We start from the raw sequence: 144,179 nt of genomic DNA on the forward strand, positions 1-144,179 counted from the left end.
TGTTAATGGGTATTTTAAAAGGGAGTGGGCCTTAGTTCTATAGGTGGACGCCTTTTCCAGATATCGCCATAAAGGTGGACCAGTGGTAACTCTAGAATGTGTTTGTACGATATGGGTTAAAATTAATGATGTTAATGAGTATTTTAAAAGGGAGTAGGCCATAGTTCTATAGGTGGACGCCATTTAGGGATATCGCCATAAAGGTGGATCAGGATTGACTCTAGAATTTGTTCGTACGATATGGGCATCAAACGAAAGGTGTTAATGGGTATTTTAAAAGGGAGTGGGCCTTAGTTATATAAGTGGACGCCTTTTCCAGATATCGCCATAAAGGTGGACCAGGGGTGACTCTAGAATGTGTTTGTACGATATGGGTTAAAATTAATGATGTTAATGAGTATTTTAAAAGGGAGTAGGCCATAGTTCTATAGGTGGACGCCATTTAGGGATATCGCCATAAAGGCGGATCAGGGTTGACTCTAGAATTTATTTGTACGATATGGGCATCAAACGAAAGGTGTTAATGGGTATTTTAAAAGGGAGTGGGCCTTAGTTCTATAGGTGGCCGCCTATTCCATATATCGCCATAAAGATGGACCAGGGGTCACTCTAGAATGTGTTCGTACGATATGGGTGTCAAATTAAAGGTAATAATAATTGTTTTAAAAAGGAGTGGCCCTTAGTTGTATATGTGAAGGCGTTTTCGAGATATCGACCAAAATGTGGACCTGAGTGGCCCAGAACATCATCTGTAGGTTACCGCTAATATATTTATATATGTAATACCACAAACGCGGCTAAAACCAAGGAACAAAAAACACAAGGAAAGCTAGACGTCGAAAAGCTTCAACCACAACAGACTGCCAATGATTTCGCAACTCGACTCTCACACCTGCTCTCTGAGAGCACAACTCATCCTGAAGGAATACAGGAGCAGTGGGAGCATATCTCCAAAGCACCTCGTACTGCCGCCGAGGAAAAAATTGGTTCCCGGCGGCCACGAAAAAACAACTGGTACGATGAAGAATGCCGCGTTGCAACCGAAAGAAAAGACGCTGCCTACAGGGCTACGTTAAAAGCGGGCACGACAAGAGGAGTGTGTGAACGCTATCGTGAGTTGAAAGGGGAAGCGAGACGCTTTTTCAAGAAAAAAAAGAGCAGAAGCAGAAAGGCGTGAGTGCGAGGAGCTTGATCTGCTAGCCACCAGGAATAACGCCCGAAAATTCTACCAAAAAATACGGCGGCAGACGGAAGGTTTTAAGACCGGGGCAAACTCCTCTAGGAACGAAAACGGCGACCTTGTAACTGATGTCCAGAAAGTGCTTAGACTACGGAGGGAATACTTCTCTGCTCTTATAAATTGAGGCAGCAATTCACCGCGCAGAGATAAAGAACCCGATCCCGCAATCGATGATGATGGAATATATGTCCCCCCGCCCGATTATGACGAATTTAAAATAGCATTAACCAGATTGAAAAACAACAGGGCCGTGGGCGCTGAAGGATTGCCTGCGGAGCTATTCAAGTACGGCGGCGAGGAGTTGGTAAGGCGCATGCAGCAGCTTCTTAGCAAAATATGGGCGGACGAGTGCATGCCCGACGGTTGGAGTCTAAGTGTTCTTTGCCCAGCCCACACGAAAAGGGATACTGCAAAATGCACCAACTATCGTGGAATCAGCCTTCTTAATATCGCATATAAGTTCCTTTCAAGTGTATTGTGCGAAAGATTGAAGCCCGCCATGAACCGGCTGATTGGCCCTACCATCAACCAGATTTTCATAATGCGCCAAATCTTGGAAAAAACACGTGAAAAGAGAACCGACATACATCCCCTCTCCGTCGACTTTAAAGCCGCCTTCGACAGCACGAAAAGGAGCAAAAACTTATACGGCTGTGCAAAATAAAGTTGAGTAACACCACCAGCTCAGTCTGAATTGGGAAGGACCTTTCCGAGCCGTTCGAAACTAAACGAGGTTTCAGACAGGGTGACCCCCTATCATGCGATTTCTTTAATTTGATGCTGGAGAAAATTATACTAGCTGCAGAACTTAACCGCACTGGAACAATTTTCTATAAAAGCGTGCAATTACTGGCATATGCTGATGACATTGATATCATCGGCCTAAACACACTCGCTGTTAGTTCTACTTACTCCAACCTGGAAAAAGAAGCGGTAAAGATGGGTTTGATGGTGAATGAGGACAAAACGATGTACCTGCTGTCATCGAGCAAAGAGTCAGCGCATACGCGCCTTGGTAACCACGCTACTGTTGGCAACCATAATTACGAAATAGTAAAAGACTTCGTTTATTTGGGAACCAGCATCAACACTAGCAACAACATCAACACTGAAATCCAGCGAAGAATCAATCTTGCCAATAAATGCTACTTTGGACTAGGTAGGCAAATGAAAAGTAAAGTCCTCTCTCGGCGAACGAAAATCATACTCTACAAGTCACTTATCGTACCCGTCCTACTATATGGGGCAGAAGCATGGACCATGACAACAGCAGCAGATGAAGCGGCTTTGGGAGTCTTCGAGAGAAAAGTTCTTCGAAAGATTTATGGACCTCTACGCATTAGCGATGGCGAGTACCGAAGAAGATTTAATGATGAGCTGTACGAGCTATACGCAGACATCAACATAGTCCAGCGAATTAAAACGCAGCGGCTGTGCTGGCTAGGCCATGTTATGCGAATGAATGATGATGCTCCGGCCAAGAAAGTGTTTCTATCGGAACCCGCCTATGGAAGCAGAGGTAGAGGGCGACCCCCACTCCATTGGAAGGACCAGGTGGAAAACGATTTAAACTCCTTTGGTGTGACCAATTGGCGCCGGTTGGCGGAGCGACTGGCGCGCCTTGTTGGACGGCCATAATCGTTTAGACGGTTAAGCGCCAATTAAGTAAGTAAGTAATACCACGAACAGTATTCCTGCCAAGATTCCAAGGGCTTTTGATTTCGCCCTGCAGAACTTTTTCATTTTCTTCTAATTAATATGGTAGGTGTCACATCCATTTTACAAAGCTTTTTCTAAAGTTATATTTTGCGTCAATAAACCAATCCAATTACCATGTTTCATCCGTTTTTTCATATTTGGTATAGAATTATGGCATTTTTTTTCATTTTTCGTAATTTTCGATATCGAAAAAGTGGGCGCGGTCATAGTCGGATTTCGACCATTTTTATACCATGATAAAGTGAGTTCAGATAAGTATGTGAACTAATTTTAGTAAGGATATATCGATTTTTGCTCAAGTTGTCGTGCTAACGGCCATAGGGAAGGGCAGACGGTGAACTGTGTTTAAAACTGGGCGTGGCTTCACCCGATTTCCCCCATTTTCACAAAAAACAGTTACCGCTATATAGTCTATGTTCATATCAAATTTCAAAAGGATTGGTAAATTTTTGTTCGACTTATGGCATTAAAAGTATCCTAGACAAATTAAATGAAAAAGTGCGGAGCCACGCCCATTTTGAAATTTTATTTTATTTTTGTATTTTGTTGCACCATTACTGGAGTTGAATGTTGACATAATTTACTTATATACTGTAAATATATTAAATTTTTTGTTTAAATTTGACTTTTAAAAAATTTTTTTTTAAAAAGTGGGCGTGTTCGTCATCCGATTTTTCTAATTTTTATTAAGCTCACATATGGTAACAGGTGTAACGTTCCTGCCAAATTTCATCATGATATCTTCAACGACTGCCAAATTACAGCTTGCAAAACTTTTAAATTACCTTCTTTTAAAAGTGGGCGGTGCGACGCCCATTGTCCAAAATTTTACTAATCTTCTATTCTGCGTCAAAAGGTCAACCCACCTACCAAGCTTCATCGCATTATCCCTCTTTGGTAATGAATTATAGTATTTTCTCTGTTTTTCGAAATTTTCGATATCGAAAAAGTGGGCGTGGTTATAGTCCGATGTCGTTCATTTTAAATAGCGATCTGAGATGAGTACTCGGGAACCTACATACCAAATTTCATCAAGATACCTCGAAATTTACTCAAGTTATCGTGTTAACGGACAGACGGACGCACGGACATGGCTCAATCAAATTTGTTTTCGATCCTGATGAATTTGATATATGGAAGTTTATTTCTATCTCGTTTCCTTTATACCTGTACAACCAACCGTTACCCAATCAAAGTTAATATACTCTGTGTGCCAAGCACGCTGAGTATAAAAATAACCTTGATTTTCGGAATCATGGGTGATTTTACATTGGAATTTCATAGTGGCGTCTCTGGTGCATTTTGGCTGTAAACCAGTTTAATTAGGTAGGTCTTAGGTACTAGTCATCACACTCCTTATCAATCTAGGGCGTTGATCAGGCAATTTCTATTGATAGACATATATAAGACCAACTTAACCTTAATAAGGTTATGCTACGCCTCACATTTTTAGAAATTTCACGTGTCCAACACTTTTATTTAATTTTCTGATCAACGCCCTAGATTGATGACGATTGTGATGACTAGTAGCTAAGACCTACCTAATTATTTTCTAACTTTTAGTATTATTATTACTTCACGTAAGTATTGTTTGCAATAAAACCGTTTACCTTAAAAAATTTTTTTTAATTATTTTATTTATTTTATATTTATCTTAAACATCGCTTAGGTATGTACATCTGTTCACTATATATTTTTTATCTTATACAGCCGATTATTTGGGGGTTAGAGCGGGATAAGATCATTGTTCAGCCCCATTCATGAAGTCTTCGGCTGTCCCGTCCTTACTTGTTTTTCATATAAAATTGTATGGGATTTTGCACATAAAAAACCTAGAATACTAATACTTAACAAAAGTGGTCGGCAGTTAAAACACGTCAAAAAATTTCGGGAGGTGTATCAAAAGATGCGTAAAGAACAATCTTCTCAAGTCTAGCGCTAAGATTACTGTTCTGTGGTGGGGTTCTTGGATAAGTCCACAATTTATTTATGTGTTGATGGTGTTCGGCGTGGTATAAGTGCTATGTAATATTCGAAAGCCACGCTGGAAAGTCGCAGGTTTACGCTGCATGTGAGGAGGACCGCTTCATATGTATTGCCTACTTGCGTTAGGAAAGATATTGAACTATATGAGTCTCCTTCGCTAGCTGATTTTCAGGCTTTAGTAGGGTAGCCACCCTCGCCATTTTCTATTTGTCAGGAATGACTGATGTACAAGCAGGTTGCAGACAAGCGCCAGGTAAATTAATCCCACTTTGCCAAGGTATTCAAGCATTGGCATGGCTTTAGACGGTTCGGCAAGTTTGAAAGATTTTTCAACCTCTTTGCTGTTTATATGCCCTTAATGTCATTCGACTTCAATTCGGGACTGTTGGTAGAAAAAACATTGGCTCTAAACCACATGGACTCTAAACCATTGCTGCTGCTGTATATACGTGATTTTTTGATCGAGCATCGTATTTGGTTAGCTTTTAACTTATAATTAGCCTTGTAAGTAAACATAGTTTTTGTAATGTAAAATTTGCGAAATAATGAACGACTTACTTACGAAGCATTTAAAAAGAAAAAGATTCCCAAAATTATTATTTAAATATTTTTAATTTTTAACTTTATAAACATTACATAAAATAATTTGTACATATTTGCTTTATCAGAGTAATACAAATAACAGAATTCAAGGATCACTAAAACATATTTACATAGAAAGTTTGTAAACAACATACATATTTACATATTGCGTAAGAAAAAATACATACAATTTTTACAATATACAGGCAAGGGAAAGTCCACTGCATATTCATAAGGTCAGTAACTATTTTCCTATTCGAACAAACGTAAGGAGCGAAAACTGATTAGATAGTCTATAAGTCGAAGTGAAAGTGCTATATGTATATTATATGTAGTACTACAAATAAATTTTCCAATTTTATATCTGACCTTATAATTATGGAGGGGACTTGATGTTTAACTACGTATCAAAATTTAAGCTTAGTACTCAAATCAAAAGAAAAATGAAAAGTCCATATAAAAAAAGGCTCAAGACATGCTCAAGAAAAAATTCGTTTTCCAAGAGGTAGTTACCTCTGAAGAAAACTTGCTCCCGATTTGAAATGATTTTTCAGCGACTCTACAAGAACGAAAACGCTCGTGATCAAATCTTATTGCAACGATCCGGATAAGTACTATGAGAGTTGGCAACATTTAACCAATGTGTACACATAAAAGCCAAATTAAACTTCCTTAACCCTAACGCCATAGTCGTAACCATACCCATATCCATAACCATCTCAATGTGATCGATTAATGCTGCCTTAACCTAAAAATCGTGAAAATTTCATAAAAATGATGAAAACGCAAAAAATTACAAAGATATTCCACAAAAAATAAGTATCTTAGTCATAACGTATTCAAATCAATGAAGAAAATCTAAAAAAAAGTTATTAAATTCACCAACTCAAATATTTTTAGGTTATGGATTTGGCGAGAAACCAAAAACCAATTGATTGGCTATGGCGTTAGCGTTATGTTATGGCACCATTAATCGATTACATTCCTTTCCATAAGGTAGGTTCGATCAGCTTATTTATCTGGTTATGGTTTTATGGTTATAAGTCACCATTAATTCGCCCTTAACAGGGTGCCTGTTATTTTTAAATTTTTTCCCGAATCGCTCCATAAAATTTTAATTAAATAATTAAAACAAATTTTCAAACTAATAACTAGTATTATTAGTTCTTTAAACTATGCCACGAATGCGATATATTTTCCGTTTAGGAAGAAATGGTTGAGCAAGTTCTCTGTTCGTGTCCTGCGCTCGCCAGGTCAATGCTCCAACTATTAAGGGCGGCAGAGTTGCCAGATATCGAGGCAGCAGTTAAACTGCGTCGTAGAGGACTTTTGGTATTTATTCTATGACATAAGTCCTGGCAACTGATTGGGGTTCTTCCGCTTGGTCGTCAAACAAATTGCGGTAAATAGAGTACTTATGGTTAATAGAAGGGTCGGCATTTGAAACATGTCCAAACATGTCGGGAGGGATACACGCTTTGAAGGTATTTTTCATATCTTGCTGTTGATATGCAAATAAAAAATTTTAGTTTTTCTCTTATGATTTAAAAATAAATAATTTGTTTGCAGACTTCAAGTAAAAATGTATGGGCTCTCGAGTGGAAAAAATTTGTTAAAAATCGGATGCCCTAGTGCATAAATATGTCTGTAAGTGCTACCAAGTGATGAGGGTGAGCTGTCTAAAAATCTCCACAACAAACGAAATCAATTAAATAAATTTTTGTCGCATATTTTGCTGGATTTAATTTTTGTGAAAGTGATGTCGCTTCGTAAAGAACAGAGAGAGATAAAGGAAGGATAAAGGAAATACCAATATTACTTGGCCATTACAATTTTTCTTGAGCGCTTTCTTATGATGTGGATACATAAATAGCTTTACTTAACATTTTCCATGGAAGTGGTGCGCAGAAATTCAATAATACCAAATTTGGAGCACAGCCAATACAGCATACCAGCCAGGAAAGTGAATTTGCAAAATCGATCCAAAAAGTATAAGCTGCGAGAAAATGAGAGACAAGAAAGTATACAAATTAGTTTTAAAATTTATTTTCTTCATTTAACGCATGCAGATTTAACTGAATGCATCAGACTCACAACTTGAGTTGCGTTCTCGCGCGTGGCAATGAGGACAATGGTTCTTTCATGACATATTGGCGGCCACCAAGAATGCAGGTACGTAAATATTCGTAGTCGTCGACATCATTCATTTCAATTTTGAAACTTTGATGAAACAAGTGAATTGATTTTATTTCATATAAATTTTAAATTTTTAATGCAGTACTTACATAGCTTTATCCTGCGAACTTAGTACGTCTTGAATTTGTTCAAAGTTTTTAGACTTGAAATCCCAACTGCGTGTGGTAAAAAATTGAAGCATTTCAAGGCCAATTGCAATTCGTGTTTGTACGCGCACCATGCTGAAAGATAGATGGTTTTATGAATTCTAAATATTTGTTGATTTTCATATCTTTACTTACAATCGTCGTTGTCCAAATAAAAATAGCAACAAATCAATAAAATAAGCTGGCAACCACATAAACATTACAACGCAGAACCAGTGATAAATCTGTTAAAAAAAAGTAAACGGGGTGAAAGATTTCAAATATCCTCAATTACTTAAAACAAAAAAACTAACTAAAGACAAGAATTTCTTCGCTGTTGCAAATATCATATGCGTTTCAATAAAAATAGTATATGGTGCGATTAGCTGGCAATAGCGTATAGGGGTACTTCCGCGGCAAGCTCATTGCTTGAGGAATTTTTCTTTCCGTGTAGTGGAGGAAAGGAAGTCAGAGAATGGACGAAGATGAGGAAAAATAAAGAGAGGTTAAGGGAGAGGAAAGAAAATGGAAGTAGTTGAAAAAAATCGGAAAGGGACAAGAAACGGAGAAGAGAAAGGGATTAAGCATTGAGGGAGGTGGGAGAGGCAAGAGGATACAACAATTTGAGAAAAACCTCTGTTTACTTGGAGTGTAGATACATTAAAGGGAGGAATATTACTTCTACGCTATCTATCTCTATCTTATATATATTCTTATTATTATGTTTTTGGGCTTAAAATAAATTTTCGGACTAACAAAAAAAGCACTACTTGCTATAGCTATGCGTCAGTTTCATATAATTTTTTATACCTTTATAAAAACAAGGATATTGAAATCTGTCTTCTGCAGCAGGTATACAATGTTTTGTTCCATATATGAGGAATGAAGTAAGAGAAGTAGAGGGAGTGGGAATGGAAGATGGAGTAGTAATGTAACTGGGAGTGTGAAACGGGGGGGGGGGGGGGGGGGGGTAGTGGGTCTAGGAGTGGGATTGGGAATGGTAATGGGATAAAGAATAGGAGTACGCGTTTAAGTGGGATTGGGACTGGATTTCGAGCAGGAGTGGCAACGGAAATGCAAGTAGAGTGGGAGTGGAGTGGGATTGAAAGAAGGGGTCGGGGTCGGAAGTGAAAATATGTTTTGGAGTGGAAAGATGACAAGCGGAATAAGGGATTGTCAAGAATAAAAAAAAATGGAAGAGAAAGTTGAAAAGAATGAGTTAGAGAGTGAAGAAGAGGAGGGAGGGCCTACTTTGTAAATGCAGGAAAACCAATTTTCGAGGAGAACAAAGTGTGACGGTTACTCTAGTGTATTATATTCAAGCCGTTAAAAGGAAGAAACATAAAAAAGCAGTAAAAGTTAAGAAGTCACTGAAAATAAATTTTAAAGCCATGCCTGTTCTTACCACTCTTATTTGTAGCTTTGATTTCTTAAGGTTCAAATCATATGTTATTTTTTATTTTCAGCGGTCAGGGAGTAATGACATAAGCCTTTGAGAATCAAAAATATGTTCAAAAGAATATATATAAGTTATACCGAAGAGGAGATGGGTAAATGAACCAAAAAGTAATCCGAAAAAGGTCCCTGTATCAGTCTCAAAACAATTTTAAAATGTCCCTGAAATATTCGGCGAATGATGTCGAAAAAACCTCTAAATGTTCAGAGGTAGTCCGGAATTGGACTGTATGTTATTTTGCTTAGAGAGAGGTCACTATGTACCTGTTACACCTTGTATTTATTCATTGGGGGCGAGCACTGGGGGCTCCAAGGTATTGGCTGCGGGATGAGCCACCTTGTTTTGCTTTAAAATCCCTATTACACCTTGTATTTATTCATTGGGGGCGAGCACTGGCGGCTCCAAGGTATTGGCTGCGGGATGAGCCACCTTGTTTTGCTTCAAAATCCCTATTACACCTTGTATTTATTCATTGGGGCGAGCACTGAGGGCTCCAAAGTATTGGCTGCGGGATGAGCCACCTTGTTTTCCTTTGAAAAACCCCTATTACACCTTGTATTTATTCATTGGGGGCGAGCACTGGGGGTTCCCTGGTATTGGCTGCGGGATGAGCTACCTTGTTTTGCTTTGAAAAATCCCTATTATACCTTGTATTTATTCATTGGGGGCGAGCACCGGGGGCTCCAAGGTATTGGCTGCGGGATGAGCCACCTTGTTTTGCTTTGAAAAACCCCTATTACACCTTGTATTTATTCATTGGGGCGAGCACTGGGGGCTCCAAGGTATTGGCTGCGGGATGAGCCACCTTGTTTTGCTTTGAAAAACTCCCACTACACCTTGTATTTATTCATTGGGGCGAGCACTGGGGGCTCCAAGGTATTGGCTGCGGGATGAGCCACCTTGTTTTGCTTTGAAAAACCCCGCTTTGGGATAAAAAATTTAAACTATGTCTGTAAAATATTTCACTAACAAGTTGAGAATTACAAGCACACTCAATGGCTAATGAAACACACAAAAGAAAACAAGTAAGTAAGGTTAAGTTCGGGTGTAACCGAACATTACATACTCAGTTGAGAGCTATGGTGACAACATAAGGGAAAATAACCATGTAGGAAAATGAACCGAGGGAAACCCTGGAATGTGTTTGTATGGCATGTGTATCAAATAAAAGGCATTAAAGAGTATTTTATGAGGGAGCGGGCCATAGTTCTATAGGTGGACGCCATTTAGAGATATAGCCATAAAGGTGGATCAGGGTTGACTCTAAAATGCGTTTGTACGATATGGGTATCAAATGAAAGGTGCTAACGAGTATTTTAAAAGGGAGTAATCCTTAATTCCATAGGTGGACGCCGTTTCGAGATATCGCCATAAAGGTGGACCAGGGGTGACCCTAGAATTTGTTTGTACAATATGGGCATCAAACGAATGGTGTTAATGAGTATTTTAAAAGGAAGTGGGCCTTAGTTCTATAGTTGGACACCGTTTCGAAATATCGCCATAAAGGTGGACCAGGGGTGACTCTGGAATGTGTTTGTACGATATGGGTATCAAATTAAAGGTATTAATGAGGGTTTTAAAAGGGAGTAATCCCTAGTTCCATAGATGGACGCCGTTTCGAGATATCGCCATAAAGGTGGAGCAGGGGTGACCCTAGAATTCATTTGTGCAATATGGGTATCAAATGAAAGGTGTTAATGACTATTTTAAAAGGGAGTGGGCCTTAGTTCTATATGTGGACGCCTTTTCGAGGTATCGCAATAAAGGTGGACCAGGGGTCACTCTAGAATGTGTTTGTACGATATGGGTATCAAATTAAAGGTATTAATGAGGGTTTTAAAAGGGAGTAATCCCTAGTTCCATAGGTGGACGCCGTTTCGAGATATCGCCATAAAGGTGGAGCAGGGGTGACCCTAGAATTCATTTGTGCAATATGGGTATCAAATTAAAGGTGTTAATGACTATTTTAAAAGGGCGAGGGGCTTAGTTCTATAGGTGAACCCCTTTTCGAGATATCGCCATAAAGGTGGACCAGGGGTGACCCTAGAATTTGTTTGTACAATATGGGCATCAAACGAATGGTGTTAATGAGTATTTTAAAAGGAAGTGGGCCTTAGTTCTATAGTTGGACACTATTTCGAAATATCGCCATAAAGGTGGACCAGGGGTGACTTTAGAATATGTTTGTACGATATGGGTATCAAATGAAAGTTGTTAATGAGTATTTTAAAAGGGCGAGGGGCTTAGTTCTATAGGTGAACCCCTTTTCGAGATATCGCCATAAAGGTGGACCAGGGGTGTCTCTAGAATGTGTTTGTACGATATGGGTATCAAATTAAAGGTATTAATGAGAGTTTTAAAAGGGAGTGGTGGTAGTTGTATATGTGAAGGCGTTTTCCAGATATCGACCAAAATGTGGACCGGGGTTACCCAGAACATCATCTGTTGGATACCGCTAATTTATTTATATATGTAATACCTGCCAAGATTTTAAGTGTTTTTTATTTTGCCCTGCAGAACTTTTTCATTTTATTCTACTTAATATGGTAGGTGTCACAACCATTTTATAAAGTTTTTTCTAAAGTTATATTTCGCGTCAATAAACCAATCCAATTACCTCACTATGTAGGCGTATGAGTCGTGGCACAGTGGATGACGAACCCGCAACCCCAAACGTGTGAGTCGGGTACGTCATCCACTGTGCCACGGCTCATACGCCTACAAGCGCATCAAATTACTCCCTTATAACTCATATTAAACAGCTCGCCCTCAACTGCCCCACGCTTAGCTACATATTATTGAAACAGCCCAACAGAGTCACTTAAAAAGCTGTCTAAATTATCTCGAAATGGTTTCGAAATAGTAAAATATAATCTTTCAACAAGCTGGAAACAGTCCCAGTATGGTGCATGAGATGAAAAACATGATATCGGGTACAAATCTGAAGTTCTACTAAAACAATGTTCAAATATTTTGGAGATAGCTTCGAAATGATACCGAATTAATTCGTAATTAGTATAATATAAATGTAATTACCTTCAGAATAATATCGAAATTATAAGAAAATGGTACACAATAAATCTTAAAATGTTCATCCGAAAAAAATGCCGAAAACATTAGCGTAACTATTCAAAAACACTCCCGAATTGCTACGTAAATGATGCTAAAAACATTAACGTAATCAATAAAAACCAGTCAATAAATCATCTCGGAATAGTTCATGCTCTCGAAATGGTCTCGAAATAGTCCTGAACTGATCCTCTAATTGATCCCGGAAATGATCCCGACTTTGATTCGAAGATTGCCCTAACATGATATCGAAATGGTCTAGAATGATTGATCCCGAAATAATTCCGAATTTATATAATATACTGAATGGATCTGCAGGATCCCGGAAATAATTTCGAAATTATTCCCAGAAATAGCCCTTGCATGATGCTAAAACTAAGCGATCAGTCCCCTAAACAGAATCTGACGCTTTCTCAGTTGGGGCGGAAGCTGTAGTCCTGAATTGATCCTGAAATAGTTCATAAGTGATCCCAAAAAAAGTGCCGAAATAAATTAAGAGATTGTCCAAACATGACCCCGAAATATTACGAAAATAATTTTTAATTGATTCTTAAATAGTTCAGTATGAAAATAATTTCCAAATGGTCCGCAGATACTCCCAAAGTTATGCCGAAAAAAACTTCGAAATTATTTGGTTGTGGTCCGAAAAAAGTCTTTAAAATAGCACTTGCATGATTCCAAAGCTACAGAATCTGAAACCTAAATAAAATCTGACGATTCCTTAGTGGAAGGAGGAAGCTGTAGTTCTGAATTAATCCCGAAATTATTCCTCATTGATCCCGAACTTAATTCGGAAATTGCCCTTTATTGACACCGAAATAGTTCCTAATTGATACCGAAAACAATTCCGAAATGATCCGGAGATTATCCCGACGTTACCCCGAAAAAAACTTTCGAAATGTTCCGAAAAAAATACCAGAGCTAGCTTTGGCATGATCGCAAAACTACATTATCTGAATCCTAAATAAAATCTGATAGTTTCTCAGTGGGGGCGAAAGCTGTGGCCCACTTTTAGTTAAATAACAATTTATAAAACGGGTTTAAGGAGGAGAGGGAATGGGGCGGTGCGAACCCCCTATATAGCATAGATACTAAATATTATGAGACTACTTTCAGAGATATAACTATTTACCCCTTTTCAAGGGGTAAGGGGGAGGTGCTACCTACTTTTCTAAAATTAGTTAAACTTCGACTTTTATGATCCCCATATTTCCAATATCATTAACCTTGCTTACTTAGACTTATACCGATTAAAAAATAATTAAGAAGTAACTGTTCTTAGAGGGCGTGGAGCCGCCTCTACTTTTTAAAAAAATATATATCTATGTATATCCCTCAAAGCTTTCAGCTTTTATTTACTCTTATAACTTACCTTATTGGTAGACATATTTCCATCTGGATACCAAAGCCCAATTTCAAATGGATATTTCATGCCTAAGTCGCGTCCTACATCCATAATCCATTTCCATGTACGCTTTTTTGCTTCGGGTACAGTTAGGTTGAAAACTGGTATATATTGAGGCCTAGATACATTTTTAAGAACGGAAAAATATATATATACTCAATATATGTATATATATCCGTTTATCTAAATATATTTCTTTTTTGGGAAAATAATAATATCTTACCTCTTTTCCATAATATTAAATCTGTATGGTAGTAAAATCATTCCATTTATAGCCATATCGACTGGTATTATTTCAGACCTAAGTTCTCCATTGCATATCATTGAACGTATAACCCCCTTTCCAGCGCCAATCATCACACCAGTGGGTCCATTAAGATTGTCCACCCAACCAGGGACTGGTTCCTGTACCGAAGGTGTAACTGTTGATAAAATATGGTAGAGTATTTGCTAATATTGAGTTGAATGTTTAAAAAATTAAACTATTTCAAACATTTGATTTGAAAAATATAACAAGTTCGTTAAACTTGTAATTCCTATATTTGTTTATGTGGCTTATAAGTCTTTCACGTCTTTAAATGACTTGTTTTGTGTGGTTTGAAAAAACTATCAAGTTTTAAAATTGTTAAAAATACATACATATATTTAACATATTTTTAAAACAAAAGTATACCAATAAAAGTACATATTATAAACCTGCATTAAACATGTTTGGATACAGTTATCATTTACATCATAATTTTTACATTTGTTTATTTACAGACCATTTAAAAAAGGTTACAGAAATCACCTTTAAACTAAGTTACATCTTAAGAGCTATCGCAAATAAATTGCGTACGAGGTAGATTTTACATACTTATGTAAGTATGTGTGGTGAGTAATATATTTGAATATGTTGAATTTTTTTTATTATCTTATATTATTGGCAAGAAGTTATAGTTTTTTAAAGCGTAATATAAAAGGTAACAAAAATCTAATATAAAACGCCAGTCCATTTCATGAGATAATACACGAAGATTCCGACAAAAACAACTTTGCAGACACGATCAAGGATATAAAAGCTGAAAAGACAAAAAAATTATAAATAAATTAGCTTAAAAGTACCGAGATGCGAGTCTGAGTTCTTGTAGACATGCCGGTATAGAAGTCAGGCGCTACTATAGATCCATAGCTATCCCGTAATGGTTAGGACATATTCATCAAAGCGTCATGAAACACTGCCGCTATAATGCTTAAAACACTAACGAAATCACCAGAAAACAATATCAAAAAATTACCTTGAAATGGCTTCGAAATCCCAAAATGATCCCAAGAATAATATCGACATACATACATAATCTTAAGCAATTCAAAAACAGTCTTGAAACATTCTCCAAATTATCCAGAAGAGAATGCTGACGTAATCGAAAGATACTTTCCCGAGAATAGTCTCAAAATTCCCCCGAAAACAACTCTGAAACGATGGCATAATAATCACCAAATGATTTAGAAATCGCCTAATGAATGTAATATCACCCTATCTCAGCTGTCAGTTAAAAAACTGGTTTTCACAGAAAATTTTTCAAAATCGCCCAAGTTCAGGAATTGTTTCCAAGAAGTCCCATTTAAGAACTCGTTTGAATTACGCCCTATCTAAATTTTTTTTCATAAACATTCTATCTTGTGCTCAATTGATTTCATACGTAGATATGGCATTTTTGAACTTAAAGCTGGAGACATTGGTGCTTTATCGGTAACCGTATCGGTAACCTTATAACAGCTGAATCGACCAACCTTATGAGAATCAATGCAATCGATTATTGGTGCCGCTAAGGTCGTAACCGTATCGAAGCCAACCAATTGGGTTTTGGTTTACCGTCGTAACGATAAACAGCTGATTACGTTGGGGATACGGATACAGCGATACGACATACGGCACCAATGACTCCGGCTTTAATCTGAAGTAGTGCATTCTTCAAATGAATTGTGAAGTGGGCCGTTTTTCAAACGCTTTATGGGATGGAGACGAAACGACAGCCGAGATAGGGTGGTATTCTACTCTGCAGTCGAAATGGTCACGAGACAAATACGAAATTAACGCGAGAAAGTACCAAAATCATTATGAAATATACTTGAAAGCGACCAGTATGCAGTCCCTAAATAATCAAGAAGTTTTTCCGTGATAATACCGAAAAGTATTCCAAAATCATTCTATAATGTGCGCGAAAAATAGTAGCTAGGAAATCTCAAAAATGTTTCGGGAAATGTTCCTTATTGTTCAGAACACAACCCCGAAATGATAAACGGATAACGTCGAGATAGGTCCGCAAAATCATTCTAAAATAGGTTTGAAATTATCTAGTTAAATACCACGAAATTGTTACACGATAAAACCAAGAAATCCCGAAATTATCCCTAAAATAACCCCGTAATGATTCAGAGATAATTCCGAAAATTTATCGAAATAGTTCCGATATGATCCTGAGAATAGTTCCAAAGTGTTTTCGAAAATGATTTCAGAAATTTTCCATATAGTAATATTTTATCTCGAAAATAAGCCCGGAGATATTTAGGTATATTCCCGAAAAGGTCTCGATATAGTTCGGATATGGTCCCGAGAACACTTTCGAATTTTTATCAAAAATGATGTTCCAGATAGTAAATTTTCCAGATACAACCACCTAATTTTGGAGAAATGAATGAATTCGAAGTAGTCCCGAACTGATTGCGGTATGATTATAATTTTCCACGATTGTTTATACCTCGATCTATATATCTTAGACACGAAATATTTTCGGTATTGGTGACTGTTCTAAGATAAGGAGGAGAAAAGGCGTCGGCTCTGCTAACCTGGTTCCCAGAGGGGAGATTGCGGCACTGTCAAACGCTAACCCATTTTCCACAATGATTAATGACGTATATATCAACAAACATTGATCTAAGTGAAAATATTAAGAGTTATAACATAGTAAATATTTTGCTTCCGGGGGAGAGGAGATGAGAGGCTCCGGCACTGCTCACTTTTCAAAAATTGATCAGACCTTCGGCAACATAGTACATTAACCAAACTCTGTCGATCCAAGTTAAGTCTTCTGAGTGTTATAGCGATTTAAAAAAGAATTTTCCTAGGGGGTAGGGCGCAGCACTGTCAGCTTTTTCAAAATTGCTTAGACCCCGATTAATATGTGGGAATAATAAGACCATTACTGGGCGAATACACAGCCATGCCCAGATAACTGCTCTGTGTAAACAGTAAAATAAAGAACAACAAAAACAGCATGGAAAGCAATAAAACAAAGAAGCACAACAGTAAAGCAAAAAAATTATAACAAGGACACTGAGCGTGTCCCTCACTAAAGTACTAATGAGGTGGGCAGGACGGACTTCACCACTGGTACTCCATGCATGTTGAATTCGACACGCGAATCACATTACTGGCGATGGGACAAGAGCTCATACAACTTGACGTGGCACAAACAGACAAAGCAGTAGTGCTAACTGTACGGTTGAACGAAGGTCGTTGAAAAAAACCTAACCTAACTTATTGATAAAATACTTACAGCTGCTGATGAAATCTTGCTTTTGGCAAATCATCATCCTTTTCTTTCAAAATATATTGACGGCCGCCCTTAATACAACGAATCAAATACTCCTCTTCAGTAAAGTCCGGATCCATGTTCATATTGAAACTAAATTTTGTAAAAAAAAAATATATTAAAAACGAAAATATTTGTTTATTGCAAAACCGACTAAGAGAACGACAGGGCTAAAATGAAATTGGCTAAGTCTAAACGACAGATTCCAGTGATTGAGGGATTCAAGGTATATTCAAGCGCCATACAAAGCTTTATAGCTTCAGAGCTCTGGCAACCCAACTGTCAATCTCACCTGCGCGAGGGGAATACTGTTACAAATATGAATGTATCATACACATATACATATTTAAAACAACAACAGCAACAGGGCTAAACTGAGATTGGCCAACTCTAATATCTAGACCTTGTGTTATACGCATAAATATTATACTTTTCATATTTGAATAACTATTGCCGCAATATAGCCGGTTTTGCAAATTAATCGACCAAAAGTATAAGAATCACAAGCCATAATATTTTCAGAAGAACTTACATGACCCTATCTTCCTCGGATAAATTCTCCCATAAACTAGCATAATTCTCTGACGCGAAATGCCAGGGATGAAGTGTAAAGAATTGTAATACGTCAAGCCCTGTAGAAATTTTGTTTTGAACATGCACTAAACTGAAAGTATATTTGAATATTTTTGTATTGCGAATTATAAAGCAGGTTTATCGTTTAATTCAGCAGATCACTTACAATCGCTTTTGACCAAATGCAAGTAACATAAAATCTATAAAATACGCTGGTAACCAATGAAACATGATAACATTGACAAGATGGTACAATTTGTTTGTGGTAATAACGGCATCAGGATACCACAGTCCCGCATTTAAAGGATATTCACGGCCCAAGCGTTTGCACATATTGATTACATCACCCAAGTTCCTTTTGCGATGATCGGCATTTGTGATATTGTAGACGGGAACTTCGGCGGGACTAAAAAACATAATTTAATATAAAAATAAACAAATATAATTTTTCTTTTATTTAAAAATAATGTAATATTCATAACCTCGGCACTGCTCTGGTTTTGACAATATCTCAGTGAAGTACCACAGAAAATATTACCCAGACAGTTTCTAACGTTAGAGAAATATTGTAATTTTACATTAGAACTCTAATGTAGTTCTCTAATGCATTTCGAATCGAAACCTAGGTTAGAGAACTAGGTTAGAATTCGTCTGTGAAACGATTCGAATAACACTAGAAATGCGATGTTATGATTATTGTCACAGTTATCGATTATTTGCACGACATGATCACTCATTCTTAGTGTTATACAAACAAAATAAAAATAGTGGAAATATTACAAGTTGCGAAATAAGTTTTTTAATTTATAATAATAAATACTAGTAAGTGAAAATGAATCAAAAAAAGTTAAAAAAGGAAAGCGAGCAGATTATAGAAGTGCTATTTGAATGGCATGAAGAAAACGCTTCCTCATCCGTACCACAAACCAACGCTGAGCTCAATCTTTAAGTAGGGTTTGATTTTTCATTATAATAGAAAAAGCTCCTGAAATATATTCCTTCTTAATACATAAGATTATAATCCAATAAACGTATTTGATATAATGAAACAATGAAAATTTCGCTGATTTTAAATAACTGAACTTAATTGCGCATCACCTCAAAATTCTCATTAGAAACTCATTAGAATTCGATTAGAATTCTAACCCTTTTCTCGATATCGAGAACGAAATACCCTTTTTGTAGAGAATGCTATAATTCGCGACAGTTTCGTAAATCGTCCTCTAACCTTATACCTTAGAGAAATACATTAGAATTCGATTTGTCTTCTAATCGTTTTCTAACCTAAACGTTTGTTGGGTAGTTGCAAACAAACCTCCGAGCAATGGTGACCGTGGTTCGTGTCTCCGCATGTGTATATGTGAAAATACCAATGTAATAAGAAATCAATGCATGTATGGAATTACCCGCTTCGTAGTTTATTTGATACTGATTTCATTCTTAATTCAAAATCTGAAGTATTTGCATGAGTGTTAATAAAGACCGCTCGTCTAATGGATGAATAAAATGTATATGGGGAAAGAAATATTGTAATTTAACCCCTTATGGGGAAGAGCTGATAGTTTCTCCACACTTCAGCACTTACTTTCTCAGAGCACTCTTCCAACTACTAATATAATGGAGTACTATGATCATTGATCATATCTCTCAACAACTCAAAAACCGCAGATTCTGGCAGAGTCCAGAAAACACTGACAGAATGCTCAACCTGTTTAGAAAACTAAACAAAGTAAATCCATCCCATTACACGTCATCACAGTTTGGTGGCATTGTGCAGGATGATCAGAGTGCAGGTGTTAGCCCACAAAGGCCCAGAAAGCTATGCACAACCCTCCTATAATAGAGCTCTAGAGCTAAACACAGCTGTTCAACAGCTTTGATAAAAATACTTGATGACATACGCGTATCATTTGATAAAGGCCACTTAGCCCTTCTGTGTCTGCTTGACTTTTCGAGAGCATTTGACTCAGTCGATCACACACTACTATGTCATAAGCTACAGCATTATTTTGGTTTGGCAGTAACGCTCGGAGGTTGATGGAAAGTTATTTGTCTGACAGGTATCAGTTTGTCAGTAATGGAAAGTGGTGACTGGCGTTTCGCAAGGGTCCATACTTGGTCCACTGCTTTTCAGTCTTTTCCTGAATGATGTGTTTTATGTCTGCGAGTTTGTAAGTATGCATGCATATGCTGACGATATTCAGTTTTATTTATCCGATCGTTTTAGCAATATGCATGATCTCTGCCTTAAAAAAAATAAGGATTTATCTGCTATTTTCTGTTGGCCGAATAAAAATGGACTTTGTCTAAACGCAGCTAAATCAGTTGTTTTGCCCATTGCCAGAAAAAATATCGCAAATCTTACAATACCTGACCTAAATTTTGGGACCGCTACGGTGAAGACCACTAGTAAAGTTAGAAACCTTGGTGTTATAATGAACACTAGTCTTACTGAGACTGATCATATCAACTCCGTGGTAGGAAAGGTGTATGGGACTCTGCGCAGCTTGCGCAGGGGGGTTATACCCCTTATTACATACTCGGAGCTGATATACAATAAGCTCGATTCAAGATCTACCCATAAAATGGAGGTTGCCTTTAATTATGTCACTAGGTATGTCTATGGCTTACATAAGTTTGAACATATATCCGCTTGCAGATCTAGACTTCTGGGCTGTAACCTGTCTGATTATCAGAAGGCAAGGAGTTGCATTTTTCTGTTTGGCCTGATCCTAACAAACACACCGGAATACTTGTATAATAAAATCGTTTTTAATAGGTCTCTCCGCACATGCACTCTATCCGTACCTACTTTTAATTATGCACCTTCGACTAGGCTGTTTTTTGTCAACACCACGCGTCTCTGGAATTCAATCCCTGCTTCTGTAAGAAACTCTCTAGACCAAAACTATAGACGTATTCTTTACAGATAGTTTTCTAATCTTGAAACTTAAACTGGCTATCTAAAATAATTTCAAACTACTTCTCTATACTTCTTCTATACTACTTTCTTATACTCGTTTTTTTATATTTTTTGATCTGTTCATTTATGTAACTTAAATTAATGTTTAGGCATATTTTGCTTCATATACAAATTTATAATTTAATTGTAATACCTGGTTGTTGTACTCTTAAAAGAATCCATTATCTTAATGTACTAATGTGATTAAATAAACACAGTACAATACAATAGACCTGTACGACAAACTCAAAGCAAGCTGTAGTGAATTAGACTGAATGCAGTCTTGCCCTGGACATTAGGTTTGGCGATGGCGCCATTGTGGGGGCTATTCCCGAATATTTACGTTAGCTCTCTCTAGACAATAAGTTATCCACAAGTACTTAAGACAGGTATGAATGGGACGATATCTCTTCTATAAACAAAGAATCCACAGATGGATAAAAGCTTTTGGCCATTTAGGGCAGTCCACATTACATTTGACCACAGCAACATTTGGAGATTATTCTTGAGAACTTTTGACAACTAGACCTCTTCCCACCCAACCAGTTGTCAATTATAATTCCATAGAGGGTTTAATGATATAATGCCGTTACTTTGTAATGAGAGAGCAAGAATGGCTCCAAACTTAGTAAAAATGTGGGAGGGGCTTCTGCTTACAAAATGTTTTTTTTTTTTACTCTCCTTTAGTACTTATACCACTGCCGAAAGACAATAGTTTCAAACCGAATTAGCAGACTTTTTTAGGTCCGCTCGACTGTTGCAATATAAGATTTTCAGATGCGTAACAATTTTCCCTACCTGTTAAGTAACCATTAAAGTCCGCCACGGTAGTAACACTTTTCCGGAGGTAAAAATAGATTGAGTCGGGTCACGGTGCCAGGTGCTATACATTAAAAGGAAAAAGTTCTCGGACTCATCCATTGGTATCCCAATGCGTTAGCCTATCAAACACTTATTAGAAAAAAGCATATACAACCTCCTACACAACCGGAAAATCGGATAGTCGCTGAACTCAAATTTGACACGGGATGACGGAAAACCGCTCCTATATACATCGACTATCAGCCTTGTCTGAATATCGGCAAGACCAAATGAATCGTATCCACTTTTATACATAAGTTCGGATAAGCCCCCAGACGGGCTTATAACACTCCGTCGGCAAGGCTTACCAAAAGATGCTAGTAGCAGATTCATACCCAACAAAGAACTTGGCATATCCATAATGTCTTTATTTATTTCCTAGAACAACTAACATAGCGGAACCAATATATTTTTGATCACATTAACGTAGAGTTCTATCTAGCGAATTGTAGGAATATTATTGAAGCCCATCCGCACTCTAATTGGACTGGACTAAAAAGTTACTTGTTCAACTTAGGTTACTTATTATATAGACCTAATTTGATGGCCAAAAAAGGTTCTCAACCTTATCAGCTACCGTTTTGATGAGTTTTTTCCTGTAACGATGTGGGTAGTAGAACCCCTTCTTGCCAGATCATCAGCTTTAAAGTTGTCTTCGATAACCATATATCCAGATAGTCATATTAGGCTGAATATATGGCTGACTGATGTACTGGCTTATTTCGTTGAAATATCTGCCACATGTGTCCAGGACCTTTAAGGCAACCTGGTTGCCTGGAAAAATAAACACCCGTTTTCGATCCTTTCGCAGAGGCTCCAAATAAAATACTGCAACGCGGATTCGGGGAAACAATATATTAAGGATTCAAGGTGCACAGCATAGATTTATGCTCCACAGCTTTTCTAGTCCCAATGGTAAACTCACCTACTCGAGGTGAGTCCTTTTACAAAAAACCAATGTAAACGTACACATTTTATGGAGGCGTATCTGATTGGCTTTGCCTTGCAAATGCAGGGAGAGTCAGTCTACGATGATACTGACACCACATATTGGCCAGACACAAGTTAATAATTTGGCCGTCATGGTGTGGAAGTAGTGCGCTAGCCTACCACACCGACGATTCTCAGGAAAAACAACATATAAAAAATTTTAGAAAAACTTGTTCTAAGGTTTTCAACTTCTGAAAGGTACTATATCGCCAATCTATTATTTTTAGTATTTGATCGTTTTGATGATTTTGATAATTGAAAAATTAAATGTCGAGACCCCGCCAACTCTCAAAACCTTTAATTGAACCCAGTACATACTTTTTCTCGCACTCACCGTTTACGGCTCTTATAAAATTCGTATGGTATCACAATCATTCCATTAATAGCATAATCCACTGGTATAACCTCCGACCGATTTTTCGCATCCACAAGCACCGAACGTATGACTCCTTTACCAACGCCAATCATCAAACCGGTGGGCCCATTCAAATTGTCCACCCAGCCTTCTTTGGGTTCAACTGCAGCAGGCGACACTAAATAATGATGATAGAATGAAAAACGAGATTTATTATTTCAAAAATAATAAATTTTCACACAATTGTTTTTATTACATATTTACCAATGAACCGCTCCAAAATGAGGTTATTAGTTGGCTTTTAATGTGTGTGTGGGTAAGTGTGATTGCGTATGTATGGATGTATGTATATTTTTGGTGGGTGGTGTAAGTAAGTGCTTGTTTGGTGTGAATGTGATTTTCAGAGTGCATAGTGCTGTTCTGTATGGCCAAATCCGACAAATCCTTGAATTTTTGGAGAAATATTTTTTTTTTCAAATCTCTTGGTTGGTAAGTTGATATAATATTGTAAGAGGTCCTACGCCCTCTTTTGATAGCTTAAAAAAAATGGGAGGCCGTTTACTAACATTTAATAGTAAATGCCAATGGGGCTAAATTCGAGACTACTAAATACACTGTCAGGCTTTATTTCGCGTGCAATCGTGAAGTTTCGAGACCTTGGGGCGACCATTTTGAGACCCATGAATATTTCCGGAATAAATCGCGGCCGCCGAAGTTTCTTGGTTGAAGTTTCGGGCAAAGTAAAACTGAACATTTAGAAAAATATTGATTCCGGGTGTTTTTTGCGATGAAAAGTCTCTCAGCTCTCAGAATCGGCATAAAAAGCACGTAGGTCACGTCTCGAAAATTTGTAGGAAAAAATATAAAATAGAACGACAAAGGTAAATAGCGTCAATTCTATAGTGATTAACTTTTTTTTCTTTGGATAATAATTATTTGGATTAATAAATATAATAGGGAATAATTTCAACACTACTTCGGGACGACTTTGGAATTATTCTAGGCCTATCTCCAGATTATTTCGTGATTACTTGGAGATACTTTTCAGAATTGATTTTGGGATCATATCCGAACTATTTTGCAGCCATTTTGGGATTATATCAATACCATCTGCGGATTTCGGGATTGCTTATGAAATCAATTTGGGGTTGCTCTTTTGGGCTATTTCAGGATTACGAGGTTGTTTCGGGGTCATTGCGGAATTGTTTTGGCACGGATTCGGGCCCAATTCAGTTTCGTTATAAGAATCATATCGGCACTACATCGGGATTATTTGTGAAATAATTTCGGGATTGTTTTCAAGATCATCTCACGAATATTTTTGTATTATTGCCGGGGTAGTTTCAACATTATTTTTGGGACTATTTAAGGTTACCTCGGTACAATTTCGGAGCTCTGTCCGGATAACCTGGGGATCATTTCGGGACTAATTCAGAATAATTTCAACGTTGTTTCTGGTATAATTTCGGGACCTTTTCGAATCATTCTGGGAATATTTGGGAGTGACATTGGAAGAATGGGCCCATTTCAAGATTGATTTAGCCTTCATATCGACAATAATTCTCAGGATTATTTCAGTATTATTTTCGGGATAACTTCAGCATTGTTTTCCGTATAACTTGGTGCTATTTTTAAATTAATTCTATTTCAGAACTAACGTTCGGCCTGTTTTCGGGATCATTTCAGGACTATTTCGGAAACACTTTCAGAATTGTTTTTTGGTATTATTTCGATACCGTTTCCGAACTATTCTTAGAATATTTCGGGGCAGACTCGGTACTCTCTTGAAATAACAATCTTCGGATCTTTTCTGGATTGTTTTAAGGAACTTCCAGGATAATTTTAAGAGCCATATCGCTTCCAATTCGTGTTTGTTTCCGAGAAACTTTCAGGACTATTTTCGGGATAACTCCGTGACTATCTTCATATTATTTGGATGCTATTTTGGAACTATGCCCGGATAACTTAAGAATTGTTACGAAATAATTTTAGATTTATTTGAGTACCATTTACGGGATAACTTCGGCACTATCTCCAGATTATTTCAGGACAATTTCGGAACTAAGATATTATTTCGAAACTCCTTGGAAATTGTCTAGATACCTCTGGATAATATTTTAACTATGTCCGGACCATTATGGGATTGTTTTCGACATAATTTCGTAATTATTTCCAGGATCATCTCAGTTCTATTCTTTCACGTAGCCGCGGATATGGGTTAGTATATTCTAAATTGAAGTTGCGAATTTGTGTTATACATCTATTTATAAATTTCTTTATGATTACCTTAAAATTATAATTTTTAATCATTATACCAAATTTGCCAATTCATTTCTTTGACTTGATAATAATTTTGTTTTTGGAAAAAACCATGAACAATTTTCATATTTCAGGATCATATATGCATATTAGGGTGACTCATTTGGGCAATTTTTCTTCTTCTTTTCTATACTCAAGAAAAATATTAATCTACAGATGTACATATAGAAAAAAATTCTTACTATTCAAATTAAAAGTTTTATCATTTATCATTCTATATATGTCAAAAAATATTATCTAGGAGTTTTTTGTGTAACACGCATTGGTTCACCAGGAGGAGTCATCATCGGTTTTTGAAAAATATATATAGATTTTTTTTAGTTTTTGATCAAACTGCCAAAAGTAGAAAGAAGAAGAGAACTGGCGTATAAAAACAAAGTTATCCAAAAATTATTTAATAAATTTACAGCCATTTTTATACCGGAAAATGTAAGAAATTGATAAATACTAACTTATAAAGATTTATTTTTTCTATGGGTGAAATTTTCTGAAGTGTTTTGTGATTTTTAGATTTTTTGATTAAAAATAAAAATAACAAAATAAAAAAAAAAAAACAATTTATAAACATTTTTCTACTGTAGTTGGTTAATGAGTTTAAAATATAAATTTCTAGTATTCAGAAAATTATTTATTTCTCTTACAAAAAATTCAATCAAGACTTTTATGTCTAAAATTTTTTTTTGGAAAACTATAAATTCAAAACCAACCTAAATCTAAAATATCTCAAATAACACAGTTAAAATATATAAAATAAATATTAATAAACAATAATAAAAATATTAACAAAGTCCCTACATCTACATTCCAATTTTTTCGGAGTTATAGCAGATTTATTTTGTGGAAGTTTTGTAAATTTATAAACATTTTTCGATAGTCGACTCTTAGGTTTTTTATAATTTTTTGGCTGACATAATTAAAAAAAAATGCCAAATTGATAGGTTTTCGGAATTCGAAGTTATAGCACTGTGCTTTTGCTGAAGGAGTTAAACTTTCCTTTATAGCACGTGATACATTTTGACTCCATTTTTCCAATTTTTGACACACTTTTTTGTGATCATTTTCACTTTCTGTGTATGTTTTTCTATGTGTAGATTAATATTCTGCCTGAGCGCAGAAAAAAAATACTTGACAAAAATGAATCGCTCTAAAGCATACATAATACTTAGGTCCGATTTTTCAGTGCAAGTTTAAACTCCAGTCGAAGTTGACAAGAGTTTAACCCTGCCACTTCGTTCGATAATGTAAAATATCGCAGCTTAAGTTCAACATTCGGGTAACATAAAGTTTAAAATTGGGTGGATTTGCCCACATGCTTGGAGTAGGTGTAATACTATGCTGCAATCCAGTTTGAGTAGAAGTTGGTGTCTAATTTCTTATGTAAAACTTTAAAATCGCGGATAAACTCGGATTTGTGACGCAACGGAAACATAGTAAAAGTTAATTTTTTTGTGTATTTTTCTGTATGTACATATATTCTTATGTGTACTCGAATTAAAGTATAAGTACCCTCTCCATATTTGTTTGTACAGTTTCTTTGTTTTTTTCGTGTTTCTTGATGTGTGGTAGTGTAGCCAATTTAACCCTCAGTTATACACAGTTAACACCACTTGAAAAATCAATACGTCAACCAAAACGGCACGTTTTAAAAGTAATATTGTTGAAATGAGATATGTGCCTTTATGTATGCAGCATGTCTATTTAAAATGAAAATTAATATAAATAGTTTTTTCTCCGATAGTAAGGCCCGGTTTTAACTTTTAACCAAAGTTAAGTAGCGGAACGTTCGAATTTGACCTTAAATAGGTAAAATTCGGTTTTAGTTTTACCATACGATCACGTATGAAAACCCAATTTCACTCAAATAAAAAATATGAATCTGTCAAACCATTTATAACAAAGGGTAACAAATTATGGATCAAATGAGTACGTACGGTCACTAGTAAGCATATGTCTTTCAAAGGATTTACTATTTTAAAGCTATTGTGACTCAAAAAATGGATTTCGGTTACGGAGCGTAAAGCACGATACGGGCCTAGAATTTGTTTGATGACCAAACAACCGGGAACATAAGAGAAAGAACTATAGGCAACTTTTAAGGTTTATCATTTCATTACTTCTATTCCCTCATGACTAGAAAGCCAGCATACATATGTATATAGATGTACGTTTTGTCCTGAGGGAGTCCAAATGCTTGTTTTCAACCAGAACACTATAGAATATAGTACTTCGAGGAATTATGTTTTCTCTTCATCCCAGCACTACCTTGCATACATATAATGCTCTGGAATGTTTCTTCGACCTTTCCTTGCAGTGTCATATGATTCCTAGATATTTTGACCTGTATTTCTGTTTTAGGGTTATCTCTCACAACTTAGCTCAACTCCAGACCTTCCATTCCCTAGTAGTAAGTTAACAAAACTCATTCCATCGCTCCGCGTTAGCGCTTAACCCAACGTCAAGATCCAGGAAAACATCTCGAGGCATCTGGTCCAACAGAAATGTAATTGTTTGGCAAAAATTTACCACTTGTGATGACTTAAAGCCACATTTTGTGGTCTCACAGCTTATCACAGGGCAACCGATCCTATTTGCCAGTGCTTGATGTGGTGTGATGGTAGCGTGCTCCGCCTACCACACCGTATGCCCTGGGTTCGAACCCTGGGCAAAGCAACATCAAAATTTTATAAATAAGGTTTTTAAATTAGAAGAAAATTTTTCTAAGCGGGGTCGCCCCTCGGCAGTGTTTGGCAAGCGCTCCGGGTGTATTTCTGCCATGAAAAGCTCTCAGTGAAAACTCATCTGCCTTGCAGATGCCGTTCGGAGTCGGCATAAAACATGTAGGTCCCGTCCGGCCAATTTATAGGGAAAATCAAGAGGAGCACGACGCAAATTGGAAGAGAAGCTCGGCCTTAAATCTCTTCGGAGCTTAACGCGCCTTACATTTATTTATTTTTTTTTATTTGATGTCATTCAATTGAACTGTTCACGATTGCGCTTTTATATACAATTGTAAACGTCCTGGAAATGTTCAGGAAAGCTGCAAGTCATGTTTCTGGTATTCTAGGTCTTTCTCTATATTGGTGATCACCCTATGCAATGTAGTATCTACTTACTTTTTCTTGATCTACATAAGCCTGTTGTGCTGAAAGGCATAATTTTTCATCCATATTCAAGTTTATTTGCTAATTAATATTGAAAATAAAGAATGTTAAACTCATGAGAGTGTAGTATTTTTTTCATGACGTTCGTTTTGCTCTGCGGATTTCACGTTTGTAGATTTTCAACGGATTCTAACCTTTTTAGGTTGCCCAAGATTCCTGTCCAAAGAATTTCAGAATTTGGTTCAGTTTTTGAACTTCTTGAGTTTGCATTTCTCCATTCTATTTGACTGAAACTATTCGAAAACTTCTGTTGTAACTTATAAAGTTTTCTGACTATGTTACCGATTGAAACTGACACTTGGTAATCCACGCCATAGTAGGGCGCCCAACGTAGGGCGCCTACTTTACATCGCATGTACAGGTTTAAACGTAGAAAAGTGAAATGTTTTAGATAATATTGAATTGTATATGAAGTGAGAAGCTCGGCCCTAAATCTCTTCGGAGGTTATCGCGCCTTTCATTTATTTTTTATTTATATGAAATAATATCACAATAAGTAGATTAAAAAGATTTTCCTGAACACGAAACAAGGAAAAAATATCAATAAAATAAAATATTTCGTAGACAATTTTTTAAAAATAAAACTTTGTTTTCGATGCTTAAAGGGTCTACACGCGATGAGTCTGAGTCGAGAATCAGTGTCGATATGTTAGTGAAAATATTTTAGTAATACATGAATTTCGGTTATTCGAGAAAAGCAAAATGCCCTCGATTTTTACAGCGAATCTAAACGTACACAGATGTCTCGTGCGTCAGACACATTGCGTGCAGACCCTACCAAGTCTTCAATTAAAGATTTTATAATAATTTTGTTTGCAATTAATAATATATTTTTAAAAGTAAAACTCTTTTAACACAGAAAATATGCAATTTTATTATCAAAAAGGAAAATACAACATAATTTTCCATAAACGTATATTAAGCATGTATGTATAGTATGTAAATCGCGTGATAATGAAACTTAAATCTAAGGAATCCAAAATACGTATAAATAACTAAAAAAACAAATATATAAAAAATTCAAACCCTAAGTTTACATTGTGCAAAATAAAGCAATTAGAAGCAGACCGCTTAGCGCAAAAATATTCATAGTAACAAATCTCATATAGCAAGCTCAGCCGCTTCTTCTTCCTTGTAGTCTCTACGGTGAATTGTGTAAGCTCATAAAGCTTTTCGCACAAAAACCCTATTCATACAGTAATAAACGACGCTATACGATTATAAAACCAATAAATTATTGAGCTCACTATAAGTGTCTTACAAAAGCGATCCAAAGCGTAGAGACTGTAAGAGATAGAAACAAAAATCGTTGCAAAGAAAAGCGTCCAATGATTTATTCATTCACTATTAACTCTTTGTGCTTACATTTTCAAATTACGGCGCGCACGTGGCAGTGACTCAGGAGTTTCTTTCATTAAATATAGCCGACCACCATGCAGACAGGAAAGCATATATTCTTCAACCGACTCCTTCGGATCCATATCCATATTAAAACTATAAAATTCAATCATTAAATAAAATGTTTGTTTTTTGTTTTTGCTCTTCACATACATTTTCTTATCTTCTGCAGTTAAAGATTTCCAAAGTCCATCAAACGCCGGCGATTTAAATACCCATGAACGCATCGTAAAAAATTGCAAAACGCCAAGTCCAGTTTGTATACGTCTTTGTACGCGTATCATGCTAAAAATTTCAGAATTCCAAATTATACATGCTCATACGAGCTCATCGTCAACAAAAATCACATCACCATACACTTACAAACGTTTTTGTCCTAACAAAAAGAGTATAAAATCAATAAAATATGCTGGCAACCAATGGAAGAGTATAACGTTGATTTGATGATGGAAACGATTTGTTGTAATACAACCATCTGGATACCATAAACAAGTCTCCATTGGATAATCATAACCAATTCTTTTGCCCATTTCAATAGCCTCACCCCATGGTAGTTTACGATGATCAGCTGCAGTGATATTAAAAACTGGTACCTCAGCGGGACTAGAGTTGCCATGTAGCAAATATATATACATGTATATGTTTTATCAATGTTTCTTATATTGCGTTATTTAAGTATAATGCATACCGCATTGCTTTTTTATTATAGTCGTAAGGCATAATGACAAGTCCATTGATGGCATAATCGACTGGAATTACTTCGGACTTGAAACGCGTATCGATGAGCATTGAGCGTATAACACCTTTACCGGCGCCCACTAAAAGGCCAGTTGGTCCATTCAAATTATCAACCCATCCCGGCACGGGTTCATATGCCGATGGCGATACTAGTAGAATATAGGAGATGATGATATTAAATTCCAAAAACAGGATAAGCGGAAATTCATTTAGTTAATAGTGTACGAAATATTTTATAAAATAAAGTAGGGAAGTAAGTAACGCTCGCGCTGTAGGGGAGTTCAAGAATTTTGGTATTAAGTTAATCAAAAAGGTAAGGGGTAAATTGCGTAAGCGACATTTCGTTATTGTATAGCATAACGAAAGGAATATTTTTAATAATTTGCAAAATATATTTTCGGCACAGCTGAAGATCTCTTTGAAGTTAGCTTTCTTCTTTTTTTCGGAAAATTTTCCTGGGTCGGCTGCTATTCGAAAAAGATGTATTCACAGTGAAGCTGACTGAAATTTAGTACTTAGTTAACCTTTTCCCTAATATAAGGCTATTAATTTTCCGTAGAGCAGACCAGAGACCTAAACATTAAACCAAATATTTTTGTACATTACCAGTTTCTTACCTACACTCAAAACACAATTTCCTACAGAGAGAAAAATAGCTATAAAAATGAATAAAATTGTATTTATCTTTGCTTCATAGAAATCCTTCTTTCAATCTATACATATAATTTTCTTAAAATACATACACATTTTTTTCGTTGGTACAAAACAATTTTCTTAGGAAGGGACAAAATGTTATTAAAAACAAGTAAGGAAGGCTAAGTTCGGGTGTAACCGAACATTATATACTCAGCTGAGAGCTATGGAGACAAAATAAGGCAAAATCACTATGTAGGAAAATGAACAAAGCGTAATCCTGGAATGTATTTGTATGACATGTGTATCAAATGGAAGGTATTAAAGAGTATTTTAAAAGGGAGTGGGCCATAGTGCTATAGGTGGACGCCATTTAGGGATATCGTCATAAAGGTGGACCAGGGGTGACTCTAGAATTTGTTTGTACGATATGGGTATCAAATGAAAGGTGTTAATGAGTATTTTAAAAGGGCGTGGGCCTTAGTTCTATAGGTAAACGCCTTTTTAAGATATCGCCATAAAGGTAGACCAAGGGTGACTCTAGAATTTGTTTGTACGACATGGGTATCAAATGAAAGGTGTTAATGAGTATTTTAAAAGGGCGTGGGGCTTAGTTCTATAGGTGAACGCCTTTTTGAGATATCGCCATAAACGTAGACCAAGGGTGACTCTAGAAGTTGTTTGTACAATATGGGTATCAAACGAAAGGTGTTAATGAGTATTTTGAAAGGGAGTGGGCCTTAGTTCTATGGGTGGACGCCTTTTCGAGATATCGCCATAAAGGTGGACCAGGGGTCACTCTAGAATTTGTTTGTGCAACATGGGTATCAAACGAATGGTGATAATGAGTATTTTAAGAGGGAGTGGGCCTTAGTTCTATAGGCGTCCGCCTTTTCGAGATATCGCCATCAGATAAGTACGACGCCTTTCCGAGATATCGCCATAAAGGTGGACCAGGGGTGACTCTAGAATTTATTTGTACAATATGGGTATCAAATGAAAGGTGTTAATGAGTATTTTAAAAGGGCGCGGGCCTTAGTTCTATAGGTGTACGCCTTTTTGAGATAACGCCATAAAGGTAGACCAAGGATGACTATAGAATTTGTTTGTGCAATATGGGTATCAAAAGAAAGGTTATAATGAGTATTTTAAAAGGGAGTGGACCTTAGTTCTACAGGTGGACGCCTTTTCGAGATATCGCCGTAAAGGTGGACCAGGGCTAACTCTAGAATGTGTTTGTACAATATGGGTATCAAACGAAAGGTATTAATAAGGGTTTTAAAAGGGAGTGGTGGTAGTTGTACATGTGAAGGCGTTTTGGAGATATCGACCAAAATGTGGACCAGGGTGACCCAGAACATCATCTGTCTGGTACCGCCAATTTATTTATATATATATGTAATACCTCGAGCAGTATTCCTGCCAAGATTCCAAGGGCTTTTGGTTTCGCCCAGCATAACTTTTTCATTTTCTTCTACTTAATATGATAGGTGTCACACCCATTTTACAAAGTTTTTTTTTTTTAAGTTATATTTGGCATCAATAAACCAATCCAATTATAATGTTTCATCCCTTTTTTCCTATTTGGTATAGAATTATGGCATTTTTTTTTTTTCATTTTTCGTAATTTTCGATATCGAAAAAGTGGGCGCGGTCATAGTCGGATTTCGGCCATTTTTTATACCAATACAAAGTGAGTTCAGATAAGTATGTGAACTTAGTTTAGTAAAGATATATCGATTTTTGCTCAAGTGATCGTGTTAACGGCCGAGCGGAAGGACACACGGTCGACTGGGTATAAAGTATCAAAAGTATCGTAGACAAATTAAATGAAAAAGGGCGGAGCCACGCCCATTTTGAAATTTTCTTTTATTTTTTTATTTTGTTGCACCATATCATTACTGGAGTTGAATGTTGACATAATTTACTTATATACTGTAAATATATAAAATTTTTTGATAAAATTCGACTTAAAAAAATTTTTTTAAGTGGGGTCGTTCTCCGATTTTGCGAATTTTTATTTAGCTCACATATAGAAATAGGAGTAACGTTCCTGCCAAATTTCATCATGATATCTTCAACGACTGCCAAATTACAGCTTGCAAAACTTTAAAATTACCTTCTTGTAAAAGTGGGCGGTGCCACGCCCATTGTCCAAAATTTTACTAATTTTCCATTTTGCGTAATAAGTTCAACTCACCTACCGAGTTTCATTGCTTTATCCGTCTTTGGTAATGAATTACTGCACATTATTACCTACATAACAAATTTCATCAAGATACCTCAAAATTTACTCAAGTTATCGTGTTAACGGACGGACGGACATGGCTTAATCAATTTTTTTTTCGATACTGATGATTTTGATATATGGAAGTCTATATCTATCTCGATTCCTTTATACCTGTACAACCAACCGTTATCCAATCAAAGTTGATATACTCTGTGAGCTCTGCTCAACTGAGTATAAAACATTTTATTGCGACGTTTAACTGTCTAGTTTTGAATTGAGCTTATAACCCAATTGAGAAATTAAAAGAAAAATTCGATACAAAAATATAATTTTTCAATAGAGATTTGCCTCATTTTAAAGAAATTTTGTGTAGCAAGTGCTTTCCTCATTTTCCTTAGAATGATCACTTGGCAATGGATACGTGGCAAAAAAATCTGTAAACAGAGGAACGCCGCAGGGTGGGGTTTTATCACCAATGCTGTGGACACTGGTTATCAGCCAATTTCTTTGGTGGTTCGACGGAGAACCACTGAAACGTAGGTCATAAGCAGATGACTTTTCAGTCATCAAAATCGGCAGATGTCTAACAACAATCAGCTCTCTGTAGTCGGGTTAATGGCCAACGCGGAAAAAAACTATCAAGTATTATTTAATAAGAAATATAAGGCCCCTTATTGGACGAAGCCTAGCACAAAATACCCAGGAGTTATACTAGATAGTAAGTTGTCGTAGAAACTCCATGTGAAAGAGAGAGCAACTGCAGCAAGGCTTAAGGCCTCAGGGCAGCTAAAGTGCAGACCGTATGGCTATAGCAGTATAGCGCCATCTAATATCAGGCAAACGGAATATATGGTCCCGTACCTGAGCTTACAACTTAGAAATATCCCTTTATTGGAGCCACAATTGAGCCGGAAAATTAGTGCCAGTATGCAGAAATGTCAGAACATGCTATACACGTGTATACCGATGGTTCTAAATTAACGGAAGGGGTTGGATCTGCTATTTGCTATGGCAATCCAGAAAAAATTAGATCAGACAGGCAGCATCCTTCAGGCGAAAATTAAAACAGTGAAGAAAGCAGCAAGTGTGCTTAAAGTGCACTCGCGTCAATAACTATTTTAATAGTCAGGCGGCGATTAAGGCAATAATCTCACACAGTCCTAAAATGTAGAGAAGCATTGAAAAAACTTTGCCCAGGTCGGACCGTATATCTATACTGGGTTACCGGTCATAAAGGGATAGTAGGTAACGAAAAGGCCGATGAGTTGGCACCACTCGCTGAATTAATGTTTCAATTCGTTTGGGAGTAATCAAAAGGAGGCGTGAGTCGGATATAATCCATCAAGCAGACAAAGCGTGGACAGATGCGCGGGCTGCAAAATTTCTAAGATGATGTGCAAGTCCTACGATATCAGCCTCACAAAGTGACTCATATCTCTGAAGTGGGAATATTTAAGGCACACGATGGGCATACTATCTGGACACTGCCTTCTGTCGTCACATGCTTATAAATTAGGCCACGCCAGTAACAGCAGATTAGGAAGTGCGAGCTGCAGGAATAAATGGTTAAGCACGTTATATGTGCATGTCCTGCCCTCGTCTGGTCAAAGCTCAAGCTGTTAGGGGCGGCAAAGTTGCCAGACCTCGAGGCAGTAATTACGTTAGGTCCTAAAAAACTTCTAGTATTTGGCAAGAGAACGGAGTTATTCTATAACATAAGTCCTGTACCTAATTAGTTAGTTAGTTATCTTTTCACTTGTACCTGGAGTCTTACGCTACCATAATACTTTTTGTGAATATGAAAGTTTGACTTCGCATTAGTTCTTGTTCTTCTTTTTAAGATACCACGATGAAATCTTCTACGTGAGTGGAGTTTTCTATCCCGGTAATCATATATCGAAACCGATAGGAACGTGCTATTACAGTATTTATCAGGAATGCTTACGAACGTTCAGATATTGAAAATTTTTGCCATAGCCCGCACTACTAAGGCTAAAAATCAAACGATTGATGAAGGTTTCACAAAAATCGTAAAAGATCCTATTTTATTTAGAATCAAAACTGGCTGATGATTTATATTCTCTGAGTATCGTACTTCTTAAAATTTAGTCAGAAAATAATTCAGTAACACTCATAAGAGGTATAAGGCTTTGGGCACAGTTCATGGGGCAAATTATGTAAAGCGAAATTAATCAGTTTTTCTCATGTGAACCAAAATTCGTATGACATAAGAACATTTATTCACGGCAGTGAGTGACAGTTAAGCTGAGTGGCTTTATGTAATTTTTTGGTATTTTATGGTGGTGAGTGTGAAAGTCAGTGACTACTTTGCAAAATGTCCTAAAGTCATATATAATATTGCACTTAGACTTTACTCGAGGCGTCATCAACTTTCAAACTTGGCGATGCAAAACGTGGCTGACGATTGAATTGTCATCTTCACTGGAAAATATTATAGCGCAAGAAAATAACAGCCTCCAAACTGCCGAGCTCTATAAACACGGAGGCTGATGAAAGGTGCTTCCTCTTGCTCTGAGAACAGCTTTTACAGCAGGTAAAGAAAGAAAAAAAGAAAAAAAAAGTGTATCAGTAAAAAAAAATTGAAAATGTGGGTTTATGAGAAGTTCAAAAAATAAATTGTCTGCACTCTGTAAAAGCAGCGCAGGCTGAGTTTTCTTCATCTAAATTATTCAGATAATTACGTACTTCATTTTAATTTTTTTTAAATATATGGGTTGAACAAAAGGTGTTGGTTGTACTACATTAACCGTTTTTAAAGGATGCTGAACAAAATTTGTATAAATTTTCGAAATCTACATGCATTATGCATTCGGATCCGGGGGCAAATTTTCAATTTTTTTAGTGTTAAAATTTAAGGAACAGCCTTTTAGACAAATTAAAGTGCCACCAGCCCCACTCTTTATAAAAGTATCGCTAAATCGTTACAAGTGTAAAACCACTCATCCTGGACCAAAAATATTTCGTATCGTTCGCGTGCAGATCAGGCAGACTATATCCACCATTTGAATACCCCGCTGCATGCTTTGTAATTTGTCTCTAACTTTTGACATTGTTGCTATTGCTTTGGTACGCATGTACTACATGTTTTTAATTACAAATTATGTGGAATATTTTTCGGCGCGTTCAGCAGAACTTAATCGGTGACATTGGTGTAATATTGGAGGTTTAAAAATTTTAATTTTTCCTAGTTTTACTTCTATAAATGGAAACATTTGCTTGAGTAATTTTTTTGGCAATTAATCGAGTCTCTGGACCCTTTTTTTAATTTGTTTGATCAGTAGTTAAAAGGATTTTCGTAGCTTTTTGGACACCCTGTATACAAAGTTTTAATGGAGATGAGATTGAGACAACAAAATGAAAAAAAGACAAATGCTAAACACAGAATTAAAAAATGGGCAAAACTAAAACAAAACGTTTTATGAGGTACTTGAAATTGTGAACAATTTTTTATAAACGTTACTGAGAATAATAATACTCATATGGCATGGCCAAATAAAAAATAAATTAAAAAGAAGTAAAGGTGTCTAAGTTCGGGTGTAACCGAACATTATATACTCAGCGTGAGCTTCAATTTTACATTTCGTCTCAGATAAATTATTTTTCTACATAATACGTTTAAAAAAAATTTCTCGACATTTCCTCTTACCATGAAATTTGATAAGTGAAATATCATTGATTCAAAAATATTTTTGCTAAGTTATAGCTTATTATTCTAGCCTACGACTCTTTTAAACTTGTTTTATATCTAAGTTGCCGTGGTCTTTAACCGACCCCGCCATTTTGACTAGAAATATTTTCTGCTATAAGGAAAATATGTGTACACAATTTTATTATGTTAAATTTTCTTCGAATTATGGCTCCCGAAACATAGAAAATTGCTCGTATTCCGTTCTTGTCTTTTCGCGCGAGTGGACGTGCAGTGTCATTCTCAACTCAACGTCAATTTTTTCGGACTTTTTTTGCTTTGAGTTGAAAATCAAAATAGACCTCAAGGTTGGCGTCTGTGATTCTCTCGGGCGTTTTGCCGGAGTTAGAAATTGCAATTCCTCGCTGACCTGGAGTTAGGGTAGTGTTCTTGCACTCCTAGAAGGAATCAGTAAAATAATAATTGGCGTGGTGCCATTTAAAATACCAAACAATATATACAAACGCAATTGTGAAATAAAAATATGGCTACAAGCCACAGTTTGAAAAAACATCAGTGATGGGTGGTGCCAAATAAAAAAGAAAAAAACCAACTATATATAAATAATGTGAAAAAACATGGCTTCAAGCCATATATTGGAAAAAACAAAACTTTTAAGTGAAATTAACAATTATAAGTAAAATAACGGAATAACAAGCTACTGAAAATAACGGAGCTATTTTAACATGACAATACATGACGCCATCGAAGGCTAACGGACCATATAACTGTTCCCAACATTAATAATGGGATAAAAATTTCCCGTGTGTAGTGTCTCTACACCAATCAAGCAGCTGTGTCAGCGTTTGAAGTAGATGACAGATACACACCTTTTATATAAAAGTTGTCGTGGTCTTTAACCGATCTCGTCCATTTTTTCTAGAAATATTTCCTGCTATAGGAAAATTTGTGTACCCAATTTTATTACGATCCGTTAATTTTCTTCGAGTTATGGCTCCCGAAACATAGAAAATTGCTTAGTCATAAAAGGGGCGGTGTCACGCCCATTTTATTAAATTTGAAATTGTTCCTATTTGTTGTTATAAATCCACTTGGGAAATGAAATACCATTGATATAAAGCTTTTTTTTGCAAATATATAGCTTATTTTATTCGTCTACGGCCCTTTTAAAAATCTTTTATATGAAAGTGGGCATGGTCCTTAACGGATTTCGTAAATTTTTCTTCAAAGCATTCCATATACTAAAGGCAACCTCTCTGCCGAATTTTGTTACGATAGGTTTAACGATTTTTGATTTATGATTAATAATATTTGTAAAATTTATTTTATCACAAGTGGAAATTTTTATCAAGAGTCTCAATATCAGTCCACATGTCAAATTTGAACATTCTAGGTGTATTATTTACTAAATTATCAGGTCTTTTGTGTTTTCCAAAATTTTATATATATATGAAAAGTGGGCGTGGTTATCATCCGATTTCGCTTATTTTCAATACCAATCTATTCTGTGTCCAGATAAGCTAGTGTACCGAATTTGGTGAAGATATCTCAATATTTACTCAAGTTATCGTGTTAACGGACGGACGGACGGACGGACATGGCTCAATCAAATTTTTTTCGATACTGATAATTTTGATATATGGAAGTCTATATCTATCTCGATTCCTTTATACCTGTACAACCAACCGTTATCCAATCAAAGTTAATATACTCTGTGTGCAAAGCACGCTGAGTATAATTAAGAAATCAAAAACAGAAAAAGGTGTAAAAAGGAAAATGTATGGGTGCAGCTTGAGCATTACTTACTCAATAAAATATACAGGAAATGTAAGAATGAGTATAGTACTTAAAAGGAGAAATTTCAACATACCGTTATTTACAAACACTGCATGAAACCAGTGTTGACAGGTACAATATTTTTTATTTATTTTTTGTATTGCTGGACGTGTTTTTGCTGGTAATAGCAGGACGGTATACATTGCGTGTTATCAGCTGGGTATTGCATATAAAATACTTAAGTGGTGTTTAGTTTGGTAGCGTTGACAGCATTGCAAAGTTTTCAGAGGCAATTTTTGTTTTTGTTTCTTTATCATTTTGTGTTCATTGGCCCGATAGTAATCGGTAGATCTTGTGGAGGCGAGCGAACTTGTAAAGCACATAAGTAAGCTTGAGTTGGTTTCTATAAGCAAAAGCTTTGTTTTTTTATTGCTAGGTATACGATGTAAGCATTGAAGGAGAACCATAAAGTGTATCAATGTGCGTGCATGTGGGTATACGTGTAGGTATGTAGGAATTTATAGCACTTTGGAATGGTTTTGGCAAAGTGTTTGCGTGTTATTCGATTTTTGTTTAAAATTTTGAAGATTTATCGTGCTGTGCCATGGGCTGCTGTGGTAAAATATCTTTTTTTTTCAACACTTTTCACTTATATGTTTGTATGTATATAACTCTTTTTTACCGAAAAAAAAAAATGTTACGTTTACACACAGGTGCCCGTCTTTTCAGATGTGTTTGCGTGTAATTGGTTGGTTTTTATAAGACAACGTGCTTATTTTATTTGTATTTTTATGCAATTAAAAATTAAATTATTTGCAAGTTTATTTTTAATTTGTTTTATTGCCTTTTACTTTTTTATTTATTTTACGTGTAAATTTGCACTTAAACTCTTTAATATAGTTACTGCACTTAGTAAATATTTGAACATTTAAGAAATATGTAATCAAAGCAAAATTTGTTTTTGTATTCGCACGAGTTTTTTGTTGTTGTTGTGTTATAGTATTTTTCTACAAAGCACTTAAATTTGTATTTTTAAGGTTTATTATTTTCATGATCTTTTTTTTTTACTTTTGTTGTAAGTGTGCTGTTTTCGTTGCACAATACAAGCAAGCAAAAAGCAGATGTGTCTCAAAAGCTTGTAAGCTTTTATTCGAGGCTTTTAAGCACTTAACACTATTGAAAAGTGAAACGCAATTTGTAAAAGCCGAAGGTATAGCGAGCCGAAAAAAAGAGCGTTTGAAATTTCGTTTGGCGTATGAAATTTGTTAGGTGTATTAGCTTTTAGTGCAGCTAAGCTTAGAAAGTGTTTCTTACATATTAAATAATACTTAACTAATAGAAAGCAAATAATACTATTTTAAAACAAGTTTAAATTAAATTGTTATAAAGACTTACATATTCTTAGATCTACATATATAAACTCTTGCTGCGAAAAAAACTTTCTCGGAGTTCATTCAAAATCGTCATAACATAGATTTTTTTGAAAACACCACAACTAAGTTTAAAATGTATTTGGATAGGTCTTTATTGAAAAAATTGCAGTGATAGGGCGTTTTTTTTTTAAGTTTGCCGATATTAAAGTATGAGATGGGATTTGAAGAATACAGAGGTAGCACTCAACCAAGCCAGAGTATTCAGCATGGCAACCGCTGGGTGACTGGACGATTGCGGATGGCAGCAACTGAATGGGGAGCGCATATCAGCAGCGTAAACGGAGGAACGCAAATGTCGATGCTGATGTAGGGGCTAAAGAGGTGGATGCTTTACTTTGTAGCACCGTTGGATCCTCCAGGTATAGTCTACGGTAGGTGCTCGCTAGTGTTGGTGGCCACCACCGCTTCCACGAATTGCACGCTACTAAGCAGGTGGTGACTTAGAAGCGGGCTTGCGTCAGTTTGAGAGTGACCAGTTTAGGACCAAAGCCAGAGTTGAGGAAAGAAGTCCCTTGTTTATACCCTCTTTAGCCGTAATTGAAGGGGATGTGTCGCGCAATCCTTTCAAGGTGTTGGCAGCACAAGTTACAACTTCCCCAACCGAATTGTCAAACTCATCTACCCATGGCGAATGATGTTAATTTAGCAGACGAAGCTCTGGTGACTCCAAACTTCTCGCAGAAGGAGGAGGTTTGATGGTCTTGAAGGTTCAAAGTGGTCATGCCAAATCGTTTCAAGAGATGGTCGGGCTATTCCCTTTATGATATTATTTACCGCAACTTTCCGGATCAATATTTGGCATAGGACCATCAACATCGATACAACTCCCCAGAATCTTCAGTGAGTCTAATTATTGCTACAAGAAGAAGAAGAATAGGAGCGATAAAGAAGACCCCAACGGGCTAGAGGAACATAGAATATACCCGCGGCAGGTATACCTATCGTAAGAGGTGATTAAAATACCAAACTGATTCAAGGGGTTGCCAGCGCAATTTATAGCTTCTCCAACCCAATTGTCAATCTCACCTACACGTGGCGAATGCTGTTTCTATAACAGCCGAGCTACCCCAATTTCCTCATAGATCTAAGGCGATGACGATGGGGGCGGAATGCACTTGAAGGATTCATGTGGTCATACTAAATCGTTCCCGAGATGGTCGGCTAGTACCTTGATGGTGCATATTACCGAAACATTCCGCATCTGCATCCGGAAAGGGACCATCAACATCGATAACACATCGCAAGGCCTTCGGGGAGTTTTCTTATAGCTACGAACTAAAGGAATCCGTCTCGCCGTCCCTAGCACAGTAATGGACGACCCGCGCCATGAAAGCGCCCTTTAAACTTTTCTACCTGGCTCATTTCCGAGGACTGAAGTGTCATGTTGCTGGTCTAATGTTTTCCTGTTGCTGAACGTAAGGTCGTACTATTGTAATGCATCGAGAAAGTTTAGGAACAGGATGCTTTATTGATATCATCAGCATTATTAAACATACCGTAAGTTCTGATTTAGATAGCACGGTTAAAGTGGTAAAAGGTGGACTTTGCGGTGAAAGAGGACAAGGAAAAGTGCTCGCTGTCGTCAAAAAAAAAATCTAAATGTTCGCGCCATTGCATGCACATCACTATTGTCGGATATAATTTCAAGACTGTGAAGGACTTCGGCTATCTGGAAAACCGCATTAGTGGCAGAAACAATGTCATCCTTAAAAACCTTGAACTCTATGGGGCTCTCAGTTGTCGTGAGCTATTGCAAACAGCTCTAGTCGCTCGCCTATTAGCAGTTGAGCCAAAATTTATGGATAATAACGAATGGGAAACGTAAGAGTTCAGGCTTGGATTGACTGTCAAGATAAAAGACAAGCCAAATTGTTTAACCTCCGAAAAAAAATTGCCATTCGTAGCTTTGCTATCTATTTTCGTAGAGGTGATCAACATGATGGTTCTGTAGCTCAGTGCACAGCCCATTTACGAGATTGGTAGATATCTACACATTCATATAGAGCGCCTTGTGACTCAAGAAAGGCCACCGCTTGCAGCCGCGTAAGCCCCATTTAGCTCTTAAGCCAAGCAGGCCGGAGTAGCTTAAAGCACACTCTTTTGCATTACTTAATAACTTTAGTACTTATTTAATTTGCTAAATTAACTTATGCTGCAATATAATTGCAACAATCATTCACTATTCCATAAATAGGAAAAAATTTTGAGCAACATGTTGCAAAGCAACAGATACAACATTTAGTTGGGTGCAGTTATGATTGTAAAACACCAACCCAATATGAAGTCATTATTTTGAGTTGGCTTACTCCAACTTTTAACAATTGTATACTTATTTAACAATACATTTTTGACAGAATTATTAGCACAAATAATCTTAAACTGCAAGACACAAAATTATCTACTTAACAGTAAACTCAATATGCAGTTGTAGTAGATAAATCTGTTAAACAAATAAACCGGCTTACAGCTATAACCAAGCTTAGTACTCAATATTTAAATAAACATCTATCATCAATGACATCAGTAAAGCATTGAAGCAAATTAGCTTAAAATTATTTCCATTAAACCCATTTGCAAAAAACAAATTGTCGTTATCAACTTATTACTTTTAACTTAACATAAATGTTGATATTTACATTCTCGAATAACAGTTTCTCAAAAATTTCTCGTACTCACCAATGCTAGGACGTGCTATAATCACTGGCATCGTTTCATAATGATCACGCACCAATATCTCAGCCAAACGCTTCGAGTAAGTATATGTGTTTGGATGTGGCTTTAGTAATTCAGGCGTAATTGTATCCAATGTTTTCACATCCATCCATTCGACCATGCGCATCAAATCATCCGGTTTATGTGGATATTCATAAACTTTTTCGAACATTATTTCTTGATCGCAATTACAAAAAGCCGTAGAAACATGCACAAATGCCTCAAGACCCTTCATTTGTTTGGCTATGTCTAAAGCGCGACGTGTACCGGATGTATTCATATCAATGGCATCTTTGAGATTACCCTCCAGCTTGAGGGTGGCGGCCATATGGAAGACGATGTTGGTGTTATCAATGACATGTTTCAAATTATCGCCACTTAATCCGAGATCTGTTGCAAGGTAAACCAAGTTTATTAAATGTATGGAAATTAGAGAATGCAGAATAGATCATGCCTATTTAGCAGAGATTGCAAATAATAGTTCTCGTAACCGAAATTTTCCGGTAAAACAGTTATTTAATAACTACTCTTAAAATAACAGTTAAATGCCGGTATTGTTGGTTTCGGTTTCGGTAAGTTTTTTACGTTTCCTAAACACTGAAATTTTTTGAGCTGATCGCTAATTTGATCTAGGTGTGCGATATGTATAAGCTTTCACAGTTGCTGTAAACGAATAACACACCAGTGAATTATTTATGTACTTTCACAATTACAAATTTGTTTGCGCTTGGATAATAGAAAGTAAGGGCAGGTAAAGAAAATAAAATAAAAAGAAAAAGGAAAGTAGGGAAATGAATGGTAAGCAAAGGAAAGGATAGGATAGGGATTCAAGAGGTTGAAAATGCAGCTCACAGCTTCCGCAACTCAATTCTCAACCTCACCTACGCAAGGGGAATCCTGTTACAAAGTAGAATGTATCATACACAAATTAAGCGGTCGAGGCTATGGCAACCTCATGCTCTTCAATGAAGTAGGGGGTAGGGGCAGGCTGACCTAGAAGGATCACTGCGGTCATATTAAATCGTTCCCAATATAGTCCGGCTAGTTCCTTAATGATGCTTGGTATCGAAACGTACCTAATCTATGTATATCCGGCAAGCTTCGGAGAGTGTCTTTAGTGCTACAACGGAGAGTGTCTTTAGTGCTACTCGACGAGTACTCGAACGCACCAAATTAAATGGGATTACACTGATATGACAGTCATTGGTCGGGAAAAGTCCCGAGTCGCTCCGGTACATAAAACCGACTGCCTTGGGACTGCAACAACAACAACGAGTAATCGAATTGCTGACGACCGCTTATAAGGGTGCTATATATTTATTGACAACTTATTGGATTGTTACAAATTTGTTATCAGTTTGTTATCGACGTGCTATCGACGTGCTATCGACGAGGTTTAGACGAGTTAGAGATTTGTTATCGAAGAGTTATAAATTTATTATTCATAAAAAACGATACCGATGACTTATCTAAAATAAAGATTTTTATCGAAAAGTTTAACAATCATTGTAAAACAAGTACCGATTTCTTATCGATAAACATTTATTTGTTATCGGAAAGTTATCGATGTTTTTTGATACCAAACCGATAACTTTTCTGTAGAAAACAGATTATTTTCAATAACACATCGTTATTTTTCCCATAAAAAGTCCATATTTTTTCTATAACAAATCGACAGCTTTTCGTAAATAACCAACAGTTCACCAATAATATACTGATAACTATTCGAACAGTTGTAATCGATAACAAGCCGACAACGCATCGATAACAAATCAATAGCTAACATTCCGGTAATAATAACAGCGCGTTAAATTTTGGTATTCGTTATTGAATTTTCCCCATATGCCCCGAAATGATATTTCGGCATCAGTCAGACGCTAACATAATCCCAGAATACTCTCGAAATTGATCCGGAATGATCCAAGGAAGATCCCGTCATGATCTCAAATAGCCCCGAAATAGTACCGGGATGATTCTAAAGAAATCCTGCAATAAACTCAAATTGATCTCGCAATAATACCTAAAACAATACCAACTAAATCCAAAATAATCTCGAAATTACCTTAAAATAGTACCGTAATGATCCCACTACTACCACAAAACAGTCTCGAAAAGGTCACAAAACTGTCCCCGTATGGTCTAGCAAACGATTTCAAAATGGTCATGAAAATAGTCCCTGCATGACCACGTCGGGACGTAGTTTGGTTTTCTGGTTTAAATTTTGATGAATAACAACTATTTACAGACCCTTGTAATAATATAATATAAATTTTACATTGTGCTAATTCTAACTGGTCGAACGAAAGATTTATCTTTCCCGAAACCTACTTCAGTCGCAAAATACCAGCTAGGTTTAGAAAAAACCTTTGGCAATAAATCACACTACTGATATCAATGATAAAGAGAAAACATTTGGAAAATAAATTGTATCTCACGAAAACATTCAAAAATAAACATATCTCACTAAGAAAGCCCATTTGGTTCTTGGATATCGTTTGTTATTCGTGATAAACCGAATGACCTTTTCTGTTTAACCGTTAAATGCAATCTCTGCTTACTAGAGATAAATTCCATAATAAACAATTTATAGTACGTAGATAAATTATGAAACGCATTAGATAATTCTTAAAACATACATAGTATATGTATGTATAGTTAATAGAACAGTGAATGTATCAACTCACTTTCATAAGTCACATCGCCATGAAAACTGGTAACTTTTTTCAACACTTCGGGTTTCTCTTCACGTATACGTTGGAAAATGGGCAATTTAAACATTTCCTCCAATCGCACCTCAGGGCTCTTCCCACGCTTTGGACGCACAATAATAATTACTTCCTTTAGAGCAGAACAAGAATACAAAAGTTTTTCCACCAAAACTTTGCCCATAAATCCAGAGGCGCCCGTAATAAATACAGTTTTGCCTTTATAGTACTCTTGAACTGGCGTTAATTCGGTCATTGTGAAAGCTGAAAATAAATAAAAAAGAGAAGGTATAATTATTTTAATGCCAATTTAAGAGAATATAAAAGCTGTTAGTCACATTAAAATGAAAAGTAAAACAGAGGTATAATATGCAAAATGGCTTAAGTGTATACTTTAGCAAGCATTTACCGAATATCCAGTTCGAAGAGCTGCAATAACAGCATCACCAATTTTGCTGACGGCTTTTTAGAGACGACTCTGTAGAGGATACGACAGTCATTTGGGCGAAAATCGATAAAGTCCATCCGTTTTAATATTTTATAAAAACGAATTCTATCCCTCCCCCTGCTATGATAGCGCTAATTTTTCTACATCTGCGGAAAGAATTGACGCAGCAATGTAATACTCGTATTTGGTATAGAGATTATATACATATTATTTTGAAAGACAATAACGGTTTAAAATCTCTTTGGAGGTTATCGCGCCTTACATTTATTTCCGCCACATTGCAAAGTAATATCAATGGCTTTTGTTAACGGTTTGCAAAACTTTTAATCCACTCATCAAGTTTCACCACTTCAGCAGTATTTGTTAAAGTATTGTTCATTTTACACATTTTTGAAAGAAGATGTGTATACAATTTGATTTAGACCATTTTCAATACCAATATATCGTCGACGACGCTGCAAAAGCTGCTAACTCCATCCACCAAAATTTTACAGTAGAACGAAAAAGCTCTATTGCATAACAAGTTAAAATGTATTGAATTTTATGGAGTTACAAGCTTTTCATAATTTTCTTGGACTCTCGACAATAAACACATACTTTTCTTTTACCACCATATGCAGAAATCGTCTCCCACTCCACTACTATAAAAAAGTCGGTTTAAGTTAACCGCATCGTCGACGATCTCAGTTTATGCTCAAGCTATGGTGTTAATAGACTGAGCTTTGTTGATTTTAAACATGTAGACCATCGGCACTTGGTAAAGTATCGGGGAAAAGTATAGAGGTATAGTATCGATACTTTACTCAGTACTTAGAAAATAGTATCGAGTACGAAATACTCGATTATTTTTTGGAAAATTATCGATACTAATCACTTAGTACTCATATCGTTTTAGCACTAATCATAATCTTTTGTCGCTTAACCTCCTAAGCGATGTTTTGCCCATTTCGCAAACAATTCACTCCAGTTATTTCGGTTTCGCGATAACTGACGCCAATATATGGCACCAAGGGAGTTTTCCTACACCTGCCTCCATTAAGTCAGCGGTGATCTTCCCCTTCCTATGCACCATATTTCACTGTTACAATCAGTCAATTCGATGATAAAGCCCACGGACTCAATGATTGTTTTAGGCGACTTCAACCTGCCACATATATCTTGGAATACCGTTGATCACAATATTGTCCCCGTATCATCCAAGATGCATAACAATGACTTTTTGGATGGAGTTACTGATCTTTGCCTTAATCAGATCAACTTCTTTCCGAATAAGTATGGAAAATTCTTAGACTTAGCATTTGTTGACGACATATCTAAATTCTCTATAAATCGGTGTGAACCTCTTGTTTTGCCAGAAGACGTTTACCATCCTTCTCTTGAGATAACTTACGAAGTCATAAGCAACGAAGTCGGCTGCACTAACAAAACACGCGTCTCTACCAGATGCTTTGATTTTTCCAAAACTAATTTCAACAATCTAAATAAAGAGCTTTCTGAGATAACGTGGCCTCGTTTTACATTTTAATTAAACCATTTATACTTTATTTGAAAAACATGTGCCCAAACGCACATGCTCGTACATTGAACCAGTGCAAGTCTGGTTTACTAAAGATTTAAAAGCTTTAAAAAATAAGAAATCACGTTTATTCAAATTATATAAGAGAACCGGTTTACATTCTCATTATGCACAGTACGCTATTTTCCGTCATAAATATTTGAACTTAATAAAAAGTGTTATAAAGCTTACATACGTAAAATTAAAAGAAACATTATTTGCCACCCGAAGTCTTTTTATGATTTCGTAAATTCTAAACGCAGAACTAACAGGTTTCCTTCTGCCATGAAGTTTAGAAATAGCATTTCCAGCGCCGATCAAGAGATTGCAAACTTCTTCGCTCAATTCTTTCACTCTAATTACTCTGCTGTGGTTGATTCATCACCTACAAATTATCCGTAAGAGCTCCATTCTAGTAACTCAATATATGCCCCACATTTGCTGCCTGAAGATGTTCTACTACATCTAAAGACCCTAAAAGAATCCTTCAAATACCGTCCCGATTTGATCCCAACATGTTTTCTTAAAAATTGTGCGGAATACATTTACCAGACCCTTACTGATCTATTTAACCTCTCTTTAAAAAATGGCATTTTCCCGACGGCTTGGAAGGAATCTTTTCTTATCCCACTCCATAAAAAAGAAAGCAAGTCTTCTATTGAAAACTATCGTGGAATAGCAAAGCTCTCCGCTATCCCTAAGCTTTTCGAAGCAATCTTTACTAATCACCTTACATTTTCGATTTCTACATTGATAGATAGTTCTCAGCATGGCTTTTTCAGAGCCAAATCAACCACAACCAATTTGCTTGAATTTACAACTCATGTCTTTAATGGGTTTAGAAACAATCATCATACCGACGTTATATACACTGATTTCAGCAAAGCATTCGACAAAGTACGCCACTCATTACTTGTTTATAAACTCGAATTGCTTGGTTTTCAACCTGGCCTAACTCGCTGGTTCTCCTCCTATCTTTGCGGTAGAACTCAAAGAGTCATTTTTAAAAACATTTGTTCGAATGTCATCGATGTTCCCTCCGGTGTGCCTCAGGGCAGCCATCTCGGTCCTATTCTGTTTTTGATCTTTATAAACGATGTTTCCACAACTATAAAATATTCTAAAATTTTAATGTATGCCGATGACGTAAAACTTTTTAAGTCATACGCGTCGGTTGAAGAACGTTCTGTACTCCAGGCGGATTTAAATCGTTTAGTGACTTGGTGTAATGCGAATTTCATGCCTCTCAACATAGAAAAATGTAAATCCATGTGTTTTTCACGTGGGTACATGCAGTCAGCTTCCTACACAATTAATGGCCAAACTCTGGAAAGCGTTGATGTTTTTGTCGACTTGGGAGTTACAATGAGTTGCAAACTTAGTTTCAACCCTCATATTAATGCCACAGTCAATAAAGCGAGAGGAGTTTTAGCATTTGTGAAAAGATGGGCAAAAGAGTTTAGTGATCCTTACGTTACAAAAACCCTTTTTACATCATTGGTGAGGCCGATATTAGAATATGGATCGATAATTTGGAATCCGCGTTATCAAGTTCATGTGGATAGACTAGAATCAATTCAAAAACAGTTTTTACTTTTCGCCTTGAGAAATATTCAATGGGACTCTCCGTATAATCTTCCTCCTTACACTAATCGATTAAAACTAATAAATCTTCCTACCCTTGCAAGTCGTAGAGAAGTGCTAGGTGTACTATTTTTGGCTAGACTTTTAAATGGATCGATTTCAAGCCCATTTCTTTTGAACGAAGTAAACCTGAATGTTCCATGCCGAGTTTCAAGGCATTATAAACCTTTAATTCTTAAACAATGCAGAAGCAATTTCCAACTAAACGAACCTTTTCTATGTTTGTGTGAAGATTATAACTCTCACTCGAGAATAAGTGATGTTTCGGACTCGCTCTTTGCCATAAAAAAGACGGTTCTATCTTCTCTTAATAATTAAAAAATTATATTTATACTTTTAGTCTATTGTACTTTGTGAATCTATATTTCTCAGCTGATGAGTTTCTCTGTAGCTGAGCGGTTTTAGATCTCGGCGCTTAAGAAGCCACTGCCTCTCAAAGACTCGGTAACAAAAAAATTATATGTAATATAATATGTAATATATAATATATATGTTATATGTAATATATATATATATAATATTGTATGTATGAATTTAAAAAAAAAAAACTGGCTTAGCCTGGTTTCATCGGGCCACTTGAGGGCAGTGCGCTGCCACAACGTCCGAGACACAAAAAAAAAAAAACAAACAACCAAGGTGTAGATTAAAAAGATTTCTTGGCCGGAGCACCTTCATCAATTCGTATGACCCAGCCAGTGAAGCCTTTGGCTTTTATTTTTATTAGCAGCATTATTTTCATTTCTCCGTAAAGCAGTGATAAATATAATGAAAAAACAGGCAGGAGATAGGAAGAATTGTTGGCAATAATTCGAAGCCTCAAATATAATTTGTATCAGAGCGCGAAAGATTTGAATTTGCTTGAGCCATTGTTAAGAGCAGACAGATAAACGTCCTACAATTAACAATTAAAAGAAAAAAACATGAATATTTCGAATTTGTGAACAAATCAGAAGCTGTGCTTGAAGCACATCCACTACCCTCCACACGAACAAAAGACCAAGATGTTATGTTTAGTTATTTTCCCAAACAGCTTTGTGGTAAGCCTTACACAAACTGTAATGCGATTTGACTTAATGCAATTCTGCCCTGAGGCACCGCCATTGGAAATGTTTGATTTTTGAAAATAATACTCAAAATTTTGAGTTAGCCGGATGACATCTGAACGACTCTCTCGACAAAAGCTCTCCATTAAATCACAGATTGTAATAGGAGAACGACTTTACTCTTTCAAGTTCAGAATTTCAGAATGGATCAGTTTCTAAAAAAATTGTTTGGTCCCATACTCAAAAAAAAAAACATTGTTAATTTTAAGTGTAGTGTTATAAAACTTATACGGCTGTGCAAAATGACGTTGAGCAACACCATCAGCTCAGTCAGAATTGGGAAGGACCTCTCCGAGGCGTTCGAAACTAAACGAGGTTTCAGACAGGGTGACCCCCTATCGTGCGATTTCTTTAATTTGATGCTGGAGAAAATTATACTAGCTGCAGAACTTAACCGCACTGGAACAATATACTATAAAAGCGTGAAATTACTGGCATATGCTGATGACATTGATATCATCGGCCTAAACACCCGCGCTGTTAGTTCTGCTTACTCCAAACTGGAAAAAGAAGCGGTAAAGATGGGTTTGATGGTGAATGAGGACAAAACGAAGTGCCTGCTGTCATCGAGCAAAGAGTTAGCGCATATCCGCCTTGGCAACAACGCTACTGTTGGCAGCCATAATTTCGAAATAGTAAAAGACTTCGTTTATTTTGGAACCAGCATCAACACTAGCAACAACATCAGCACTGAAATCCAGCGAAGAATCAATCTTGCCAATAAATGCTACTTTGGACTAGGTAGGCAATTGAAAAGTAAAGTTCTCTTTCGACGAACGAAAATCATACTCTACAAGACACTTATCGTACCCGTCCTGCTATATGGGGCAGAAGCATGAACCATGAAAACAGCAGATGAAGCGGCTTTATTTAGATTTATGGACCTCTACGCGTTGGCGATGGCGAGTACCAAAGAAGATTTAATGATGAGCTGTACGAGCTATGCGCAGACATCAACATAGTCCAGCGAATTAAAACGCAGCTGCTGCGCTGGCTAGGCCATGTTATGCGAATGAAAGATGATGCTCCGGCCAAGAAAGTGTTTCTATCGGAACCCGCCTATGGAAGCAGAGGTAGAGGGCGGCCCCCACACCGTTGGAAGGACCAGGTGGAAAACGATTTAAACTCCCTTGGTGTGACCAATTGGCGCCGGTTGGCGGAGCGTAGGAGCGACTGGCGCGCCTTGTTGGACGGCCATAACCGTTTAGACGGTTAAGCGCCAATTAAGTAAGTAAGTAAGTTATTTGTATTTAACGATTGTTTGATACCAAAGAACAGTGATTGGAACGTCCGTATCGGATAAAAGGGAGGTACCTGTTGGTCTACCTCAAGGGTCTGTGCTTGCACCCATACTGTTCAATATATATATTAATGATATAACTAGCTCCATAAAGCACTGTGAAATAAAATTGTTTGCTGATGATAAGGGGGAACAATATTACTGAAATATATACTAAGCTGCAAGAAGATCTTAACAGCGTATATAGTTGGTTATGCGTAAACAGATTGAAACTGAATGTCAATAAAACGAAATTTATGGTTATATCTAGACGCAATTTTCGAAACAGTGAGCTACAAAATAATTGAAAAAGTCAGCACCATAAAATACTTGGGAATAAAAATAGCTGATAAGCTGAATTTCAACGAGCATGTGGATTATACGGTAGGAAAAAGAGCGACAAAATTATATTTTACACAACGAACCTGCAAATATTGAAATAGAAGGTATAAAATCATCGTCTACAGATCCATAACCGAACCACATTTTATTTATTGCCCAACTATATTTTTCATCTTGCGAGACAGTGAGATCTACTAGCTACAAAAGCAACAGAACCGAGCTATGAGATTCATTCTCAAAAAACGGTACGACACACCTATCAGAGACATGCTATGCTCTCTTAATTGGCTTAGCATTAGACAGCAACTTTTTTTATTATACCATGAAATTTATTAAAACATAATAGAAGGAACTTTGCCTGCGTATTTGAGGACTAATATAAAATATGTAAAAGATATGCGCTCTGTAAATACTCGTAATAAAAATGATTTTAATCTGCCGGCTTATAAAACTGAAGCAAACAAATGTAATCTGTATTATAAAGGTTTTAAATCCTATAATGAACTACCGAATGATATTAAATCATGTAATTCCCATAAATTTAAACAAAAATTGTACAATTATTGTAGAACACTACCAATTTAGTGCTGGACAGGCGGGCTTCCATAGCATCGATAGAAGTGCAGCGAAACTATTCTGCTATGTAGCGCCAAGACTTCCAAGCTCTTGTACGCATATAATAAATAATAGTTTAAAAAAAACTAAAAAAACACGCTTTTATAGCAAACCGAACTAAAAAATAGAAAATAATTTTCAATTAAAAAGAGTTTATATAACAGTAGTAGAAGGTCAAACAATCATTTATAGTTTATCACCTCAAAATAAAATTATAATAAAATTTAAGTTATTAACAGAATAATTTAATTCACAGAAAAAGCTTGGTGTGGGTGATATTGAATTTTACAATCATTCTATTGGCAACTATCTGAGAGGGAAGATATGAAATGTAGTCAAATGCACCTCACGCTTTTTAATCTGAATTAAATTATTATCTGTTAATAACTTTAATTTTATTATATTTTCATTTTGAAGTGATTAATTATAAATGATTGTTTGACCATCTACTACTGTTATATAAACTCTTTTTAATTGAAAATTATTTTCTATTTTTTAGTTCGGTTAGCTATAAAAGCGTGTTTTTTTAGTTTTTTTAAACTATTATTTATTTTTAATTTTTTGGTTCAAGTAATTTTAAAAGTTTTATTTGAGAGTGATGAAACCTTGAAACGCCAGCGGTCCATGGATGACTCCAACCCCACGGCACCGAAGAGGGCCAAGACGCAGGGAGGCTGGACGCGGTCTTTCGCCGAAATTTGCAATGGTCGGCAGATCATTGGCATTATAGACGAGAGCAGCGAAGATGGCAGGATCCCGAAACAACAGTGGAAGTGGATCGAGGCCGCGCTCGCTACGGTGGCCGTTAAGGTTAAGAAAGACAACCCTGGTCCACCGCCATCTTACACCGATGCAGGGTGATTCCAGGGCGATGTCAAGCTAATTGCCTGTGACGACGCCAGGTCGGTAAACCTCTATAGGGCCACCGTCACGCTTATAGGGGTGGTATATCCGGGCGCGCGCCTCAAGGTAGTGTAGACGCGTGATATCCCCTCACGACCAAGGGCTAGAGCCTGGGTTCCAGTGACGCCAACGGACCCAGCTGACATCCGCTGCTCCAGGAGTACAACCCGCCACAGGTTTGGAAGTCCACCAGGATAAAACCGAGCTTGTTCTCTTCACGAGGAGGTACAAAGTGCCAAATCTTACACCGCCAAGAATTGAGGGTACGTTCTTAGCGTTTAGCGATCAAGTCAAGTATTTGGGAGCCGTTCTGGATAGGAAGCTATTATGGAGTGACCATATAGTGGAGCGATCCAAGAAGGCAGCAGCAGAGCTGTTCACCTGCAAGAGGGCAATTGGCACCTCCTGGGGATTCTCCCCTAAGGTGACCTACTGGATTTACACAGTCATTGTGCGCCCGATTCTTCTTTATGGTGCCTTGGTCTGGTGGCCTGCACTAGCTAAATTTACCTATCTTAAAATGTTTCAAAAGGTGCAACGGAGTTCGGAGCTCTGCATTACCGGGGCTCTCGGCTACAATCCATATTCCGTTACATGCATACATGGATACATAGATAGATACAGGCCAAGCTAATAAAAGCGTGTTAAAAAGGGCTCCAGTATGCTCTTTCGTAGATGTGCCATGCATCCACTTCTATCATTAATAAATGAATGCGTTTTTCGCATTATGTGCAAGGTTTCAAATCTGTGGCCATTTGGGGTGGTCATAAGTTCAATTGACTTTATGTCCGTTAACCTTATGTCAGCCCACCATCACATGTTTGCATTATCATAGCCTTGATGGCCATACAAAGTGGTAATAAGGCCAATTGACCTTATGGCCGTTGACCTTATGTCAATGCACCATCACATTAATGCATTGTCGTCGAGCCTTAATACGTGTGTAAAGTTTCAATCAAACTTATGGCCATTCAAAGTGGTAATAAGGCAAATTGACCTTATGGCCGTTGACCTTATGTCACCGCACCATAACATTAATGCATTGTCATCGAGCCTTGATACGTGTGTAAAGTTTCAATCAAACTTATGGCCATTCAAAGTGGTAAAAAGGCCAATTGACCTTATGGCCGTTGAGCTTATGTCACCGCACCATAACATTAATGCATTGTCATCGAGCCTTGATACGTGTGCAAAGTTTCAATCAAACTGATGTCCATTCAAAGTGGTAATAAGGCCAATTGACCTTATGGCCGTTGACCTTATGTCAATGCACCATCACATTAATGCATTGTCGTCGAGCCTTAATACGTGTGTAAAGTTTCAATCAAACTTATGGCCATTCAAAGTGGTAATAAGGCAAATTGACCTTATGGCCGTTGACCTTATGTCACCGCACCATAACATTAATGCATTGTCATCGAGCCTTGATAAGTGTGTAAAGTTTCAATCAAACTTATGGCCATTCAAAGTGGTAATAAGGCAAATTGACCTTATGGCCGTTGACCTTATGTCACCACACCACCACATTAATGCATTGTCATTGGTCCTTGATACGTATGCAAAGTTTCAAATTAATCAGACTTCTTGAAACCGGTGAAAATTAAGCTGAAAGATTCCGTTACATACAGGCCATGCTAATAAAAGCGTGTTAAAAAAGGTTGCCGAAGCACATACTGAAACGCATCACTCGATTAACTCAGTGCATCGCCGTGCAGATGTTGCCTTCGCGCTTTATTAACATGCGTAAAATGCCTACATACTACACTAGCACAACACTTTGTTCGCATGTTCTGGAGTCTCCCATCCATAGTACTCTAAGGTAGGACATAGATGTAACTATTCTAGATTGCATAGTCCAGAAGGCAATTATAAACATGTAAAATAAATTTTAGTTAGGCTTAGGAAAGCCGTAGTAAATAAATAAATAAAAAATACCACAGCTACTATGTTACGAATACCTAAATGGTATAGTTATTGTACAGTTAAAATTTAAGAATTTTGTGTAGTTATAAAATTCTAGTTAATTAAAAACCCTAAATAAACTAAATTGAGAAATGTTGCTTAAAAATGTCAAAAGCATCTGAGCTAAAAGTAAAGGCCGTTTAAAATGAAATATGATAGGTATAAAACAATTACGGCTGACAGCAACTATTAACACCAGCCCAAATACGCTTTCGAGTTCATTATTATAATTTTTTTTTGCAGAAAGTATTATTTTAGCTATTCAATTCAAAACAATTTAGCCGTTAAACTTAGTTCACAAAAATACTTTGTCATGCAACAAAACAAATTGACTGGTGTCACATAATGAAGGGTTCAAATAAATGGGTAATAACTAACTAAAACATATTTATGTATGTATGTAAGAATAATAACAGAATGAAGTGCTGGTGCCATAATAATTCACTACAAGCGCCAAACAATGAGACCCATCGTGCTTTTGTGAGCGCTTACACGTGCATGAATAAATAAATCATTGGGCGGTGAACACCTTTGGCAGCGACTATAAACAACAACAGCAAACAAGTATTGAGAAAAAATGATGATTTTGTGAGCGGAAATTGTGTGCAAGCAGGTATTATTTGCAGATATTAACGTAAAATTCAAACTCACCGAACTAAGTGTGGCACACCAAAACACTTGAGGCGTACTACTCAATGGCTAATTTGTTGCAATAAAAACAAACATACACATACTTAAGTGCATTAGTATAGTTGAAATCCAAAGTTGAAACAGATATTGTGTTTTTTTTTTTTTAGTTGTAACAGAATTTTGAAAATTTTGCAATGCGTTTTTCCTTTCAAAATAGAGAATGCGAATGCGCAAGCGCATGCATCTCACTATGGGTTGTGTTGATGAAATTTGTGTAAAAATTATTTGGGGTATTAACATGACCCTGCTTATCTGCTTATGTGATTAAATTTTTACACCGTTTACAAAAACAAAATACAATGGAGACAAATAATTCCTAAGCAGATACAGCAGCGAACATAAAAATAGTGATATCAACTTATATTAAATTTGTTGAAAAACATTTTTTTATTTTTTGTTTTCGATGTTTTAAGAAAAAATTTTATGAGTTATGTAACTGAAACAATACAAAACATTCTACGAAAGGGTTACGAAAATTTTGAACTTGTATTTTCCTCCATACAAACTGTTAACAAAATGTTTCTACATGGAATGTAGATTAAAACTGATTGGTCTACAAAACTGCGCACTCAAAAAAACTCAGAGAGCTGCAAATAAAAAGTTCAAAATTTTCGTTAGAATTTATAAAATTTTCGATTTTTTTCGAAAACGGTTTCAAACTGGTTTACAAAGTTTATGTTACCAAGTTAATGGATGTTTTTCCAATGTTTTCGAAAATAGATACGGCAGCGAACATAAAAATAGAAATACCAATTTTTATTAAATTTCGGCAACAAATTTTTTGGAATTTTTATTTTTGATATTTCAACAAAACAATTCTATGAATTATGTAAATGAAACAAATAAGAACAATCGCAATAAAGTTTTTGGAAAAAATTGAATATTGGCAAAAATGATACGAAAATTTCAAACTTAAACTTTTCCTCCATACAAAAAAGTTAAAATATTTTCTATACATGGAATTTTAGACCCAAATTTATTGGACTACAAAATTGCGTACTCAAAAAGATTTAGAGGGATGCAAATAAAAAGTTCAAAATATTCGTTAACATTTTTCAAATATACGATTTTTTTTTCGAAAACGTTTTCGAAATTGGTTTACAAAGTTTAAGTTACCTTGATGGAAATTTGTCCTATGTTATCGAAAGGAAAGATACAGCAGCGAACATAAAAATAGAAATACCAACTTTTATTAAATTTCGTCGAATAATTTTTTTTTTTTTTGATATTCTATGAATTATGTAACCGGCACAACAAAAAGAACAATCTGATAAAGGTTTCGAAAAAATTCGAAAATTGGCAAAAATGGTACGAAAATTTTGAACTTAGATTTTCCTTCAAACAATCTCAAAAACGTTTTGGAAGAAATTCGAAAATAGCCAAAATTGTTACGAAAATTTCGAACTTAGATTTTCCTCCATAAAAAAGTTAAAATATTTTTTATAAATTTAAATATTTTTTATAAATTTGGGCTACAAAACTGCAAAATTAAAAAAATTTAGAGAGCTCCAATTAAAAGCGTAAAAATATTCGAAAATATTTTCAAATTTTAGATTTTCTATTTCGAGAACGTTTTCCAGATGGTTTACAAAATTTAAGTTACAAAGTTCATGGAAATTTTTCCTAAATCTATATGTATATAAAATTCAAATTTTGTATGTATGTATGTATGTATGTATGTATGTATGTAGGTATAGATCGAGTTGCATCCTAAACGGATCGACCGATCGCACCCAAATTTGCAAAACCTACTAGAAACCTTCCAAAGATTATCGTAGGCTAAAAACAATATCGATATATAAAAGGGGCGTGGCAACTCCCATACAAAATGAATATTTGGTACTACATAACTCTGAAGGTATTCATGCTAGAACATTAAAATTCGGTTAGGAGTTATATGAGGTCAATCCCTAACACGCCGAAGAAAATGTGGGGCGGGGGAGAAGGAGGCGTGGCACCTCCCATATAAATGGAGTTTATCATACTGCACATCTCTGGATGTAGTAATGGTAGGATAATGAAAATTGGTAAGGAGCTATATGAGGTTAAGTCCAAACACCTCCAGTAAAATGTGGAATTGGGGAAAAGAGGGCGTGGCACCTACCCTACAAAGGGGATTTTCCAGAACTATGGCTGCCGTACAAACTTAGTTTATTATAACAGCTAAAGTTTGACCACAAAGTTGTTTGGCTGTTATTCCTTTTGGATGTTTAGTACTCTTCCGCCGTTAAAATCTTTTGTTAACTTCAGTCTATCCGCATATTATATCTATCTATCTATCTATCTATCTATATATATAAAACTCAAATTATGTATGTATGTATGTATGTATGTAGGTATAGATCAAGTTGCGTCCTAAACGGATCGACCGATCACACCCAAATTTGCACAACCCACTAGAAACCTTCCAAGGATGTTCATAAGCTAAAAATAATATCGATATTCAGGCTATAACATTGAAATTCTGTTAGGAGTTATGTGAGGTCAATCCCTAACACCCCCAAGAAAATGTTGGGTGGGGGAGAAGGGGCGTGGCACCTCCCATATAAATGGAGTTTTTCATACTGCATATCTCTGGATGTAGTAATGGTAGGATAATGAAAATTGGTAAGGAGCTATATGAAGTTAAGTCCAAACAGCTCCAATAAAATGTGAAATTGGAGAAAAGAGGGCGTAGCACCTAATCTACAAATGGTATTTTTCAGAACTATGGCTGCGTACAAACTTAGGTTATTATAACAGCTAAAGTTTGACTACAGACTTGTTTGGCTATTATTCCTTTTGGATGTTTAATAATTTTCCACCGTTAAAATCTTTTGTTAACTTCAGTCTATCCACATCTTATATTTATATATGGGGTATTCCATCCCATTTCGACCAATTTTGAACCCGACCCCTTTAGAATTGGCTGAAAGTCTTTTTCTAGTTTTTCCGAAAAGTACATTTAAAAACATATTTAAAAAAAAAATATCCCAAACGGTCAATTTTTGAAAAAGTTATAGCCTTTTGAAAACAAAAACGGTGTTTTTTTTTAAATTCATAACTTTTTTTGAGTTGGATGAAAAAATTTGAAAAAATTCTGAAAAACCTCTTTCGTAAGCTAGAAAAAGAAGAAAAGCTTTCAGCCAATTCTAAAGGGGTCGGGTTCAAAATTGGTCGAAATGGGATGGAATACCCCATATATATAAAGTTAAAATTATGAATGTTTGTATGTAGGTATTAATCGGGTTGCACCCCAAACGGATCGGCCGTTCACAACTAAATTTGAATAACCCACTAGAAACCTTCCAAAGATTGTCATAGGCTAAATATAACTGCAATATAAAAAAAGAAGGTGGCACCTATCATACAAATGGAATAATGAAAATTGGTAAGGAGCTATATGACCTTAAGTCCTAACAGCACCAGTAATATATGGAGAAAAAAACAGGACAAGTGGGACTTTCAGAACTATAGCTGCCTTAAAAACTTAGCTTATTTCAACACGTAAAGTTTGATTGCAGATTTGGGTTTGGTTCCTTTTGTTTTATTTTATGTTATATTTAAAGTTAGTAGTTTTATACGCCTGGAGAAACCGGAAAAAAACATTTCTGTTTAATTTGATTAATTGATTTCTCAGATACCGCGGATACCCTTTGTGTGGTGGCCATACAACTCCGCATTTAAATGAGCACTGCCTGCAAACATCTCCCGATGTGCGATATAAGCAAGCGGTCAGGTCAAAGTGAGGATGTGCGATGTGTGTAGCATAACTCATAAACAGTCGCAGCAAGTTTTAGACCGAACCCTGAAAAATTTAAGGTGTATTGATCATCCCAAAGGTGGTGCTGTTACTTGATGGAACAGCCGCAGTTGAAGTGAATGCGTGCTTTTTCGTCTATAGACGCCTTTACGTACAAAAATTTACTCTCTTTAGAAATATGATAGGGCATTTTGGCGAAAACACTTCAACAGCAACCTTTGCTTAACAACTTCTTGAAATTAATTATGGCAAAATTCCTATTTCTTTACTAACCTATCTTTACAAACTATAAATGGCTTTGAGGAAAGGCATTTTAGGCATCTTAAAATGAGGATGTTAATATTAATATATTATGCTTCGTTATTTCGATTCTCCACGCTTATGTAGTGGGGCAAGGCTTTTCATCACAAAACTTTTACGAATGTCATTGAAGCAATTACTTTTATCGGAAAATTTCGAAACAAACAAGTTTAAAACCAAAGATTCCATTGATACCGATAGATTTGTCTTTTTAATTTAAAATGCATTAAATTTCCTATTCAATGAAGATCAAGGAGCATCGTTAGCTGCGAATCAAGGGATTGATGAGCGCAGTAGAAACCTTTATAGCTTCAGAGCATCTGCAACTCAATTGTCAACCTCACCTACGCGAGGGGATCCTGTTACAAATATGAATATTTCATACAAAAACAGTCATTAGCTGTAGCAGAAGTCAATCTTACCAACTCATGTTTTACCCATGGCCAGTTACGAGTAGCTTGCATATTTTTATAGAAACGTGGGGTAAAACCCACGGGCATAAGCTAGTTATCGTAAATAGAACAATAAACTATGTTTTGTTTTCTGTTTAAATTGGGTTTATATGTGATAATCTCTCCAGGTCGCTTTATCAAAGTTGCAGGGAAATACAAAACTAAGAGAATAATGACCAGATATCTTATAAGATTGGGCATAGTTTTGTGAAGCAGAATACACCACTGTGAAAAACGGCAACCAGCTGGTGAACAGGTTGCTTTTAAGCAATGGCACAAACATTTTAGTTGCACGCGCATACTAACGTCTTAAGATTATGTAATGAAAGTAATATTGCATCTGTATTTTGGTATTATGTTGAAATAAGAGGAAAAATATATACATAGGTAAACCACAAAAACGACTTTTCATTCAGCGAAAACTCAGTCGAATGAGGTCAGCAACAACAACCAAATATGGCATGAAGTTGCTGCTACTATCGACGTTGCCATTTGCCTCGAATAAAAGTCATTAGAATTTGTGCGCAACGAAATGAATTTGCTCAGTATAAATAAAGTTTTTCGCATGTGCGTGTAAGTACGGTAGTGCGTGTGTGTGGAATATCCCCCAAAAAGTTTCTTTACAAAAGGTGAGCAATGCATAATTTTAAGAGTAAAAACAACGGAATATGTGATTACTCGCGGAAATGGGGGAAACGCTAGGAATCGATAAAGAAGTTGAACAGAAAGCGGAATCGAAACCGGAATGGAAATCGGAACTAAAAGCTACGAAAAAACCGAAAATGTATTGAAAACTGAAATCTTAGCACCATTCGAAATTGAAGACAAAAAAGAAAGGGAACATAAACCGAGTTATAAGAAAAACGGGCATAGGAATCAGAAACCAAACCGGAGCGGAAAAGGAAATGTCAAATGAGACAGGAAACGAACCGAAATGAAAACTTAATAGAACTGGAAACCAAATACAAAAAAAAAATCCGGAAAGAATTGGAAAAATACTAAATGGAATTGGAGCCGGTATGGGAAAAGATACTGCAACGATTAAAGGAGTAGATGCTGGAACTGCAAAGGTAGCATAAAGTGCGACGGATTCGGAAATTAAAACTAGAAGGAGAATGGGAATAAAACTGGGACAAGTATATAAACACGACCAGAACTGAGAACTAAATAGAACTAAAATAGAAACTGTAACGTGAATAAGAATTGCAATTGGAAAGTAAAACGAGAGTCGAAAAGGGAGTAAGATTCGAACGATGTGAATTAAAACTTCAAAGGGAATAAGGATTGAAATTGCAACAAGAAAAATAATTAGAAATGAAAGTCGAAACTGAAATGGAAATGTGAATCAAAACTGGGACGGGGGAAGAAAATTATATTTATCAGAAAAACAGATTGAAATTGAAACTAGGATAAGATGGGAATTGAAACTGAAAAGGAAATGAATTCGAAAATGAAACGTAAGTGGGAATCGAAGCTGATCAGGAACGGGAATGGAACTAGAATGTGAATGGAAATAAAGTGAAATGGGTGTGAAGTCCAAAAGTTCCCTGGCATGGGAATTGAACTAGAATGGAGATGGAACGGGAATGGGAAGCAACACTGGAATAGAACTTCGAATGATACCTAATTAAAACTAGCACGGAAGCAGAAAATGAAGCTAGAACGTGAATGGAAACGGACACTAGAAACATAACCGACCTGAAAGGAGAGTAGAAATGTAAAACCGAAACTTACACGAAATGAAGCGGCCATTGAAATCAATAAATGAAAGGAAACCGAAAAACATCTGAACTTGAACGGGAATGGAAATAACAACTTCGACCGTAGCCGGCCATGAAAAGATATGGCAATAGAAACGGAAACTAGAAATAACTTAAGCGGGAATTGAAACATGTAACGAAATGGAACAGAAATGAACCTAAAGGGTTTAATAATATTCGAAGATAAATGTTGTAGCGAAGTTAGATGTGAAAGTTTCCCTAAAGGCCTAAGTGATAACTATTTTTTTTAGTATTTTAGCCTTTCTTAAAACTTGTGGTGATATCCTTGATCGAAAAAGAAATCAGAAAAGAAAAGAAGTGAAACGAAACGAAACAGAGTGAAGTTAAATAAACCGAAACGATTATAAACCAGAGTTAAAGCCGAACTGCAGTTTATGTTGGAGTGAAGCTAAAATTTGAACCAAAGCCAAACAGCACAGGAGTGGGAATCGAAACTGATAACCTACACCATAGCCGATGCAGGAATCTAGACCACAACCAAAATCTAGTTTGTGACTTTACTTGATTTAAGAGTGGTGGCTAAACATGTGCTATGGGCAAAAGTTTATTTTTTTTAGTTTTATCTTTATTTGTTTGAAATCAAGTGTTTTATTCTCATTTTCTGAACAAATTTTATGAGGCGGTTTATGGTTTGTGCATCGAAAATCATAATTATAATTTATGGTTCCTTTAAATATTTTTTATTGTTGCGCCTACCATTTTCTGCTGAGTGAAGTTTACTTGGTGGGACATGTGTGAATGACTATATTAGCTGTCTAAATGGCAGCAATTGCTTATCGTAAATGGTCATTGAATTTGCAATAAATTTCGGTTATAGAAACGTTTTGTGTTGCACAGCGATTTTTGTTGATGTTGTAGCATTAAGTTTATTGTTCGTTTTATTTAAAGATTGTTTGTATGTAACTATGTGCAAATACATTTATTACTGCACCTATATCGGCTTGTTGCAGATTTTACACTATGACTATGATTTTATGTTGCTATAAAAGTATTTATGAGGCAGGAATAATTTTTTTTATCTCATGCATGGCTGTTTCCTTTAATCTCATATCATGTGCATACCTGTTTTTCAAAGCTAATGAATAGCTGGTGCAGAAGTTCTTAAAACTATTAATATTTTTGGTTTTATTCATGATAAAACTCGTAGTCTACTAGTTTCCTTTGTCTTAGGTAAACGACTCTTAATATCTTATCTGAATCGGCAGTTATTATTTTTTCGCTGAAAAAATGAGAGAAAGTCACGCAAAGTGACAGTTGCGCATTACAGGAACTGGTGCCAGTCGGATGCAGACCACGACATTTGGTAGCCACACTTGTACCAACAGCGCGAAGGCTGAGTTTTATGTATTTAAATAACTTCATCAAAGGCTGTAACTATTTTATAACCACCTGTGACTCCACGTGTTAAGAACAGGTGCAAAAGGTACGCAAAGGATTTCGTAGAAAATCACAATGTTAAAAGTGTCAGTTGAACGCATTGCGGGAGGGACAGGATTAGAACTAGTATCGTCTCTGAATGCTCAAGTTCAGAACTAGTGCTGTTCCCCGCAAGGTGTTTTTAGCAATCAAAGTCGAGTGGTTGAAAGAATATATTCCAAGCCGGTGCATATTTACTCATAGGCCAACGTACACACTCGGCTATTTTCCGGCTGGCTATTTTCAGTTCTGTGATTTTTTTCTTACCAGCTTGTCTTGTATTTATAGTTCGCACAAACTGCACAAACTAATTGGTTAAAACCACCTTCATTCAAAAATATACAAGAATCTTTTTCAATTCCGAATGCTCACAAAAGAAGCATACATAAATGGTACCGATCCGAATGCAGGTACATGCATATTAGACAGTTCCGTATTTTTTATAGTTTCTGGTAGGGGTTTTCAGTTTGGTAATTGAGCAAACTTCAGGTAACACTAGGGACTCGTTCAGTCTGTGTAAAGACTCCACGGACCAGCCAGTTCAACATAGCCTAACCTTACCAAAAAAAAAAAAAAATTGTTTAGGGACTATTTGAGAAGAGCTTCGTCGGTTGCTTATTGTTAACAACCAATATCGATGTGCTAATGTTTTATTAATGGTTTATTATCAATAGAGAGTTTGTAGTCATGTGAACAATTTGTTTCTGATTTCTTTTTGGCTCGTTATCTACTGGGAATCGATTTTGTATTGAAGTGTTATCGGTATCTGTTTAAAAACAAACCGATGAGTAGTCGATAATGATGAGCTTTCGAAAACAAATCGATACATTTTCGATAACATTTCGATGAATGAAATCACCTAGATAATAAATTGATACATTTTCGAAATGTCGAAATTCGAATATCGAATTTTCGATATTAAATTTATTATTTTTTATAACAAACTGATACCTTTTCGGTAACAAACCGATAACTCGTTGATAAGAAATCCATAACTCATCAATGAATTTCGATAAGATCTCGTTAAAAATTGGATAAGTTTTCGATAACAAAACTTAAATTTTTCCATAACTAACTGTCAAATCGTTGAACAAAAATCGATAACCCTTGATAACATTTCGATAGCAAATCAATAAGTTTTCTATAATGAATCTTTAATTTTGCGATAGCTTTTTGATGACAAATCGACGACTCGTCGATAAAAAATCGAAAGCTCATCGATAAAATTTGTTATCGATAACAACTTTACAACACAGTTCCAAACATTATGCTTACGCTTACGGTTACTCTTACAAATTGTATTCCCTACCCCATGAGGAAAGAGTTTTTTTAAACATCAAAAATTAAAAAAAATATTGTAAAAATATTGTAAACGAAATAACAAAATAACGGCATGTATAATAAAAATTTCGGCTTACGTTTTAACATATAATATAACCTTTACGATTATCTTTCCAAGGAGATCGGTTACAAAGTAAAACAATTAAATTTTTACAGTACAAACAAAAAACAATAGCCAGTAATATAGCTAAATTCATTTTCTAAGTCATTCTTTTCCATTTGTATATATGGATGTGTGTGTATGTATCGTATCTTTAAAATGTGACTTTATTATTTTTGCTTTCAGTGTAACGTCAAACATTTATATATTCGCGAGACATATGTATCTTTGTGTATGTAGCAGGTCAATGCACTAACTGGTTCAAAGTCTAGTATTGCCCATTATTCACAAAAAAGCTAATATATATATATATATATATATATATATATATTATTTTTTTTGTATATATACAACAGACGCATAAAAGTATGTATACCGGTTAGTTAGTAATGCAAGCCAGCCATCCAGCCAATTGAGCCATTGATTCACAACTAATCACACTTTCGTTTGTATGCGTTTGCTACCGCCGATGCACAGCCATATTTCTATGCTCTAATTGCGTTGCCGCGTCACTTTGGTATTTGCAACATTGCAGAGTTGCTTGAAAATATTTAGTATGAGTATAAGACAAATGCAATAAATGCAGCTTAGAAATATATATATTCGCCTGCTATTTTGTAAAAATCATAACTGCCTCTAAGCAACATTGTATCTTACATGGCTTAGTTATTCGCAGCATTTTTTGCAATTCCTGATGTTGCAAAGGGAAATAAATACACAGCTCTGTTTTTTTTTTTTTTTTTTGGTATTCATGATATTGCACATGCTTACTACAATTTACTGTAATGTAATTGCATTTTGCTTTAATTGGTGAGTTAAAAGTTTAAATTAAACATTTGTATGATTATACTGAAAAAGCTGTGCTAGCGGTTCAAAAGACTTAAGAAACGAACCTGATCAATTAATTTATGATTGTGAATGAGTTGGAATGATTTTCAACTGCAGCAAACTAAATACTGGTTTCACCATACTTACTTCTTTTCCAAATTAAGTTTTGAGGTAGTAAAATAACAATAAACTGCCACAACATAGATCTACATGCAGACAGAAATCTAAGTTAAAGGAGGGAGAGGTGGAGGGAGCAGAAAAGAAGAGACAGTTAAAGAAAAATTAAGGTAAATATATAAAGAAGATCGGGCGAGCTAGCAAACAGGAGAAGAAACAACGGTAGGGATCTTTGGCAAAGAAAAAGAAGAAAAAAACGCTTGTGACATCCTGGGTGGCATGCGTTCGCCTTAATCATATCCCTCTAAACTGCAGTGAGACCAGGGTAGTCTGCATTCCAAAAGTCAGCAGAAGGGGTCATGAGAACTGAAGCGCAACTTGCTTATCTCAAAGGCCGCTCAACAAGAGTTCAGCTACATGAAGTGGTTCAAAAGAGAAGTCATCTCTTAAGAACAAACTGTTTAATCTGGCTGCATTCTTGGCCATAGAGGATGATTTCAATAACATTTGGTTAAGAGCAATGGCAGATGCCCCCTTTATTCACTAGATATTGAAACTCCAATAGTAAACTGGAAGAAGTCGGCTGTACGGTGCGTATTGGTTCGGACTAGCTGGAAGCAAGTGATATACGTAAAATCAAAACCATTGAAATGGGCTCAAAAAATAGGCTTAAAAAAACAGTGGTCTGTTATGGCGTTGCATTGTAGACAGCATACTCCGTCACTGTTAGCACGAAAATCTCCAATTTGAACTTACTTTTTCTAAATTATCAAGAGCTAAGCATCTTTGATGGCGCCAAATATCAAGGAGTGTTAAATCTAAGCTGAATTGACGGCAAAACACAGAGCATAGAGTCAAGTGAGCTAACGGAGCAATATGTGCCAACAAAAGAACTACACTTAAAAAGTAAGGTAAGGGGTATGAACACACGAGATGGATGTTCCAGTCAGTTTTGCGATCGATCCTAGCTTAGATGGTACTGGTGCAATGAAAGGCAGTCGAGATGAGCTACGTAAGTAATCTGCTAGGGAAAGTCCAATGCTGCACCTAAATTCGTATTACAGATATGAGAAGGTCACGCCCTTCAGAGGCTTTAAAAGTTATATTTAATACGCCACAAATCAATATTTTTTATCAAGAAAACGTTATCCAATCTCCCTTAGGCTTCGAGCGTAAAATCTGTGGGAAGAGCATACATATTTACAACTTTATAATTCAGGAGTTGTTAACATTGTAATATGTTTAGCAGCGAAACAAAGTATTTAATCTTATTCTACTTGAGAAAAAATTACTTCACTTAATGAGAGATTGGTTATAATGTCAATATCCTTGACATCTTAAGCATTTGAAATATGACACTCTAACAATTTTATAGGATCACAATTTCTATTTGACGTGGTCATAAGGTCAATTCTAGTTACGGTCATTGAACTTATGTCACCCAATAAGTGTAGTAATTGCAAAAGATTGCAAATAAATGTTAATATTTGGATGTTAGTTTCAGAAAATAGTTTTGGCGCGTCGTCAGTTTGTTGGTTTGCGTTTTGATTGCATTTTATATTTTAGCCCAAACGAGCAATGATGCAATATTATATTAAAACAAGATTCTTTTGGAAAACTCCTGAAAACTAAATAAGCAGAAAGAAATATTTAGGGCAGAATAAACGAGGATAGCCTCATAAGACGACGAATTAGTGATCCTGATCACAGGTAAATCCCTGTAAACGATTAGCTAGCTCATGGACACGGCAGCATTTCGCGTTGGGTAGGACCAAATGGACTGGAAATGTCAGGCGCAGTGAGCATTGCACTTCAGCAAGGGTAAGGTGTAATTTTTCACTTGATGCCTCTATTAGTGTTCATACAGAAATTGGCCGAGAAAGAGGCTCTACAACTAAGAGATTTCAACATGTGGAAACGAACCAAATACGAGTACGCGATGATATTAAATGACGAGGTGAGCATTAAAAGGAATCATAACTGGCCTAATATTTGACACCAACCATACAACGGCGGCTCTTGACTTTCATGTACAAAACATTATACATCATTCAAGGGATGAATAGGGAGAAGGTCTAGACAGTGGTAGAGGTGTTACAATCTACACCAATGACACGAAAGCTGAAAAGGACTCTGCATCTGCAGGTAAATCAATCATATATACTTCCTGACACATGCAGTGCCTTTCAGACGGGGTTCTATGGCAAAGAGAGAGCAACTCAACTCCTCCAGGACAGTACGGTAGCGATCTTTGTCGACAAACCGGCGGCCTTATGGGCATTAGAATACAATATAATAAAGTCGGATAACGTGCGGATGTGAAGGGGATCACTAGCCACAATAAGGCATCCCAATATAATCCTTTGCTGGGTTCCCCGGCACAGCGCTATTGAAGGGAATGAATTTGTAGACGATGTGGGCAGGAAAGATTCCGAATTGAACATAAGAAAGGCGGATAGCACCGTACGTTCACCGCAGGGTTATCTCCTGAGGAAAATCAAGGTACACGAGAATAGGACAACGGAGTTTCTGTGAGCTACCCGGATTAATTGCGAGGTTTCAAGGTCCTTATGGTCATGTGTGGATAGGAAAGAAACTACGCTCCTTCTCAAGCTAAACAAATCTGCAGTGAGAGTACTAACTGGCGCTATTGGACCAATACTATAACGGTGCCGCATACAAACAAGCTTCCTCTGCAGAAGTTTTTAGGATCAGGAGAAAGAAAAGTAAATTTATTAGCCTAAAAACAGCAAGGCAGTGGGTGCTGATGGATTGCCTGCGGAGCTATTCAAATACGACGGGGAGGAGTAGATACAGCACATGCATCAGCTTCTTTGCAAAATATGGTCAGACAATGCATGCCCACGATTGCGAGTATTCCTTGCCTAGTTCACAAGAGAGGAGGTCCTGCAAACTGCACCAACCATCGCGGAATCAAACTTCTTGATACCGCATTTTGGGTCCCGTTAAGCGTATTGTGCGAAAGATTAGACTCCACCTTGAATACGCTGATTGAGCTTTATCAATGCGGTTTCAGACCTCTGGTAAATCAACCAACGACCAGATTTGCAAAATGCCTAAAATCTTGGGAAAAAACCTGCAAAAAAAAATTTACCCACATCACCTCTTCGTCGATTTTAAAGCTGCCTTCGACAGCACGAAAAAAAAACTGCCTATATGCCGCTATGTCTGAATTTGATTTCCCGCGCCGTAAGTTCTGCTTAATCCAAATTGGAAAAATAAGCGAGATAGGTTTGATGGTGAATGAGGATAAAACGAAGTAGCTGCTGTCATCGAGTAAAGACTCAGCGCATTTGTACCTTGGAAACCGTGCCGCTGTTTGCGGTCATAAATTCGAATTATTAAAGACTTAATTTATTTTGGAACCACATTAATGCAAAGAACAATACCAGCTCTGAAATACAGTGAGGAGTCAATCTTGCCGATAAATGCTCCTTGGATTTGGTAGGCAATTGAAAAATAAAGCCTTCTCTCGGCGAACGAAAATCATGTTATAGAAGTCACACATCGTACCCTGACAACATAAGATGAAGCGGATCTGAGAGTGTTCGAGAGAAAGGTTCTTCGAAAGATTTACGGACCACTACGTTTTGGCGTTGACATGTACCGAAGAAGATTCAACGATGAGCTGTTAGAGCCGAATGCAGACCTCAACGTAGTCCAGCGAATTAAAACGCAGTGGCTGCGCGGACCAGGCCACGTTATGCGTATGAAGAATGATGCTTCAATTAAAAAATATTTTTTATGGAAACCGCCTTTGGAAGGAAAGGAAGAGGGTGGCCATCATTCCGCTAGAAGGACCAGATGGAAAATGATTTGGGTTCCCTTGGTGTGACAAATTGGTGCCAGTTAATCCAGCGAAGAATCGAATAGGGCGCCTTGTTTAAACCGTAAGCGCCAATTGAGTAGGTTATATGATATTCTCTTATAATGATAACCAAATTTTAGATTAAATCACAAACATAACGAGTCGTAAAAAAAGCGAAACATCGAGTCAGCAAAAAATTAGTTATATCTCTTTATTATCTATTATATCTATCGCACAACAAAAACGAAAATAAGATTTGCAAAGAAATCAATTCCAAGCTGCCACTTTGACTTTTCGCTACTTCATCGTTTAAAGAACTTCACGCACGTGCTAAAGGCGTTACTGGTTAATGCTAACGTGATAATTGCAACATTACAGAGCAGATTGGACGACGAAGCGTAAAGGTCGGGGCACAATGACGTTTTTCATATAGATGCGTTTAACACAAGCTTATCCATTCCAATAACATCGCCACAACCAGCCAAGATGTTCCGTTTGTAAATATGAAAGAACTTCAGACTTGGCAATTGAAGTTTACTTATCCTTGCCCATTCACATACAAAATTTCTCGAAGCACTGTTATAAACATTCTCCCTATACGACAGAAATACGTGCTAACATATTTTGCGTCATATATGATTGTTATATTACAGTTTTTAATTGTGAAAAATGTTAGAAAAGTTACCAACCAGTGCGAAAAATAATTTCACTTGCAAAGTATGCCAGCACCTTTAGCCAAAGCAAATGTCAAATTCTTCTTCTTATGCTTTGTTTGTAACAAAATTTGGGAGTTGGCTACTTTTCCAATATCAGATGGCGCCAGTGTCGCTCAATCTACCGTCCTCCATAAAAATACGTGCAATCTACTCATAATGCATAAGCCTGTGTTAAACTCATATGTATATGAATAAAATAATTTAAAATTTTTTTTTAAGTTAAACGGTTTTATTGAAAACAATACTTACATGTAGTATTAATAGTACTAAAAGCTAGAAAATAATTAGATAGGTCCTAGGTACTAGTCATCCTACTCCTCATCAATATAGGGCGTTGATCAGACAATTAAAAAAAAGCGTTATGACTAGTACCTAGGACCTATCTAATTATTTTCTAGCTTTTAGTATTATTAATACTTCATCTAAGTATTGTTTTACTGATTCCTATCTGCGCTTCGAGGGAGATCTTAAGGCCACAATAGAGGTGGACGCTTGGCGCAAGGGTGCGCAAATGGCGGACGAGGCGATACATGTGTACACCGATGGTTCCAAAGTAGTGGAAGGAGTAGGGTCTGCAGTATACTGCGCTGATCCGGAAATAAGCAGATCCTACAGGCTGCCGGATTACTGTAGCGTTTTCCAAGCGGAAATATTAGCCGTAACCAAAGCAGTAGTAACCCTGGAAGAGAATAGCGTATGCTGCAACCGCGTTAACTTTTATATTGACAGTCAAGCAGCAATTAAAGCAATAATCTCGCATAGCACAGCATCTAAATGCGTGTTAGAGTGTAAGCAGTCTCTGGAGAGAGTCGGGACAGGGAGAAGCATACATCTATATTGGGTCCCAGGGCATATGGGAATAGATGGGAATGAAAAAGCGGACGAACTAGCTAAAAAGGGCACTTCTCTTGAAGCTTGCTCCGTAGACGTCCCAATTTAATTGGGCGAGATTAAGCGAAGGCGAGAGGTGCACATGATCGACCAAGCGGGAAAGGCGTGGGATCAAGCGCGGGGCTGTAAAGTGTTGAAGATTATGTGTAGGTCTTACAACCTTAGACTAACACAGTTGCTTCTATCATTAAAAAGAGAGGACTGTAGACTCATGACGGGTAATCTGACTGGACACTGCCTTCTGGCGTCACATGCCTTTAAATTAGGCTTGGTCAGTGATAGCAGATGTAGGAAGTGCGGGTTGGAGGAGGAAACGATCGAGCACGTTCTGTACTCGTGCCTTGCACTTGCCAGGCTAAGACTCCAGCTATTAGGAGTGATAAAGCTGTCAGATCTAGAAGCAGCAAGTGGCTTAAGTCCTGGGAAGCTTCTAGTATTTGCCAAGAGGACGGAGTTATTTTATAACATAGGTACTGGATTTTGATAGTGTTTTTCAGTTTGGTCGTTAAAATAAACTTCTGGTAACACTACGGACTCAATCAGTCTATGTGAGGTCCTCATGGACCGGCCAGTTCAACCTAACCTAAGTACTGTTTTAAATAAAACCGTTTAACTTAAATTTTTTCTTTTTAATTATTTTATTTTCAAGTTTTTAGTCTTTATTTAATTGCCTATTATTTCTCATTCTATTTAGTCCATTTAAATAAAAATAAATGTAAGGCGCGACAACCTCCGAAGAAATCTTAGGCCGAGCTTCTCTTCCAATTTGCGTCGCGCTCCTTTTAATGTTTCATACAAATTGGCCAGACGGAACCTACTTGTTTTATGCCGACTCCAAACGGCATCTGCAAGGCAGATGAGTTTTCACTAAGAGCTGTTCATGTCAGAAATACACTCGGAGTGCTTGCCAAACACTGCCGAGGAGCGACCCCGCTTAGAAAAATTATATTTTAATTGAAGAAACTTGTTTCTAAGGTTTTGATGTTGCTTTGCCCGGGGCGTGAATCCAGGATCGTCGGTGTGGTAGGCGGAACACGCTACCATCACACCACGACGGCCGCCAATTTAGTTCATTTAGTGAATCATTATTACACGGACTCTTTCCTGACATTTTGTTACAATCTAAGTCCTCAATACATAATCCTTCCAAAGACTTTACTCGACTCCACGTATGCTTTTCCCTCCTCGAACTACAAAATATTTTGTTGTCACTTCTACCGGACTGTATGTAATGTTTGTTCCAAATATGAGCCAAATCGGACACCATAGGTCGCTTTCTATTCTTGTATGTGTTATGTGTTCCAAATATGGAGCAAATCGGACCACAAACACAATTTTTTTTAATATCTCGATCCTTGCGCCACCCAGCGGCGATTTTTTCATAGGCCGCTTTATATTCATGTATGTATTATGTGTTGCAAATATGAGCCCAATCGGACCATAAATACGATTTTTTGAAATATTTCGATCCATGCGCCACCTATCGGAGTTTTTATTTCTTATTATTGCATTTTTGTCGGGTTCTGAACTATATTCCAAGTTTCAAGTTTGTAGCTTATCGGGAAGTTACGTAAATTTCAAGTGCCAAGTCAAGCTAAATAAAACCGTTTAAAAACTGCTTATGTGACGGAGCTATAACGACAATCTTATCTCAATAGTTCTCAAGTAAGATTCATGTTGTTGTTTGTTGCGGCTATTGGCTGCAAAACTTGCTTCCAACTCAAGTGTCAAGTTTGCGTTAATTGCGCTGCAGCAAAGCGACCAACATCAGACATCGGTCATTGGACATCGGAAGTGGATGGATGTTGATTTGGTTGGTTTAGGATAATGCACCGTTAAAACTAGTGCATTAAAAAAACGGATTTTATGTATTTACCAACAAGTAAGTAATGGCATTTGTAATTAGGCCAATTTGATTTCAAGTGAGTGGCCTTCGGCAAACTGCAATTCGATTTGCAAAAACTGAAGACAAATTTTTCGTGGTTTATATGCACTAATGTTTGTAATTAAATTTTACGCTTTGTTGCATGCAAAATTTTGGTAATAAAACTTTTTTGAATGTGAATTCATTAAACTTATGGTAAAGAGGCGTTTTTGCGATTTCTCTACACCTTTTTATAGAGTCTTTAGTGCTTGGATTGAAACCAATTCAAGATAACGTTGGGGTTATTGTTCTCACTTTGCTCTTTCAAATTAAATTTGGTTTCGGTTTGGTTCCGGTTTCGTTTTGTAAGATGTTTTCATTCTGGTTTCGATGAAGTCAAGGCTTCGTGATTTCATCCCAATCAAGAAAGACTATTGTATTCCAAAAAGTACAACTGTGCAAGCTTCAAAACGGTCAACTTCTCAAGGAAGGAGTGGAAAAAGGAACTAATTTGGGGTAGAGGACTGATTAGCAGGTCTACAGTTAAGTGGAATTTGGACGAAAGGGTTAGGCGAGGGATTTTCTGTCGCGGCTATTAATGCGCTACGTTCTGCTGTGGTGCGGCCGAGGGAGATATGGGAATGCCTGAGCTGTTGTTGTAGTTGTGCTAACAGTGTTTACCCTCAATGGCAGTTTATGTAGTCTATTTCCTCAGCGCCAAGGTTTTTAAGCATTGGCATGGCTATTCCGTCTGGCCTATTGGTTTTGAAGGTTGGACCTTTTGGATGGTTTGGTGATGGGTGACGTTGTCTTTATGTTTATGTGCCCGTCTCTTTATCTGGCCTTGTCCACTGAAGGTTGCATTATAAATTGTCCGCTCGCGCATTTCTTCGAATCAGATAAAATTTTATCGCCGAAAGCGATGGATTATTTGTCATTTTATTTTGTTGCATTGGACAAGGACTTAACGGTCGACCACAATTTGTCAACCCCCGCAGAGAGGTTGCAGCTCTTTAGATGCTTCTCCCATTTGTTACGTTTGTGTGGGTTTTGACGGGTCACTGTTAGCGGTACGTATCAACTGGCTGTAAAATCCCTCTTGCTACATCTGAATGGAGGGTGACGAGGTTCAATAATCATCGAGATACATCTTGCTTGACTTCCAGCTTTTGTCAGAACTAGGCAAAAGTATTGCAGCCTTCGGCTTACTAGAATCTCCAAAGAACTTATCCGGGGTAAATGTCGTTGCCACCCAAAGGTTTCCTTAATAGTTTTAGCTTACGTCACGAGAGCGATCTTATGTTGTCTCGCAATGGAATTTCATGGGACTTTCCCTGCTGGGGTGACTGCCACTCTACCTAACCTAGGACACTGCGGAACATACAACAGAATAAATTGTTATTTCCTTTTACCATTCAACGATCATTTGGTTTTTGCACATCGACTAATTGATTACAAATTATGCTTTTAATTTGGCATGAGCTCATCAAGCACCGATCTGCTTTAAATTGTAAGGTTGGCTCAAATATACAACTCGCTGTTTCAATATTCACCTGCTGAACTTCCATTCATCAGCCTTTATCAATCATCTACATACATGTGTATCGTTCAGCAGCAGTTACTCCGCTATAAATTTAACTTTTAACTCAATGCTCCTCATTTCATTCTCCGTCTACCCACCATCTTTTATTTACCTTCAACCAGCTGTCAGTCAACGGTTCATCATTCATCACCCACTATCATCAAAATCCACTGGTCGTTGTGGACAGCAGGTAACGGCCCACCGATCCATCGTCGGTTTTAAAAAAATTAACAAGTCTGTGCCTAAATTAAAAGCTTGTATTGAGACAAACAAAAATTTATGAAATCCAACGCCCCAACTTTAATGAGAATTACGATCGGTTGAGCAGATGCCTCCAGATTGGAACTTGAATGGGCTCTGCCCAATCTGTAGGGAAAATTAACACAGAATCTTCGATTTCGGCGTAAACAGGACGAAAAACATCAGATACAAGGTGCTATCTAGCGTACTTATTATGCGAAAGACTGGAACAAAGAGTCGAGGACCTGGTTAGACCTTATAAGTGGGCAAACTAAATGTCTCTCGTCTGTACCTGTCCTGGTATAGAGCGCGGAAAAATGGACAATTTAGAAAGAAGGTGGTATCCCACTTGTAGTATTCGGGTGGAAAGTTTTCGGAAAGATTTTCGGTCATACTCTTGATGCCAGCGTGGTGTGTGAGTTTAATTGTATCCTTTAACAGACCTCTGTCTTTCACCCTCTCATGATCACATTAATTTTTCATACAGACCATCGATTGCGGTCGATGTTACCTTTACTTTGAAGGCCATTTTTAATATTTTGCAAAAACTTGACATTAAAATCGAAATGAATATAAAATATTTTGCAAAAATTGGAATTAATGTCAAATCCATTATAAATAACCTAAATTTACCAAACGTAAATCTTTTGATATTTTTTTTTTGGCATTTGTCATGCGTTCAATTTGCAAACTACTTTTTTTGTGATGGACGAAACAGCAGAAAGACAATAAAAAATCCATAAAAACCCAGTAGGGAAAATGCCTAGTTCAAAACCGTTCTGCTTCTAGTGCATTCGGGACCCCTTATCTCTCCATCTCTTTCACATACTTCTAACTGGTGAATTTTACATGGCTGCATTACCTTTTCTGTAGTTCTGAATTAGATACAAATTTCCACTTTAGAACAAGTTGGGTTATTGGTACACTTTTGATAGTTCCGAACTAGTGTGGAAAATAACGTTTGAGATCTATTTATTTTGTTGGTACTATTTTATTGGTTCCAAACCAGACTGAATTCTACATGCTATTTTCACTACGGCTTAACCTCTTTTTTGATTGTTCCAAACCACTCCAAGAATATCTGCTTTGGAAATATCAACTCCCTTTTTAATTTAATTCTGATCTAGGCGAAAACTCTAAATATCTTGGCTGGTAACCTTCTGCATTGCCGGGCTTCAACCGCTCTTTAAAAGAAAATCCGTAGATCGGCTTAGGAATGTTCAATATGAATTGACTCAAAAATAAGTTGTCTGTCATTGTCTAAATGTACTCTGTTGAATCTATGGCTTCAAAGTGTAGGGAAAGAAGGCATAATCATAATCCAGGCTATAATTATAAAATATAAAATGCCACACTATCGATTTTTGAACTAGAGAAAATCTAGTTACTATCGCACTAGTACTTATTTTGTACTTTAGGTCTAGTTCTTGGCCAGAAAGTTGTATCAATAGTTAATGATTTCCCTACAGGGTAGATTCACCGCAGACCAAAAGAATAACGAAAGTATTTTCTTGCATAGCGACAAACAACAAAATATTGAGATGATATTAATTATGTTTTTGTTATGCTATGTATTTAGGTATGTATGTTAGTATGCCAAAATTAGTATTAACTTTATAATTTTGCTTTTACCATTTTTTTTGCTTTCTTTCCTATTTCTTTATTTTATTGATTTTTTCGATGAACTTGACTTCGAATATTTAATGAGTAGGAAATAAACTGCAAAAAAAGGTTATTAACACATTTGAATATTTAATTTATATAATATTATTTAATAAATTATTTATGCAATAATAATAATAAACGAATTTTAATTTGACGTTTTTTGTTTTTTTGGCTGTGTTTCCGCGTAAATTTGTTATGTGGTCTTTTTCTCTATAAATCGACCGTATCTACGTCATGAAACAGATAATTAATGAGGCAATATATTCCTGAAATTAAGAAGCAAATTATACGCGTTAACATATAACCATTTCCGCACTTTATGATGAGCTCTCAGCTGCTTTGGCATATACATACATTGGTTCAAATGAGCCCATCGGTTCCTCCAGTTTTTGCTCCATCAAAAATCCGCAAGCCGGACACTCCAATAAGGCCCACAGTTAATTTTAAATCGGCCCATGTTATAAACTGTCTAGATATTTTAAAACAATATTGAAGGATACTCTGGAACTAAGGAACGAATACTAAATAATTAACACAACATAACTGAAAAAGAAATTTGCGACCGCTTCCCAAGACATCCGGTTCTATGTACCGGAGCGACTCGGAATTTTTGCTGACCAATGGCTGTCGTTTCAATGTAACTCCATTCTTGGAATGAAAAATCCGACATTCCTGTGGAAACCTTCATGAAAAATCTGGAAAAAAGAAGTACATACAGAAACTATAAACGTGGATGTCATCATATTCGTTTTAACAACGAATGATCAAGATGCAATACTGCAGTACCTCAACAAGCAGCATGGAAACACAAAATTCACAATGGAAACTAAAAAAGACGGATGAATCAACTATATAGACGCCACGATAAATATTGATATATATGCCAATAGATAAATCTACGACATATATAGAAAACCAATGGCCACCGACACAATAATTCATGGCAACTCAAACTACCCACAACCGCATAAAAATGTAGCATTGGTACATTAGCTTGAAGGAACAACTCTTACACAAGATGCATATTAGAAAGAGCTTGGAGTAATATATAAAGTTTCTACAAATAACGCATATAAAAAATCACTGGTAGATAAACTCAGAAGAAATCATAGGGAACAAGAAACAAATAATGAAAAGGAAAGTACAAACTCTTGGATGGCAATGACTGGAAGTGAAGCTAATAAGTTGGCAAACTTTGTTTTTTTTTCTTTTTTTTTAAATACAACATAAACACAGCGTTCAAAATATCGAAAAGTTTAGGCCGGAAACTAAGAGCTGACACCAATTCAGAGGATCCGTTCAGCAGTCGCGGCGTATACAAGCTTACCTGCAAGCGCCAGCACAGTTACATAACAAACAGGACAACAAGTAAGAACGAGTTCAGATAGCACCAAAAAACACGGAATCCAACTATCATACCGGAATTCAACTTTTCGAATCATATTGCCGAAAATAAGTGCCCTCTAGCAAACATCAATAAAACAGTCACAAAAAGTTGCATGCGATGCCTTTAGCCATAGGATTGTCGACTTTAGGTATTCGAGAAACAAAAAAATGTTACATCTGTTACATATGGCTTGGTATTGCGATATGAACGGTGAAAGGGTAAACAAATTTGTATTTCATATTGCGACGAATATGAGTGACACTAAGTGATACTCACATCCCTAATCTGATGCTAAGTAAATGAAGTCACAACAACAATAAAGCATACCGTCACTTGTATCTACATAAACGAATCAATCATTATATCTACACACATGTACGTACACGCAGCTGAGAAGCAACGCACTACCACATGCATATATCTGAGATACTCCCGAAAGTATGCAATGAGAGAAGCTATAAAATCGTGCAATTGTAGTTACAGCTGAGAAATTTGATAGCTGATGGCCAACTGGTAGATTCTGGAAATGGAAGCGCCTAGAAGATGCGAACGAGGAAATCAGAGAGTATAAAAGGCAAAAACAGTCGAGGCGCAATAATTAAGTTTCGATTAAGCACGCTATCTGTCGGGCAATAGTAGAATTATTTATTGTGAAGTACTTTAATAAAGGCATTTTGCATTATTAAATATTGGAGTTATTTATTCAACAGTTTAGTGAATCGAACTTAGCAGAAGGTTGCAAATAAGAGGATTTGCAGTAAATTCATACAAATACAATATATAAGGATCACCCTAATATATGCCAGAGGCGCTCATAATTCAGTCGTTCTACTAGCTCCCCCCCCCCCCCCCCCGCTCCTCCTAATAAGTCACGTTTCCTCATCAAACATCCTTATTTTTTGGTTTTCAAAAATTCTCCATCGACCGGAAGTCGAGTCCGAAGCTTTTAATGACATTGGCTACCACAAAGCCATGAATGCGTCTGCGTCTTAGATAGCCGTTTTTGGTTTCCCACTTATTTTGTAATATTTTTTAATTTTTACAATTGATGACCCAAACAAATGATGGCATACCCGTTAAAAAGATGAGAAAGAAAGAAAGAGGAAGTAAAAACAAAAAGCATTCATCATAATTTTGACTAATTGTTAACTGAAATTAAGATGGCTTGTGATGATAAATAGTTTCGCATAAACGAGCAGATGTATTTCATTAGAAGCGAGGTATTATGAATTTGCATTGACGCTTAAACGTTTTAATATTTTCAAGATTATTGTGTTTGTTTTATTTATAACCGTTAGTGATGTCTTAACTCATTATTATTTTTGCATATGAATGAAATAAAGCAACGTTTGGCGTACAAGTTCATGGCAAAGCCTTGTCTTACTTGAATATTTTTCAGATTTTCTACGGGTTAAAAAAAAACGAAACTACAGTTATCGGCATGTAAACTTAATATACCTGTATTTACTACACTTATGTGTAAAATAAATAAATGTAAGGCGCGGTAACCTTAGAAGGGATTTTAGACCGAGCTTCTTTCCAATTTGCGTTGTGTTCCTTTTAATTTTTCATACAAATTGGTGGAACGTAACCTACTTGTTTTATGCCAACACCGAACGGCATCTGCAAGGTAGATGAGTTTTCACTGAGAGCCAAAGAGCGATCCGCTTAGAAAAATTGTCTTCCAATTTAAAAAACTTGTTTCTAAAACTTTGATATTGCTTTTCCCGGGGCTTGAACCCAGGAACTTCGAAGTGATAGGCGAAGCACGCTACCATCACACCACGGCGGCGGCCTATGTTTGTTAATAGTAAATATGTATGTTTACAGTAAATAGACGTTAATGTAGTAAACAACCCTAGCGAATAATTATAAACAGTTTTGTTATTTAGAAAAGCGCTTAAGCTTTGAATTTTTAATTTCCTGCAAAACTAAATAAACTCAAACTTGACTTGGAGCTAACAAGATTGTTTAATGTATATATTTACAGTTAGATTTGTTTATATTAGCATATATACTGGGTTATTTATTTATATAGTATGTATATATGTATGTATTTACAAACGTTCGTTAAAGCCTTTTGATTACAGGCTTATCTCTCGATGTATCTGTTTGTAATTTTCCTATATTATTTTCTTACATAAACGTATAAATCCATAAGAAAACAAATTATTGTTACGGTATGTGCATTAGACCGTTAAGAAACGTTTTGATTTTTCTTCACAACCACGTTCAAAAGTAATGTTTAATTGCCGAATGAAGACATGCGGTGTTGGATTTCTGATTCAGAACGATTTTGTAAAGCGAATATCTTTTACATTTATCCATATATGCTCATGCGTTCATAGTAATATGGGAACAAAGGGAATGAGTACTTCTCCTATGAGACTTATTCTGCTTTGTTGATTTTCCGAGAGGGTGGATAAATGATGTATATTGGAACGATTTTCCGTTATCCAATGTCAAATTTGGTTTTGAGACAAACCCGTTTCGGCATTGTGCCATCATCAGTGTCGATTTTCGTTATGAGACTTTTTCCGGAATAGAAATGGATTTTCGATATAAGAATTTCTTCCTCAAAACAATGCAATTTTTTCCAAACAAAAAGAAATGTCTCACATACAGAGTTGGGTAAATACAATTCCATTACAACTCAAATCACATTCGTCAGTTATTTTAAGAGGTACTAAATTACTTTTGTTCACAACAAAGGAATGATCCATTTTCTGTGTCAGTAATTCCGGAAAAATTTAATTGAAATTTTTTCAACGGTGGTTATAGTACTCTCCCATTTCCCATTCCATTCCTCAAAGTATATGAAATTAAAAATTTATTCGTGTGACTGATTAATGTTAATGACTTATTATTTCATCAGATATTTCTTGTTGCTAATAACTGAAAGTAATTGAAAATACCAACGAAATCAAATAATTTCTGTCTTTACTATCGCAGCTAAATAATGGCAGCTAAATATGGCCAAAGTAGAGCGGGAAAGGGATATAGCAAGCAAGTACTGTTGTGAGATGACAATCTTTGATGATGGAACATCGCTCACAAAATAAAACAAGTAAGGGTGTCTAAGTTCGGGTGTAACCGAACATTATTTACTCAGCGTGAGCTTCAATTGTACATTTCATTTCAGATAAATTACTTTTCTACATAACACGTGGCACCGCCAAAAAAATGTCTCCCCATTTCCTCTTACAATAAAACTTGGTAAGTGAAATATTTTTGATTCAAAACTATTTTTTGCTAAGTTATAGCTTATTATTCTAGTCTACGACCCTTTTAAACTTATTTTATATCCAAGTTGCCGTGATCTTTAGCCGATCCCGTTCATATTTACTAGAAATATTTTCTGTTATAAGGAAAATATGTGTACACAATTTCATTACGATATGTTAATTTTTGTTCGAGTTATGGCTCCCGAAACATAGAAAATTGCTTGGGCATAAAAGGGGCGGTGCCACGCCCATTTTTTTAAATTTGAAGTTTTTCCTATTTATTGTTATAAATTCACTTGCGAAATGAAATACCATTGATATAAAGCTCTTTCTTGCAAAGATATATCTTATTTTGTTCGCCCGCGACCCTTTTGGAAATATTTTATATAAAAGTAGGTTTGTTCCTTAACCGATTTCGTTAATTTTTCTTCAGGCAACCTCCACCCCGAATTTGGTTACGATAGGTTTAACGATTTTTTATTTATGATTAATAATATTTGTAAAATTGATTTTATCACAAATTTTTATCAAGAGTCTCAATATGAGTCCACGTGTCAAATTTCAACATCCCAGGTGTATTATTAACTAAATTATCAAGTTTTTTGTGTTTTCCAAAATGTTATATATATAAAAAGTGGGCGTTGTTATCATCCGATTTAGCTAATTTTCAACACCAATCTATCCTGGGTCCAGGTAAGCTCGTGTACCAAATTTGGTGAAGATATCTCAATATTTAATCAAGTTATCGTACTAACGAACGGACGGACGGACATGGCTCAATCAAATTTTTTTTCGATACTGATGATTTTGATATATGGAAGTTTATATCTATCTGTATCCCTCTATACCTGTACAACCAACCGTTATCCAATCAAAGTTAATATACTCTGTGTGCAAAGCACGCTGAGTATAAAAATCTGCGAGAAATGATGGCTTACCAGCTGAGCGGTCTATACAAAGTAGCTGGCAAAGAGCATGTATAAACTCTAATACAGAACATGCTCGGATGATAGGGCAAAACAAAAATATATGCTCTTTGTTTGAATTGGGATTCCATTTACAGCTAATACAGCTTTAACAAGTTACTTTTAGCAACACCGTCATATACAAAGAATTGGGATGGACATTTCCGATTCATTCCAATCTAAGGTCGGCTTCAGAAAAGGTGACTTTCGTCATGTCATATGTTATTAAACTGATACTGGATAGATAAATAAAAATGCAAATATAAACCGCTATAGTATCATCCTAACAAACTTGTCCTAATATATGGCGAGGAAGAATAGATACGGACAGAATTGGATAAAGTGTTCTATGTACTCGTATGTAGTACTATATAACGATTAAGTTAACGCAATAGATTTGATTAGATCCAACCTGGCTCTCTTTTCTGTTACTAATGATCACAAATGGCTTCTTTAAGTTATAGCTGGTGAGAAGATTAATAATACATGATGGCATACAATCACTCTTTCGATTGCAAAAATATTTTTAACACTAAGAGTTTCTAATTGCCTTACAATTCCTTTAAAGAATGCAAAATTCTTAATTATTTTGACAATATTTTTAATGTAATTGGAACAGATTCAGATTACATTTTCAACACCTTTTAATAGTATTGGGGCAGATATCACATTTTCACTGGGCTTTTTTTTTTCAATTACCAAAAAATGTCTTTACAAAATTATATTTGTCATTTTTTTATGAGGAATTTGGATGCAATTATTTCTTTTGCTATGGAGAAAAGCGATTGAATGCTTTTCCGAAGTACTTGTAACGCAGAGTGGCTGAATAAATGGTTAACACTAGCCCGGTTTCAGCATAAAAAACTATCTGTCTTCTGAACAAAAAAATAAATATATTAAGAACCTACGTACGGCTTACGAACTCTCACTGGGTACTAAACGGGACACTGTAATCTAGGATATCACCTCTCAAACTTGTCGGTTCTTTGAGTTGAAGGCTGAAACGCTCGTTCACATTCTCTGCGAATGCGTCGCTCTGGCAAGGCAGAGACTCACCCATCTATGTGATGTGACTCTTAATCCCTATGTGATATGGAGTGGAAAGCCTGAAGTGGTACTCAAATACATTAAAACCCTCCACATACAAAATTAGGCTGAAATGTTATGCACAATAGATCTACACAAAGGTCGTAATGCTTCCAGGCCTAATAACAATAATAATAAAACACATTATGCTGTATTCCATGTGAGATCTCCACGATTCACCAATGCAAACTAGCAACTAAACGGAAATTATTGTGACCAACAATTTAAGCTTTGGGGTGGCCATAACTGAGAAGTAGAGCCGTCTAATAGCGAATAAAAATTATGCTACATGAATTAAGAATTCTTCAATAATGCAAATAAGTTAAAATTATTTTAATAAATAATTTTTTTTTTAACTTTTTGATCTCTCATTTTTTATGGTTGGCTGCTGATTCAAATTGTCTTTATACGTTGAAAGTAATTTTAAGCCATTAAATAATTTTGCTGCATTTTTTCTGACGTTTGCTAAACTTGCGATTGCTGGCCAAAAGGCATATGCATGACAGTGGCGAGCAAAAGGTTTGCAACTTAATATAATGGCGAGATTTTTGCACAGGTGCCTTTCAGATCTTAATCTTCGCTACATTGTTCACCTTCGTAAAATTGCAATTACATGAATACCTGTGCGTATGCGAAACATTTTTTTTATTATTTGGTATAAAAGAGTTGCATTTGTACAACTATAAAAGCGAAGCCAATAAACACGTGTAAAATATATAAAAATTTAGCCAAAAATTGCAGATTTTTTTAAAATTTGTGTAAATTCTGGAAAAATTTACTACGATGGCATTATGACTGTATATATGTATTGTGGCGAATTTTTGCATCACTAAGCTGTTAGTAAATAAAGGCATAACAACAAAAACATTAAAGCAAGTTACACTTGTGTACATGAGCGCATCAATCATCTTTTATACACATACATAGAAGGCGACGAAGAGATAACTCACTCACACACATGTAGTCATCAGCCGAATTTGTTACTCACACATAAACACGCATATAGGTCAATTACCAAGCAGAAGATACGACAGTTCTAGAAGGCGAAAGGTCTAGACCATAGTATAAATATGCGGACGAGGCAACAGAGAGTTTAAAAGTAGCGCAAGCTGAGGAATGATTTAAACACGCTATTGGTTGTGAAGTATAATTATGAAGTTCTACTCCCAAAGTAATCTAAATAAATACCAGTTTACAATCCTGAATATTGGAGTTATTTATTCGACAGTTCAGCGGTACGAACGTTAGCAGAACGTGCAAAATAACCAGGATTTCCCTAAATTCGTTACAGTATTTAACGCTTTACACCAAAAAAAAATGTTAGGTATACGTACCGGTACCGGTCTTTTCAGTTGGTACAGATATCTGCGTGTAATTGAAGGGTTTTTAATAAATGAATGTGCTTATTTATATAAGCTCTTTGGAAAATTTGTGGTCTAATAAAGTTCAATACAGTGACGATTGATCGGCAATTGTGGTCTCTGAATGCGCCCATTATATTCAGTTTCAAATGTTTTGCCCTTCACTGTACGTATGTATGTGTGATTTTTAGTATTATAAGCTGCTTCAGTTACTACCTTTATGTTTAATAAAAATCTAAATTGAATTACATAAAATATTTATTAGTATTTTGTAAAAATTTAGCTATGCAAGATTTTTATTAAAATTATAGCTCATGCAATGAAAGTTAGTGCACAATTGCGCGGAATGCATGGATTGTAAAATCACAGCAACAAAATACGCTAGCAAAAATAATATGTAATCCGTGCAATTTTTAGTATTCAACGAATCGAGGAAAATCAAAATATTACCCTGCTTCAACGGTATTCCACACAATCCTCTAAATTCGCCCACGAAAAGGTTGAGCAATTTCTTTTATTACATTTGATATTTTATATGTATTTTTCGTGCAACAGACGCATGTTATATCATTTTCAGGTAAAATTGAAAATTCTTTAAATCAAATTAACTTTTGTATACCCAGCTATACTTCTACACAGGGTATTATAACTTTCATTGCATAACAGTTAGTTGTACAGGTATAAAGGAATCAGGATAGATAAAGACTTGCATTTATCAAAATCATCAGCTATTGAAAAATCCAAATCAAAAGTATAATTAATCCTCTGTCCGTCAGTTAACACGATAGCTTGAGCAAATATTGAGCGGTATACGAGCTTATCTGGGCCCATAATAGATTGGTATTGAAAATGAGCGAAATCGGACGATAACTAAGCCCACTTTTTCGATATCGAAAATTTTGAAAAATTGAAAAAAAGAGATAATTCAAAAACGAATACAAGACAATGAATTTTGGTAGGTGGATTGCTTTTATGACGCAAAACATAAATTAAAATAAAATTCAGAATATGGGCGTGGCACCGCCCACATTTAGAAGAATAAATTTTGGAAGTTTAACAAGCCGTAAATCAAAAGCCGTTAATAATACAACATTGAAATTTGGCAGAGACACTATCCTTGCCAAATTATATAGACTGACTGAAGGTGAAGAAAATAGCTTAAACACCATGCCCGCTTTTCCTATAAGTCTAACCTTGACAAAGTGTGTAATAACTCTATGGTATTTAACTACCTTTGTCTATTATTCTACCCCAATAGTGGTATGGTTGAGCCACGAACAAAACTTAAACAAATTTTGAAAATGAACGTGACCCGTTTTTTTGTTACCCTTTCCAAAATAATTTGAATGTCATAAGTCGAACAAAAATCTCCCAATCCGAGCGAAATTTGGCATAAAAATGTTTCAATAAAATGAAAATTCCCAAGTTCAAATTAATTCATAAATTCATTCAGTGCTGAGTATGTAATATTCGGTTTCAGCCGAACTTAGACTTACTTGTTTGAAATCAAATGCAATGTTTTCAAATGAAATTAAACTAAGAACAACAACAAAGCTGTGAAATGAAATATTTTTTTAATCAAACGAAACTTTTTTCTAATAGCATTAAACTATTTTTAAACCAAAATAGACTTTTTTGAAATGAGTGTAGAATTTTTCAAATCAAATGAATTAATTTTTTTTTCGAGTGAAATGAAGAATTTTTTAAACTAATGAAACTTTTTCAAATCAAATGAAACATTTTTCTAGTGAAATAAAATTTTTTTTAAATCGAATGAAGCTTTTTCCAAATCATGTGAAACTTTGTTCAAGTGAAATGAAACTAAAAGATTTTTTTGTTTAGATTAGATTTATTCTTTTTCTTTCAAATCAAACAAAGTTTTTATATGTTTACATATATAAAATTGCCACTTAAATTTATGCCATTGAAATTATATGAAATAAAAATTAGGCGTTCTATAAAATTATCTAAAACTTTAGTTTTGAATGCCATCTCAAAATAAAATAAACAGGAACAAAATTGTGAAATGAAATTTTTTTGCAAATCGAATGAAATTTTTTTCAAATTAAATAGAACGTTTTTCAAATAAAATGGAAGCTTTCTCACAGCAAATTAAACTCCTTTAAATCGAATGGAACTGTCTTCAAATCAAAGAAAAATTTTAAATAAAAGAAAAGTTTTTCAAATCAAATGAATTTTTCTTTCAAGTGAAATGAAACTTTGTAAACCCAATGAAACTTTTTTCAAGCCAAATAACAATTTTCAAATCATATTAAACATTTATAAATGAATGAAACTTTTTCAAATCAAATGAAACTTTAACCAAATAAAATGAAACTTTGTTCACAACGAATGAAACTTTTTCAAATCAAATGAAACTTTAACCAAGTCAAATTAGACTTCTTTTGGAATGAAGGGAGAATTTTTCAAATAGTATGAAACTTTTCTCAAGTGAAACGAAGCTTTTTTAAATCGAAGGAAACTTTTTTAGATCAAAAAAAGCTTTTATGAATTAAGTGAAACTTTTTTCAAATGAAATTAAGCTTTTTTTAAATCAGATTAAGCTTTTTTAAAATGAAATGAGACTTTTTTGAAATCCAATGCAACTTTTTTTAAATCAAATGAAACTTTTTTCAAATCAAATAAAACTTTTTTCAAATCAAATGAAACTTTGTTCAAGTGAAATTAAACTCTTTTTAATCAGTTTAAGATTTTTTACAATCAAATGAGACTTTTCTGAAACCCAAAGCACTTTTTTAAATCAAATGAGACTTTTCTGAAATCTAATGCAACTTTTTTTTAGATCAAATGAAACTTTTTTTAGATGAAATAAAACTTTTTCCAAGTGAAATGAAACTGTTTTCAAATAAGATTAACTTTTTTCAAGTGAAATGGAACTTTTTTTAAGAAATAAAAAATTTTTCAAAAGAAATAAAACTTTTTTCAAATCTAATTAACCTTTTCTCAAACCTTTCTTCAAATCATATGAAGCTTTTTCAAGCGAAACATTTTTCAAGTCGAATAAAACTTAGTTCTAATAAAATAAAACTTTTTTCTTTTCCGATGAAATTTTTTTATTAAAGCAACGCAATCAACTTCAATCAATTTCCTTAAAATATTTCTATATTGTAATTGAACAATTAAACCACTTTCATTGCAGTCAATGTGGTTAGTAACCTTGTGTTTATTTTGTGATTGCAAATCAATTAGATAGCAGTTTATTACAGATCTATTTCAATTAGCTTCGTTTACCAACACTTTCATCCTGAAAACATTTAATTGAACAATTGCATTCACTACTTTGCATTCATACAAGTTTGTAGTTGCTTATAAAAACTCTACCTCAGTTGAATGCATAATATAATTAATCAAACGTGTGCAAAGTTTATATAAAACTTGTAATTTGTCCCCCTGTCCATTCGAACTCGCTGCAACATGCGCACATACACATAAATTAATCTTTTCTATATTTTTAACCTTTTTGTTGCTTACTGCATCTTAATTTATAGTCGTAATCTTAAGTGAGCGCTTAAACGATTTGAGCTATGTATATATTTTAGGGTGGTTCAAAAAAATTAAGTTTTTCCCTTTGGTATAGTCAAAATATTTGTCAGACGTCCAAAAAGATAGCTTGAAAAATTTTTAAGTTTTTTGATACAAATCGTATAGGGAGGTTTCAACTTTTTTTAAAAAGTGGACCACAGCCTAACCCTTAGTACCCAAATCACTAGCATTACATTTTATTATTGTAAATTGAAAGATCTACAAAAAAAGATTTGAAACGATTTTTTGCTAAGTTGATCCCTTTAGTAGTTACTCGAGGTTAAAATTCCACCTCAGTTTGTATAAGAATCCCAATTTAATTTTTGTTGGTCCACCCTAATCTAAATACTGGATTAAAATTATCTAAGTGTTATAGAATTTTATTTTTATCTAGTGTATATAGCAGATACATATAAAGTTGATAAAAAGTTGGCAACGCCATCTATAGCAAAAGTCTAAAATTTTAAAGGATGCTAGATTTGCTCGAGATATATATTTACTGAGCATAGTTGGAGGAGGGAGAGAGAGGATTGAGGGAGACTTTTAAATGAATCGGCTGTAAAAACATTCACGTGTAACGAGCTTAGAATTTGTTCCTACAAATTTGCGGGACTGGACCTATATGTGTGCATATGAGTTTTCACGGAGAAGCTTTTCATGGCATAAATATACTCAGAGTGTTTTCCAAATCACAGGGGGCGACCCCACTTGAAAAAACTTTGGTCTAATTGGAAGAACTTGTTTCTAAATTTTTGAAGTTGCATGGACAGGGAGTTGAACTCAGGATCTTCAGTGCGGTATGCAGTAAGCCACACCACGGCGGCCGCCAAAGGTACTTAAATTAAAAGTCAATATAAACGGTAAAAGAAAAAACGGACAGTAAAAAAGGGACTGGTCCTTAGGAAGAATTGATTAAACTTTGTTTTATACAACAGGGACTAATTGTGTTTGTCCCTAAGAGAAAGCCATACTAGATCATTCAATCAAAGGTAGACATCACATGTCATCAGTAAGGAGGGGCCTGAATATCAACTAATTTGGAGCAAAGTGCCACGTTTGTTCATGTGTAATGGACTGTCGAACTTAGATGAAATTTTGAAAGGAATAAAATTGAATTGTATTTTCTTGGACTTTTTTATACTAGTGTGGAATCCCTTCGTGAACAATTTTCGGAATCAATTCGATTGAGTTAAAACAGTGGCTACTGTCCGATAGGAGTTCGTATTTCTAATTGGGGTGAAGTATAGCACTTAAAAATAGACTAACACATTTTAATGCACTCAAGGAAATTTCTTTCAAAAACAAGTAAGGAAGGCTAAGTTCGGGTGTAACCGAACATTACATACTCAGCTCAGAGCTTAGGAGACAAAATAAGGGAAAACCACCATGTAGGAACTTGAACCTAGGGAATGTGTTTGTATGACATGGGTATAAAATGGAAGGTATTAAAGAGTATTTTAAAAGGGAGTGGGCCTAAGTTCTATAGGTGGACGCCTTTTCGAGATATCTATTTTACAAAGTTTTTTCTAAAGTTTATTTTGCGTCAATAAACCAATCCAGTTACCGTATTTCATCCCCTTTTTCGTATTTGGTATAAAGTTATGGCATTTTTTTCATTTTTCATAATTTTCGATATCGAAAAAGTGGGCGTTGTCATAATCGGATTTCGACCATTTTTTATACCAAGATAAAGTGAGTTCAGATAAGTACGTGAAGTAAGTTTAGTAAGGATATATCGATTTTTGCTCAAATTATCGTTTTAACGGCCGAGCGGAAGGACAGACGGTCGACTGTGTATAAAAACTGGGCGTGGCTTCAACCGATTTCGCCCATTTTAACAGGAAATAGTTATCGTCACATAATCTATTCCCCTACCAAAATTCACAAGGATTGGTAAATTTTTGTTCGACTTTTGACATTAAAAGTACTCTAGGTATATTAAATGAAAAAGGGCGGAGCCACGCCCATTTTGAAAATTTCTTTTATTTTTGTATTTTGTTGCACCATATCATAACTGGAGTTGAATGTTGACATAATTTACTTATATACTGTAAAGATATTCAATTTTTTGTTAAAATTTGACTCGAAAAAATTTTTTTTAAGTGGGCGTGTTCTTCATCCGATTTTGCTAATTTTTATTTAGCACATATTCAGTAATAGTAGTAACGTTCCTGCCAAATTTCATCATGATATCTTCATCGACTGCCAAATTACAGCTTGCAAAACTTTTAAATTACCTTCTTTTAAAAGTGGGCGTTGCCACGCCCATTGTCCAAAATTTTACTAATCTTCTATTCTGCGTCATAAGGTGAACACACTTACCAAATTTTATCGTTTTAGCCGTCTTTGGAAATGAAATATCGTATTTTTCGGTTTTTCGAAATGTTCGATATCGAAAAAGTGGGCGTGGTTATAGTCCGATATCATTCGTTTTAAATAGCGATCTGAGATGAGTGCTCAGGAACCTAAATACCAAATTTTATCAAGATACCTCAAAATTTATTCAAGTTATCGTGTTAACGGACAGACGGACAGACGGACGGACGGACATGGCTCAATCAAATTTTTTTTCGATACTGATGATTTTGATATATGGAAGTCTATATATATCTCGATTCCTTTATACCTGTACAACCAATCGTTATCCAATCAAAGTTAATATACTCTGTGAGCTCTGCTCAACTGAGTATAAAAAAAGTATATTAAGAAAAGGAAAAAAATTTACAATCAAACAATTTTGCGGGAGTGCGGGTTAGCGCCCACATACGTATCATAAAATATGCTTTTAAGAGATTTACAAGGTACACACAAAAAAGTTTTCGCCTGGTCTGTTCTGTTCATTTCTTTGATTTATTTGGACTTTTCAGAAATCAATTATTTCACGTAAATGTTCGCTCTAAAACTTTTTCTGAGAATAGCTAAATAATCAAACACTGTAGGTCTTAAACTTTTGGTATAAAATGCAGTAGGAAATATGCCAAACCAATCTGAAAATTTTATGTTCCTCGACAATATAATAAGACTTAAATTTTGACAGCTGAATAGCACAGCAAACTATTTCGCTGCCAGTTCAAAAATCCCTCTTCTTAGAATAGTTTGAAGAGCATCTTATCTCAGAACTCTTTTAAAAACCCTCAAAATGTGTTGAATTTATGTAGAGGTAGCGAGGTCTTGAATCGAAGTCTGAAACTAGATAAGTTTGGGCGTTGCGTAAAGTGACGCCATGCAACCCTGTTTCGCAATACTTCACTCTAATTAGAAGCACTGAAGAAGATCAAATCATCCTTCATTTGTTTGTTCGTGAAGCCAGACCCTTGTCTCTGCTTCCGAATATGGTTGTTGATAAAAGTACGCTCATTGCCTAACCAGGGACCCATTGGGTTTTTAAAGTTAGTGGTAGTGGAAAATTTCTTCGAAAATATTTTTTCAAATAAACGACTATAGAAAAATTTTGTGAAAACAATTGTTTTTCATTGGGATAACCCAAAAAAAAATTGTTTAAAATTTGTTTAAGAAAACAATTTTTTTATTGATAAAAACATAAGATCTCCATATTCCTCAGGGGAATTTAAAATTGAAGAAATTTCCGATATTTTTTTTCGATCCGTAAGATTAAAAAAAAATAAATGTAAGGCGCGATAATCTCCGAAGAGTTCTAAGGCCGAGCTTCTCTTCCAATTTGCGTCGTGCTCCTCTTGATTTTGCCTACATGGGACCTATATGTTTTATGCCGACTCCGAACGGCATCTTCAAGGCAGATGAGTTTTCACTGAGAGCTTTTCATGGCAGAAATACACTCGGAGCGCTTACCAAACACTGCCGAGGGGCGACCCCGCTTAGAAAATTTTCTTCTAATTGAAAAACCTTATTTGTAAAATTTTGACGCTGCACGCTACCATCACACCACGATGGCCGCCGACTTCCATTTCACTAATTCTTATTTATTCCCTAATATATGAAATAAAGTGAAATTGGTTTAGGTTTTTTGCGAAAAAAAACTTTTTCATTGCAAAAATAACATAATAAAAAAAATTGTATTTAATTTTTTTTTTTACTGATAGCTCAAATAGCATATCCCTGTTTTTTGTTATGATCATATGAGCTTGTTTTGAAGCAATTATAATTCGTTTTGAAAAAAAATTTTTTTTTAATTATGAACATTTCATTAATCTTAGGATTTTTTTTCAAATTTGAAAAAATAAAATAAATATAAAAATAAAAATGGAGCAAAAATAATTAATAATTACTATTTCATTTAAAAGCAAACATAAAAAAACGTATTATTATATTTTTAATATTTATTTATTCATACTTCTTCACAATAAGTTTCACGAACAAATTTGTTTTAAATTTTTTAAGCAAAAATAATTGGTCTTTAAAAGGCTTTTTTAGATTTTGTTAATATTTTTCTGAGTTTTTAAAAGCTTTTGAAGCTATCTAATTTATCAAATGTGAAAGAACGCAAAGAAACCAAACTTATAAACAATTCTTGTTAATCAATCGATAGCTTAGAAATCGCGCAACTGTTTGTTATTCTGTTCATATGAATTTGTTCTAAAAAAATCTTTTTAGGAAAAAAAATCTATTGAGAAATAAGTGTTTTTTTAGCATTATAATAGCTTATACATGTGTTGCGAATTTAAAAAAACCCCCGATTGGCGAAATCAATAATGACGAAATCGATTTTACTTTGGGAATTATAAATTTTTCTTTACTCATTAAAAAAAAATTGTATTATTCTAAAACATGTTTAGGTGTAAGGTCTCGAATTCGCTGTATGTACTATGCTTAAATAAAATTTCATATTGGAAACAATTAAAACAACTCGTCTTAAAAACTAACATAAATACGACACATTACTTTTATTTATTTATTTTTTAATATTATTAATTAGTAGATTTTTATCCAAATTAAGAAGTGATTGAACATATCTAGTTTACTTTGTGTGTTATTCGCTGTTTTGCACTTTCAACAAAAAATTTTGTAGCTCACTTCTTTTACATGTAAATATTAAAAACAATTGTAAATATTTTCATTTATTCTTTTTATAATAAACCAAACAACACTTAATTCATATTAAAAATCAATATTTATTCAATAAACCAAGTGCCACTACAAAAACCCCACAACAATAGCGCACTTACAAGAATAAACAAAAGACTTAAGAAACGAACCCGATTTCAGTGCTTACTATTTGGCAGGCCTTCGTTGATATGCTGTGCCCAACAAATATTTACGAAAATCAGCACTCACGTGTCTACGTCAATTGAGTTGTTTTACCTTGCTCTTGGGCATATTAAGAATTGAAATAAAAAGTAAAAATTTCCGCTAATAAAAATAGTATAATAAATTAATTTGTAGTGTGAATGACTTCATATCAATTCTTTAGTGGCTGTAAACTATTGCGGTTGCCTTCACACTTGAATTCGTATTGAATATCCTGAGTGTCTCTTTATTATTTTTAAAACTCAATTCAAGCGCTAATTATTGCACAATTAATTGGTGACACACACACACATACTCATATACAATAAACATGCCAAACTGTGCTAAGACTTAATTTAAGTTCATGCGCAACTAAAATCAATTTAAACAATTAGCTATAATTAAATAAAAGCAAACATATAAATAGACAATAATTGAAGACACAAGTTGGTTATTAAGTAAATATTTGTTTAGAGGAAGAGTGGGTACGTACACTTTTAGCAAATAAAACACTGGACACGTTTAGTTGTTATGTGGAATGCGGCGCTCTATGGCACTCGGATGATGAATGTTCGTCGAAAATAGACAAGAATTTTGAAACTTAATTAAATTAAATTTTTTCACACAGTTAAGTTTTCTTATTTTTCGAAAAACTATGCACAATTCCTTTTTTCACACATCAACTACTCGGCAAACTTTTTGTTTTTGCAGTTAAAAGCTGTGCACAGCACAATGTGCGACTGGAGACTGAATCGCAGCCACTGATTACCGGCTAATATGAATAGCTTTTTTAGTGTACTTGGCTGAGACGCGTAGACTTTGCAAAGCGCCGGTTGAGACTCAAAAAAACTGAAAAAAATGGAAAAAAGAATAATAGCAGGTTTGTTTACTAGAGGATGGCGAAGCAAAATAAATGCAGAAAACTTGCGGCAGCTACAACGCATTGCCGCGTTCGCATATGCAGAAATGTTTAAAACTGTATGCATGTGTGCATTTTGGTTTTGTTTTTTTTTTTTTTTTTTGGTGATTTCTGATATTTTATTTATTATCCCGTTTTGATTTTACCAGCAATACAAACTGTTAGCATTGCAATGGTGGTCATTTAATTGTATTACTTCAGTTAGTTTGCGTGCCGTATTTGTTTTTGGGGTGGTTGTTGGCCGTGGAAGTTGGCAACGCCATTTATTGGCTTATTATTATAAAATTAATCGATATGAGGCCGAAACTTGTTGCAAAGCAAAATAAAAGAATGCATAAAAAGAAGCAGTACCTGCAAAAAACGGCTTTAAGTAGCAAAGCGAGCATTCGCTTTCATAAACTTAATGAGAACAAAAGAACGAGTTTGAATTTCATACGGCATATCCAACAAATAATAAAATGTTTTTTAAAAGTTAAAATTAATTTTTTAATAAATATTTTTTTTTTTTACATTTGTAGCGATACCAGTTGGTTTTTAACTTGTTATTATCTTTAATAATTTTATAATTTGATCAAATTACTTTTTGCTTGTAATTTCAAATTGAAAAAATAAAGTGAGCTGGATTTAAGATTTGAGAATATTTACAATAATTAATATTGGATACGTAACCTATAATTGGTGACCCCGAACGCTTTATCCAGCTACACAACTTTCCTCGGCAATTCAAAGATCCTTGTCATCAACTTTTAGTTATTTAATCTCTGTTTTCTTTTGTTCAACGTGATGTTCACATCTCCTCCAATGACCCGCAGTGTTGCACGAGCACTGAATGCTCCAAGAGATCAGAATGCAGATCCAGAAGAGGAATTTTCTGATGCAAGCAACGTTGTGAATGCAGATTCACATCAAGCAAGCGGATTCGCAAGGCTATGAACTCAATAACGTGGAATCATGGTTTCGTCGCTTAGAATCATTTTTTATGCTTCAAGGAATCCATTTTGTGCCATCATCACAACAAGATGATGAAAAGTTTCACGTAACAATCATCAATTTGGATGAGCGGTTATATGATCAAGCATATGATGTGATTACAAATCCTCCTACAAACGAAAAATTTAAGACGCTTAAAGATACAATTTTAGCCAAGTTTTCTTCATCGTCCGTCGCACGTTTGGAGCAATTGGTATCAGGTATTCAGCTCGGAGATAACAAACCCAGCCACATGCTAACCCAGCTGCAACGTACAAACGTAACAAGAGACCAACAATTAATCAAGGATTTTTGGTTGCAGCGTCTGCGCGTGCGGTCATCGCTGGCGTTGCTAAGAGCAGTCCAATGATGTCATTTGAAGATCTTGCTCTTGTTACCGACGAAATTAATGACAACATTAAGAAGAATGAAATAGCTGAAATCGATTTTCAATCTTCCTCTTCGAACATTAGTGCCATTCGAGACAACAGCAGATCCTTATCCGAACGCATGGCAAAAATTGAAAATTCGTTAACTCGTTTGAAAAAGATATTCAACAGCGATCAAGCTCAGCTAACACTCGAAGACAATCAAAATAATTTTCTCAGGAAGCTGAATCCAAAGTTTGCTGGTATCACAACAAATTCGGGGAAGGTGCAACACAATGCAAAGCACAGTGCTCTTTCAGCTCAAAAAACTGAATAGGTTGGCGATGTATGCTTCAAACATCGCCAAAGATGAAAAAGCACAACATTTCGTCAACAACAATAATCATCTCACTTCATCTATTCGCCTCTTCGTTAAAGATCCATCCTCGGAACGAAAGTTTTTAATTGATGCTGGAGCAGACGTTTCCGTATTCAGTGCATCTTCGTTTCAGATCTCACATTCAAAAACATCCTCTTCTCAACTTTACGCAGCGAATAACACAGCTATTTCTACTTTTGGAACCGCTCATTTATAAAATTTATTTGAGTTTGGGACGGTCTGTCCAGTGGAAATTTGTCATCGCACAACCAATCACAACATCATTGGTGCAGACTTTCTCAATTATTTTGGTTTACTAATTGATGTCAAAAATGCTCTTGATTGACAATCTCACCAAATTAAAAACAAGATGTCTTCATGCTTGTGGCATTGGAACAATATCAATAAAGTCATTTGATTCATCGTGCAGGTAATCCGTTCTTTTATCGAACTCAATAAGATTGCTGCGCTACCAGTTGAGTTTTCAACAACGCATGTGATTGAAACTCGCGGAGCACCTGTAACTGCCAAACCTCGAAGACTCACGGATGAAAACCTCAAAGCGACAAAGGAAGAATTTGCCTTTCTCATTAAAGTTGGCATTTGCAGACCATCAAAAAGTCCTTATGCATCACCCTTGCATATGGTTCGTAAATCTAATGGTACATGGCGTCCTTGCGGAGATTACCGTGCACTTAATGCACAAACTGTCCCAGATAAGTATCCACTTCCCCATATCCAGGATTTCAGCAACATAATGTACGGTAAGTCTATTTTTAGCAAAATAGATTTGAATAGAGCATATAATGAAATACCCATCCGTGAGCAAGATATTCCGAAGACAGCGATAATTACTCCGTTTGGTCTTTTTGAGTTTACGCATATGACATTCGGTCTCTGTAATGCTGCTCAAACTTTCCAACGATTTATGAACGAAGTTTTGAGAGATTTAGACTCCACATTTTCATATCTTGATGATATCTGCATCGCATCTGAATCACCTTCTGAACATATCAGCCATCTTCAACAAGTTTTTGAACGACTTCAAAAATTTCAGTTAACACTTAATCCATCTAAGTGTGGCTTTGGAAAAAGTGAACTAAGGGCATCTCATCTCATCGGAAGGGATTCGTCCTTGTCCAAAAACATTGATGTAATCAAAAATTATCCACTTCCTACAGTTGCTATGAGCTAAAAAGATTTTTAAATATGATAAACTTTTATAGAAGATTTATTCCTCGCGCTATTGGACATCAACAACCTCTCATTGGTTTAATAAAGGGTAACAAAAAGAAAGACAAGACTCCAATTAAATGGGACCCGAAAACTCTCCAAAGCTTTGATGCGTGCAAACAGGCACTAATTAATGCAACGCTTTTAGCACATCCCAAGTTGAATACGGAGATCGTTTTATGCACAGATGCAAGTGAAACAGCTGTCGGAGCTGTTCTACATCAGATTAACGCTGGGCTAACTCAGCCTCTTCGTTTTTTCTCCAAGAAACTTTCGAATGCCCAAAAAAAGTATAGCACTTATGACCGAGAACTGCTTGCCATTTATCTTGATATTAAGTACTTTCGGTTTGCATTGGAAGGCAGAGATTTTGAAATATGGACTGATCATAAGCCCCTTTCATTTGCTTTCACTCAAAAACATGACTTCATCTCCACGTCAAATTAGGCATCTCGATTTCATTGGACAGTTTTCTACTCGTATCGTATATGTACCAGGCGGAAAAAATATAACTGCGGATACGTTATCTCGCATCGAGTCTTTAAAATCATGTCAGGACGTTATTAATTTAGAACATATGGCAGATGCTCAGCGAAATTGTCCAGAATTACAGAAGTTTCTTAACTCCTCTACCACTTCTCTAAAACTTAAATATATTCAGCTGCCAAATTGTTCAAAACTAATTGTATGCGATTTTTCTACACAGTCCGCGCGGCCTTTTGTTCCGAAGTCGTTCAGGGAGAAGGTTATATTGAAATTTCACAATATTGCACATACCAGCGCCAGATCCACTGTCAACACTATTCGACAACGTTTTGTATGGCCACATATGCAATCAGATATAACAAGGTTTGTAGAATGCTGCATTCAATATCAACGGTCTAAGGTTAGTAGTCATTCTGCTGCACCCTTTGGAAAATATTGTCTGCCTTCGCAAAGATTTGAACATATCAATATAGATCTTATTGGTCCACTGCCACCATCAAATGGTTTTCAATATTGCCTTACAATCATTGATCGCTATACCAGGTGGCCTGAAGCAATTCCTATCACAGATATTAGCGCAATAGCTGCTGCAAAAGCATTAATTGATGGTTGGATTTCACGCTTTGGAGTACCGGTTCGTTTAACTACCGATCAAGGAAGACAGTTCAGTTCAAATCTTTTTAGTGAACTTTCTCGGATTCTCGGCATTGATCATCTTCGTACCACCGCTTACCATCCTCAGTCTAATGGAATTATTGAACGATGGCATAGAACTTTGAAAGCGTCGTTAATGTGTTTTAAAAGGTTAAAATGGACTGAGCATTTACCGATTGTCCTGTTGGGATTAAGATCAACATTCAAGCCAGACATCGGATCAAGTGCATCACAGATGGTTTACGGGACTGTACTTAAATTACCTGGCGAAATGTTTATCGATAGTCATTTCAAACCACAGGAAGAGTTTGTTAAGGAATTTAGTCAGCTAATCAAAACCACCCGACCTGCAGACGCAGCTCATCATTCGACTACAAAACCGTTTGTTAATGGAAAATTAAATGATGTGACGCATGTGTTTATTCGTGTGGATAAAATACGTTCATCACTCACATCACCATACGACGGACCATTTGAAATTTAAAAACGTTTTCCCAAGTTCTATACTATTTTGGTTGGAGATCGAAGTTTGAATATATCTATTGACAGATTGAAGCCTGCTTTCATCTAATATATAAAATTCCTCTATCACGGTTTTAGGGGCTGAACTCATCCGAAACGGCTGAACCGATTCTCATGAAATTTTGTGAGCATATTGGGTAGGTCTGAGAATCGGCCAACGTCTACCTTTTTTTCGCTACGTGTCTAGGGTTCTTGAGATCAAAGCGTGGACCCGGGTACCCCTAGAATGTATTTATACAATATGGATATCAAATGAAAGCTGTTGATGATAGCTATAGTATAGGATAATTTCCATACAACTGGGAGCCTAGGGTCTCGAGATATAGCCCAAAACGTGGACCCGGGTACCCCTAGAATGTGTTTATGCAATATGGATATCAAATGAAAGCTGTTGATGAGTGCTATAGTACAGGATAATTTTCATACAAATGGTAGGCTAGGGTCTCGAGATATAGCCCAAAACGTGGATCCGGATACCCTAGAATGTGTTTATACAATATGGATATCAAATGAAAGCTGTTGATGAGTGCTATAGTAAAGGATAACTTTCATACAACTGGGAGGCTCGAGATATAGCCCAAAACGTGGACCCGGGTACCCCTAGAATGTGTTTATACAATATGGATATCAAATGAAAGCTGTTGATGAGTGCTATAGTACAGGGTAATTTTCATACAACTGGGAGGCTAGGTTCTCGAGATATAGCCCAAAACGTGGACCCGGATACCCGTAGAATGTGTTTTCATATTATGGGTATCAAATTGAATCTGCTGATGTGTACTATAATACAGAGTAGGTTTTGCACCGCTGAGTGACTAGGGTCATGGACGCGGATACACCTATAATGTGTTTGTATTATGGATATCAAATGAAAGCTGTTGCTGAGAGCTATAAACTATAAAGTTCATTGTGATAATCTATTTAGTAGCATCAACCTGGCCAAACTGATAAATATGCATGCGAAGCCGAAATAAAGACAAGAATTAAAAATACCGACATACCTATTTACACACGTCCTATTCGATTTGCCTGAAATTTCGTGTATAAATTTGCCTATATTAGTATTTACGATGCTTTTTTCCGGGAAGTATACCAGAGGCGGACTGGAACTGGGATCAGGACTAGGACTGGGACTGAGACTGAGACTCGGAGTGGAACTGGGACTGAGACTTGAAATAGGACTGGAACAAAATACATACCACCCTCTGGGACTGGCAATAAGAGATGAAGAAGAATGAGAAAACCTGAGATAAGGGAAAAGAGAGAAGGAGACTGAGAAAGAGATAGAATGAGATGAAGATGAAGCGAAAAAGACGGAGGGAGGAGGGAATAAAAAGATTACGAAAAAGTGTAGAGGGGTAGGGCAGAGTTAGACGGAAAAAGCTTATTAAAATGTATGCATATAGGCCAAATTTATGGCAGAACAACGTCTGCCGGGTTTGCTAGTTACAATAGAAAAATCTGGAAGTCTGCAAGAAAGTTAATCAAACATTTCGACTTTCAAACATTTTATTTATTGAAAGTCTGGCGGGGGATACTGTAGCGATACCTATTAGTTTTTAACTTGTTATTCTCTTTTAATAATTTTATAATTTGATCAAATTACTTTTTGCTTATAATTTCAAATTGAAAAAATAAAGTGAGTTGGATTTAAGATTTCAGAATATTTACAATAATTAATATTGGATACGTATCCTATATATTTTACAAGAAATTCCTGTAAGCTGGGTAAAAAAGTAATTAATCATTATTTTAGCTAATACGACATTCACATTGTGCCATAAACTCGAGCGCAATGTGAATGCCATATAAAATCTTAAAATTTAAAAAAATTTGTCAAAAATTTAAATAGTTTTTATATGCTTGCATGGATTTCTTCTAATTTTTTTTTTTTTTGCAAGAAAAAAATTTCTTTTATTTTTTTTAAATATATTTTGAAGTTTAACATATTTTTTCGTAAGCTCACATAACAAATTACCTTGTTAAAGTGTTCCTAGTAATTAGTACTTTATTAACAAGGCAAACTGTAATATGCTGTCTCAAATCTGAAAAATATCTGAAAACTAAAAAACAAATATATAGTTACCCTGAAGACGATTACCGTGCGTAATCGAAATATATTGGTGAGAAACGGATAAAACTTGCGTTTTATTTATAAATTTTCTGGACCTCAAGCCAGCTAAAAATAATTTTAAAAAATATGTTTTTAAAAATAGTAGTATTTCTTTTTTTGTTTCAGGTAAAAAAATTTCTTAAATTTCAAGAAAACATTCATATAAGCACATAAAAATAGTTTTCAGAGTACAACATTATTTTTTTGCTTACAAAAAAAAAAAATTGTAAAAAAAATTCAGATGTCCAAGAATTATAAAAATTGATTTTTTTCCTAAATAATATAATGGCAAATTCATGTGAGCACAATAAAATAGTTTTTGCGGTGCCAGATTTATCCAGAGAATATATGGGGTATTCCATCCCATTTCGACCAATTTTGAACGCGACCCCTTTAGAATTGGCTGAAAGTTTTTCTTCTTTTTCTAGCTTACGAAAGACGTTTTTCAGAATTTTTTCAAATTTTTTCATCCAACTCAAAAAAAGTTATGAATTTTTAAAAAATGGCGAAATTCGAAAAATCTCGAAAAACTGCAAAATTAAAAAAAAAATTTAAAAATTTGTTTGTATTTTTTCCGAAAAGTACATTTAAAAACTAATTAAAAAAAAAAAAACGGTCAATTTTTGAAAAAGTTATAGCATTTTGAAAACAAAATGGATGAAAAAATTTGAAAAAATTCTGAAAAACGTCTTTCGAAGCTAGAAAAAGAAGAAAAACTTTCAGCCAATTCTAAAGGGGTCGGGTTCAAAATTGGTCGAAATGGGATGGAATACCCCATATATAACAATATGGTTTTTAAAAATTTTAAATATTATTTTTAATATTAACTTTTTGTTTTTTCTTTTAAGCAGTTCGTTTGAGCAAAATAAAAGGATTTGGCTATTCACAAGATATCATTTTTATTTGAAGTTCTAAGGCTTGAGTTCTTTCAATAGTTTCCAATATAAAATTTTACAAAGCACATACGGCGAAGATGAGACTATGTGAATTGACTTAATTATTCGATATCTGAAGCACTTACTTTCTTAATTGGCGCTTAACCGTTTAAACGGTTATGGCCATCCAACAAGGCGCACCAGTCGCTTCTTCTCTCTGCCAACTGGCACAACTTGGTGACACCAAGGGAGTCTAATTCGTTTTCCACCTGGTTCCTCCAGAGGAGTGGGGCCGCCCTCTTCCTTTGCTTACATAGGCGGCTTCTTAGCCGGATCGTCATCTCTCAATCGCATAACACGGCCTAGTCAGCGCAGCCGCTGCGTTTTAATTCGCTGGACTATGTTGATGTCTGCGTAAAGCTCGTACAGCTCATCATTAAATCTTCTTCGGTACTCGCCACCGCCAACGTGTAGAGGTCCATAAATCTTTCCAAGAACTTTTCTCTCGAGCACTCACAGAGCCGTTTCATATGATGTTGTAATTTTCCATGCTTCTGCACCATATAGCAGAACGGATACGATAAGTGACTTGTAGATCACGATTTTCGTTTGCCGAGAGAGGACTACATTTTTCAATTGCCTACCGAGTTCAAAGTAGCACTTATTGGCGAGAGTGATTCTTCGCTCTATTTCAGAGCTGATGTTGTTGTTGATGTTAATGCTGGTTCCCAAATAAACGAAGTCTTTTATTGATTTATGAATTGAGGCAGGTCAATATCTGAGGGACAGTGTCTGTCAAATCAAAATTTTTCATATTCCATAAAGTACATATTTTCAACAACAAAAATTTTATGGCCTTCATAATCTGATCATTAATTCGAAAGTTGTAGGGAGGGAATAAAAGTAAGAGTAAAAAGAAGGATAAGGTTTAAATAATTAAAAATATTCGGATACGATTAAAAGTAATAGTGAAAGTTAGACTTAGGAGAGGGCAAGAGCAAAACTATAAAGAGGAAAAAACAGGTAAAATAAAAGGGAAAGAGAAATTGAGTGAGCCGGTTAAGGTAACGGGAAAAATGCAGAAGGGAAGGGAAATAAGAGATAATAAATAGGAGGAGATAGAGAAGAGCAAGGTATTTAGATACGAAAAGTCAAAATAACGTCTGTCAGATTAGCCAACACTGTTAAAAAATAAAGATCTTGTGAGCCAAAAGCTTCTTTTTCGATCTAAAAGCTCTCATATTTTGAAGCATCGTTACTGTAAAACCTTTCTTCTTTCTTCGTATTGCAAGCCTCCAGATACTCATCCACAGCTTCGTGAAATTTCTCCAAAGTCTTATAGATATCAATAGTTTATTTATTTCCTCTCAGGAATGAGCATAATAATCAACAGCTACTCGGTCTCTGTATGCGGTATCTCTATCTAAAATCAAAATTTTCTACAAGCAAGTCTTTTATTAAAATTTCAAAATATTGTACCAAAATATCAAAATAATATATATTTTTTTTTTTTCAAAAAAAAAATCATAAAAAAAAATATATGAGAATTAAAGAAGTTTTATAAAATAAAGATTTGATTTATTAATACAAAAAAGATAACTCATATAAACACAATAAAACCCTACCACCCGGTATCTGAGATATTAGTGTCTCAAAATTTCAAAATCACAAGTTTTAAATTTTCATAAATTATAAACCTACAACCAGTACTACCAACCGAAGAAAAAAGTTATATTAATATTAGTAGGCTTCAATATCACGAGGGAATTAAGAGTCATGCCACCTGCACGGTGGCATTGCCAGAGCGACGAATTCGGATAGAATGTGAATCAGCGTTTTATGCTCCCGCTTTTAAAAACGGCAAATTGGAGTTGATATCGTACATTAGCAGCGTTGACAAATTGACGACGCTGTTGTCATTTTGACGATTTTCAACTTAAATGACGCTTGGACGATTTTGTAATGAAAAATGACGATTTAAGCCTGCCTTCTTTTTAAGATTTATTTAAAATATTCAAACACTAAGAAATTACATATATTTAAAATTGAGATAAATACAAGCTTTATTGAACATTGTATACCTTATACTAAAACAAGTAAGAACGCTACTGTCTTCGGCTGTGCTGAAGACTTCATACCTTTCATGAATGGGGCTGAACAATAATCTTATCCCGTTCGTAATCTCCGAATAATCGGATGTATAAGATAAGAAATATATAGTGAACAGATCTACATACCTAAACGATTTTTAAGATAAATATAAAATAAAAAACAGGTAGGTACTTTGTGTGAGGATGCAAAGTTTCAGGTTTTTTGTGGTCTGCGTGTAAAAACTTTGACTACGGATCACGTATTTCAACAATATATGACGTAAACGTAACTATTTGATGAAATTTGATGAATTTTGAAGCTTCTAGCCGTAAAAAAGGGGCAAAAATTACAGTTTATATGGGGTATATAATATATATACCACCGATCTCTATGATTTTTTCAGACAACAATATATGCTATATACGTAAGCATTTGGTGAAATTTGAAGCTTCTAGCTGTTAAAATGGGGCTGAAATTGCGCAGAGTTTCTTATCTGAACAATCGGTTGTATGAGATATATACTATATATACCACCGATCTCAATGATTTTTTCAGATAACAATATATGCTATACACGTAAGCATTCGGTGAAATTTGAAGCTTCTAGCTGTTAAAATGGAGAAGAAATTGCGCAAAGTTTCTTATCTGAACAATCGGTTGTATGAGATATATACTATATATACCACCGGTCTCTATGATTTTTTCAGACAACAATATATGCTATACACGTAAGCATTTGGTGAAATTTGAAGCTTCTAGCTGTTAAAATGGGGCCGAAGTCGCTAAAAAAATATATAGACTATATATATATACTATATATACCACCATATATATACTATATATACCACCGATCTTTATGATTTTTTCAGACAACAATATATGCAATATGCGTAAGCATTTGTTGAAATTTGAAGCCTCTAGCTCTTAAAATAGGGCAGTAATTACGAAAAGTTTCTTATCTGAACAATCGGTTGTGGAGGATATATACTATATATACGACCGATCTCATCAATTTTTTCGGACAACAATATGTGTAATATATGAAATTATATGGTGAAGTTTGAAGCTTCAACCTGTTAAATTGAGTAAGATATGACAAAAATCCTCTTTTTCTGAAAAATCGGTTGTATGGAGGATATATGCTATAGTGGTCCGATCCGGCCGGTTCCGACAAATGGCTAATCGGACACCCAAATACACCCGCTCACCAAATTTTATCAAGATATCTCAAAAATTGAGGGACTAGTTTGCATACAAACAGACAGACGGACAGACGGACATGGCTAAATCAACTCAGCCCTTCATCCTCATTATTTCGGTATACTTAATGGTGGGTCTATATATTTTCCTTTAAGGACTTACAATTTTGGGTTTCGTGACGGATCTAATATACCATTTCATTTTCATGAAAGGTATAAATATGGTAGCTTTTGCTGAAGACGGAGCCCCTAACATGACCGGCTCATGTCATTCTTTGGCACTTTGCTCTTCATATGCCTGCTTAAAGCTACCCAACAGTGTAGAAACATTGGGCGCAATGTGTATAATTTGGTTTCCAATAGTTCTCAGATAAGTACCTACTCAATTGAAAAATATAATTGCGCTGTTGGAATTGCAGCCAAAAAAGATGCTACATCCATGTCAAACTCGCTGGCTATCCTTAGAGGCAGCAGTACTCTGTATACTCATTATACATATTAGAACTTTATGAGCCATTAAACATATTTTTTAACTTCGCTGTTAATGTTGACAAAATAGACAGAGCAAAAACCATTCTTGATAACTTGAATGATATGAATGAAATTTATCTCACCATCCTGAAGTATATCCTTCCAAATATTAATAAAGTTAATAAAATTTTCCAGAGTGAGGGGCTTCAAGTACATAATGTGTATTCAGAAAGATTTTATTTAAGTATGTTGTATAATTTTGTAAAGCCGGAATGTATTACATTAGACAACATAGAAATTATAGATTATAAAAATATTTCAAATATATTGCAAAGTTTTCAGATTTATATAGGAGTTTATGAGATGGATAAGCTTATCACCTCTAACATTTCCGAGTAAGAAGAAGTAAAATTTAAACAAGATTGTATTATTTTTTATATTGAACTATGTGATCAAATTAGAAAGCGTTTTGAGTTTAACAATGTTGGTCTACAAAACTTAAGTTTCGTGGATCCCAAAGAAGTTGCTGGAAAAAAAATTTTGTCTTGCAACATTTTTCGCACACAATCTATCAGAATAATATATAACTAAATATAACTAAGAAACTTAAATGATATAGGAGTTTATGCGAGGTTCGATTCGAGCTCAAAGAAAATAAACGGAAAATAATTGTTAAAATGACTGAAAATAAGTACATTTTGTATGTAATACAAAATTTATCTTTTAAGACGTTTTTGCTATTTATAAAATAAAATGAAATGAATTAAAAACCATTTTATATGTTGTATATGGCAACAAAAAATAACAATCAAAGACAAATTTTAAAGTTAATATTATTGAATGAAATCGGGCGATCTTATTTTGGTTTCCGGCGAATATAATCGTACGTCCCCTGGTAATAGCCCAACTTCGTCCTAACCCAACTTTGGTTGTTACTGGTTGTTGCCTTAAATATGACGATTTTTGATGATTTTTTGGGCGGCGTCTGACGACTTGAAAAAAAAATATATGGCAACGCTGTACACTACAGTGATCCGTATAGTACCCTGTGAGAGTTGTTAGGTTTTCTCTGCACCGATTACTCAGTTTGGTTGATATTCTCAATCCCAGATACTTATGGCTTATGGTTTCCTTAGTTTAAGCCATTGTGAGTCCACAGAAAGGACCACAAAATACTGCTAACCCTGCTTGGCTTGGCAGTCTGCATTACTAAAATCATAAAAAAGTTAAATAAAATTGTATACCAATACAAATTAAAATTTTTCTTAAGTCGTTAATTTTTCAAGAAGTCCAGTATTCAATGCAATAAGTTTAAAAACTTTTTATGGACCATGTTTTTTTATTACAACTTTTTTTATAATAATTAAAAATGACGCCGAATGCATTGCCTTTCGTACAAGTGACGTGGAAATGCATTAAGATGACAACACAAGAAGTAGCTCAAAAAAACGACAGATAACATGAGCGCCTTAATAAAATGGCGTGACAAAGAAATACCCGCAATGAAATTTGTGTTATATTTTGTTTCCACCAAACCTAAACTCCGTGTTTGCTAACTCTCTTATGCAAAATATCTCTTGAAAGGAATGTAATTTTAGACTTTCACCTTCGGGTTATTCATACTGAGGTTAAGACCTGTCCTTGCGATATACCTCCCGATAATTTGTTGACGTGTCTTAGATGTCTATCGAAACTGGCAAACAGAGAGTTTGGCGCTGGTAAAAACGTAGTATAGGAGAAACTTCATTGCGGGTATTTCTTCATTATGCCTTTTTACTAAAGCTCTCATGATATATCTCGTATTTTTTGAGCTGCTTTTTGTGCTGCCATCTTAATGCATTTAGACGTCACTTGTACGAAATCAATCCTAGCAACAAGCTCAAAGAAGTTTCACTTTAACAAATTGGCCTAACTTCATATGTTGGTATAAATTCCCGAATCCCTACCAAACAACCTGTGCTTTTACTTTTAATAATACATAAATTAGCGATTTTTTTTTTTTTTTTTTTGTAATTAACAACTGCATCCATTCCATTATCGCTCACATCGAAGTTGTGTGCTCAACGTCATGCTTGAACGCAAAAAATGCCAAGTGCCTTACCATTCTGGGGAACCAGTTGAGCTGCATAAAGCCGCCTATAGTAGTATATGGGACAATTCTACGGTTATTTTACTATAAGTTGCTGCACCGCTGTAACTGGTTTCGAGACATACTTTGTTGTACTCGTGATGAATTTAATAATTTGCTTTTGGGTTATTGATTTTTAGCAAACAAATAATGTTGGTCAACGTATTTTGCTGGCGTCTTTTTCTTGTCTATATTTTATTTGTATAAATATGAATAAAATTCATTGTTTTATCTTTGCTGATCGCACATAGTCCATAAGTACCTACCAGTACATGTATGTTTATTTATATGTATAATTAAAAAAGTATATGAGAACACAAGTGGCACGCTTCGCTTATTTTCAAATTATTGATTGTAGGCTCGGATAATAAAGTACCAAATGCACTGAGGCATTGCTTTTGGTAATTGATTTTATTTTTGTATTAATTGATTGTTTTGATATTTAGATAAGGTTTTTGTTTTATTAGTCTTCATGGTTTTATAATTATTTCTTGCTTCGCTGAGAAAAATTTAAATAATTGAAAGGTAATCAAAATCTATGCCTTGTTCATCCCTCTACCTTTTCCGATATCTCTTCATTGCATGGATCACAACGGTTATAATTTTCAAAATAAAATTCAAATTTAAACTATTATTGTTGACTGCTTTTTGCACAATTACCACGACTTCGGGATTATTTCACAATCATATCGGAACTATGTGCGAATGACTTCAGCTTATTTCCGGTATTTGGGACTAGTCATTTTGGGACTAGTTCAGAATTGTTTCGGAATCGATTTGCGACTGCTTATGAATCATTTCGGATAGTTTTCAGAATCAATTCGGAACTATTGACGAAACGTTTCGGGACTATTGCGATATCTATTTGGGAATCTATTCCGGACTATTCCCGTATCTTCGGAATACATTCCGCATTATTTCAAAATTATTTCAGCATCTCATTAGGATCGTTTCGGGACTATCCCGGGGCCACTTCGGTATCAATTCGGAACTATTTCAGAATTATTTCGGGATTACTTCATGCCTGTTTCGGAAACACCCCAGGACCACTTCGGGACAACTCGGAACTATTTCAGAACTATTTCGGGATCACTTCAGTACCGTTTCAGACTACCGCAGGACCACTTCTATATTTTTCGGGTCGTTTTGGCACTTATTCTGAATCGCTTCGGGGTTGTTAAGGGTTTAAAGGGTGTTGCAAGGACTTTAAAGTTAAGTTCTAAATATATTAAGTCTTCATAGGGTCTGAACTTAGACCCCTGTCAATGCGCTGCGACATCTGAATCAAAAGATATAAGCCATTTAGCTATTATGGCCATGAAGATATGACCTCACAAAATCATCTCAAATTTGTCTGACCTCCTTTAAATGTATCCGTTCATAGGAATAATGTGTTTTTAATATTATCTGGCAAAATAACATACGCACTTATAAAATATAAATCCATATTTTTGAGAAAAATCCTTAGATTCTAAGGAAAACAATCACGAAATAGTCCCGAAGTGATATGGAAAGAATCTGGAAATTTTACTGAAATGGACCCGAAATTATTCCGAAAGTAATCCCAAATGAAAACGCATTGTAATGGTCTGGAAGTAGTTCTAAAAACAATCTCGAAAGAGTTCTGGAATAATCACAAAATAATTTGAAAAACATTTTCGAAATAGTTCTGCCAAGATCTCTAGAAAGGGCCAAAATCATCGCTAAACAGTCACGAATTGATTCTAAGCTAGCCCGAGTCTGATCGTATCATGATTATTAAATCGTACCGAATCGATCTGGAAAACAATGTAGACAAAGTTCCGATTGATCCGGAAATAGTTCCGAAATTACTCCTATACGATACCGATAATTATACCGAAATAACCCTGGAGTGATGACGAAATAATTCTGGGAGGATTCTAAAATATCCCGAGATTATTCTCAGCAAGGTTCCAAAAAACAATCGCAAAATGATCCTGAAGTAGTTGTGGGAAAACAATCCCAAATAGGTAGCAGCAAAAATGAATACTTTTGCTTGATATTCATATAGGCACTTAGTGGTTTGTTATTTTACGTGACAGACTATTATCATATCTCGTTTCCTAGTTATCTCTAATTATAGAATAAGTAAAAACCTGTTTTGACTTTTAGTTTCGAATTTTGTACTAAAAGGCAAGTTTTAACTATTATTTTTAACTCTTATAATAAAAGTTAACTTTTAACTCTCATTTATGATATTAAAATTTTAGGCTTTATTTGTAACTTTTATAATAAAAGTCAACATTTAAAAGTTATCTTTTAACGTTTGCTTGGTTTTAATGGTCTGTAAATAATTAATTATCATATTAATTTCTTGTCTTCAAGACCAAGACTGTTATTTTCTGACTAGATTTTTTTTCCAAAATTTATTCGGAACAAAATTTTTTCACGAAGTTCCAGAAACCCACTATTTATATGTAGTATTTGTATAAATATTATGATGGATATTTGATCGTTACTTTTTGTAATGCAGTTTTTGTATGCATGCTTTAACTGAGTATCAATTTTCAAATAATATTAGCGCTCAACAGTAAGAATGCTTATGCAAATCAGTCCAATGCTCACAAATGTTTGCGCTGTTGATAACTTACTGAATCAGACCCATTGTAAATTTTACCAAGTAGCGCAACTAACAGCTGATCGGTGAAAATTCGCACATTCACACGCACAGTTCTCGACTCAGTTTCAAAACAAAACTTTAGATTATTTAATTCAAATTTTCAAGTGAGATAATACTTACAAATTTATGTATACAGAATATATATGGCATTTTTGTTGTTATTAAAACAATATTTTTATTTATATTAAAGCTTTTATCATTTTTTTTTTTTAACTTTGAAAAATCTCCGAACACCATTCCTTCATTATATGACATTCGACTGCCTAGTCCACTGCCTTCCACTCTATTCTCAACATAACCTCTACTTAAGCTGCCAAACTATATATATATAAACAATGATCAGACCTTACTGTATTGAATAAAGTTTATTCAGAATCTTCACTCTCACTCTACACATTTTTCACCACTTTCTACTGGGCATTTGTCATCTCTGTAGAAACTGCAGTGCACATATTCAATTACAGTACAATCGCGCGAAAGTTAATCGCCAGTGTTCGGACTTCTACAACTAAAGTGGTAGATCTACCACTATTTTTCTTTTATTTGAAGTTCTACCACGCAAGCTCGAAAAAAGGTGGTAGTTTTTTTAGAGAAGTTTTTTGAAGAAACCTTTGCTTTTCCACAATTTTTTGAGAAGAGAAACAATATTATTTGTAGGAGAATAGTTTTATAAAACTCAAAATAACACCTAGCGATGCTTTGATCACCATTTAATCTCTTTTCCTTTAGGTTTTTAGTACATAACTGCCACTTCCACATACCTATGTATATACAGGAAAAGAAGTGAGTAATATTCACTACTTAAAAATATTTCAAATATAATCCAAGGCTACCACTTTTTTCATAAATCTACCACTATTTTCTGAAAAATCTACCACGTCTCGCTCTAAAAAGTTAACTATGTATTGGTTAACTTTTCTGAGCTCATAAATTTTTTCAAATTTAACCGTTTGTTTGGCAATAAAAACAAGTGCGGGTATTCCCCGAATTCCTGTGTGAAAAATTATTGTCGGTGTCGCGTGGCGCAAATGTAGTTAGTCATGGGCATTTAAACTTGTGAGTTGTGTACTTGTGTTAACTTGCGTTAAAGCTTGTGTTTTGGTTAACTTTTTCAGGATTCTACTGTATTAACCTTAGAATATTAAAAAATTTAACCTAAGTCATTCGATTTACAGACTCGTTCCGCATGGTGAACTATTAAATCTGTTTAATTAATCGACAATTGGAAGTTCGAGTGACAGATAACCAGCAAACTAAAAGACCGAGGGCAGAGGAACTCGAAAATAGTAAGTGCGAATTTTCCATTAAAGTATGATTCGGGTTTTTCCATTGAGCATTGCTATTTTCATGTAATCGTTAAACATTTAATAATATTTCATGGATCAGACTGCATTTTAACAGAAAAAAAATTTGCAGAAGATAAAAATGATGTCAAAAAATTGAATGTACTATTGTTAATTTGAATAACTAAATGAAACCAAATATGTGTATGAAATTATTAAACAATGTAAAAAAATACTAATAAATTTACCCGTAAAAAATGACGGTCTGCTATACGTTTCCCTTGTTGTTTTGTCTTGCATTTTCACGTATAAAGTATCTTGATATGAACTTTGTTCAAAACACATCAGCTATTGGGAGAAATAATTACTGACTGAAATCGCCCCCCTCAAAAAGCAGCCTGTATCCACCACTGTCTGTAGTCTTACTTTTCTCATCTTTTTACTGTTTATTTAATTCCTTGCCTCCTTCTTGCACTATTTCTCACTTTTATTTTCTTTTTCTGCTTGTTTTTCCTTCGCTTTTCATTTCCTTTTCCCTTCCTAAATGGTTCGAAATACTTTTATCATAAAAAGCACATTACCGTCAATGCATAGTATAAGCTTCTCTTGTTTAACCGATGTTCATTTTTACACAAAGAAGAATTTAATATATCTTACAAAAAACTATTAATTATCTACTAACTATTCTACCAATTATTGCAATGTACGTAAAAAAAAGTTAATAAACAGTTAGCAATTAAACTGCAGACGTTTCCACAGGAGTTACGTAGCTGTGGATAATATACATACTTATATCAATGTAATAACAAAATAACATGTTTTCTTTATAAAATCAATAATTCATATAATAATTCAATACATTCATATAAGAAAATCTGCAATTGCGTTAAATAAAGCCCTGTAAGTCTCGCGGAGTTATCAACATATTTATAGAACTTAATTTAATACAGATGAAATATTGAAACTTATGATTTCAATTACACAGTTCTAGAAAAAATCTTTAGCTATAAATTTTATAAAATAAAATCGCTAAATATCGTTGTACACCCATCACTTCACACAGAATGCACCGATTTTAAAACCGTTTTTTGCATTTGAAAACTTAGCTACGTGAAATGGACATTTTCAATATAATTTTAATGTATGTATAGCGTGAAAAATGTAGCAAAAAATCATAAAATTTTTATTTTCACAGCTGTTAATCGAAAACGGACGGAGCGATTGGAATGTATCTTCTTTGCAGTAAAACTTACCTTCGTTCTGCATAAAAAAAAATTGATTCCTTTCTTTTATGAGCAAAGTTATTTAAACAAAAGCTATATTTTTTTCAAGAAAATCAGTGCTTGTGTTTGTTCGCTGTGGACTGTGCGAGCAAACTTGCTTTGATTGGGACCCCCACATCACATTATGTGCTCCATGCATACATATGTACATAGCATCCCCTAGAGTTATTTAACTTCAGAAGCACATTTGTAAGTATGTATGGATAATGGTATAATATGTACTAGTATCGCCTGTGGTCGAAATTCGACCAACTTGTATTTATTTCAACTCAGTCTATGCACCCAGTGTTGGGGGTAGTGCAATAATGCGTTAATAGTTAAGCACTAAGTGGAATTATAGCAACTGGTTTAACTTACTTAAATTTTTCATTAAGACGTTGTAGTTTTTATTGTATTTTCTTAAATTTTCTACAAAATTTACAAATGTAATTATAACGTTTTGGTATGGAGCTCCTTAAACAAAAATATAAAAAATATGTAAAATCAAAAGAAATAGACATACAATTAAGGTGAAATTACTTGACAAAACAAAAACATTGAAATTATTCACGCAAACATATTTACTAAAATAAAATTGATTTTATAATTTTAGGCCACATAAACAAATTAGGATTATGGGATCTAAGCATCCGATTAATGGGCATATAATCAAACAAAGTTAGCCTAATAATAAATATAGTGGGTAATATACTGCCTATGCAATATTTCGACCTAAAACCGAAAACGTTTTTGGGTCGTTTTTTTCGTTTAATATACAACGTGAAATTTTCCGATTCAATCAAATTGCATTTAAATAATAATAAACTAAGTTGGTGGCCACCGTGGTGTGATGGTAGCGTGCTCCGCCTACCACGCCGTATGCCCTGGGTTCACACCCCGGGCAAAGCAACTTCAAAATTTTAGAAATAAGGTTTTTCAATTAGAAGAAAATTTTTCTAAGCGGGGTCGCCCCTCGGCAGTGTTTCACAAGCGCTCCTGGTGTATTTCTGCCATGAAAAGCTCTCAGTCAAAACTCATCTGCCTTGCATATGCCGTTCGGAGCACGACGCAAATTGGAAGAGAAGCTCGGCCTTAGATCTCTTCGGAGGTTATCGCACCTTACATTTATTTATTTTTTAAGTTGAAATAAAAGATAATATAATAAAATAAAATGAGAAATATCAAAATAAATTAGCATAAAAGACAATAACAAATTTTAATGTAATATCTTTGTAGCAAATTTAATATACAACGTGATAAAAGATAATATAATAAAATTAAATAAATAATATCAAAATAAATTAGCATAAAAGACAATAACAAATTTTAATGTAATATCTTTGTAGCAAATTTATTTATTTTTTGTTCGCTATAGGACGTGCTATATCTAAAATGAGCATAAAATCTGGAAATGCAAAAAACATTTGGGTCAAATTTACAATTAATTGCTATAAATAAAATTTGGTGAGTTTGAACAAAAGTTGACTCATTATTTCTGATTTCATTTTTTTTAAAGCAACTAAAATGAAAAACAAAGAATCTGTTAAGTAAAGACCTATGCTTTTACGTGTAAGTAAAATTTGTCCAAAAAAATAGGCCGGTTAAGTTATTACTTCTCTTTAAAATTTTTTTGTACGCTAACAATTATTTTAGAACATTTTTTTAAGGATTTTGGTACAGACCAATATAGGTAATTGGCAACAATGGGAAACAATATTTTGTTTGAACTGAAAATGAGTGAAGCATTAGTTCTCTCACCGTTTGGCGGGTACGAATATATACATATGTAGAGATGAAACATTTGAGCAACGCGAAAATGCATTTGAACTGAAAATGAGCGAAGCGAAGTTCTCTCACCGTTTGGCGTGTACAAAATATACATATGTAGAGATGATACATTTGAGCAACGCGACAATGCAGCATTTGGAGCTTTGTACTCAGGGGGGTTTGTGACCATAATGCATCCTACAGATGGCATTTTCGATAGTTTCATAGATTTTCGAATTTACAAAAAATTTTTCTATTAATTATAAACAAATAGAGTATTATTTGTTAACAAAAATAGGCCTATGCACTCCGGCTGATCAATACGAATGGATTCATATAACTTTTATACGATTTTACGTATGCTAAGTATGCGAAACGGCCTGTCAATTGAATATGGAAATTTTGTTAGCGTATTAATATATAGATTTTCATTTCATATCAGCTTGACATTTGTATGTACGTATTATATCCATGGTTAAAGCGGCAATTACCCACCGACGTGTGCCGTACGTACGGACGTTGGTCGTACGAAACACGTTTGACCGAACCCTCAAGCCCGTACGAATCAATGTGTGCGTCTGTATACATATACATAACATATTTGTGTGTGTATTGTTTACAGATAAGCACTGTTGCCATTGCCCATTTTGCATGCATGCTTATGGAAACATCAACTTTTTCAAATTTAATTTTGGATGCTGTAAAAGGCTGGAATTAATATTAAATAAATATAAATAGATGACATATATATAATCTGTACTTTTACATAATTATTTCGAAATATTTTCACAATTTTTCAAACTTTAATTAGGTGTTTTTGCATAAAACTGCTAACGGTCAAAAATTAGCGCACAAAAGTTTACTAGGCAACTCTGTCTAGTGAGAGAGCGATCAGCTGACACGTTCTTACGGAAAAAATCAAAATTGTTTTGATTTCTACGTTCCGGGCTACATACGTACGGGCGTTGCACGTCGGTGAGTTTTCGTTTACATTGCACACTCATAAGATAGGTCGTGTCAGTTGACACGTTTTTGGTACGTACGTTCGTGAGTAACTGCCGCATAATAAGAATGCATGCATCTCTTGTTAAATACTCTTTCGTTAAAAATGTTATATATTCCGTCAAAGTTCTTAACCCTTATTCGGCCGACGATTTTTACAACTCATTTTGGCCGACGCAGTCACCCCGGTGACTTTTAATAAAATGAAAATTCAGCTTAAATGCAGGGAACAAACTTCAGAAAAAACTGGTGTTAAATGAAAATGGGCATCTGGAAACATTAACAGCTGATTATATTCAACAACATTCAGCTGATTATATTCATAGTTCTTGTTTAGTGCAGTTGGGAAAGATTGAATCCATTTTGAGAAAAATTTAATCCAATTCCTTATTTGTTGAAAATGAGCAGTTCTAAGCATTTAAGATACGAAAATGCAACCAGTTCAACCAGTAAATCCGGAAAGTGGAATTGAAATTGACGCAGAAAGAACGGTTTCCAACCACAAACGACTACAGCGCATCTTTAATCGAAGGTAAATATCTACATTTTAGGTGAAAATATCTATTATTAATTATTATTATTAAATCTTATAAAATAAAGTCTCTAAATGCCATGTATGCACATAACTTCGCACAGAATGCTCCGATTTTATAACGGTTGTTTGCATTTGAAAGCTTAGCTACGTGAGATGGTACAGTTAATATAATTTGAATATATATATTATAGGGGCGTGACAAATTGCCAAAATGTAGTAAAAAATCATAAAATTTTTGTTTACACAGCTATAACTCATAAACGGATGGATGGATTTAAAAAATTCTACTTTTCAGTAAAACTTTAAAATATTTACCTTTGATCTGCATCAAAAAAAAAAATACTTGATTCCTTTCTTATATCAGCCAAATTGTTTAAACAAAAGTAACATTTTTACCAAAAAATGTGTTTGTGTGGTTGTTCGCTGTGAACTGTGCGCGCTAATTGCTTTTGAGTGAGGATGATGCGACACATACATACGTACATACACAGCATTCGCTGCGTTATTTAACTTCGGGCTTAGGTTTATAGGTATATATGGATGTACATCACTACATAGTATAAAACAAAGTCGCTTTTTCTGTCCCTATGTCCCTTTGAATGCTTAAACCTTTAAAAATACGCAACGGATTTTGATGCGCTTTTTTTTAATAGATAAAGAGTGACTGAAGAGGAAGGAACGGATGAACATATTTGGCTAAAAATTGGTGGAAGAGTAGCTAGAACCTGTTCTGGATAGGGTCTTGAGATCAAAACGTGGACCTGGGTAACCCTGGGATATGTTTGTACAATATGGGTATCAAATGGAAGCTGTTTAGGAGTACTTTGATACGGGGTATTTTTCGTACCCGCGTGTAACTAGGGTTTCGAGATATAAGCGAAAACGTGAACGCTGGTACCCCTAGAACGTGTTTATAGAATATGGATAACAAATGAAAGCTGTTGATGAGCGCTTTAGTACAGGGTAGTTTTCATACCTATTGGTGACTAGGGTCTCGAGATTGAGGCCAAAACGTGGACCCGGGTACCCCAAGAAAGTGTTTATACAATATGGATAACAAATGAAAGTTGTTGATGAGTGCTTTAGTATAGGGTAATTTGCATACCCCTGGCTGACTAGGGTCTCGAGATATAGGCCAAACCGTGGGCCCGTGTAGGTACCCCTAGACAAAGTTTATATAATATGGATATCAAATGAAAGCTGCTGATGAGTGCTTTAGTAAAGGGTAGTTTTCATACCTATTGGTGACTAGGGTCTCGAGATATAGTGCAAAATGTGAACCCGGGTACCCCTAGAATGTGTTTATACAATATGGATAACAAATGAAAGTTGTTGATGAGTGCTTTAGTACAGGTTAAGTTTCATACCTATTTGTGACTAGCGTCTCGAGATATATGCCAAAAAGTGGATCAGGGTAACACTAGGATGTGTTTTTACATTATGGGTATCAAATTGAAGCTGTTGATGTGTGCTTTAGTAAAGGGTAGTTTTCATACCTACTGGTGACTATTGTCTCGATATATAGGCGAAAACGTGGACCCGGATACCCCTAGAATGTATGTGTAATATGGATAGCAAATGAAAGCTCTTGCTGAGACCATTAAAGTAATTTTCATTGTGATATTCGATTTAGTCGCATCAACCTGGCAATACTGATAAATATGCATGCGAAGCCAAAATAAAGACATGAATTAATAATACCCACATACCTATTTACATAGGTACTATTCGATTTGCCTGAAATTTGGTATATAAATTTAACTATATTAGTATTTACGATCTTTTTCCGGGAAGTAGACCAGAGACGGACTGGGACTGAGATTCGGAGTGGGACTGGGACTCCGAATGGGACTGGAACAAAATAAATACCACCCTCTTGGACTGGCAATAAATTATGAAGGAGAATGAGAAGAATTTGAGATAAGAGAAAAGAGAAAAGAGGGAAGGAGAAGGAGACTGAGAAAGGGATAGAGTGAGACGAAGATAGAGATAGATGAAGCGAAAAAGACGGAGGGAGGAGTAAATAAAAGGATTAAGAAAAAGTGAAGAAGGGGAGGGCAGAGTTAGACGGGCAGAACAATTTAGGGCAGAACAATTGTCTGCCGGGTCTGCTAGTGTACTATATATTTATGCTATATAGAGCATTATCGGATGCGGATATTGAGACGCTGCTTCTTGATGATGACGATGATGTTGAATTTGGCGATGGAAACGATGGTGAAGGTGATGAAAGGCTACGAGGTGGCGAAACTGCATCGGATGCTGAGACAGGGGATGTGATTGACGAAGTGGGCGAGCCAGAAAGCGATGAAGAAATAGAAGATAGTACGGTTAATATTATTGGGTCGCAATTAGTGTATGAAGCGCCCGATGGAACTCAGTGGTCTCAGAATCCATCAACAACAGGTCAAACTCGTGGCCACAATATACTTAGACAAAGAGGTCAGCCAATGAAGTAGAATATTATGTGTAAATAATTATTTATTTGCTTTTGATTATGTTTAGGTGGGCCTGCTTCCCAAGGAGCTATGAGCCGTTTGGATGAATTTAATTTGTTGTTTTCCGACGTTATGAAGGATATAATAGTGCGAAACACAAACAAAAAAGGCGAGCAGCTGGCCCAAATATGGAACGAGAAACATCAACAGTCACCCCCAAAAGTATGGGCAAAAACTGACAGTATTGAAATGGATGCATTTTATGGAATTTTATTAGCTTGTATTGCCCATAAGTCCAGCATGGAGACGATTGATGAGTTATGGGCTTCTTATTCATTTCCACTCTACCGTGCTGCGATGAGCAGAAATAGATTCAAGGCTATTCTCCGCACTATTCGTTTTGATGATAATAGAACACGTGAGGCTCGAAAGGAAGCTGGTAAACAGCTCCAATATCGGAAATTTGGATGCTTATGAACGAAAACATGCGGAAGCATTATCGACCCCACAGTAATATAACAATTGATGAGCAACTTTATCCATTTCGTGGTCGAGTGGCGTTCCGTTAATATATCCCCTCAAAACCAGAAATATACGGGATAAAAATATTTTGGGCGTGTGATGTAGAAACCAGCTATCCCTTGTATGGTATATTGTATTTAGAGCGGCAACCTGGGCAGGCAACAGCTTCTAATTTACGTGAAAAAATTGTGCTTGAGTTGGTGCAACCATGGAAAAAATAGTGGACGAAATGTTATCCCGGACAACTTCTTCACTTCTTTGCACCTTGCCTATGAGCTAAAGAACATCAAGCTCAGCTTAGTTGGCACTGTCCGTAAAAACAAGAGCTTCATTCCTAGAGAGCTGCAGTTTGATAAAACTGCGCCTTTGGGTGAATCTCAATTTGCGTTCCGCAATGAAACTGTCCTCCTGAGTTACAAAGCCAAAGCCAACAAAAATGTTTTTTTTCGCTCTTTACCTTGCACAATAATGCATCAGTCAATTCTGCTTCAAACAAACCTGAAATAATTCTCGACTACAATCGTACAAAAGGTGGTGTCGATACAATCGATAAAATGCTCGGAATTTACACATGCAAAAGAAAGTCGCACCGGTGGCCATTGGCTCTATTTTTCAATATGTTGGATGTAATGGTACTAGGTGGGCACATTATTTATAGGGATAATTATGTAAAGAGTCGTGTTAATATCAGCCGTCGAACTTATCTAAAAGAACTTTCTCGTGAATTGGTCAAAGAGGCTGTCAATCGGCGGGCATCAAACCCCCGAATCCTACAGCATTATCACGTACGTACCGCCATGGGGGATGTTCTGAATACCCGTTTATCTCTGCCCTTTGCATCGGAATGGCAAATTGAGCAACGTGACAAAACAGGTTTTTTGAGGGGAGAATATTAAATAGTCACCCCGGTGACGCGTCGGTCGAACTAGGGTTAAACAAAACCTCTATTTTTTGTTATATTTGTATATAAATGCACTAAGGAGATTTAATACATGATTCAATTACTAGAGGTTTGCTCTCCAATGATGACAGATCCTTGACACTCCCAAATTGAAAAATCTGGACGGGTTGCTTTTACGAAGTAAGGGAATGATTCAATCCCCTTCAGTGAAAATTGTAGTAGAAAAGTATCTTTGGTAGTATATTAGTAGTGATAATAAAATTGTAAATGCCAAAAGTTTTTGGGGAAATAATTCATTTTCTACTAAATATTTCGTGAATTGATAAAGTTATGTTGGTTTGGTCATTCTTTCAGAAATTGTTTGAAGAATGCCGTACATTAGAATTTATTCAAAAATGCACTATCTCAAAATTTGTTTCAAAAACTCCCTATATGAGCATAAGTTCAATGCATTTTGTCATAAGAGGGAGTTAATGAAAAGCATTCTGAAAGCGTTATTCAATCTAACTGTAATATAGGGCGGTTTTGTGACAAATCCTGAATTGGGACATTTTTGAAAAATATTTTGAGAAAGCATGATTTTGAACAGGCAGCCGATATGGGGTGAGCAGCTGCAATGAACTGACAAAAACAAAAATAAAAGAAAATGACTTATTGTATTAGAACTTTATATTCCTACCTTGACTTTGACAGAACAGTTAAGCTTTTTTGTTCTGAAATTTCGGAAAGCTTTTTTCCGCTAAGTATTCACGGAAGAGTTCCAGATAAACCGTTAATTTAGAATATTCGGAATACGTTCATTTGATGCTACCCCAAGACATCCGAATATATCAAATAAGTATATACAAAATATTCCAAATATGAACCGATTCCCAAATTCTTAAATGGAGACGAATGTTCCGAACGTACGGACTTAATAGAACAGAAGGTGGACTTTTAATACGCGCCCCAAAAATATCGAGAGAAGTGTCAAAGGACGCGTATTGACCTCGAAAATAATAATCCGAAGGCGGAAATAAAAATTGTAGCTCGTTCAAATATATTGACGAAAAACCGAAAAATTACCCCGGGTTGCGTTGACGGCCTTCAGCCGAGCTTATAAAAAATTACCCTGGTCGGTGCACGAATGAGGTGGGATCAAAATTAATTGCGTGCAAAATCCCTTTTTAAATAAAATCTTTTTCAGTGCACAAAAACATTACAACAATCACATGCAAATTGCCAACAATTTTTTTTTTCCGCCTTCGGATTATTATTGTCGAGGTCACCTCTCTCGATATTTTTGGACGCGTATTAGCAGTAGACTCCTGTTCTAGACTTTTACCTGAATAAGTTAACATACCCAATGAGTACATTTCGTTATGGCATCTCCATTATTTACTAATGACATTTTTACGTGAATCGGTTTAATAGTCGAGGTTTTTACGTTGAACGATGAATTTTGAATTGGTTTAGGTTTCGTATCTTCCTAGGTTTACGGAAGTGCAAGATTTCTTGGTGTCCTCACCTTTCATAAAATTACCTATGTTCAATGTTCGGCCATACTAATGGATCGAAACATAGTTAATAAATTCACTATAAAAATTTAAAAAAAAATGTTCTAAGGAATTATGCAGTTCATTACTTGTCCGGTATTTGTAAACTGATTGCTTCCTATTTCTACTACTAATATTTTTCGAAAATTCGCAAAGCAACAACACAGTTAACGGATGTGTCTGTCGAGCAAACCTCTTGTGAGTGAATCATGGATTTAATCTATCGAAATATGATGCGCCCCCATTCCTCCGGCTACTATTTTATTCGGCTACAATAACAACAGATGGAAGGAGAACGTGTGCTACATTGTTAACTTTCATTCTCCCGATGTCCCTCCATGCGCTGGTGTTGTTAAATAAAGAGTATAAAAGTTGAAGTAACAAGTAAGCGTGTCTAAGTTCGTGTAACCGAACATTTTATACTCAGAGTGAGTTTCAATTGTGCAGTCCATTTCAAATAAATTACTTTGCTTATCCTATTGAGGCATATCTTGAACACAAACTATTCCCAAAAATTTAAGGGAGTCTAAGTTCGGGTGCAGCTATTTTCCGCTAAGATATACCGTGATGTAATGGTAGCATGCTTCGCCAGCCACACCAAAGATGCTAGGTTCACGCCCCGGGCAAAGAAATATCAATATTTTAGAAACAAGTTTTTTCAATTAGAAGAAAATTGTTCTAAGCAAGCACTCCGAGTGTATTTCTGCCATGAAAAGCTCTCAGTGAAAACTCATCTGCCTGCAGATGCCGTTCGCAGTCGACATAAAACAAGTAGGTCCCGTCCCGCCAATTTGTAGGAAAAATTAAATTGGAAGAGAAGCTCGACCTAAAATCTCTTCGGAGGTTATCGCGTCTTACATTTATTTTTTTTATACCTTTTTATTCTAGTCTACGACCCTTTTAAATATCTTTTATATAAAGTGGGCGTGGTTCTTAACCGATCCCGTCCATTTTTATTTGGGAAAATATCTGTATCCAACCTTTTTACGGTCCGTTAATTCTTCTTCAAGTTGCGGCTCCCGAAACATTGAAAATTTCCTTGTCATAAAGGGGACGGTGCCACGACCATTTTCAAAAATTTTGAATTTTTTCCTGTTTCTTGTTAAAGTTTGAATTGGGAAAAGAAATACTATTGCTATTAAGCAAAGATATAGCTTATTTTATTCGTGCACGACTCTTTTATATAAAAGTGAGCATGGTTCTTGACCGATTTCCGATAACTTCGAATCCTTTCTTATAGTAAACGCAACCTCTGTCCGAATTTTGTTATGATAGGTTAGTTTACTTAGGTTTATATATCTGTATATTGTTTACTAAAATATACGAAAATATACAAAAAGTAGGCGTGGTTAACATCTAATTTCCCTCATTTTAAATTGCAATGGGAAATGGTGCCAAGGAGCCCATATACCAATTTTCAAAAAGATATATCGATATTTACTCAAGTTATCGTGTGTACAGACAAACGAACGGACATATGAGGGACGGACGCGCGGACGGACTGACATGGCTTAATCAATTCCATTTTTCATTCTGAGCATTTTGTTATATGGAAGTCTATATTAATATCGATTCGTTTATGCCGTTACGATGAATCGTTATGTTACAAAAGTTAATATGCTCTGTGTGCAAAGAACGCTGAGTGTAAAAATAGAATGAGGAAGTGTTTTTGTTCACCCCATTTCATCTTATTATTGACCTTGAAAAAAAATTTAGTAGCTATTTAGCCCATATACGTTGATTTTCAATTAAGAATTGGTTGACAAACATGAGTGTGTATAAATAAGGCGATTACTCCTTCCGGTTGCAAATTTAACCCACGCAAACGAATCATTCAAAACGACTTGAGTCTATTATAAAAACTTTGATTGAAGCTTTAAATCCAATGGTACTATTTATTGACTAAACGAACAACATAAATAAACAAATATTAATAATATTTTATGCAAACATAATTTTAAAAAATCTGTGAAACAAGTAATTGTGTACGAGTGTTTGCATATGCAACATTTGTTTTTCCCTCAATTTCCAATAATTCAAGTTTTACAAAAAGTTTTTAGTTTTATAAATTTTTTTTTTTTTTTTTTTTGAAATTTGTTAGCTTTGTTCAACATAATTACTATCTTTTGCGTTGAGTTGTATGCTCATATTTAGTATTAGTAAATATTTATATATTTTAATTTAATGTATTGTTTAGGATATTTATTTTTCATATTTGTGCAGTTATCTGCAAATATGCAAACTTTCCGTCTTAAAATGAATGTCCTTCACGTTAGCGTGGTCTTACTTACTTACTTAATTGGCGCTTAACCGTCTAAACGGTTATGGCCGTCCAACAAGGCGCGCCAGTCGCTCCTTCGCTCCGCCAACCGGCGCCAATTGGTCACAACAAGGGAGTTTAAATCGTTTTCCACCTGGTCCTTCCAACGGAGTGGGTGCCGCCCTCTACCTGTGCTTACATAGGCGGGTTCCGATAGAAACACCTTCTTGGCCGGAGCATCATCTTTCATTCGCTTAACATGGCCTAGCCAGCGCAGCCGCTGCGTTTTAATTCGCTGGACTATGTTGATTTCTGCGTATAGCTCGTACAGCTCATCATTAAATCTTCTTCGGTACTCGCCGTCGCCAACGCGTAGAGGTCCATAAATCTTTCGAAGAACTTTTCTCTCGAACACTCCCAAAGCCGCTTCATCTGCTGATGTCATGGTCCATGCTTCTGCTCCATATAGCAGGACGGGTACGATAAGTGACTTCTAGAGTATGATTTTCGTTCGCCGAGAGAGGACTTTACTTTTCAATTGCCTACCTAGTCCAAAGTAGCATTTGTTGGCAAGATTGGTTCTTCGCTGGATTTCAGTGCTGATGTTGTTGCTAGTGTTGATGCTGGTTCCCAAATAAACGAAGTCTTTTACTATTTCGAAATTATAGCTGCCAGCAGTAGCGTGGTTGCCAAGGTGCGTATGCGCTGACTCTTTGCTCGATGACAGCAGGTACTTGGTTTTGTCCTCATTCACCATCAAACCCATCTTTACCGCTTCTTTTTCCAGTTTTGAGTAGCAGAACTAACAGTGCGGGTGTTTAAGCCGATGATATCAATGTCATCAGCATATGCCAGTAATTGCACGCTTTTATAGAATATTGTTCCAGTGCGGTTAAGTTCTGCAGCTGGTATAATTTTCTCCAGCATCAAATTAAAGAAATCGCACGATAGGGGTTCACCTTGTCTGAAACCTCGTTTAGTTTCGAACGGCTCGGAGAGGTCCTTCCCAATTCTGACTGAGCTGATGGTGTTGCTCAACATCATTTTGCACAGCCGTATAAGTTTTTGCTCCTTTTCGTGCGGTCGAAGGCGGCTTTAAAGTCGACGAAGAGGTGAGGTGTGTCGATTCTTTTTTCACGGGTTTTTTCCAAGATTTGGCGCATTGTGGAAATCTGGTCGATGGTAGATTTACCAGGTCTCAAGCCGCACTGATAAGGTCCAATCAGCCGGTTCACGGTGGGCTTCAATATTTCGCACAATACACTTGAAAGCACCTTATATGCGATATTAAGAAGGCTGATTCCACGATAGTTGTGCATTTTGCAGTATCCCCCTTCTTGTGGACTGGGCAAAGAACACTTAGATTCCAACCGTCGGGCATGCACTCGTCCACCCATATTTTGCCAAGTTAGGGTGGTCTGATTTTTAGATTTATCTAATTCTATCTTCGCTGAAAAATTGTGTATTGAAAACTTTTATGGATTGGCGAAATACCTTATAAATACATCGTAGTAGTCTTAGGTGATTTCTTTTTTTGAAAATAATGTTGTGCTGTTAATTCTTCGCAGCACTCCCGTGAGTTTGTCTGTTCCTTTCAAAAATTGTTTTCCACTGAATAAGAAAAGGGGTCTCATTACTTCCAAAATAGAGCCAAATGGCGTAGCGCTACGTGAACAATTTCAAAAGTTAGAATTTAGGAGTGCAGCAGGAGGGTAACATTTTTTCCAGAAAATAAAATGCCAGAAGACAGTAAATTACTGTTAGATCATCATGTTGAGCAGAAAATTTTAAACTACGTCAAAACGTAGCATACAAGTTTAAGAAAAAACGTGTGGTCAGCCTCCTTTGCATCTGTGACTTAGTAGAGCAAGACTCAATCAGTAGCGTGAAATCAGCTAACCAAACTTCGATGAGCTTATACTATTTGGTGCACTGGAACTTTCTCTCCAACACCTGGTGGTTTTACGTGTGAAGGCTCTTGATGATTGGATGGCCGTAAAACATGGAACGCGGCAGGTGCGATATTGGCGGAGACTGCAATTCCATGCCATCTTTGCCTTTATTGAATATATTTTTTTTTAATTTTGAGTTCGCTGAGACACATAGTGACCTTATTAGAATTATGACCTCACTTCCTAAATCTTCACTGAAGACCTAAAATCTAGCTTTGGGTCAGGAGCCTGTGTGATTTTTAAAGCCAATGACAAAACTCAGTTTTTTCTTGTTGAAAATGTTGCAGTCGTCTGAGGCTGAGGTATTCACAATCTGCAAGCCCATTGACTATTGTTTTGTGGAGAAAGGAGGGAGAGGAAAAAGTGATTTCGTCCGCAAGTGAGTCAACCTGGGATATATAAATCGCGGCTTAATAATGCTGGCGAACATAATGCGCTCACTTCCTATGCACTGAATGCCAGGCTACATATGTATCCATGGAAATAAGGCGACTGGCCACAAGGGTTTCAACTACGGTCAGAAACCTTACAAATACTACGAAAAGTTCCTACCGGCAAGCATCTAGAGGTAATAGGTGAGCAAAACTTATGATGGTGCCTGCTTTCATTGAACGGGCGGGACTGCAGGCTTGTGGGATTTAAAATGCGTATTATATCTGTGGTCATACGCAATAACCGCCTAAGTATCATCTAAAAGGATAGAACTTAGGCGATTATTGCTCGTGGCCAGAGATATGAGAGCTTCCGCTCCCTTCGGTGAAAGCAACAAAAGGCATGGATCTGGGATTCAAGGGGTTGCCAAAGCAATTTATAACTTGGCCCACCCAATTGTCAATCTCAGTGTTTAGAAACTACTATGCTAATGTAAGGAACTAAGTTCTTTATCAAAACTACTTCCCACTTCCCTCGTAAATTATTCTTATCATTATAGGATCACACAAGGGCTTAGAACCCGTTCTCAGTAATTTTAATGCAATGCGGCTCTTATGGCCGTGCCACAATCCAACTTTTTCATATATGCAGACGCGTTCAAAGCAGTCCCATGCATGATAAGTAGCTTGGGCGTATTTTTATGGAGAATGGCAGATAGAGCGAAACTAGCGCGATCTGACATACAAAAGCTGTCAATCTTCGACTTTCGCTACATGTAAAGCATAAGAAGAAGAATTTTGCTTTCACACCTTGCACTTGAAATTACTCCCGCTATTTGGTACTTTTTTACAGTTTTTCACAATTAAAAACTGTATTTTAACAAAACAAAAATATAATAGTAAGTATTTTTCTTGTACCTATAGTGAACATTTTTATAACAGTGCTTCGCGAAATTTTGTATGTGAATGGGAAAGACAAAATAAGTTTCAATTGTTATATCTGAAGTTCCTTTAAGGGCCAATTAATGGTGACTTATCCATAACCAGATAAAACAGCTGATCGAACCAACCATAACGCTAAAGCCATAACCATGTCATAGCCAACCAATTGGTTTTTGGTTTTTCGCCATATCCATAACCTAAAAATATGTGAGTTGGTGAATTTACTAACTTTTTGTATATATATATTTTTTTTTTTGATACGTTTTGACTAAGAGACTTATTGTTTGTGGAATATGTTTGTAATTTTTTGCGTTTTCCTCATTTTTATAAAAATGTCAGATGTTTAAGGTTATGGCACCATTAATCGATAACAATGGAGATGGTTATGGACATGGGTATGGTTACGACTATTGCGTTAAGGTTAAAGGCCAAATTAAACTTCCTTAACCTCAACGCCATAGTCGTAACCATACCCATATCCATATCCAACTCCAATGTGATCGATTAATGGTGCTTTAACCTGAAAATCATAAAAATTTCATAAAAATGAAGAAACCGCAAAAAAATACAAACATATTCCACAAAAAATAAGTCTCTTAGTCAAAATGTATCCAAAACAGTGAATAAAATCTACAAAAAGTTATTAAATTCACCAATTCACATATTTTTAGGTTATGGATATGGCGAAAAACCAAAAACCAATTGGTTGGCTATGGTATGGTTATGGCGTTGGCGTTATTAATCGATTACATTGATTTCCATAAGGTAGGTTCGATCAGCTGTTTTATCTGGTTATGGTTTTATGGTTATAAGTCACCACTAATTACACTTTAAGGAAGTTTAATTGGCCCTTTATATTTACAAACGCAACATGTTGCGTGATTGTGGCGATGTAACTGTCATGCATAAGATTGCGTTGAACGCACCTATATGAATAAGTTTATTGTGACTCGGCCATAAGGTTTTGGTTTCAGGCTCCTCGATAAAGCTGGAAACATTGGTGCTTTATCGGTAACCGTATCGGTAACCTTATAAAAGCTGATTCGACCAACCTTATGGAAATCAATGCAATCGATTATTGGTGCCGCTAAGGTCGTAACCGTATCGTAGCCAACCAATCGGTTTTTGGTTTACCGTCGTAACGATAAACAGCTGATTACGTTAGGGATACGACTACAGCGATAGACATACGGCACCAATGACTCCCGCTTAACGAGCTTCAAACTGAATATTGTTTGCGTAATATAAGCAGAAGCAAGCATTTTAATCTCTGCCTGAAATAGCGTTTGAAAAAAATGTTAACCCACTCTAGCAGACGCGTGCAAATATTTTATTTATGCACAATTTTTATTTAATTTTTAGCAATGAAATAAAAAAATAAGCATTAAATATTGAATACAATAAAAAACGATTTGTCTAATGTTGAAAATTTAACGCAACAATTAATTGGAAATTCATTATAAATTCATAAAATTTTATGTAATTCTACTTTTTATTTTAATAATCTATATTATATTATGGTGGCAATTAAATTAATTAAAATATGCGGTTTTTTTTTTAGATATATAACTGGGTGAATTTGAAATGTGTTAATCCTGTTCATACAAGAAATAGCTGAACAAATAAATAATAATATAAGATCAGGGGCGGATTAAAGATTTACGAGGCCCGGGACTAAAATGAATATGGGGCCCACTTAAGGGGAGCATAATGTGAGCTTTTTTTTAAATAAATAAAAACTGTTATAATTATTTTTATAATTTATTCTCGCAAATATTTTTTCTTTAGTACTTATATATTAAAAACTATAAATTATTATACAAATAAAAATATTTTTCTCTTGATTTTGCTCTGGCAAAGTCACTTATCAAATCATCAAACTCAATCGATCGAAGTAAATCAATTTCAATGCTTAACCTCATCAATGCGGACAACCATTCATCTAACATAGTTGATTGATACATATTTTTTATTCTTTTTAAAACCGATAATGACCTTTCAGATTCGCAGTTTGCTATTGGAATCGTAACCAAAATCCTGTAAGCGATGTAGACATTCGGGAATATTTCGATCATGTTCACATTTACAATCCAATTAAGAAGAAGTTGCAAAGGGCACAGAATTTGTTCTGTTTCGTTATATAATTTTTCTGTTCTATTAGAGAAAAAACCTTTTGGCTGCCGTTTCAAGCGGGGTTTAAACGGTTTGAATTCTAATAATAACTCATTTTGCAAATCATCCGAATAAACTTTTATCAAATTTTTGTTTTAGTTTCCAATTCATTTGATTTTATGAATAATTGAGTAAGAAAACTAAATAAGTTGATAATATGGTTATACACTTCACTTCGGTTTTGCAACTCGCCAACAAGTTTATCTACAATAGCATAAAATGTATTTATCCTAAAATTATTAGTCGCACTTAAACTATCGACTTGTACTTCCTTGTCTGTACACTTACGAGTGATTTTTCTTTTATTACAAGCAGAATATTCTCGATTTACAAAATCACTCAATTGTTTAGCTTCTTTCTCAATGTCAGAAAATTTATCACGCAAATTTTGAACCAAATATACTAATGAAAGCAGCATGTTATTAGCAGAGATTAAGTCTACATTAACTTTTTGAAGATATTGACTACTCGCGTCAAATCTTTGAAAAATGCTATTCCAGAAAATCGCCATAAAAGCATTCTTAATCTTAACTATATGATTCAATAAAGCTAAAGCTTCTTGTCGTGTGTCACGTTTTTGATTAACATCATTTGCTAATATTTCTAAAGCCCCGTAAATACCATTGTAATATGGTATTATTTATTCGAGCTCGCGGGGTCCTCCCGCTGCTGGGGCCCGGGGCTATGGCCCCTGCTAGACCCCCTTTTAATCAGCCCCTGTATAAGATAATACAAACATAATGTAATTCATGAGGCTGGTGAGCTTGCTTATCTTTTAAGTTTGGCGAACCCACCAACTGTATTTCTGCTATGAAATTATTCTCAGAAAATATTTACCTTTCTTAGAGGATGGTATTCGTAGTTGGTATAAATACAGTAGACTTCACCGTTTTGTGGTAAAAACTACCCTGTTAGGATTACTAAATACCCAGCCTAACTAGAAAATGGCACTCATTAACCTGGTTCGATTTGTATGGACGAAAGTTAACCGATATCGCGCCATCGATTTTTCGATAGGATCGCCAACGTTTTTACAACAGTTTTTTGGAAAAAACTATTTTTTGGGTTTTGGGGAGTGTTTTAGTCGAATAATTAACCCGTTGGCCATTTTTTTTCGCAAGCTCGAAAATAATTTTTTTGGGTATGCGTAGTGGAACTTTTTTCCTGAACCCAAAACCATGGCTCGATATCGGTTAAAAAATCGACCCAGTCTAGTACTCATACCTGCCTGTTCTGCAAAAGATTGGGCTCAGCAGGCGTCTGCCTTTAATCAAGAAGCGTACGTACATACTACTTAACTAAAATAACTTGTTTTGAATCACACTAAAACTGACTTGGTTTAACTCAGGCAAGCATCATTATAATCGTTGAAAGCATTTTGAAATGACGGAAAGATCAGTTGTTTGCACATGCAAATAAGGCGGAAGCAGGCTCGTACGTATTTGTTGTGTCTTAAGCACAGTATTTTTTATTGTGAAACAGTTTAATAAAATTATTTTGTGTTCGCCCCTCGAAACCAGTTACTTTTTTATACCGATTAGCAATTTTATATCGGATTTCTGGAAACAGCTAATTCTTTGCATGGTTTTTCTTTGTTGAACCGCTTACCTTTTGGATCTAATTGTTTTTTAAACAAGATACTATTTTGGAATCTGTTACTTTCTTGAAGTGAATTTTTCTAGCCGTTAACTATTTTTGATCGGTTACTTTTTGAATCAATTGACTTTCGGTACCATAACTAGTAGTGAATCAGCGAAAGACCTAGCAAAAGATTCCCGAAAACAACTCCAAAGTGGTTCAAAACTAAACTATTTAAAAACAAACCTACATTCAGTCTAAAGCCATCACGTATGTAAGTTTAAAAAACAAATTGGTACAATTGTACCAAGAATGTATTAGAAGGGTTAAACCAGTTATGATTCTTATGTCAATCCTTTCTGAACGAGTTTAAGGCCCGGTTTTTTAGTGCAAGCGTAAACTTTGGTAAACGTTGACTAGATTTGGCCGCTTTTAACTAGGGCTTCAACTCGCACTAAAAAACCAGACCCCATTGACTTAGAAATGTGTAAATATAGACTTGTATACACACCAATTAACTGTATTATTCAACAGCTTTTATAAGTTGTAAAGCTAGCTTTTTAGCTTATATGCAGATTAGATTTTTTTATTCTAATAAAAAGATATCAATTGTTTAAACTAATATTAATATTAATATTGTGATGAATATTAGCAGCACTAATGGATATTATCATCTCTAAGCCGATACTAAGCAGTCACTGGTATGTACATAAACAAATCAATCATTATGTCTACACATATGTACATACAAGCAGCGGAGAGATACGCACAAACACATGCATATATATGAGATACTCACAAAGCATGCAATCATCTGTGGAAGTATTACTCACATATACACGCGCATATGGCTATGCGAGAGGCTATAAACGTGCATCTGTAGTTTATAGCTGGTAACTAAGTAGTAGATTCTAGAAGAAGAAACGCCTAGAAGTATGCGGGCGAGACAGCAGAGGGTATAAAAGGAGCGATAGCTGAGTAAGCAGCAATCAGTTTGATTTAAGCACGCTATCAGTTGCGAAGTATAAGTGTTATTGTGAAGTATTTTCAAAGTAGTCTAATAAAGCCCATTTTGCACTATTGAATATTGGAGTTATTTATTCAACAATTTTGCGATACGAGCGTTAGTAGAAGGTGTAAAATAAGCGGAGGTTCCCTAAATTCGTTACAATATATAATTTTTTTACACAAAATACATATATATGCAAAATAGGGGGGTATTTGGCGCAATATACCTTTGAGGAGATAAGGGCCGAGCTTTCACTTGCTAAGAAGCTTGTCGTTGCAAAAACACCACTTCGAGACTTGTCAACCACTATTTACGTCTTGAGATTGCATGCCAACATATCCTACTCAAACCGTCTCCTTTGCTTGATCACAGAACCGGCTCTCGGTTGTATGCCCAATTTGTGCAGCAATTAAAGCTTTAATCTCTCATAACACAACTTCTGAAAGTGTGTTGGAGTGTAAGAAATCTCGAACACTGCCTTTTGGCGGCACATACTGACATACTGTTTAATTAGGCCTTGTCAGTGATAGCAGATGTAGGAAGTGTTGGTTAGGGAAGGAAATGATTGGGCACGTTTATGCACGAACCCTGCGCTCGTAAGGCTAAGACACCAGCTATTAGGTAACCCAGCGAGTTAGGGCCTTAGAATATACCCGCGGTAGTTATGCCTGTCGTAATAGGCGACTAAAATACCGGATTCAAGGGGTTTGTATAGCGCAGCCCTTTCAGGTTGCCAGCGCAATACATAGCTTCTCCAACCCAATTGTCAACCTCACCTATCCGTGGCGAATCCTCTTCCGTTAACAGCCGAGGCTCTGGCCACCCAAAACTCCTCATGGATGTAAGGGGTCGCACGTGGTCGTAACAAATCCTTCCCGAGAAGTTCGGGCTTGCTATCGGAACGTGCCGGATCTGCATCAGGCAAAGGACCATCAACTCGATAACACTCTGGAGTGTCCTTATCGCTACAACAACAACCAGCTATTAGGAGTGGCACAGCTATCAAATATGGAAGCAGCAAGTGGCTTAGGTCCCAGAAAGCCGCTGTATTTGCCAAGAGGACGAAGTTGTGGTATAACATAGGACCTAGCTTGTGGTGGGGTTATTTAGTTTGGTCGTTTAAAAAATGCATTATGTAACTTCTACCTTCGATGGTTAATAAAACATCAGAACCGTCCGGATTAATTATCTTAATACTTTATTTTTCAGTCGTCAATCCAATATTTAACCGGAAGTCCACCATCTTCCCTTTTTCTTCCTTTACAGTGATGTATTTTTGATTATTCTATTAATTAGTTGACATGGTTGCATTTATGATCTTACAACTCGGCCAGCCTGAAACTGTATCGACCTCGATACATTATCTTAATTTCTATTTTTACTGTCGCACATTTCTTAATCTGATACAATTCGCTATTTGTGTTTAGAGTTACAGCTCGCTCTGTATTGACCTTGATACATTATAACTTAATTTCTATCTTCACTATCGTACATTTCTTAATCTAATACCTAATCTAATACAATTCGCTATTTGTGTTCAGAGTTACTGCTCGGCCAATCTGACACTGTAATCGACCTCGATACAGTATAACTTAATTTCTAACAAATATTAGTCTGGCTCTACTGTGAAATATTTTCTTTGAAAACGGCTCACTAATGCCTTCGACTCAGCAAGTGTTTTGGTCGGCAACAGTAGATGTGCATTTGGCACTACATTGCCTATGCCGTCTATTATAAAATCGATGATTTCTGTTTCACATATGTTGGCCCGTTTTCCTATTGCCTGCATCAGTAGAACGTAGCAATGTAATGACTCGCTCTTTTTGTCCCACTTGCGTCTTCCCAACATCTTATAAACTTCGTTCCTCTCTATCGGCACGTCAAATTCCGTCGTAAGGGCCTTTTTTAACTCGGCATAGCTTAACGTTTTGGTGGTGGTAAGGAAAGCTTTGGCTGTTCCCACCAGGCAGCGACGATAAGCCAGCAATTTAAATCGTTTCTACTCTTGACGACTCCATTACTTCTTCCAATATTTACCATTAAGTCTATATGAGGTCCCTAGGCCTAACCCAACCAAGCTTCGCTTGATAGCTGAGTTCAATATATAAAAAGGGGGGTTCAATTCCAAATTTTTGTCGTCTGGTAACGTTGCCTTACCAAATGACACTCACTACTCGCTACTTCGCCCACTCGTTTTCAATTTGTCTCGTTGTTTTGCTAATTGTCAACTTCAAAGCAAATTCCTTCTTTTGTGAGGTTGCAAGTGGTAAGCAAATATTCGGCGCATGCTTTTTTGCAAAAACTTCCATTAAACGTTGAATTTATTAAATAATTTACAAAAATTTTGTGTAGTAAACGGCGGCGGCAACTGCTCAAGCGTACACAAGTGCACAAATAATAACGCAATGGCGGATTTAGATGATTTCTTTGCTAAAAAAGACAAGAAAAAGTCCAAGGCCAAGCCAAAGTTTTTAACTGCTGAAGAATTGGTGAAAAAATTAGAGCGCGAGGCGGCAGCAGCAGCGGCAAATAAACCAAAAAAGGTGGAAGCTACCAACATTGCACCGGTAGCGGCTATTCCTCCTAGTGACGGCGTTACTGAGGAAGCAATTGCTGTGAAGCCACCAGTGGAACAGGTAAGGGATGTTGACGTTTTGATTGCGTGAGTAACTTTTTGGGAAATTTGTTTTTTGTTGCACATCGGTAGGCACCCGAAGAAGAATGGGATGATTTTGAACAAGAGCAACGTAAAGATTATACTGGCTTGAAAATTGGTCAACTAACATTAAACGATGATGAAGATGAGAGTACAGGAGAGGGTGAAGAAGACGAAGCTGATAGTGAAGAAAATGTAAGTGCTGAAACTACTACCACAAAACGTAGTGGCGGCGGTCCATGGAAAAAAGTTATACCAGCCGAGGAAGTAACTCAAATTCCAATGGATAAACCTTCATCAAAACTCTATATATCACCTGCATTACGAGCAGCAGTAAGTATTATGCAAAAAATATGCCACGTCTATTTTGCAAACTAACAATTGGTAACAGGGACTATTCAAATATTATATGATCAGTTTTGCTAAGCGTACATGGAATTGGACTTAATTAGTGATTGTAACTGCTTAAATTTATTAAGGTTGCAACAGCTTATTTTTATTTACGCGTAATATGAAATCGTCTAGCCACAGGACGTCGTCTATCCACCCAATCTCTTAAATCCAGTGACCCCGTCTTGCATTAGTGTATATTACCAGAGGGTTAAAAGTCTCTAGCCAAATGGTTACAGAATTATTATTCTAATTTTGCTTATATATTCTTCAAAAAGTGCTGGCTAACATGGCCACCTCGTCCTCGCAGAGAAGACCGCCACAGGAGTATTGCGGTATTCAAGCGGCTGCGTACAGCAACGCTTTATAGCTTCTCTACCCCAATTCTTAACCTCACCTATGCATAGAAAAATAGGTTTTACAGAAGGTTCGACGAGGTCCAAATCATCGTTTGGTCTAGTAACTGAATGGTTCTATAGTGTAGAACGTACCTGATCAATTTCCAGAGGAGGACCATTATTATTGATAAAATAATTCTGTAGGTACCTATTGCGCCCCCGTTTATTGTGCAGAAGATCATTCCTCTATTCGGTCCGCCAACATCTTACCCCTGCTGTATCCGCCCGTATGTTAGAATGCCTTAGATCGTGGTGGGCATTGAAATCGCCTAAGACAATGCGATAATCGCCAGGTAGTAGTGCGCTGATGTCAGGGCCGTATGCACTGGGGCAACAGGTGACAGGAGAGATGTAGATGTTGATGATTTCTAAGTTTACACGCCTGACCGGAATGCCGCCGCTGAGACCAGAACAGCTAGGAAAGTGGCATCGGGCAAGGCAGGAGCTGCATTGGGAGATGTCCAAACATATATATTCTGTGCTGTCAAACGGTGCAAAAGGTGGTAGGGACTAAGAGTGTGTTTCCCTGACCTGCTCGCATGGTAGTGCCGGAAAGAGGGGGAGAAGAAGACGGGGACGGCGCTTCCCAAGGCAGTCGGTTCTATGTACCGGAGGCACTCGGGATTTTTCCCGACCAAGGACTGTCATTTCAGTGTAACCCCATTTAATTTGTTTCGTCCCTCCCACAAATTGTCATCCTCCCAGCAGCTCCTTGCAGCAGGACTGCTCCATATTCTCTTGCTCCGGGAAGGTATCGAATCCAATCCGGGTCCGTCTCCTGACCTCGGTCCTGAGAAATGGTTTTGCTGCATCTGCCGGAAAAAAATCTTTTTAGGACGGTCATACTCTGTTCAGTGTGTCTCGTGTAAGGGATGGTTGCATCGGACAGGTTGTTCTGGGCTTGATCCCAAAACCCGACGTCCACGTAACTTTTATAAATCTTTTGTGGCTCCTTGCTGTTCACGCCCAAGGGCGTCCCGTAGTCTACGTCTAAGCGCCCCCCCCCATTACCTTCCAGCAGCCCCGCTGCTCAGCAAGCCACAACAAGTACCCGCTGCTGCTCGCGCCTTACGGCGCCAACAACTCAAACAGCTGCTACCACTCATAACTACAATCTTCGTAGTAGAGTCGGAAGCAATGCTGAGCAACAGCCCCTGCCCCCGTCTTCTCCCCCCCTCTTTTCCGGCAGCAATCGTGTAGGTCAGGGAAACAGACTCTTAGTCCCTACCTCCGTTTGCACCGTTTGCCAGCACAGAATATATATGTTTGCGACATCCGCCCAATGCAGCTCCTGCCTCGGGTGGTGCCACTTTCCTAGATGTTCTGGTCTCCGCGACGGCAACCCCTCGGCGGGTTTCATCGCGCCATGTTGCCAGGTCGCAAACCCAAATCATCCGGGTACCCCAATGCTTGCCCAAGGACGCCCAGTCCCAGGGCCACAACAGCAATTGCGTCCTGGCCTTCCTGAACCCAGGCGTAGTCACCCGTCACTTACCCCCAGAGTGGCGACGTCTCCCCTCATGCACTTCAGAATTCTGCAGTTAAACTGTAATGGACTAACTGGGAAGATTACGGAGATAGTCAATTTCATGAAGCGGCACAACATCCGCATTGCTGCGATTCAAGAGACTAAACTCACAGCACGATCTGCATTGCAGTCCTGCTCTGGGTATAATGTCCACAGAAAAGATCGCGAGAGCGGAAATGGAGGCGGCCTCGCGTTTATAATACACCACTCTGTGCAATATCACATATTTGATCCTGGCATCGACCGCAGGGACAACGTCTTAGAACGTCAAGGCCTATCTGTCCGGTCAGGCGATGCAAACCTAGAAATCATCAACATCTACATCCCCCCTGCCACCTGTTGCCCCGGTGGATACCACCCTAATATTAGAGCCTTACTCACTGGAAACAATCGCATTATTTTAGGCGACTTCAATGCCCATCATGATCTATGGCATTCAAATTTGCGGGCGGACAGTAGGGGCGAGATGTTGGCGGATCAAATAGAAGAAACGACGTTCTGCACAATAAACGGAGACGCCCCCACACGTATGGTAGGAAGCTGTCACAGTTCGCCAGATATCTCAATCGTGAGCGCAGAACTCGTAAACTGCGTCAACTGGCAGCCGATGGTATCATTGGCATCCGACCACCTGCCTATACTTGTTTCGCTCGAGCGTACCGCCGACTTCATCGTCACCGAAAAACGCACTTTCATAAACTTTAAAAAAGGAAAGTGGGGAGAATATAAATCCTTTACAGACAACCTCTTTGCTGCCCTCCCTATCCCGACTGATGCCCGCCAAGGGGAGCGTGCCTTTCGCAAGGTCATTGAATCCGCCTCGGCACGTTTCATTCCCGCCGGGAGAATTCCCGAAATTCGGCCCCACTTCCCGGCGGAGGCCGCAAACTTAGCGAGAGAACGTGACCTTATAAGGCAGCTTGATCCAGGCGACCCCCAAATAAGGGATATAAACCAACGCATCAGATTGCTTGTGGATGAACACAAGCGGGCGAAATGGGAGGAGCACCTAAGAGGTTGTAACCTCTCTACCGGTGTGGGTAAACTTTGGTCCACCGTAAAGTCCCTATCGAATCCGACTAAGCACAAAGACAAAGTTTCCATCGCCTTTGGCGACAAAGTGCTGTCGGATGCGAAAAAATGCGCGAGCGCTTTCTGCCGACAATATATAATGCATTCTACGGTCGACAAAGTTAGACGGAGGGCCAACAGACACGCACATAAACACAAATTCAGCGCGTCACCAATCACCATCACCGCTAAAGAGGTTGAGGACGCCATTGGTCGCGCTAAACCATCCAAAGCAGTGGGCCCAGACGGCATAGCCATGCCGATGCTTAAAAGCCTAGGGAAAGAGGGTTTCAAATATTTAGCGCAGGTCTTCAACCTGTCTCTTTTCACCTTTGTCATACCCGAGAAATGGAGAATGGCCAAGGTGGTCCCGCTACTAAAGCCTGGTAAACCAGCTAACATAGGAGAGTCGTATCGTCCGATATCTCTCCTATCGCCAGTAGCAAAGACGCTCGAAGCCATTTTGCTCCCTTATTTCCAAGCAAATTTGCAACTAGCCTCCCATCAGCATGGCTTCAGAAAACTCCATAGCACTACCTCCGCGCTAAATGCCATTAGTACCCAGATAAATTGCGGTTTAAATCAAAACCCCCACCATAGAACAGTACTCGTAGCGCTAGACCTATCAAAAGCTTTTGATACGGTCAACCACGGCTCGTTACTGCAAGACCTGGAAGGGTCTACCCTTCCCCCATGTCTTAAAAGGTGGACCGCAAATTATCTGGGTGGTCGGCAGGCATCGGTGCTATTTAGAAACGAAACATCAAAGCCAAGGAGAATTAAACAAGGGGTGCCACAGGGTTGTGTCCTATCCCCACTTTTGTTTAATTTCTACATATCTAAACTACCTTCACCACCGGAAGGAGTCACAATCGTTTCCTACGCCGATGACTGCACAGTAATGGCCACAGGCCCAGGCCCACAGATCGATGAGCTATGCAATAAAATAAACGGCTACCTCCCTGATCTCTCCAGTTTTTTCGCCTCGCGAAACCTGGCATTATCACCGACTAAATCTTCCGCGACCTTATTTACAACATGGACGTCCCAAATGTCGACCACTTTGAACATCCACGTCGATGGCTCTACGCTACCGACTGTCCTACACCCCAAAATCTTGGGTGTGACGTTTGATCAGGATCTACATTTTGGTGAGCACGCAGCCGCAATTGTTCCGAGAATTGAGAGCCGTAACAAAATCCTCAAATCCCTTGCTGGCAGTACCTGGGGAAAAGATAAAGAAACGCTCATGACTACATACAAAGCAATTAGCCAGCCGATTACGTGCTACGCGTCACCCATATGGTCGCCAAGCCTAAAACTTACCCACTGGAAGAAGCTACAGGCCTGCCAAAATACTGCTCTCAGAATTGCCACGGGCTGTCTTCTTATGTCCCCAGAACACCATCTACATAATGAGGCGAGAATACTCCCCATCAGGGAAAGAAACGAGATGCTGACCAAACAGTTCCTGTTGAATACCCAGAAACCTGGGCATCCCAACAGACATCTGATTGACGAGCCAGCACCGCCTAGGGGCTTAAGGAGTCATCTCCGTAAGCATTTTGAGGAAATACGGCATCTGAGAACACAGCCGTATGAAACGAAAAAACACAAGCAGGTCCTTGGTGAACTCCACAAACAGGCGTCGGACCTTTATGCCGGGAATTGCCCGGTGAACCCAGTACTCAAAGTAAAGTATCCAAAACTTGCGGAAGAGGAACGCATACTCCCCAGGGAAACGCGTGTCACTCTGGCTCAACTTCGTTCTGGATACTGTAACAGGTTAAACTCTTACCTATCCAGAATCAACCCCGACATACAAAATGTATGCCCCGCTTGCAATGTGTCCCCACATGACACCAACCATCTCTTTAATTGTAATGTGGAACCAACGCCTCTAACACCCCTTTCCCTATGGTCCACCCCTGTTGAAACAGCAAGTTTCCTTGGACTCCCGTTAGAGGATATTGATGACAGTTTGTGATCGGTCGCGTCTGTTAGGTGGGGCGAAGCACTGCTACAACAACAACAACAACAAGACGGGGACGGGGGCTGATCCTCGGCATTGCTACCAACTCTACTGCGGAAATGGTAGTTAAGCGTAGGAGCGGCCGTATGAGCTGGTGGCAACATGGGGCGCGAGCAGCAGCAGGGTACTTGTGGCTTGCTAAGCAGCGGGGCGGCTAGAAGGCAAAACCGTTTCTCTAGACCGGGGTCAGGTACAGGTCCTGGGTTGGGTTCGATACCGTCCCGGAGCAGGAGAATATGGCGCAGTCCTGCTGGGAGGACGACAATTTGTGGGAGGGACGCAGCAAATTAAATGGGGTTACACTGAAATGACAGCCCTTGGTCGGGGAAAATCCCCAGTCGATCTGGTACATAGAACCGGCTGCCTTGGGAGTGATGTCGGTACATTCACATTTGTGTGCGATACATTCATGTTTGTAACATGATGCCTCACATAGGTGCGGTTCACTCTTTTGTTGGAGAAGCTTTAAATTTTACTGCACAACCCCTTGAATCTCTGAAGGGTTTTCGATCCTATATCAATGTCTATAATTTTCTATATTACTTTTGGAGTAAACGATGGTAGAACCAAGCTTGTAGCTCAATCACAAAAAGTTAAAAACCTGAATTTAAAGATCGATACATCACGTTCTTTATTACCTGAAATTGTACGTGCCTTCTTGTTTTCGTTAACAATATATTTCTTCTCTTTTTAGCAAGCTGCCGCAGCGGCGGCACCACGCATAAAGCCGCGCAATCGTGCTGCGCCAGATATTACAAATGCAGAATATTTCCCTTCATTGAGTGCCGCACGGCCGGAGGAACAGCGAAAAAAAAAGAATGAGCCAGCATTTGAAGAGGTGAAACACGGTGGTAGGGTGCAGCGCATCCATGAACCAACTGCGGCGCCTGTTTCAATGGCGAATCGTTTTCAGTCGCTGGACGAGGATGATAGCTAGAAAGCAGTGCGGATCAAACTGTACAAGTGTCACATCTATTTTGATTACAATTTTATATATATATATATAGTTTTTTTTTTTTGTATTTGTTTTCAAAAGATGAAGATTAAGTACGAAGTTTGTCTGCATTGTAATGTAAGCTTTGTATCTATATCTTGTAATCATCTTTTTTATTATTTTTTGTTTAAATTCCCTCAACGCTTTTTATTTTCGCAATTTTTTATACTTTATCAAATTGAAGAGTAGTGCTGAATTGTGGTACCTGCAGCATACCGCCACTTTTCATATATGTATGGGTATGTGTATATGTATGTCTATGTCTGGGAACTGCCGCTTTATGAATAATAGAAATTATGATTTGTATTCAAATAATCTACGGTAGGGACATTATAATCTTCCGACATAAATAATTTAAATCTCACAGAAAGCTATTATATAATTAAGTGGCAGAACAACTACAGATAAATACAATATATAATGAAGTAAACTGCTGGAAATAAAAAATAACAATTATAATAAAAATGTTGTATTTAATTTAAAGTTTATTGCACAATTATTTCAAGTTTTGGTTGGTAGGTTGATGCAGGTGCAGCTGATTATTGAGCGTTTGTTGAATTAAGCGTTGTTCCTTTGATACGATTTAACTCGTTTTCAACATGCAAATCGTTTTTGGAACTGTCCAAATAACTGCAAATAGGAGTTTCTAATTCAGCTAGTAGATAATAATAATATCCACACTTTGAATTAATGAAAATGATGGGTATGTGTATGTATGCGTATTTGCATGTTAATGTTTATAATGAATAAAAAATTATTGCTCTTCCAGAGAAGCTTCAGAAAGTTCAGAATGCTGCTCGGTTTTCGAGCTTAAACGATCAGAATATTCTTACGAGTTTTGCTAGCATTCGAGGATATGCCCTGCCTCTTTTGTTGGTGTTTTACTAACGATGTTGATGGTTCCTTGCCGGATATAGATCCGGTAACAAGAATCTTTGAGGTACTTTCCCGACCATCTCGGGGAACGATTAATATGACCACGTTAAACCTTCTAGGCTTTAGCCCTCCCCTGTGTCGCGAAATGCAGGGTAACTGATGGGTGTTAATAGTCGCTATGCAGTGCATCCTCCCCACGCACTTGAGCAATATTGATGGTCTAATCTCAATTGTCCCAACTGAAGATATTCGAGTTGCCTCGTTGCAGGTTGAAATAATGGTAGTACATACTCCATGATGCTTTCTTAGATAAATTTATGAAATAGTCCCACTCAGTGGGGATATATTTTCTAAAACTATGTAAACAAGCATCGGCGGAAACTCATTAGTGGTTAAAATGGCTGATGAACAGCAACAAACGTTTTGAATAATTCAGGTGGTTCTCCGAAATCGGAGTTACATTTTTTAAGTTCGACGTGTCATATAAAATCGTTCTCGAGACAGTCGTGCTCGTATCTTGAAGTGCTGGTTGCAGAAAGTATCGGTTATATATCCTGAAAAGAACTATAAACCTTGATAATACTCCCAAAAGCCTTACAGTTACAATAATAATTATTTAGAATTTTTATGAGAAGAACCAAAAATATTCACCTCTAGAAAACCCCCTTTTTGCACATTAAGGATACTACCTCTAGGGCGATAGCCATGCAGTTATGTCTACAGCTATATCATATCGACTGCTGGGTGGAATATCAATCTAACTCTGCTACCGTTTCAAAAAAGCCCTATCTTAAGAAGGGCTTACTTCAGAATTTATTTAAAAACGTTCGATCTCAGAATTAGTTTTAAAAATTATCCGGAAAAGTTATTGGCGCGATTTAAATCCGAGGGATTTAGGCATAGATTCTCTTCTAATTTGTATTGTGCTCCATTTTAATTTCCCAACAAATTGAGAAACGGGACCTAAATTTTTTATGCCGAGTCCGAACGATATCTGAAAGACAGATTAATTTTCAAGGCAGAAATACACTCGGAGTGTTCGCCAACCAAGTGCCAAGCGCCGACCCCTAATGGGGTTGCACTGCAACAACAACAACAACAACTCCGGATGGAGAAACATTTTCTAATTGAATTGCTTCACCCGTGACTTGAATTTAGGACCTTCGGTAAGGTAAGCCGAGCACGCTACCACTACACATAAAACAACAAAAACGATCAATCTCAGCAAAAATGCAATACACTGTGAAGTGAATTAAAAAAACTGAGATATAGCTTCACCCGTGTTCTAAAATAGGGCACTTTTGAAAAATATGCTGATAGGGCGTTTTCGAGGGGGTGATTTTCCACTTAGCAATCGATATGTATCTTCATATAAATTTACTTCCAAGTCCATGCTATGATGCAACTACGTAAGCAGATGATGTATTTTTTACTACAAAATGATATCAATAGCTCAAGTCATCTTTTGCCTTCACTTCAGGCAATCTTGCTGACCTTTCGCAATATGGTAGTTCCTGCGTGTTATGATATGATTCAAGATGGCGCTTCGATAGCAGCTGCTCTGGAAATTCTTTGATTAAATATAGCCAACAGTCAAACAATCTGAAATATGTAA

General features: G+C 36.2%; 3 protein-coding genes across 7 annotated transcripts in view; 1 reads left to right on the plus strand and 2 right to left on the minus strand.

Moving 5' to 3' along the window:
• Positions 1-7,287: 7,287 nt before the first annotated feature.
• Positions 7,288-94,804, minus strand: LOC137245052 (putative fatty acyl-CoA reductase CG5065). Of its 2 annotated transcripts, XM_067775067.1 has the most exons (9): positions 94,536-94,798; positions 45,846-46,130; positions 43,126-43,551; positions 14,002-14,200; positions 13,746-13,896; positions 8,005-8,093; positions 7,813-7,944; positions 7,622-7,747; positions 7,288-7,523 (listed from the first exon to the last, which is right to left on the minus strand). In XM_067775067.1, the coding sequence occupies exons 2-9, from the start codon at positions 46,120-46,122 to the stop codon at positions 7,403-7,405; spliced, it is 1,521 nt and encodes a 506-aa protein (XP_067631168.1). In that variant the 5' UTR covers positions 46,123-46,130; positions 94,536-94,798; the 3' UTR covers positions 7,288-7,402. The 2 variants fall into 2 exon arrangements, with proteins under 2 accessions (XP_067631168.1, XP_067631169.1); XM_067775068.1 differs by lacking the exons at positions 7,288-7,523; positions 7,622-7,747; positions 7,813-7,944; ... (1 more) ...; positions 13,746-13,896; positions 14,002-14,200 and adding exons at positions 14,222-14,839; positions 17,318-17,446; positions 17,886-18,017; positions 18,093-18,332; positions 23,074-23,272 and having other exon boundaries at positions 94,536-94,804.
• A 39,992-nt stretch (positions 94,805-134,796) lies between these two features.
• On the plus strand, positions 134,797-142,171 carry LOC137245053 (protein CDV3 homolog). Its single transcript, XM_067775069.1, has 4 exons — positions 134,797-134,885; positions 134,972-135,255; positions 135,327-135,608; positions 141,389-142,171. The coding sequence occupies exons 2-4, from the start codon at positions 135,025-135,027 to the stop codon at positions 141,629-141,631; spliced, it is 756 nt and encodes a 251-aa protein (XP_067631170.1). The 5' UTR covers positions 134,797-134,885; positions 134,972-135,024; the 3' UTR covers positions 141,632-142,171.
• The window catches only part of LOC137245054 (putative gamma-glutamylcyclotransferase CG2811), a 3,026-nt gene continuing 863 nt past the window's right edge, over positions 142,017-144,179 (minus strand). For 3 of the 4 annotated variants that reach the window (XM_067775072.1, XM_067775071.1, XM_067775073.1), the window contains 2 exons: positions 144,059-144,166; positions 142,017-142,318 (listed from right to left, as the gene is read on the minus strand). In XM_067775072.1, the coding sequence (XP_067631173.1) occupies positions 142,228-142,318; positions 144,059-144,166 (199 nt within the window). In that variant the 3' untranslated portion in view covers positions 142,017-142,227. Of the gene's footprint in view, positions 142,319-143,945; positions 144,167-144,179 lie in introns of all 4 variants that reach the window. The other variant, XR_010951247.1, reaches the window with a different exon arrangement.

The sequence above is a fragment of the Eurosta solidaginis genome, chromosome 3, assembly GCF_040869045.1.
Source record: "Eurosta solidaginis isolate ZX-2024a chromosome 3, ASM4086904v1, whole genome shotgun sequence".
Classification (NCBI taxonomy): Eukaryota; Metazoa; Arthropoda; class Insecta; order Diptera; family Tephritidae; genus Eurosta; species Eurosta solidaginis.

Bases quoted from the DNA above. Each gene is read 5' to 3' on its own strand.
- LOC137245052 (XM_067775067.1), bottom strand. From the start codon at position 46,122: ATGACCGAATTAACGCCAGTTCAAGAGTACTATAAAGGCAAAACTGTA. The intron at 43,552-45,845 runs GTGAGTTGATAC...ACCTTGCAACAG, and splicing joins TGGCGATGTGACTTATGAAA to ATCTCGGATTAAGTGGCGAT. The intron at 14,201-43,125 runs GTGAGTACGAGA...TTTTATCAACAG, and splicing joins TATAGCACGTCCTAGCATTG to TTACACCTTCGGTACAGGAA.
- LOC137245053 (XM_067775069.1), top strand. From the start codon at position 135,025: ATGGCGGATTTAGATGATTTCTTTGCTAAAAAAGACAAGAAAAAGTCC. The intron at 135,256-135,326 runs GTAAGGGATGTT...GCACATCGGTAG, and splicing joins TGAAGCCACCAGTGGAACAG to GCACCCGAAGAAGAATGGGA. The intron at 135,609-141,388 runs GTAAGTATTATG...TTCTCTTTTTAG, and splicing joins CACCTGCATTACGAGCAGCA to CAAGCTGCCGCAGCGGCGGC.